Source organism: Astyanax mexicanus, chromosome 9 (assembly GCF_023375975.1).
Source record: "Astyanax mexicanus isolate ESR-SI-001 chromosome 9, AstMex3_surface, whole genome shotgun sequence".
Classification (NCBI taxonomy): Eukaryota; Metazoa; Chordata; class Actinopteri; order Characiformes; family Acestrorhamphidae; genus Astyanax; species Astyanax mexicanus.
The window spans coordinates 11,443,819-11,587,997 of record NC_064416.1 but is presented as its reverse complement, the minus strand read 5'-3'; the positions used below and the strand labels follow the sequence as shown (position 1 = coordinate 11,587,997).

The window sequence follows — 144,179 nt, the reverse complement described above, 5'->3', positions numbered from 1 at the left end:
TATTAACTGCAACTTAACCATATGTTGAATAAAATAGAACATTAACCCTTAATCAACCCTAAAATCTAACCCTACACTTAACCTTAACCCAAACTTTAAATCTAACTCTAAACCCAATTCTAAAATGTAAAGATTAAATTTTGTTTTAGAGTTGGGTGTAAGGTTTCATTCAATAGAGAATCATTCACTTTCACCTTTCAGTTCAATTGCATTTAATAGACATGCAGTTGAATCTTAGTTGAACGTCAGTTGAGCATCATCAAATGGACCATCCAAGTAAAGTGTAACTGAAGATTTAGACTCAAATGGGCAATTATGTATGCATTTATTGAGCTACAGATACAGTAAGTGTGCAATGCATGTGTTACTCAACATGCCAGATGTCTCGGCATGAAGCTGTAGAGGTTCCTAATGGTGTCCCACAATAATCCCACCCATGCAGCATGAAAGATCATCCAGTTACTGCAGATTTTACAGTAGGAGTGAATTGTTGGTAGTGTATCCAATAGGATCCCACATATTTTCAATCTTGAGTCTTCAAGTCAAGCTGGACAAACATTGTCCTGTTGAAACAGCAAACCGGAGTATGTTAATTTACAAATGGTAGAATTGTTGGTTGCAGGATCTTATTAAATGTAACATTCTGCTGTCAAAGTGACAGTAATTAAAACCAAAGAATGAAACTCTATTGACAATGATATACAGGTCTTACTTGTAATTGTACTGTATCAAAAATTGTGTTTAATTGACACTCGTCTGTATTGTATCCAGTCAAATAATGGACATCATTATTCACTCTATAGCTTCTATAGTACAGGGGTTCTTAACCTGGCATTGCATATTCTCAGCTAAATTTGCGACAGATCAGATTTGGGCAGCAAAACTTTCTTTTTTTCTTTATTGAATCAAACCTACTAATTCCCATGCTTAATTTAAGGTATTGCATGGTTAAAATAGGTTGCTTTTTATATGATTTTATTTCTTTTTTTCCATTTTCTTTCCAATTTACACAGCTAATGTCCTTATTAGGAGTCCCCCTATTACTATTAATGCCCCAACACCAGGCGTGTAAAGACAAACACATGCCTCCTCCGATGCATGTGAGGAACTGTTGCTGATGTAGCGTACTCAGAGGAAAAAACAGCGACTCAGTTCTGACACATTAGCTCACAGACGCCTGGTACTGCAGACATCACCCTTTGGAGTGATGAGGGGAAAGAGCGCCATTTACACACCCAGAGAGAGCAAGGCTAATTGTGCTCCCTTAGGGCTCCGGTAATCGATGGCAAGCTACATGAACAGGATTCGAACAAAAATGAAATAAAATAAAGGTGTCTTTTCACTGATTTAAATTGACTCATTCGTCGTTCTACAAGACCCTTCGATCTCAATCTCGATTCAATCTCAATTTTCTGGAGCCTACAAGGGGGTCGCTCAGTTAAAAATGTTAAGATTAAGAACCCCTGCTGTAGTACATTACTTTGCCCTTGTCATACAGCCATAATGCCATAAAAGTAAATGTCTCCACCAGAAAAAGAACCATTCTAAACCAGTGTTAAGTGCACTCTGCTGTGGATTGGGCTTCTTTGTTCTGTGCCAGCCCATATCAAATGAGCAAATACCACCATGCTGTAATTTGGCCCCCTGCTTCTTTTTCATTTTGCCTGATCCCTCAGCTTGGCCTGGGCTTCCAATGAGAGCACGTCTCATGTCTGAGATTAATGTGTGTTAATTAAGACTACAAAGTGACTAATTGTGAAGCATGTCGTCTGTGCACTAATTTGCACCATAGTAATGCCATTTTCACAGACTGATATTTTTCGTGTCACACTAATTGTGTGCAAGATGTATTGGTGTGTTAGACCAAAAAACAATACCAATTTACGCATTGTTTTTTTTTTTTTTTTTTTTTTTTTTCAAATTTACATATCCTCAGGAAATATTTATTAGTATATAAATCACTCATACACTACATGAATGGAAGTATTGGCACGCCTGTTCATTCATTGTTTTTTTCTGAAATTTAAGGTATTAAAAGGAGTGTATTCTGCTTTTGCTGAAGTAACTGTCTTTACTGTCCAAAGAAGACTTTCTACTATATTTGGAGAATTGCTGTGAGAACTTTGTACCCTTCTTATTGAAAAGTTACTTCAGTTCAAAATGTATATATAAATGTAATATATAGATGTATTACATACAGAATAATCTATTTTAAGCACTTAATCCTTTGATTGTTGATTATGGCTTACAGCCAATAAAAATCCAAAAGTCAGTATTTTGGAAAATTTAACGAAAACGAAATATTTCTGCTGACAACTTTTATGGAGATGCGGATTTCATTTTCTAGCAGGACTTGTATAATATATTCACATTTTCTGAGATACTGACGTTTTAGGTTTTCATTCATGAGCCATAAATCAACAATAAAATAAATAAACACTTAGAATAGATCACTCTGTTTGTAATACATCTATGTAATATAAGAGTTTCAAATTTTCAACTGAATTTCCAAAATAAAGTAATTTTTGTCAATAATATTCCATTTTTTTGAGATGCACTAGTATGCCAGCAATCGGTGTAACAGCATATGACGGTATCTGAATGCATTCAATAGGGTGTCCACAACCATTAAGGTATATAGAGTATTTTTCTCCAATCAAATTCAAGCATTTCTGTTCTCTAGACCTGCAAAACAAATGAACTGAACTGAAGTAACCGGTGGTCTTCTCAGTGGATGTGGTGAAGATTACTCACCGCTCACCACATCCACCTCAAACCTACAGCAGACGCGGACATCCGAGCAGCACACAGGTTTAAGAGGTTAATAATAAAACTGATCTGAATCAATGATTAAAAAGAACCTCAGTTTGTGTGAATGATGTTGTTGCCAGTTACATTCTCTGCTAGAATAAACTGTGCTTAAACTGTTAATAGACTACCTCATTAGTAAGCTCTAGATTATAATGTTAATGAGGATTTACTAATTAAACTAAACATATATATACAGCTTATGGATCTTAAGATGGTTAAATTGCCATGATGCATGGTGGTTACTGTAATAAACTGGCTAGTTGTTTATTTATATATTTATTTATTTATTTATTTACTTACCATTTTATTCCCAGTTGTGTTCGACCCTGATAACACTAATAGTTTGACTAATATTACAAAAAAAAAAGAGACTCAGAAAAATCACTTTAGATATTACCTTTCCTCTGCAGCAAAAAAAAAAAAAAAAGGAATTTTCTGTGCATGTCTAAATGGGGTTAAATAAACCTCTTTTGAAATGTGGTTCTCCTACGACATTGCTAAGCTTAGTATTTAATAAAAGCATGATAATTAAATCGTGCAGTTTTGCAAAATTGGAGAAAATCAGGTGTATTAAATGTAATTCTACAAAGAGATTTTATAAAACATGGAACACCTTTTTCCGATATTTAGAGAATCTATCCTTGCTAGACTTCCCTTAAGACCTTTATTGGATTGTATGGGAGGTTTCATGGCTAAATTGGAGCAGCCTGGTGGCCAGTCTTCATTAATTGCACATTACTCCAGTAAGAGCAGAGTGTGAAGGTTCAATAAGCAGGGCAAGAGCACAGTTTTACTCAAAATACTGCAATGCACACAACATTATGGGTGACATACCAGAGTTCAAAAGAGGACAACTTGTTGGTGCACGTCTTGCTGGCGCATCTGTGACCAAGACAGCAAGTCTTGTAAGTGATGTATCCAGAGCCACGGTATCCAGAGTAATGTCAGCATACCACCAAGAAGGACAAACCACATCCAACAGGATTAACTGTGGATCCAAGAGGAAGCTGACTGAAAGGGAGTGCTAACCAAAAAACATAAAACCAAAATTGTGAATTTTGTGTTCCATTTATCTGGTTGTTTGGGTGTTCACAAAATAAATAAAAGCATGATAATTTAATGGTGTTTTCATATTTATATAATCTAAATTTCATATATTTTAGTCTAAGATTGTGCTAGATTGTGCTAATTGTCTTGTTCTAAAATGTGTGCATGTGTGTGTAAGGGTATGTGTAGTAGGTGTGTGTGTGTGTACGTGAGCCTGCTCCTCCACTCTTGTATGGGCCATCGCCAGACTGTCTGTGGCCCACACAGAGAGAAGCAGCAGGAGTTTGACACCTCCCTCTTTATTAGGGCCGGCCTGCGCTGCCAAGCCTCTTTTATTCCTGCTCTTTCTGCTTAGAGTGGCAACACTAATATTAGATCAGCCGGGGATGCCGCTCGATAGAAAATACTTTATGCTCGTTAAAATAATTGCTCTCAGTTTTCCGAGCCGTAAAGTTGCCTTTGTAATTCGGCGAGGAATGCATCTTTTGGAACAATCACTCTCCGAGCCCCGAGGAGGGGCGACGGTTTTAATTAGTGGCATCGGATTTCCAGTGAAATGAATCTGGCACTATTGCACAGAGCAGTAATTGTTGGGTAATAGTGGTATTAATTCTGCCGCTCTGAAAAGCTGCACCTCTGCATTGCTGCTTGATTCGTTTCAATGGGAAACACGGAGTGCCAGGCTTTCTCACTAAATGAAATCAGGAACTAGTGTATACATAAGCTTATCGGTTTTATACACAATCTCTCTCTCTCTCTCTCTCTCTCTCTCTCTCTCTCTTTCTTTTCCTGCCCCCTGCAGATGCGTACGGAGTCCTCCATCCTTCCTTTAGCCAACCTTAATTTAGCAAGGTGCAGTCAGGCCACAGAGCCATGCTGGTCACCCCAGAAACCACGCCATGACGACCCAGACCCTCCCCAGGCTCTAATCCACTAATCCCACTGACTGGAGGGGGGCGGAGAGGTGGAGACACTGCATGCAGCCTGGCACAGGACTTTTAATTAAGACACGGAGGGGCAGCGGAGGCGAGGGGCCGCGAAGGGCCGAAAATACCGGAGCTCTTCTACAGAGGAGCTTGTTTTCACTGGGATTTTTGACACCCCCTGAGCTTTGGCGTCAAGTGAAATCTTATCAGCCAATGTCTGCGTGGTCATTTGGGGGATTTTGGTCTCTGGTAATTACCACTTTTCTACTGTATGTGGTTTCTGTGAAGAAATGATATACTGTATATCTAGTATTTCATTTCCAAGCTGTACATTTAGTTGAAAATATTTGGGATGCTATTGAGATGCTATTGGATGCACTCCACTTTATCCTTACTGTAAAATCTGCAGGAATGTTGTGAATATTTAAGCTGCGTTGGAAGGATTATTGCAGGACACTATCAGGAACCTCTACAACTGAGAGTTGCTCAAATCAGTCAAAAGCCCTACCGTACACACTTCGCAAGACACGTTGCAATGGTCTTTGCTATCTTACACCCAGTCACTGTTAGGATACGAACACACCAAAGTCAGAGCACACCTGCCTCTTAAAGGCAATGACAACTGACACACTGATTGGTTTATTTCACGATACACCCAAAATACACCCATGACCAACACAACACGCTAACAGCTTCTTCCCCAGAGCTGTAGCACTCCTTAACCACAGTGAACACCTCTGAGTCTCCAACACTCACCTCACTCACTGAACTGTACTGACTGCATTAACAATTCACTCACTTACACTTTGCTTCTTTGCAAAGCTGTAAAGATGTTCTTCTGTAATGTAAACATCATCTGCAGCTTTCTTTAAACAATATTTAACAAACCTGCCTAATGAATCTTTGGATACCATAATATTCATTATGGTACATTATGTACAGTTCTGATTTTTATTTTATTTTGTTTATTTTTTTTTATCTTTTAGCTTCTATTGCTCTTCAATGCTCTTTATTCTTTTAGTACTTTTAACTATATTTTTATTCTATTTATTGTTCATTGTTCCCCTTTTTTTGTAGTATAATGTTTGTCAATAGTATAATGTGTTGCTCTCATCAAACCAAATTCCTTGTATGTGTAAATAGTCACTTTTCAATTTTTTTGTAACCGTTTGTTTGATGATGAGTGTACAATAATCCCAATGTACTGTCCACTCAAAGTCTTAATAATGCAATAGATAAAGCCCCATTTTAATGGTGTATCTCTCATAATATGTCCATACTGCTCATCAAGATATACTATTTCCACTCTTAGAGAATCTGGCTGCTTTATTAGCATCTGATTGGAGGGTTCCTCACGCATCATAACCTTCTCCAAATTCATCTCATTACGAGCTTCCAGCACAGACTTCTTTTGGCAGATTCCTCCAGCACCTCCTGCCATGCTGATAGTAATGAGGAACAGGCATGGTGGCCTGACACAGGAAGCACCTGCTGTCTTTCAGTGGCACGGTGGTGGGCGAGTGTCCGAATCTAATCCAATCATGTACTGCTGGTGTCTTCAACACTGTCTGATGCTTTCCTCCTTTGTGCACAATCAGGGACTGGCTACTGGCCCAAGTAGCCACTCTCTCTTTCTTTCTCACTCGTTCACAACTCTTTCTGGTGGTGACTTTTCATGATGTAGTAAACCTTATTTAGAATGTCAGATGAATTGCATTCATGTTGTTTGTTTGATAAGGAGAAATAAAAAGACCCTCAGGATACAGTGCTTAACACTTGACATTGCATCAGTTTGTATTAAATCATTCCATGCAATCTATTGGTAATACACTGTGTTTAGTACGCTGGAATATATGCAGTATTTCATATATATTAAAATAAAAATGTGTTTATGATGCCTGGATTGTTGTAAATGTCATCAAGTAAAATGAGTGACAAGTGAAGTAATAATGAAGACAGACAATTAACTGGCTACCACAGTTAGTTAGTTAGGCTATAGTTAGTGAATCTGAGTATGAGAACAGGGTATATCCATGCCATCCAATGAAAAACAAGTATCTCCATTCTTGTTGATTTTTGAACTGTCCCTTTAACTGAGTCAAAATTACTTGATGAATGAATCAGTGGAAATTCTCCAAAATTACCTCTTAATAAAATCCTTTTACATTGACTTTTATTGAAACTCAAGAATGTTTGATCTCTCTCCTGTAAAGTTGCTGTTTTGGAGATACTTGGTTTTCATTGGGCAAAAATAATACACAGTATATTATTATCCCCAAGGTCTAAAGTTGAGTATATTTGGAATCGTCCCAAACAAACCATAGTCAGTCTAGATCAGAGTAGTGACAAGTATCGACTCAGACTGGTATAAATAAAGTTGACCATTTAACAAAAGCCATTCTTTTATGGCTAAAATTGTGTTTTTTAAATTATTTTTTAAGCCTATTCTGCTTTCAAATGGGGCACACTACACCACCAGAGACTGATTCACCCGCACTATATACCTACAGTATGTGTGTTTGCCTATATGTAAATAGCAATGTTGAAAAACTGAATATTATCATAGCTAATGTTTATAGCATGCACACTGTAAAAATCCAACTTAACAGAATTTGCATAAGTATTTTTAGTGGTTGATTGAATAAAAGGCCCTTGATATAAAACACAGTGGCTCAACACCAGCAGATGACATGTCTCTCCAAACCATCACTGATTGGTAAAACTTCACACTAGACCTCAAGCAGTTTGGACTGTGTGTGTCTCCACTCTTCCTCCAGACTCTGCTCCCTTAATTTACAAATGAAATTTACTGTTTTATTATCAAGTCTAAAGTCAGTACAGTGTTTTTCCACAAAATCTTACAGCACTTCATGCTTCCATCTGCTGATAACTTTTTTATGGATATGCAGATTTTATTTTCCAGCAAGACTTGGCACACTGCCCACACTGCAAAAAGTACCAACTGGTCTTCTAATTCTAAATGTCTTCTAAATTGTCTTCTAAATATTCTATTTTTTTTTTTCGGTTTTCATTGGCTGTAAGAGATACTTATCAACAGTAAAATTAATAAAGGCATAAAATAGATCACTGTGTGTAATACATATACTATTATATATGAGTTTTTAGCATTTTGAACTGAATTACTGAAATAAAATAACTTTTCAATGATATACTATTTTTTGGAGATACCTATAACTAGTTGCAAATGTTACAGCTTCTAACCTTTAAAGTCAAGTTTCACACAATTATGTAACAGTCTGATTGAAGTCAGAAGTTAAATTGAATTTGTCTTTCTCTGATTCTGATGTTTGTGAGCAAAATCAAATAGTTAATCTAATGAGCTGCAGAGCTTCTGATGCCTAAAATCCCCATTATTCATTATCTCCCATTGATCATTAAGTTCACAGTGCAAGGTTTAAGAGAGACAACAGGAAACTCTTCTTTCTACCCAAAAGTTGAGAAATTAACTGAGAAAGGGTTGAAGGTCAGATCGCAGACTGCAGCTAGTTTGACATTCGGCGAAAGATTAGTAGGAATGCGACTGTTTTCAGATGTGATACAATTGCGCAAAAAGGTCACTTTCACATTGTGCTATTGAGCTGAAGTGTCTGCTTTACAGACAAATATATCCATTTTTTTACTCTTCTTCCTGTGGTGAATCCTACTTTCCACTACCTTACACTTACCAGCACTACCACAAGGGCAATCTTTTTTTTTTTTTTACAATATCACACTCAGCTTCACCAGAGCAATGATGGATAGCAAAGAGAGGATTCAGTGTACTGTGTTTGTGAGAGAATACTAGGTTCTGACGGTTAAAAACCATACAAACTAAGGCATAATTTGAAGACAACACTGCTGAGTAGATTTATGATTAGAATAGCAGTGCTGAGGTAAAGGTGCTGAAGTAGCTAGCAAAATGGGTCAATTGAACAGCTCTGCTGAGGCAGATGCATGAATAAAATGTGCACCTCTTAAGTAAATGAAAAAAAAAATAGCACAAATACATGTAAATGCATGACTAAAATGTCTCTGTTAAAATAGCAAGCTAGCCAAATACAATTACGCAAAAGGTCACTTTCACATTGTGCTATTGAGCTGAACCTCATGCAGACGTCTTTCACAGCACTGCTATTGTGCTGGTTCAGTATTAGTCCCCTAATTTGTAATTAGTAATAATTGGTAGATTGCGTGGTTAGGCCGTCATTGTCTTAGTCTGCGTAAGCTTTTCGTGCAATTAACGTCTGGTGCAGACTGATATTGGCTAGACTATTCAAAATAAACCATGACAGTGGTTCCTAAAGGGGGGGTGGTGGCAGGGGTATGAGCCTGGAGCTATTATGAGGGGGGTGTAGAAAAATGTTTTGAGCACTGCTAGCATATTAATGACACGAAGCATGTGAAGAAGCTCCAAACTAAACTTACATTAGAACAGTCTCCAACAACTTAAACTCAAACTTTTGAAGGAAAAATATAAGAAAAAATAAATAAAAGCCCTCAGCTTCACTAACATTATGAAATAACTGATGGATAACAGAGAGACTTCAGTAAACTGTGTGTATGAGAGAATACTAACTTCTGACTGTTTAAAACCATAAAAATTAAATTGGCACTTGGAGACAACACTGCTGAATATATTTATGATTAGAATACCAGTGCTGAGGTAAATAAAAAGTAGCTAGCAAAATGTATCAATAGAATAGCACTGCTGAGGCAGCTTCATGAATAAAATTTGGACAGCACCGTTAAAGTACCAAGCTACGCAAATCTGTGACTATAATAGCACTGCTGAGGTAAATGTATCACTAAAGTTGCAATGCTAAGGTAAATTGGACTAAAATTGCACTGCTGTGGTCAAGCATCGGTGAGGTACCAACATGATTAGAATAACACTGCTGAGGTGAATTTATGACTAAAATGGCACTACTAAGATTGGAAAACTGCTGAGGTAAATACATTGTTTATTTTACAATGGTGAATTGTTCAATAAATATGTTAAAACTGTAGCTTTTGCCTTTTTTAGATCAGTAAGACACATGTAGTCTATTTGATTTATTCAATGTGAATCATTTAAATGAAAACTTTAATGAATTGTTTAATGAAAACCTATGCAAACAACTTGGAAGGCAGGGTACACCCACATTGCAACTTTAAAGAACCTTCTGGAACATCTGCTAGACTCCACTGGACACCTTTTAGAGAGAGTTATTTTAATGGAGCACAAATTACCTTAGTTACTATTAGGAATATAGTCTGCAATGATTTATTTCAGCATCAATATTAGGTCATGATCCAGCTGGCTTTTTTTTTAAATAAAAAGATTAGATCTACATGCTTTAAATAAGATAGCAATCAAATGCAGCCAAAAGCAGGTACTGTTACCAGACCAGTGCTGCTGATCTCCATTCACGATACAGGACTTAAATCCCACAGCTCTCATGACTGTCTCTGACCAGGGTTTACAGGCAAATAAAATCTAACTACTCTCAAAAGTTTAACATGTCCAAGCATTACCTCATCCCATTGAGAACTCTGAGCATATCAAATCAGGACCTCTCCTGAAAAATAGTCCAAAAATAGTATTAATGACTTTAAATAACAAATCCAAAAATAATATTTGATAGGGTATCTATTGCACTCTGCTGAGAAGGATATTTAAGTGATGCTGGGCTTCTGTGCTAGATTTTTACTTCATTGTTTTCACATTGTACTGCTGTACTGATTTCTACAAATTAAATTTTAAAAACTAGTTGGAACGATGTGTAAAATGTAAACTATGTAAAGAAACAGTCCAAAAAGTGCATTTAAAATCTAAAATTAAATGATGATTAATTTAACCATAGAACAGTTTTCCATTTCTGTGAAGTGTTAATTTCCTAAACTCATGCAGTGATTTCCAGTACTAAATCATACCTGTTTTAATGCAGTGCTACCTGAGGGCCCAAAGATCACCAGCATCCAGGCCTGACCCCTAGCCTTGTACCATGGACACAGTGATTTATCCAGAATCTCTAAATAAATTGATGATATTATGTACTATTGATGGTGAAATATCCAAAGTCTTTGCAAATGTAGGTTGAGGAACATATTCAGCATTTGCTTCACAAGTTTTAAAAGCTTTTTATTTGCTTCTGAGGGACTGTCTTTTAGAAATTATTTTGTTTAAATAAATGCCACTTACTTTTCCATAATTTTGGTGCCCTTTCACAACTTTTATTGATATATATGTTTCAGCCATAAGTTAGTTCTAGATAATCACCTTCAATATGTAATATTTGTCTATGTTCTATTAAGAATAAAATATGGGTATATGAAGCTTCATTATTCTTTTGTGTACAAAACAGTCATGTAAAACTGTCTGAGACATAAATGCTGGAGAGATACATACCAATAAACATACTTAATCAGTGCATATACATTTACTCAGCTATTTACTCAGTTAATACTAATCCCCCCTTAAAAGTTAAACATTTTGCTAGCTTGGAACATTTATCACATTTTACAGTTTAAGTTAGCTACTGAGCTATACATTTTCTTAAATAGCTACAGGCACAATAATTACATACTCACCTCTGCTCCATTTTCCCTTCCTGGTTTGGCAAAAGGCCCAACTGCAGTTTTAGCTGCCCTTAAATAGTGCCTGAGCAAATTGAGGCACTCTCAGTAGGCCCATTTCAGGCCAAACCATTTAGAGGGGAGTTCTTTGGGGTTCATTATATTTTAATTATTCTTTTCTTTTCTTATGTTTATGTTTAATTTATGGGGTTGTTGAAGTTTAAAACTTGATTTTATAAAAAAATAAATAAATAAATAAATAAATAAATCATGTTGATTGAATTAAATAAATAAATACATACATAAATAAATAAAAGATATTGCTGATTTAATTTAATAAATAAATACATACATTAATTAAACTAATCTAAAATAGATTCAAATAAATTAAAATAAAATAAAATATATATATTTTTTTTTTTCTGGTGATATTTTGACTACACTTTTTTTTTACACCTATCACTTGTGCTACTGCAGTTTGCCATCATTTTTTCAACAATGCACTACATTTTTGAGGCACAACTACCCTCACCTGTAAGCAGGTGTAAGCAGGTAAGAGTCGAAAAGAAAAGCAAAGGTTGTACATGAAATATCAAACAAAAGACGACACGACGTGCTTGGCAATGCTAGTGGGCTACTCAGAACAGAAATGTCTGTAAAGAAACTGAACAAAGGAGAGGGTATATAAGGCCAGGGACACAGGTGAAAACAATCAATAATCAGGTGACTGAGACCAAGTGAGTAGTGTCATGTGATCATGATCAGGGGTCATGTGGGTGTCAGCGGTATTATGGGAAATGGAATCTGAATCAGCTTGTAAGACAGATAGAAGTTTGACATCCTTAAATTTTTATTGTATTTAAATGTCCTTACATTGTTTTTGTTATTAGAGTTGTAGTATTTTTATTTTTATTTTTTGCCATGAAAAACATACAGTAACCGGCAAATCAGCCTAGTACTAAGAATTCAATTAGAATTGCACACTGGGAGGTTAAAACAGAGATATATGAGTAATTGGATGTAATAGCTTGACAAAGAAGACATTTAAGCAAAGGCAAACGAAAAGCGAATTCTCTTAAAATTCAGAGTTCTCTAACACGCACTAAGAAAGGTCTTAACAGTCTGACAGAGACAGAAGTCGGACAAGATTCCTCAAAATCCTTTTACGCTACTTTCATCTCATTTACACTGCTGTGGAAAATGAATTATCCTGCAAAATATCATAAACACTGTTAACTGCTTATACATTATTATCAGAAAATAGGAAAAATCACTCATATTAATCTCTATTTTAAATTTATTGTGGCTTTTATTCCTGTATGAACATAACCAGAGGTCTGCAGAACCATGATGAAATGAGAAACACGAAGTTGAGGGTATTAAGAGATTAATTAATTCACTGCGTAAATGTGTGAATGTACCACAGTTAAGAGAAAAGGGGGGTTGCATGTCGGGGGTATTCCCGCTCCACACAGACGGGATTAGGGAGTTAAGCTCGGCTGTCATGACTAATGACGACCCAAATCTCCACATAGCTCTGAGAAGGCGTTGGACCTGTCAGTTCACCCGGAGCTGCATCATGGGATGACTTGCCTAAGAGAACAGAAGGCCCTGAGAACGCTGCTCTTCTGGCCCTGTGTGTGAAGTCTGTTTAATATGGAGAGCAGGTTGATGGAATTTTACACAGTAAGACTTTTAAAACTTTGAACCATTTACACCAATTAGCCATTAAAACTACCAGCCTAATATACTGTAGTGTAGATCCACCAAAAGGATATCTGGCCTGATGAGGCATGGACTCCACAAGACCTCTGAAGGTGTGCTTTGTTAGCTATATGGCACCAGGACTAACATTAGCAGTAGCAGGTCCTGAAGTTGGACCTCCATGAGGATTCATAAGATTTGGGACCATATTTAAGTGGATCATGCAGCTGGATTGAGGGCATGTCGCGTGTCTTTGGTATAGAAAGAGCGCAAAAAATACTTCTTCCAAGGCTCAAAGTGTGCAAAAGGCATTTACTAATTATCTTAATTAATCATATCATGGGTGTGTTTTTGGTGTAACATAAAATAAACCAGTCAAATCAGTCAAACCAGTTGTCATTCCCTTTAAGAGCCAGGTGACCTCTGACTTTGGCGTGTTCGTATCTTAACAGCACTGTGCTTTTGTTCTTTATTCTGTATATTTTTGAGTTTAAAGTTGAGTTTGTCCTTTGCAGGGGAATATACTTGTAAAAAAAAAAGAAAAAAAAACAATAAATCAAATTTCTATGGAAAAACTAAATTCTCAAATATATGTACACATGTACACATCATAGGCAACAACCCCATACAATAAGCCTAAACATAAGAAAAAATATATAAGTCTATAAAAACTACTGAGTTTGTGCTCTGCAGAGCGTCCATGTGTTAGTGGCATGGCGCCCCTGCATGGCTAACATAAAATTGGGCGGCTGACTGTTGACTGTCTGTTGTCAGGGTTTTAAGCAGTCAGTGGCGCTTCTGTATTTCCCACCGCCAAAATAGAAACACGCCAGATATTTACATGAACACTCTTCACTCCCTGAACACCACGCCGTGGTGTCAGCATAAATATACTGTTGATAGGGTATAAGATAGCAATGAGCATCACGACAAGCCTTAAGCAGGGTGTATGATAGGGCCCTTGGAGCATATTTGGTAGTTATTGACCAGCCCAATGCATACTGGGAACACTCCACAAGATCTGCCTGAGGTTTTGGAGAAGGTTTTACTTGAGCTGTGTAGCCATTACACTTTGGACCTTGTTTAAGGTGGTTCAGACCTTTGTCTCATTCAATCATCAGTCTATATTAGTTTTTTTTTTTTTTTTCTGAGTTGGGAAATGTCCTTGGAACATCCAAAATTTTCATAAAAAAAAAAAAACTGTTAGTGTGGTATGGTAGATTTTTTTATATAAAATTCTTCTCTACATTCTGTTAGTATTTACTAACAAAATTAACTTACAAGGACCTGTATTAAAATAACTTTTACTCATGCACTGTTCAATTTCACCTTCTCACTAGAAAGGTCTCTAAATCCCCAAATCCACAAAATGTACATACTATCACTTTAAGTATTGGTTTAGAAATGGTTAAATCAGTCATTTTTACATAAAAAAAATATTAACTTAATTATGAAGTTAATATTTTTGTATTTTTTATATTAATATTTTTTTTCATTAGCTGCATATTGGCCAATTAAACAGTAAACATAATCGTGTGAGTGAAACCTTTGCACAGAACCTAGATTTTTTTTTTTTTTTTTTTTATCAGACATGAGTACATTATCAAGCGAAATTAATGCTTTAGTAATTTATATTATTTCAAGCATATTTCTCTAATAAATCTTTATTACTTTGTTTCCAAAAATAAGATACAGTATATTACATTCATTATCTATGTTTAAAATGTCTTCATTTCCCAGATTGAGCTCAGGACCTTGGATAACAATTGTTTCCTGATAAGTTGCTGATTGTCATGGTCATAAAATTACACAAATGTGTCTCTATTTTACAGTATAAGCAATGACATCATCATTACCTGCTTACACTACATTAACAAGCTTCTCATAGGAGGCAGAGCTACAATGCAAGATATAGTAAAACGTAAATTGCAAAAATATCAGATCACAGCACAGTCTGAGTTACACTGTCTAAATTTAACTTCAAATGCAGAACATAAAAGTCTAAACTTCTTACAAAGTTAGCAGCAACATATTATAAATCAAAACGATACAATTTATAAACTATCGACAAATCCCGGTAAACAAATGTCCCATGTGGCTTTAATGGTTGGGGTTGAGCTGCATTCTTTAGTCTTTAATATTATCATAAATCATGTTATTTATTTATTCAATACCACAGTGTCCCCAGGGGTCTCACTCTGTTCACAATGGTGGCATCGCTTCTGAGAAGCAGCACCTTAAAATCTATATTAAACGCATTTTAATTGGCAAATGAATGCAAAATACATGCCTTGAATGTATAATATTCAGGCTCAAACTTTATCAGGCTTTTATGGTGTAAAATGAAGTGTTGCTTAGAAGTGATTTTGATCTAGGAGACTTAGGAGGACAGTTTATGTGATTAAACTTGAAATCTCTGTACATATGGTCAGATTAAAAGTTTAGACTGATGATTTTGGAAAATTTATACCCAAGCATACCTAACAATTTATCACACAATTGTTACGTTTATACAGTGGCATCCACACAAACTATTGATGGCAAAATTGTTTAATATACTAGTGCATCTCAAAGAATTAGAATATCATTAAAAATAGACCACCAGAGAAAATGCCATGTCTCTCCAAACCATCACTGATTGTAGAAACTTCACACTAGATCTCAAGCAGCTTGGACTGTGTGTCTCTCCACTCTTCCTCCAGACTGTGCTCCCTTGATTTACAAATCAAATATAAAATGTACTGATGATCAGTGATGGTTTGGAGAGACATGTCATCTGCTGGTGTTGATCCACTGTGTTTTATTATCAAGTCTAAAGTCAGTGCAGTGTTTGTTTTCCCACAAAATCTTACAGCACTTCATGCTTTCATCTGCTGACAACTTGGCACACTGCCCACACTGCCAAAAGTACCAATTGGTTTTATATAATATTGTAATTGTTTGAGATACAGTTTTTTGTTTGTTTTCCACCATAAAAGAAATAAACACTTAAAATAGATCACTCTGTGCGTTTGAACTGAATTACTAAAATCAAATAACTTTTCAACGATATATATTTTTTTAATGCACTAGTAAACTAGTAAAAAAAAAAGTGCATCAAAAAATAAGTGCAAACAAGATTAATTTTGAGATTACAAAAAAAAAAATGACCAGGAACAAAAAAAATTACAGATATATATGATTATGGTCAATATCTATTGAGCTATACAGACAAAAGTAGTGTATAGCATGTATAATGCAACATGCCAGATGTCTTGGGATGAAGCTGTAGAGGTTCCCAATTGTGACGTGTTATAAACCATCACAGACAGATAGACAGACAGACAGACAGACAGACAGGTAGATAGACTAAAAAAACTTGTACTTTAACCAAAGAAAAAAATGTAAAAAAAAGTAAATATTTGGAACAGATTTTATATTATTTCACTTTTCTTTCTTTCTTTCTTTCTTTCTTTCTTTCTTTCTTTCTTTCTTTCTTTCTTTCTTTCTGTCTTTCTTTCTTTCTTTCTTTTTTCTTATCCTTATCTTATTGTAGACCCCCTAAAACCTGTTTCATTGCACATAGCAGACAATAAAGGGCAATAAAGACCAGCCAAATCTGTTCTTCCACACTCATATATGAGGTCAATTACACCTGAATTACCGTGAGGAAGGAAATACCATAACATGTGACTTTATAGTGCAATCAAATCTAATTTTACAGCGAAAGACCTCCTTGCCAAGTGGCAGGACATACCTCGGATTAATTTAATGTTTTATGTAACCCGGATTTTCCTGTGACTGCCCACTGGAGCCAATGGCAAGGATCATCAAGGTTCCCACCAACCAATAACCGAAGAGACACCACCTGTCCCAGACAAAGCTCAGTCTGAGACCTGCAGGGTGGCTGAGACTCTCCGGTTAATTTTTTAATGACTCGTTTTGCAGCCAACGGGTTCTTTACTCGCTCCAGTTCCTCCACGAAGCTCACGGCCAGCTCCGCTATCATGTCACTTTCCCCCTTATCAACCCCACTGAGGACACTTCATCCGTGCTCCCCGACCAGCATTGTTAATTATTCTTAAACGTGCCCGAGACCATGCTCGAAAATATGACGGTACGACCGGTGCTATTAAAGTAATGAGGGTGTCAAGGTTCAGAGCACAATCACATGTGATTTTCAGCCTCCTGCACGCTACACCACATGAGCTAAGACCAGGGAGGCCATGCCATCATCTAACGCTGAAATGACTCCCTCCTGCAGCAAGTGAAAGAAATAACATCCAAGAAATGCATCAAATCTGCTCTGCTGTAGAGAAATAAGCTGTGTATTGAGTGTGACAGCTTATTGTTTGAACATGGAACATTACTGAAAATCATAATTGTAATTGTAATAGAAAATATAATGACTAAAATCATAAAATTGGCTCTTATCTGAACTTCATTTTAAAATCAATATTTTCCAGATTACAAATCAAACAGTTCATGTACTCTAAACATTTTGTTTTGGTATATTTGTGTATTTTTTACATTTTTTTTCAAACCTGCAAAACTTGGATTGGTTCCTGGGACTGATCTGGAATTAGGAGATTTCAAAGTTTCAGAACGTTAATAAGTTATTTTTTGGAGAAAAAAATGTTTTTTTATCACCTACACCTTTTAAATCAAATAACACTGGATTTTAACAGTGAATTCTGTTGAATACATGTGTTTAATCTTTACAGATTATTATAAAATATTATAAATTATTAAGATCAATAATGCAGTAATTACATAGTAATAATGTCAACTGGAAGGCAAAACCAAGTATTAAGGTAAGAGGGTGCATAGAATTGCTTGTAGGCATTCAATATTCTAGTCTAGATGTGTCAAATGTGGAAGCAAATGTGGGAACTGCTAGAATGCTGTGTTGCTTTTCTGAAAATGTTCAGTACAAAGTCTCAGTCTTTAAGTCTATACTAAAAACGTACTTATTCATTTAGATACCGTAAAAGCTGCAGATCCAGGGGTTCATGGACATAGGAACTTGTGTTAAACAGAGATCACTCAGATTTGCGGACGGATGGTGGAGTGGGTGGATGCTGGTGTTTCAGGGAGCCTCCGTGTCTATGTTACCTTCTGGCTCTCTGCCTTTAGTTAGGCTGTTTTATTCAGATGTTCAACTTCAGGTTCTCCTGACTCCTGACTAGCCCTGTGTGGAAAAGTCTTTGCCCCCTAAACCTAATAACTTGGTTGTGCCACCCTTGGCAGCAAAAACTGCAATCAAACTTTACTGATAATTGGTAATGATTTTTTTTACATCTCTGTAGACGAATTATGTTTCACTCTTCTTTACAGAATTGTTTTAATTTAGCCACATTGGAACATTTTCAAGCATGAACAGCCTGCTTAGGATCATCCACAGCATCTCAATCAGACTTTGACTAGGACACTGAAAAATCTTCATCTTTCAGAGGTGGACTTTTTTCGTTTGTGTGCTTTGGGTCATTGTACTGCTGCTGAACCCAAGAACATCTAAGCTTGAGGTCACAAACAGATGGCCAGACATTCTCCTTCAGGATTGTCTGGTAAACAGCAGAATTCCTGATTTCATCTATTAAAGCATATAGTATGCATATATATATATATATGCATATATATATTCTTACTGTCCAATTTACACCCAAAAAGCAATTGTAAAACTTGGTAAACATAAGGATGCAATGAAATAAAATACTGTAGAATAAAATAGATATCAAGATACATACACAAAATATAAAGGGTAATTAATAAAAATTATAATAGAATAATTAACACATTTGCATTAGTTATTATATGCCTATTGCAAAATATATATATAAATACCAAGATCATAATAATAAAAAAGCAATAATGGCAATATGACTTTGTTCTGTTCTTCATCTGCTGAAAAAACTGTGACTAAATATGAATGCTGATACTGGATATAGTATCTGTGAGTACTCAGAAAGACCTGAGGAACAGGTTGACCCTGCAGGTCAGACTGTACTCACTGTCACGTTCTCTGATTTATTGGGTGTGACTCAGTTTATAATATGCATAATATAATAGCAATTACATGCAACTGGTAAAGGCTGGTTTGGATGATACAGTCTTGTGACACTCAGGGGAAAAAAATAACTAAAAATGCTAAGAAAATTAAAATAATATATATAAAAAATATTATTATATATATTTTTGTAACCTTTATGTTGGTTGAAATACAGAATCAACTGGACTGAAATTGCAGGTGAGTGATCTAGCTATTCCGAGCTGCACAATGTTGGTCAGGGACAAAAGGTATTAAAGAATTATATCTACACATTTGATTATTTCCTGCATCTTTTGCAAGGCTAATATGTTTTAATAGCTCTCAGTAGCCAAATTGACTTTGAAATGTCTCCAGCAAGATCCATCCAGGTCCAAAGTTGACAGGTATTGTTTTATCAGGGCAATCGGATAGACGGGGAGATATCCCGTTTACAGCGTTCCAGGGACTGGTAGTAGTTGCCCTTGCTTTTATGGCTTAACAGCGTGTTTTTTTCTTCAATTAGATGCAGCTATCTGAGATGCTATAAACCACACAGTGAAATAAAGTTTTAGAACATTGAGAAATGTTTAACTGAGGGGGTTATAGAGTATATAGGCCTCCGTGACTTATACATTAAGTCTCGTTACTATTCGAGAGGTCTGAAAAATGTATGTGCCTTTAATAAGAACACAAAGATAAGACTTTTTTTTTGAATGTCTATTTTTTTTTTTTTAGATTGAGCATCATTCGAAATCAGAGGTTTATCAAAAACTGATAAGAAGGGTGTTTCCAGGGTCTGAAATACTGCTTCAGATCATAAAGACAGAAAAGAAGATGTCTCAACTTTAAATATCTGTGATAGAATGATTTATAAGCATTGGGAAATCCTCTATTTTAAAATAGATGTCTTGTTTTATTGTTGGCTTTGGACAAACTTTTTTACTTCTCTGGTTCTGATACAAAATGTTCTCTAAGCTAAAAAATAATCAGATTCAATTAATCTTTATTAAATCAGAAGCAACCTTTGCCTGTCTGCAATTCAGAAAGTACATAAAACTTTTAATTAATGTATTATTTGATAAACAAATGCATTTTAATTATTAGAATTATTATTTATATATTTGTTGGTAATAATAAGATAAATAAAATGTTAGAACTACAACCTACTGTGTATCTATGCCTAATCTTGTTAAATACCATGTTAAATGTATATCTGATAATATGCTACCAATCTAAATGTATCCTACATATATGTGCTTTAATATTTCACCATATACAGCTCTGGAAAAAAAATAAGAGACCACTTAAAAATGACGAGTTTCTTTGATTTTACCAATTTAAAAACCTATAATCAAGAAGAAAAAAATATATAATCAAGAGGAAGATGGATGATCACAAGCCATCAAACCCAGCTGAACTGCTTGATTTTTTTGCACCAGTGGTATAAAATTATCCAAAAGCAAAAGACTGGTGGAGAGAACATGCCAAAATGCATGAAAACCTTTCCACCAAGTATTGATTTCTTAACTCTTTAAACTTTATGAATATGAATTTGTTTTCTTTGCATTATTTGAGGTCTGAAAGCTCTGTATCTTTTTTTTTACTCCAGCCATTTCTCATTTTCTGCTTATTGTAATTGTCTGTAGTTTATAGAATAAAACTCATTGTTCATTGTACTAAAACATATACTTATATATAGCAAAATCAGAGAAACTGATCCAGAAACTGAAATGTTATCTTTTTTATTATTTTTATTATTTATTTATTTATTTTTTCCAGAGCTGTATAGAAAAAAAAAACGCATGTATTGGTACATAGTCAGTAGTCTGAAATACATTAATGTGTGTAAATGTATTTAGGAATAAAATGCAATCTTTTTCAAATCTATAAAATGCATGAATGTATAAGGTTGAAGTACAGATGATCAATATCCCAATATTTAATGATAATATTATTCTTTTTATCTAGTAAATACCTGGTGTAGACATTTCCTATTCACATCAATTTTGTACATTTACTGATTATCTACTGGTAACCACTAATGCTGCTATCTCAGCTCTCAAAACTGAGAAGTTAAAAAGTGAAAGGATTTTTTTGATGCACTAGTACAGGCGCTACATATAAGGCAGTGAGTGAACAGTCAGTTCTTAAAGTGGATGTTGGAAGGAAGAAAAATAAGCAAGCATAAGAAATCTGAGACTCTTTGACAAAGAATTAAGGGTAATTTTTTATATGAATGCCATCTATAAGACTCTATAAGACTCTATAAACTTACCAATAACACATTATAATGCATTCATAATGCATTATATATGTGATTGTTCATACTTGTCTTCTTTTCCCTACATTGTAAATTAATACTAAAGTGATCCATTCTATGAAGAAACACATAATGAATCATGTAGTAACTTTAAAGTGTTAAACAAACCAAAATAGCCTGTGAAGCATTGAGGTGCTCTTATCTGGGGTTAAGATGTTAACTTGTGATTTCTGAAGCTGGTAACTCTGATAAACGTACCCTGTATAACAGAGATAACTCTTGGTCTTTCTTTCCTGGAGTGTTCCTCATGAGAGCCAGTTTCATCAAAACATTTTTAAAAGTCCTTTAAAAATAACTTTTTTTTTCTTTACCTAGTTGAGTAGTTCTTGCTATAATATAGATTAGAACATTACTCAAATAGGACTATTCACTGTATACCTGTAACTCTACCTCTTCACAGCTTTACAAGTGCTGCTCTCAAACACGTTAAGAGGCAAGAAATTCAAGTAATTAACTCTTGACTAGTTCAGCACAGCTGTTAACTGAAAGCCTAAATTCCTGGTGACTCTACCTCACATAAAGCTGACTCTGAAAATCCAACCAAGACATGCAAAACTGTCATCTAAAGCCAGAGGTGCTGCTTTAAAGAATCTAAAATACAAAACTCTAAATAAGAATCTAAAATATTCTGATTTGTTAACACTTTTAACTTTTTACTTTTAACTTTTTAAAAACGCTGAATTTAGGGTGCATCCACACTTTTGGACTTGCCATTTTCATTTTACATATTCCTATCAGGTAATAAACCTAGTTTAATTTGATTGAATTACTAAACGAACTGTCTTAATATTCCATTACTTAAAGCAGCATTATATAATACAGGTTAACGGTGAAGGAGGAAAAAACAACTTGTTTTTTTGACCCGGGCTTCCATGCTCTGTCTCTGGAGAAAGAGATTACATAATGTTTTTCACTTTTTATCTTCCTCATATCAAGAGTCTGATTGGAGGAGGAGTGGAAGAGCTACATAAAACAATAAAAGAAGAGATATTATCAGAATTAACCCTTACTTCACCTGTGCTGGCTGGCAGCTGAGGTCAGATCAAATTAGGATTGAATCACATTCAAGATCTAATAAAATACTGATTATATGAGATAATATATTAGATAAATTGATGTAATCTACATAGTGTCTCAGCCCAATAGGTGTCTGGCTGATACCGCAACAACAGAGACTGAAATCACTAAATAATAAAATATCAACTTAAAAGTATGTTTTCTTAAAGGTATCTGATGAGCAAAAAGAAAGAAAATCTATTTAGCCCATCCAACAGATAACCATAAATCAATAATTTGAAAAATGGTTGATACTGTATGGTTGTTAAATAGAAAAACTCAGTTGGTGCTAGTCATGTATAATGGTTCATCAGTATAGTTGGAACACCATGATATAGATTTTAACCTTAAGCAATATTAATAACATCTTAATATCCATAAAATAATCTAATTAAATATAATTGAGACAGACTGGGGTCTGTCTACACCAAGGGTAGAATTAAAAGGTGAGGCCACTTTATTTTGGAGAAAGAAAGACCACCAAACCACACACCAAAATCAGAGGTACGATAGAATTTTTTTTTTGTACTTAAATGTACACTTTTCATAATTGTACCATCAAAGGTATAATATTAGTCTTTGCAGGGTCAGATGTGTTTCCTCTGAAGTACAAAGTCTTTCCTAACAGCAGAAAGTACAGATTTGTACAATTTAACCAGACAAAAGGTACATCAGAGTTTTGTATCACTGTATTAATGATATAATTTTAATTATACATTTGGAAGCCAAACAATTTTGAATCATCAAGTTCTTGAAACATATTTAGTTGATAATAATGTTTATAATCTTTATAATCTTTACTGGTGTATTAAAAAAAATATATATATATGGGTACAAAAAAGGACTTTCACTTATCACTGGTACCCTGCCTTCAAACAACATAAAAAACAAAAAACAAACAAAAAAAAAAACAATAATCCAAAAAGAAGGCGAGGCCGTTGAGAATGCTGATAGCTCTTGTAGCCATTGCAACCATCACAAAATTTTCTTTGGGATAAATCACATACAAAAAAAATATAATAATTACACTTAATAAACTTATTAATATGTAATAAAACAAACAAGCTATTTCAGATTGTGAGGCCTGTACCATATAAAATGCTGTGATAATAATTCACAGTCATACTCTGATAAATTTATCAGCACTGACTCAGCGCTAACTGGGTCAGTCCTGCTATTTATGAAAGTACCTAACAAATCCTGATAATCACTAAAACTACTGTACATCCCCTATTGATTGTGTGTTCATCTGTACACTTCATTAGGTTCCTCCCTTGTTCTGGCAAAATTTTAATTTTTGATAATTGTGTTTCGTTTTCCACATAAAGAGTAAGGAAATTTGTACTGGCAGACCAAGAGTAAATATGGCACTTCAAACGGAGCTGTAGAACTTTAGAGTTTTGTATCTCAGTATGGCCAAGTTGACCTGAAAGTGGAAAGCCATACTCAAGGTGTAAAAACGCATCAATATACTTAATAATATTTGAATTGACTTTTTCATGTCTCATCAGAGGATACTGACCAGCGAATTTACACTGTGAAAGTGTATCATCAGGTAATTAGCATAGCTAAGACAGGTATGAATGAGTGACTATTGACTGTTGTCTGCGTTTAAATCGGTCACTGGCACAGTTGTGTTTTATAGATAGAAACATGCCAGAAATGTACCTGAACACACAACACTTCCAGACCAAAATGCCCATCAGTGTAAATTTATTCCTAAACTCTGATGCTATTTTAACGGCACGGGCACAAGGCATGAAGACTGTTGATGGGATGTAAGATAGGAATGAGCATAGGGACACGCCTTGGCAGGCTGTACGATAAGGCTTTTTACTGATGTAACAGTGCATGGTGGAATTGGATGCATTTTGTTGGATATTAAACTTTGGAAGATATTTTTGGTAGGTGCTAAACATACTAGGATCGTCCTACAAGCTGTGACTGATGTTTTGGAGATGTTCTGACGCAACCATCTAGCCATCAGGGTTAGATGGTTCTTGTCTACAGGCTTTACTGGCAATTGGCATTGAAACATAAATTGGACATAAACTTAGATTCTCAGATTCTGATGCTTGCCAATTTTTTTCCTGTTTTCAACACATCAACCTTGAAAATTGACTGCTTACTTGCTGCCTAATATGTTAATCCCACCCACTTATTGAAGGCAATGTATATGAAGATAATATAAGTTTGCCATGTCGCCTATCAGAGGTTTTAATGTTATGGCGGATCAATGGCTGAATTTTGTTATATCTGTTTTAAAAATATTTTAAATTGTTATCACAGTATCATGAATTGGAAGCTAATCTGATTGTGTTGTTATACTCCTTTAATCCTTGTTTGGACAAACTAATCTAGTTTTTAATTATTTCCCTAATTTAATAATTGACATTCCCCACTCACTATACAGACCTTCCCTATAACCTAATGGCCCCTGTTCTGGGAGGGTCAAGACCAAAAGGTCAAGATGTAAAACTAAAACCCTTTTTTTGGGCACCATTGAAGCTTAACACTCTTGGATGAGAATGCTAACCGCTAGTTCGTTTTTTTGTCAGCATTGACTATACATTAAAAAAAAATGAAGGGGGAGAGGGAGGGCCATTCTCTCCACAGTGCGAAACAGAAAGAGGACAATTGTGCTCTCTGGGCTTTTTTATCAACAGGGATTGTTTTTTTTTTTTTCAATATTTTTAAGGCATTTCTCAATCAATTCATTTATTATGTATAAAACAACCAACTGCTAATTTTGTTATATCAGTAAAATTGGAATTGGAATCTAATCTGATTGTATTGCTATACTCCTATGATTGCTATTTAGAAAAACTAATATAGTTTTTAATTATTTCCTTAATTGAAGGATTGACATTCCCCACTCATTATATACAGTAGATCTTCCATATAATATGATGCCAACAGTTCTGGGAGAGTGAAGACCAAAAGGTAAAGATGTAAAGTTAACACCATTGTTGAGCAATTTGAAGCTCAACACTCTTAGATAAGAATGCTAACTGCTTATTCTTATTCATGTCACCATTGACCATACATTAAAAAGTGACGGAGAAGAAGGAGGGCCATCCTATCCACCGTGAGGAACTTTCTGTGACACAGACAAAACTGATTTTTTTCACTATTTTTTAAAGTTCTTCTCAATCAATTTATTTATTATGTGTAAACAACCAACGGCTAAGTGAACCAAAGAAGTGGTTCTTCAAATATGCATATTTTCCTGCTGTTGTTTGTAGCATGATTTAAATTTTATGAAAGACTAGATTTTTTCCTGCATTTTCTTTCCTCTTCTATCATTCCTCCCAATGTCGTACATGTCAGCCTCAGACGAGAGTCAAGAACGCGGCATTCTCCAAACGTTCACCTCTGCTGTCACTCACGGTAAAGAGAGGAGAGGAAGGCTAAGCAGAAGTCAAGCATGCAGGGAAATTAGGGGAGTAATCAAGCATCCAAATGCATCAACACAAAGGCTGGAAAAAAATGTTTATCTGATCAGCCAGTGCCGCCTGCCAACCTTGACACCAGTGTTTTTTAAATATTCATTTGGATACGTCAAGCCTAATGGACAGCCAATCGAGGGAATGTGAAAGAGAGTTAATTATCTCTGACGTGTTTGTTGCCGGATAATTTCCCATTTATATGTAACGCAGCAAAGAGTCATCCTTTATACAAAGCTGCCAGTGAGTTTCAGCGAGCAAATCAATGAGCACAATGGTGGTTGAGTGAGCTTCCATCTGCACGCTGACATAATGAGCATTGTTTTCTGTCTGAGTCTCAGGAGTGAAGGCTAGTGTCCTTAGAAATCAATAAACTGTGGCCAGTGCCTGACCAGTAATCTCCATCATCCATAACCAATCACTGCTAATATCAACAACAATTAAAGGTTTTGGTTGCAAAATGCTTCTAAAAGCCTTTTTTATCAGTTGAAAGAATGCAAGAATGCATTCAGTTACAGTATTGTAAGTTGCACCCAATGTTGACACATATGTGCAATGCACTGAAACACAGTCTAGTCTAGTTCCTGTAAAGAAGTATTGCCAATGGAATACATAGGACTGAATTTGTTGGTACCATAACTAATACCAGTGGCAGGCTAGAGGTATATACTGTAAAGCCCCCAGCATTGAGTTTTGAAGTAGTGGAATTATGGGTAACACTTTACTTGGATGGTCCATTTGATGGCCTTTTTGATGCTTAACTGACATTCAACTGATATTCAACTACATGTCTATTAAATGCAAATTAACTAAAAGGTGAAAGTAAATGATTCTCTATTGAATATAAACCTACATTCAACTCTAACCCAAACGCTTATCTTAATATGTTAGGATTGGGTTTAGGGTTAGATTTAAAGTTCAGGTTAGGGTTAGGGTAAGGGTTAGGTGTAGGGTTGGATTTTAGGGTTGATTAAAGGTTAAGGTTAAGGTTAGGGTTAGGTGTAGGGTTAGGTTCTATTTTGAATCATTTACATTCAACATAGGGATAAGTTAAATTTAATGGACATTCAATTCAGTGTTAGTTGAATATCAGTTGAGCATCAGCAAGGTCATAAAATGGACCATCCAAGTAAAGTGTTACTGAATTATGTTCTTGGAAACAGTGGTTGGTGCTCCACACTATTCTTTTTGATGAGATTGGGGATTTGGGGATGACTTAGGATGGTGATCATCGTGACATCCTGACCTTACTAATAGTCTTTATTTTTTTTTTTTTTAAATACACTTGATGTTGGGAGAAACATAAATACTCAATGTGTTTCAATATATTTTTAGGGAGTGCACTTTCTAATTTCGAATCTAATTGATTTTTACCCATCATAGAGAAAGAAAACTGTAACTATAACTGTAACCTTACCTTTTAAAATCTGCCTTGTTTTAATAATATTACATGATTTCATTGCATTCATTTTTATTTGCTTCTCTGAAGAAATGGAATATAAGAAATATTCTACTCTTTCTAAATGTCCTTTATACTATCATTTTTACTTTATGTGACATAATCAAGGAACAAAAACAGTGTTTGGCTCAAACCTGCTTTCTAATATAGCAATCTATCCCAACTGTTAAGCATGAGGTTGGCAGCATTGGTAGAACAGGGCTGCTACACTGTATTGAGTCAAGGATTTTGCCCTCAAATTGTACATATCAGGGTATCTGTCTGTGAAGTATAATATGAATATAAGTAGACCATGCAGCAAGACAATGGCCCTTTGCACACAAGTGAGTCTACAAAACTGGATTTAAAAAATCCAAATCTTAACCCATAAAGAAATGTTTGAAGGAAATCATTTTCCCCAATAAATGAAAGTAAAAAAAAATCATATGTGATTAGATTATAGTTATAGTTTTAGATTGTAATAGACTCCCCTTTCCTATTTCGCTCATATTTCTGGTCACATTTAAGCATATATACAGAAAACAGCCAAATGACTGGGGCTTATGTAAAATAATAGTCTCATTGTATGGATTGTTAAAACTTGTGTCAGTGTATTTATTTATTTATTGTTTGTACACTTGACAACCTAATCAAACAAAGCATGCATCCTGGAAGTCCCCATCCCTCTGCATGACTGTGCATAAAACTGGAACGAGATGCTAATCTAGCTCTCAGTTTCAGTTGAATAGTTATCAGATGATTTTTTTTTTCTTGATTAAAATGTAATAATTAATTTGGAAATACATGTTAGCTATGGTAAACATGCTCTAATGACACGCTCCATTACACCATGTTGCCAGCTGTTGGGTGTACATACACAAAGAAAAATAATTCCATAACATCATTACATGCTGTTGTGTTTTTAGAAATCACTTAAATAGAACCTGTCTGGCAACATAATACAACTAATACAGTACTGAAACTATGCACTACAATGCACAAAGTACTGGTCCCTTCCAAACGGACTTGCACTACACACCCAATATCTGCACTACTGATATACTTGCACTGTCAATTCGCACTTTAATTCCCCATACTGTGAACTTTAAGAACTTTACGCACTCATTCACTTTACCAGCCTTAAGCTATATACCATATACCATATTTGCACTGCTGATATATACTATTTATACTGTCATTCCATCTCAATCACCATTAATATTGCACTATTGTCTTACGTATGTTTATTGTGTCTTGTTGTATTGTACATATAGTGTCTCCCACTCTTTAATATTATATATCTATTTCTTTTTTTACTTATATTTATATATCTATTTCTCCCCACACTACTGCACCTTGTTTTTGTCTCATGTATGTCTATTGTGTCCCTGCTGTATTGTACTCATAGTGTCTCCCATTGTCTTTAATTATATCTATTATCTGTACTTGCTGTAAAATTGGGAAGGAGAGTAACGTAATTTCAATTCTCTGTATGTCCTGTACATATGCAGTATTGACAATAAAACTACTTGACTTGACTTGAACATGAAGCAGTTAAAAGATCTCAAAAAGCAACACATTATACCTCAATCTAAAGAAATGCAAAAACAGATGAGAAGTCATTGATCATCTATCAGTCTGGAAAAGGTTCCAAAGTCATTTCTAAAGCTTTGGGATTACAGTGAAAGACAGTGATAGCTATTATTCTCAACTGGAGAAAACTAGAACAAATGGAACACTGGTGAACCTTCCCAGGAGTGGCCAGCCAACTAAATTCTTTTTTCAAAAGGGCATGGACAACTCATCCAGGAGGTCATAAAAGAACCCAGAACAACATATAAAGAACTGCAGGTCTTATTTGCATCCGTTAAGGTCAGTGTTAATGATTCAATAACAAGAAGGAGACAAAAATTGTCGAAAATCTTATTGATGGAAGAGTTCCAAGGCAAAAAACAATGCTGACCAAAAAGGACACAACAGCCATCTTACATTTACGCAAAAAAAAAATCTTGATGACCCCCAGGACTTTGTGTAAATATATTTTGGACTGATGTGACAAAAGTGGAACTTTTGGAAGGTGTGTGTCCTGTTATATCTGGCATAAAACTAACACAATTTCAGAAAAACAGAATATTACACTGAACGCAAACCATGGTGGTGGTAGTGTGATGGTTTGGGGCTGCTTTGCTGCTTTGGCAGATCATGAAACAGGTGGTTCATGTTCAAAAAACCTCCAATGTGTCTAAATTACAACAATTCTCTGAACCAAAAATCCTCCACAGAGATGTGAAAGACTCATTGCCAGTTATTGGTAAAGCTTGATTGCAGTCTTTGGAGCCAAGAGTGGCACAACCGAGTTATTAGATTTAAATTATGTGTATATAAAATGTATTTTTAAGCAATATGCTTTAAATGATACAGTGTATTAATAGAAAAATAAATAAATAAATATATATATATATATATATATATATATATATATATATATATATATATATATATATATATATATATATATATATACACACACACATAGTGGCATTAAATACTGCTTAAAGTGCATTTGTTTTTTCCCAGTAGCGTGAAGGTGTACACAATATGTGCATCAATATGTAAAGTAGTGCATTCACAATATACTTCAAGTGTATTAAAAAGATAAAAAAAACACATACTTAAATCTACTTACATTCGCAGAAGTTGTACAAAATAAAACACACTCAAAATCACAAATTAATGCTTTTATGGTGTGTCTAAATATAGTGTAATTACAATGGAAGTATACTTAAGTTGCTTATGCATAAGTTGTTCCAATATAGTACAATTAGTATATATTTAGGTACATATTTTAATATTTATGTTAAAAAGTATGCACTTTTCCATGTTAATCTTTCCTTTAAAAAATATACTTAAATACACTTTTTTCTTTTCTTTTACAAAACCAGGTAAAGAATTACTGTTTAAGACGTTTAAGTGAGCACAAATATATATTCTGTAAAATAAATAAACTAAAATATGTGTTTGCTTTGTAATAAAAATATCAGTAATTTATCTCCAATATCCAGTACATTAGTAGCTCATGAGTCAATACAACTGCACTTTATCCATCTGTATCGATTTTTAATGATACATTATTGCTCTTAATGGGTATAATTAACAGAATGCAAAATCACAGTTGATACCTTGAGTACCTTAATAGACGTTATGTCTCGACTCTGTTATCTTAATGCTAATACTTAAAGTTAATGTCAAGTGTTATTGGTTTTAATATCTCCTCCACTGAGCTATAGACAATAAATAAAGCTACTTTTTAAGGAGGGTTATAGCAAAATAGCCTTCATTTAATCTTTAAATAAAAAATAACTGATAATGAGGGTTTTCTTGTACCACTTGTTAGAGTAGTCTAATTGAGGGTTAATTGGAAATGCATATCACACTGCAACAAATGCATATTAATACTGTTGCAGAGGCCAATTGATCATTAGTTCATCAATATGCAGTTTGCATAAAATTGTTCCCCTTTAAATAGTCTATGTTTGAGGTGACAGGGTTGCCTCATCAATAATGCAAATGCCTTTTAGTCCTTTAGCAGCCAGTCCAAAGGAATGAAGGACCACACTGTCTGTGAGCCGTTACTCAATATGCTCTGTTAAATCAAGGCCTCCTGTAACGCATATTCACTGCTATAAATAAGCCCTTACCTGACGAAAAAAAATAATAATAAAAAGTTGAACAATACCCCAGAGTGGGGAGGTCGTATTTAGCCCATTATTCATTAGAGAGCTATTCTTCATCATCAGTTCCCAACACGTACAGCAGTACACGTTACTAAATATAAATGTAATAATATATGGCTTATTCCTGGATGTTTCCTACTGTAACTGTTAGCGAGATCTATAGTATGGGGTTATTAAACCCTCCTATAGATCAGGATGAAACAATCCAGTTTTACATACACTTTCATATTTAACTTTGACAAAAATAACAGTTTGCTGAAGTCCTGCCCGATTCTTTGACCTCAAAGCTCCGTCTCAATCCATACAGCTGTATCAGACTGCCTGTATCCTTCAGACACCCTGCTCCTCCCGAGCCTGCCAATAATCTGCAGGGCAAAAGGCGGCCTGTCTGCCCGGCCGGTCAATACGGCACACAGCAAAGAAAGAGACAGACACCAAAAAAAAAAAAAAAAAAGAATAAATGGCTTTGAAAAAAAAAATAAAAGACCACTTAAAATTATGAGTTTCTTTGATTTTACCAAATTGAAAACCTCTGGAATATAATCAAGAGGAACGTAGACTATCACAAGCCATCATGTTTTGACAATGCATTATAAAAAAGTAATACGTTTGAACTGTGTTTAAAACAGATTTAGACCTTTTAAAACTCATACAACTTTAACTTGACTAATCATTAGTTAGATAACTATTCAAAGTTTCATTTGTGAATAAACATCCATTCCTACAGTTCAGACCTGCAAATGCATTCCAAAAAAAGGTTGGGGGTTGGGAGGGGGCAGCAAAAGGCTGAAAAATTAGCAAAGATGAGCAGAAGTTCACAGATCTGTGAAAAAATAGGCTAAAAACTTGTCTAAAATTGTGGGATATTTTCAGAAAACATTCTTCAATGTAAAATCGTAAAACACTTTGTATACTGAACCAGCTACAGAGCATAATACAAACACAATATTCAGATAATACTGAAGGAATTTCTCTGTGTAAAGGACAAGGCCAATGGTCAACATTGGATGCTGGTGATCGTTGGGCCCTCAGATGGTACTCAGGTGACAATCAAGGCCTTTGAGGCTTAATAGTCACATGTTAATAGTAACATCTGAAATTGGCTGTTCTATCATTGCTCAAATAACTATTTAAAGCGGTGTTATTTTTTGTAAGAATTTAGAGTGAACTCTTGGGTGATTTACAACAGAGATGAATAAGTATATCACAATTCCCTCTGAATTGTTGTATTATTACAGTATTATAATCAGTGATGGGAATAAGCGTTAAAATATATATATTTTTAACTTTGCGCATACAGACAAAGGCACAAGTATGTGTGTGTGTGTGTGCGTTGTGTGTGTGAGTCACTGCCTAAGCAATGATTGTTGTCTTTGCTGTCGTGCACTCTGATCATCTGGCTTATGAAACACGCTCTGAAAAGCTGGGGGCTGGCGGGTTACGGGGCGATTAACACAAAAGTAACGCAATAGTTACTTTTACTGGTAACTAGTTACTTTTATAGTGAAGTAACTCAGTTAGTAACTTTTGGAGAAGTAACTAATAACTATAATTAATTACTTTTTTTCAAAGTAATGTGCCAAACACTGATTATAATTATAGTAAATTGTTTCTATGCAGTTATCTACTAATAATTTGGAATATATGTCATTTTAGAAGTGAATAATGTTAAAATACAGTGCAAAAAGCCTTCAACAAGAGTTTCCTTAGAAGTTCCATCCATACAAGCTTATTTTTTTATTATTATTTTTTTTCTCTTCCTTTCCTTTCTGTTTTCTCTATCTATCTCTTTTACATGTATGGAGATGCTGTTCCTGATGTTCCCAGCCTGGCTCTCCACTGCCCGCTGTGTTGTTCTCCGGCTCTGCAGCCCTGCACTGATTACCATTAACACACTCAGTATCTGTTTCTGTATTAGCCATAGCTCTATAGTTTGTGCCCATCACATTCTTATATTCATAAATTAGTACCTGTTATATTAGCCATAGTTCACATTAATTCTCTGTACTGTTTTGTTCTGTTATTTGTTTGTTGTTTGTTGTTTGTTTGTACTGAGCGGGTCAACCCGAGTAGGATGGGTTCCTCGGACTGAGTCTTGGTTCCTTCCAAGGTTTCTTCCTCTTAAAGGGAGTTTTTCCTTGCCACTGTGTCACCATAAAATTGGCATCTCTGTGGTGCTGCTCATAAGAGGCGTGAACCTGTTTTTCCTGTAAAGCGGCTTTGTGACAACCTTTGTTGTAAAAAGCGCTATATAAATAAAATTGAATTGAATTAAATTGAATTGAATTGAACTCTTATACAAACCAGAGCACAAAAACACTCTACAAAAGGAAATGTATTTTATAGACTCCCAGTAAAACATAATAATTTACTAGATGAGATGACAATGAGCTGTTGTTGAAGAAATAAAGCACATTAAAAACACACGCCACAAATAACATCTCCAACTGACAGACGCCAGCAAACTCTTACAAACTACTCGCAGATTTGGGAGGAGAATTCAGGCCACACTATAAAACAAAGCCAAAGCAAGGCCACAGAAAAGCAGAATAAACTGACTGCACCTCGACCAGCCTGAGAAACATGAACTGGAACAGGCCGAGGATACAATAACACAGTAATTGTGGGGGTAATGGGAACTGCTAACAACAGAGCGTCACCAGTCCCGTCACACTTCACATTTACAGTGTTTTAACTGACCAAAAACACTGGAATTGTGTTTCATCTGACATGAATACAATATTTAAACACTCAAGCCAAATTAAGTGCTGTGTTTTTCTCCTGCACTGGTGTAAAAATGTGTCCAGAATCAACATCCTGAAACGTACTGGTCGTGTTGGGCTGAGCAGTACAATAGAAGATCAGATTGCATTAGAATTTTACAGTGATTTGAAGACCTATACTTGGAGAGTGAAAGTGGAGTTGGGTGCGATGCATCGCTCTATCAAAACCATGGACACATACTGGCGCAGAAGATGGAATTGTGAGGCAGAGATGCCACTTGCTGGAATAGAGGAGGTACTGCAAGCTCCTCCCCTGTCTTGCCCTTACTTTATCATTCTTTTTGAGCATTTTTTTCTATATTTTTTCTTTAGTCAAAATGCAAAACTATCCCAGAAGATTTGAAGTGACTTTGCAAATTTATGCAGTTAATCAAAAATTCCAAGATTAAAATGCCATGTTCATTAGGATTTCCTAAGTTTTCTTTTTTTTTTTTTTAAATAATGTTTCAAAGCAGCTTTATATATGGAAAATAGCATGTCACCTATATAGCAAGCAGCTTTTGTATGATAATTACTAAAGAAGAATTTAAATATTTTTAAGTGGTAAAAATATAAAATTGATTAAAACAGATCCAGGTTCAATAGACATGGTATTAGCGTCACACCACATTTAAACAATATGTGATTTTTTCTTCTTTAATGCCTTTGTGACAGATATATTTATATTATATAATCACCAAAAGTAATGACTCACCCATACAAATAATTAAATTCAGGTTTCAATCACTTCCATAACTACAGTTGTATAAAAGACAGCATCTAGGCTTTTTTGTCAAACATGTTTTTTTTTTCTGATCATCAAACAAACATTAATATCAGACAAAGATAAACTAAGTAAATATAAAAAAAAAACACTTTTAAAATGATTATTTTATTAAATAAAGGGAAACAAATATCCAAACCAATCTAGCCCTGTGTGAAAAAGTGTTTGCCCCTACACCTAATATCTTGATTGTGCCACCCTTGGTGGCAACAACTGCAATCAAGCTTTACTGATAACTGGCAAAGATTCTTTCACATCTCTGAGGAGGAATTTAGGACCACTCTATCTTTACAGAATTGTTTTAATTCAAATGCCACATTGGAGGATTTCCCAGCCTATACGTCCTGTTTAAGATCATCCACAGCATCTCGATCAGACTTTAACTAGGCCACTCCAAAACCTTTATTTATTTTATTTTTTTAAGCCATTCAAAGGTGGATTTGTCTTGTGTGTGTGCTTGGGATCATTGTCCTGCTGCAGAACCCAAGTAAGCCTGAGCTTGAGCGGCAGATGGTTGCATATTCTCCTTAATGATTTTCTGGTAAAGAGCAGAATTCCTGGTTTCATCTATTAAAGCAAGTTGTCCAGACCCTGAAGCAGCAAAGTAGCCTCCTTCTTATTGTTAAATCATTAACACTGACCTTAACTGAGGCAAGTGAGGCCTGCAGTTCTTTATATACTGTTCTGGGTTCTTTTGTGGCCTCCTGAATGAGTTGTCCATGCCCTTTTGGAGTAATGTCAGTTGGCCAGCCACTTCTGGGAATGTTCACCAGTGTTCCATGTTTTCTCCATTTGTGAAGAATAGCTCTCAATTTGTGAACAATAGCTGGATGATATTAAAGTTGTGTTTGATCATCTGAAAAATGTAAGTATTACAAAGGTGCAAAAACAAGAAATCGGAAAATTATTTTATGCACACTTGTGCTACAAAACACACACACACATATAAAATACATGCCATGGCTGATCCAGGTGACACAATGTGATGTTATTTAGAACATAAAACCAAGCAAACAATTCAAATCTGAGGTCTAATATACGCATTTTATTTTAAAACACAAAACATGCACAGTTATGCTACAGTTATGAATGCATCTAGTCTCTCAGTGGTGCAATTCATTAGAGATGCTATTAGCATGCGTAATTATGCTAATCAAGCAGTAATTAAATGGCAATTCTTCTGAGGCCGTTTTTCTTTTCTTTTTTTTTGCCTTTTAATTTCCCTGAACATAGCAATTAGTTTTATTTTATATTTTCTTTATTTTCACATTACTCTGCTTCTTAGAGTGATTCACCAGCTCCTCAAAATGAAACAAAACCACCATTACAGTCCCTCATACAGACTACTAGCCTCAGGCTGATAATTGACATTAAATTTCATGATAATTTAGGTAAATGCCTATATTATGCACATTATGGTTCCTTCATTCTCTTTGACATGCCACATCCAACCCTAAGGGCTGGAAAGTGGCCAGTAGAGTGAACAGATTCTCTTGGAACCACAGCTTAAATTGACTCATTTAGGTCTTTATTTACTATTGCCCTTCTACAATTATTCTAATCTATGGTTAGTGCAAAAATGTACAGACAAGACTGCACATTATTATAGGCTCCACATACAGAGCATTTCCAAATAAGGGCGTACTTAAATGGTCAAGTTTTTACAGGATGAATAAATGTGTTTGCTATAAGGTATCATTTTAAATGGTTTACTACCATCTAATTGTGAAAAACATGTACAAAATATGTACACTGATCAAGCTTAATAGTATGACTACTCCTTGTTCCTGCACGCATCATTTTGTAGTTCTATAAGTGTAGTTCTGTATTTGTTTCTCTGCATACTTTATTATTATTATCCTCATTTCACCCTATTCTTTAGTGCTCAGGACCCCACAGTATAGATCAACACAGAGCAGATACTGTAATTATTATTTGGGTTGTGGGTCATTCTCAGCACTCCAGTTACCTTGATTGACATAGTTGAGTGGTAGTTGATGGTACAAGCAAATCAGACACTGCAGCAGTGCTGCTGGAGTTTTTAAACACTGTACCCACTCCCGGTCTAACCTATTAAACACTCATATCTACAGTAGCTGCTTCACCTTGTAGATAAAGTAAAGTCAGAGACAGAGGCTCTAAATCTGTTGCTGCCCAGTTTGTGTTGATCATCCTCAAGTCCTTCATCAGTGGTAACAGGACACTGGTCAGGGGCGTCGCCTGGCCTGGGCTTCCGGGGCTTTAGCCCCGAATAATTTTCCGGCAGCCCCGAATCGTTTCGCTCAGCTCAGCTGTATTAATAATGAGGAGACGCTAATCACGAAGCCAGTTCAAGGATAAAATTCCGCCTTTCAGGAGAAACAGCCAATCAGCTTGCTGGTTTTGCGGAGGAAATGGATGCAATGGTTTTTTGTGCTAAATAAACAGAAATAAGTGGAGTTAACAAAGTGAGATTATGTGCTGGATGTCAATGAGCACTTTCTTCCTGAGTGGATGATATGCTGACATACTAGTCTTCCCATGATAAAATCTCTATTACATTTGTAACTACACCCACCCTGGTACACATGTGAAATACTTATCCTTAATACACATGTGTAATAACATAACATGTACCTCTGTAGTTAATCTGTAACAATGTGTACTTCACCAGTAGTTATATAATAATGAGTAAGAACTTTTGACAAATAGCCCACCTCCTTTTACCCCCAGCATTCTAAAATACAGTGCTTTTAATCCTTAAAACTCTAGCCAGTTTTGGTGTGTTTTTATTTTGTTTTTGTCAGTCCATCTTTCAGGTCTTATAACACAGTAATGATATCAGACAGAAACATGCCCTGAGCTCTTTTACTCCAGAAGCCATACGGCTGCTTAAAAATGTAATAATTTAAAATGTAAAAGGAAGCAGAATTGTTATATTTTATTGGAACTAATCACTGGTTTTGTTCATAATTTTTGCCTGTTTTTTATTACTTATTTTTGAATGTATAGACCGTTTCAATGAGGAAAACAATGACAAAGCTACTGCGCATGTCTGTTCCTTCACCGCTTTCGGTGGCGCTATTTTCGAGTATACAGCTGTCAAAATGAGAGCGCATATTTCGCTCCCGAACACAGAACAAACACGCTATAGTGTTAGTAAAAAATGATCAAACCTCTTCTCCTGATCCTTTTGATAAAGATTTAAGAGGGAAGTTTTTTCCTTTGATTTAAAACACTTGCCAGAGGTGACCTACCCAGATGTGATCACTATCTTGTTGAAACGGAGGCAGTAAAAGGGCACCGCAGTTTGGGCGCATATAATTACTTTCTCAGTGGAAAAGTTGGGAATATTTGTTCCTGTAGTAGAGAAGGCATCACTATAGTGTATGGTGAGGTTGGAGCAAGTCAAGGGCTATCCAACACGTACTCTGCATGATTTATAGATAAGAAGGAGGGATGAGTTGTGAGCGGACACTGTAACTGCAGGCAGGTTAGCAGTGTAAAAAACAAAAGCAGGCGTGTTTACTATGGAGGACCAAAAATGACATAAGTATAAATAAATAAATGTTTAAATAAATAAATGAATAAATAAATAAATGTTGACATAAAAATGCACATATAAATGAATAAATAAATATAAAAATAAGAAATGTATTTATTAATTAATTTATTTACCTATACAATTATTTGTGCACATATTTATTTATTTATATATATATTTATGTATTTATACATTTATATGTGCATTTATATATATATATATATATATTTATTAATTTCAACATTAATTTATTTATTCATTTATTTGTTTAAATATGTATACATTTATATGTGTATTTATTTATACTTATGTAATTTTTGGTCCTCCATAGTTTACTTGTTTAAAGAACAATTTGACCTAATTTTCAATGTTTTTGACTCTCAGATTAGGTAAAGTTTGCATTCATGTTAAATTAAAAAGTTACGTCCACTGTTTTGAACGCTGTTTACTGCTGAACGGAAGTGTCCTAGGAACAGCGACGTCACTTCCTACGCTCATGAATATTCCTCTTTAAAACAGTCTATAGACTTTAAATATATTCACACCTAAGGTATCTTTTGATAAATGGTTAGACCAGAGTGTTTATGAATTAAAATAATCATAAGAATATTGTTGATAGTTGATTACATGGCTTATTAATTATTACTTTGATAAAATACATGAACTAAAATACATGAATAATAAATCCATTCTAGTTATTCCATGAAATGATGAAACAAGAAAACGTTTATTTAGGACACACAATAAAAAAAAAAACTATATACAAAAATGTAAACTTTTAGTCTAAATAAATAAAAATGTTTAGTTATAAAAACTATATAAAGTAGTGCCGTACCTAACTTTAGTTTAAGCGCAGGTAGTTTCACACTTATTCTGTGCACACTGTTGAATCATGTACTAATATTACCTGGTATGAAATATAATATAAATCTGTTTAAAGCACTAGAAGTTAAGAATATTAGTTGGGGAAAAGCAAATTACATGTATTATTTTTGTTGTGGCGAAAGTCCTTTTTTTCAACACTTTGAGGAATCAGTGGCAATGATGATGTCATGCGATTTACTCAAAGACTCGAGAGTGAATATAAATACAGCTGATTATGTGTTTTGAACAAATAAATAGAGTTATAATGAAAGAATAAAACAAGAAACATTGAAGAAGACCTTATTGTTTAGGTGTTTTTCCTAATGGATTGTTTTGCAGATGCTTTACTGCACTGGGATGACCCCACTATTTTTAGAAAGAGTAAGTTCTGTCCTTTCTAACAAGGTGCGACAGTGGACATAAATGTGTCCATAGGGTTCTATGGCTTAACCAATGCTCCCAACAGGCTTACAATGCTAGTGATGGGGCATAGTGTTGACCATGCAAAGAAATCTGTGTAGTGATTTTTAGTATACAAAACACTCAGTCAGTCCTAATTACTTACTAGACAATAGCTGTTGGAGAAGTTTATACTCAACTTATCACACACACTATCACACATTTGTAGGTACACACACACTATTACACATTTGTAGGTACACACACTATTACACATGTGTAAATACACTTACCCTGGTACACATGTGTTATCATGTTTTACTACACCCCAAGTCCATTTCAAACCAGAATTCTCCTTTAAATAAATACCTAACACTCTGATAGCCATTGCTGTACAGTATGTCTGAAGTCGTAACAGCAGTTAAAAGCTTTAGAAGCTTGTATGTTATCTCTGTAGATGACTTCGATCAGACACAAATCCTCCACTCATTTCCCATCAAGGTAAAAGAGGCTCTTTCTCTTCAGCCCATTGCTTCAGTCTCTGCTACTCCAATCAGACTCACACTGCAGAGAGAGATACTACGAGGCAGAGCCCACTATAACCCTGATCCATGCTTTAGTACCCATGGGGGGGCAAGAGAGAAAGAGAGAGAGAAATAGAGAGAGAGCAGCACAGAGAGAGTAAGCACTGAACAGAATCCAGCTCTCTGAAAACACAGCACCATTAAATCTCAATGACCCTTGATGCCACCCATTATATACAAAGAAAAGGCTCATTTTCTATCAGCGTGGCTTACTTTCAAAAGAAGTGTCCCAGTTCACTTCCAGTCTTCTGATTATACCTCTGTAATGTCCACACATGATATTTACAGTATATTAAATATTATTCCATATAAGCAGGAGATGGTCAAGCAAGGTGTATAACAGGAGTATAACAGTTTCTCATATAGACGTACCCAACAAATACCTGAAACTTATTTTATGCACACTTACGCCTTTCCTATCGGTTTCTGGAAACATTTGGCAAGGCAAGGCAAGTTTATTTATATAGCACCTTTCATACACAACGGTCATTCAAAGTGCTTTACAAATTAGAAAATACACAGAGAAGTCAAATAAAAAAAAAACATGCAGTGTTTTAAACTGAGCTAACCAGGTGTTTAGTCTGGATTTAAACGTGTTGGTAACATTTGGCAACATCCTTGCACTTATTTGCATATTGGTTATGTCCTCCCAACATCAAACCAAACTGAACTACCGACATCCCTCCCAAATTCCAAATAAAAGTATTTCCATTTAGAGCATTTATTTGCAGAAAATGAGAAATGGCTGAAATAAAAAAAAGGTGCAGAGCTTTCAGACCTCAAATAATGCAAAGAAAACACCTTCACATTCATAAAGATTTATGAGTTCCAATGAGAAATCAATATTTGGTGGAATAACCCTGATTTCAATCACAGTTTTATGCATCTTGGCATGCTCTCCTCCACCAGTCTTACACACTGCTTTTGGATAACTTTATACCACTCCTGGTGTAAAGGTTCAAGCAGTTCAGCTTGGTTTGATGACTTGTGATCATCCATCTTCCTCTTAATTATATTCCAGAGGTTTTCAATTTAGTAAACTCAAAGAAACTCATCATTTTTCTCATCATTGGTCTCTTATTTTTTTGCTATCTGAAAATAGACTGTTGGCGAGGTGCAAAATAGCAATGAGCATTGTGACATGCCCTGAGCACAGTGTAAGATAGGGCCCTACATATGTTGTGGGACCAAATAGATAAACGTAATTATTGTCAAATATTTATTTGACACTATTTATTTCCGACACTATGTATGTATCTATTTATTTTTGTTGGTCCTAAATTCTAGGTTTGCCAACAGAACATACATCACATATTTCACAGAACTTAAATTAGGCCATCAGAAAACATAAAGTGTCTCAGACTTTACAGTGTAGCTCTCACTGCACTAATCACCACTAAACATATCCAGGGTATCTCCATGATAGCAGGTCCAGTGCTGTTGTCTGACCTTATGGACAGCAGTCACTCCTGACAGAGGTGCATCTCCATATGAAAACTAATCCAGCAAGGCATTGCTCTCCTTCCATTCCCCCAGAGGAGAAGACAGGTGTTCTCATTAGACGTGAAGGGCCAGTTTCATTATAAGAGATGGGTGTCAGGATGGATCAACAGTGGGCATGGCTGCAGGTCACAGAACTGTCTCTTTCTCTCCTTACGCTCAGGTTTATCTCCTCAGCAAATTTACTGTTTGTTTCAGAGAGTTGCTGTGATGTGCTGTGCTTGAACAAAGTCTTCATTGTAGTTGTGAAAAGAAAGTTCAAAAGTTAGGAGCTCTGCTAGCACTTCTGAGATACTGCTGATGAGCAGGGTTTAGAAAAAAAAAAATCAGAATGAAATCCTTGAGAAGTTGAAACACTAATCCCATCTAACTTAAAGAGATTTACAAACCTCAACTAAAAGGATTTTAACACTTACACTAAGTCAACAAAAAATATTGCTCAAAAATGATTCAGTACAAAGGTACTTCATTGCAAGTCTCATACAGCATGAAATCAGACACAGTAGCATAGAAAAGAGCAACTTGCTCTTATAGCCTACAACACTGTGGCCAGACACTCAACTATTACATAAAATATAACTAAATACCCAAGAGAGGGGAATTAAATGCAAATAATTGAAGTCAATGAAGTCAAACGCCAATAGGAAAGTCTTTAATATAAGTTTGTGTTAATTTGAACTTATTTTTAAGATTATTTTTAATGGGCTTAAAAATAAAAAATTTCAATTTAGGTAATTTTTACTCAAAATACGGGATGAAGTCTACACAAACAAAGTTAGTGCAAAGTGTTGCTTCAAATTTTAACAAAGCAGTATAGATAGGTTAACATAGATAGGTTATTTACGTTCCGTGAATAATCCACCTTGCGAATAAACTCTAAAATATTACACTGTAAAATTAATAGAATATGGAAAAACAATTGCATTGGAAAGTTAAAGGAGTGTTGAATTTTTTAAGTGTATAGTGCAATTTATTGGCTTCTTGGCTTCTTTGCTTTTTGCTGGCTGAGAATGGCTGGCTAAAGGTGTAGGTAAATAGCCAATAGAAAAAAAATGCATAATGCAATTTAGATTTAAACTCATGAAAAGAATTCCAAGACCAATTCCTAGAACAATTAAAGTTACTTTAATTGCACCCTAGAGTCAATTCAGTGATCACACATACTGTATGTTTTCAAAATTAGTTGATTGAACCCACAGGTCCATTAATAGTGTTATTATTAATGGAAGTTGCTCGTTACTAATCAATGTATGATGGATGTAAAATGATTAGTAACCTAATGGAACTATTGGAATCATAATAGTGCCACTTTATAAATGCTGATTAAATATACAGAAATTGACTAAAAAAAAAAAAAAATAATAATAATAATAATAATAATAATAATAATAATAATAATAATAATAATAATAACAATGATGTTTTCTATCTGCAATGCACACAAAGTAAGAATATGATATTATAATATAAAATCTATATTAGTATTAAATCCAATCAAATAAAATAACTTTTTTATGTCGGATTGGAAGCCTGTGCTTAACATTTCTTTTTTTGATTTGATTTCATTGTTTCATTGGCTTATAAACGTTTTAATTTGGTTCGTTTATAGCATATTCTGATTGAAAACAGGTCTTAATTAGTGTTTTGACATTTGAAAAAATATGAAAATACATTATGTCCATTTTAATGGACGCAGGGTCTTAAAGGGTTAATTTTATTACATTTGGAATTCTTGGAAATATAGTAAATGTTTATATATTAGTATTGGCATCAGCAGATGTGCATTTTTAAATATTTGATACTTTGATATTTGGTACAATATACAAAACTCAAATTTTATGTATGCTTGTTAAAAGTATTTTAAAAAGCCTTATTTCCATTCCCAATTCAGTCCTGCATATTTTTCAGTACCCATCAGCCAAAGCTAAGGTCAGAATGTTCTGCTTGTTTCATATTTTACCATGTTTTACAGTGGCAGCGCACTTCAGATCTACTTGCACAAATATGGCTCAAGCCAAAGGTGCCTGTTTTTATGTTCTTCACCGATCCCTCATTTACAGAACAAACAGCCCCTGAACTTCTTACCTCAGCTGGAGTAGAGCTCCACGAGGGCCTAATATAGAGGGACGTAAGCGATGCCACAGCTGCACAAACACGGGTGAGAGGTCATCATAACAGAGCGCGTTCACTGATGTCTGATTCACACACCTGGCTGGACCAGGCCCAGCGTTCCAGCGTTCCAACGCACCGGCCGCCCCGACCTCCCCGCCCGCCCGTTCGGCCCGGCAGCCGAGAGCCCTGGATAAAGAGCCCATTCTCCAGCCTGCTGCCACAGCTGCAGCTCCTGCTGGGCCGTGTTTATGGGCACGGAGGTGGGAAGTGGGTTCACTGAGAAGTCTGAAGCCTTCCAGAGTGCGCTTTTCAAAAGGCCAGCGTGAGGTCAAGAGCCCAGCGGCTTCCTCCATGATTGTTTATTCTATGAGTCAAAGGCTTTAATGAGGAACGGCTCTGCTAATTGAGCTGAAAGGTGAGTGCCGGTTACAGACTCATTCCATCCCTAAGTCTGTAAATCATTCTCTGTGATGTTGAGAGCTGACCCATTACCCACGTAAAAAAAAACGTCTTCAAAGCTGAAAGACCAATCAGCATCTCTATACACACTCCTAAATAGTAAAAGGTGTGAGAAGAGAAGGAGCTGTTTGGATTGAAACCATGGATGAATAATTTCTCCCTCCCCAATATAACATTTTAAAGTTTGGACTAAACATTTAAAAAAAGTACTTTGAGGGTTTGTTTCCATATTTAACTTTCCAGATAAATGATCAGTGTCAAACTTTTTTTGGCCTCTTCATGGATGATAAGTGTAACTGCAGACCCAACCACCAACCTACCAGGTGTGAAAAACAAAAATAGCAGATTTTGCTGAATTTTTCTGTGATTGAATTTACTCAGGCACCACTTTTTAAAGATATGACTAAATAAGGTAATGGGTATACATTGCAATTTTTGTATGACTGGCATCATATACCCTCATTATATGCACATAAACTGGTGTTCATTGTCTATCGTTTTCAACTGCACTATCTATCTCCATTACAGACTACTGACTGTACTTTTGTACTTTTGTACTTTTATACTTTATATATTTTATTGTATTTGTATTTTTTGTATTTGTTTACAAATACAAATTGTTATACACATTTTTGGTATTTGTATTTGTTATACGTTTTGTTTTATCTATCTATCTATCTATCTATCTATCTATCTATCTATCTATCTATCTATCTATCTATCTATCTATCTATCTATCTATCTATCTATCTATCTATCTATCTATCTATCTATCTACATGGGTATAACTAAGACATATACAGTGGCTTGCAAAAGTATTGCAAGGAACTTTTCCACATTCTGTCACCTAACAACCACAAACTTAAATGCATTTTATTGAGCTTTTAAGTGATAGACAAACACAAAATATTGCATTAGTGTGAAGTAGAATGAAAATGAGACATGATTTGTACAATTCTTATCAAATAAAATTCTAAAAAGTGTGACGTGCAAAATTATTCAATAGCCACCATTTGCTGCACTTACAACTGTAAGTGTTTTGAGTTTTCTCTCTACCAGCTTTGCGCATCTAGAGACTGAGATTTTTGCCCCATTCCTCTTTATAAAACAGCTGAAGCTCAGCCAATTTGGATGGAGAGCGTTTGTGAACAGCAATTTTTATGTCTTGCCACATAAACTCAATGCGATTTAAGACTGGGCCATCCTAACACATGAATGTTCTTTGATCTAAATTCATTCCATCCCTCCATTGAAGCTCTGGCTGTATGTTTAGGGTCATCGTCTTGCTGGAAGATGAATCTCCTTCCCAGTCTCTTGAAGTCTTTTGTTGCCTTAAACAGGTTTTCTTTCAGGATTCGATCTCCCTATTACTCTTACCAACTTCTCTGTCCCTGCTGATGAACACAATCTCTACAGCATGCTGCCAGCGTGATGCTGCCACCACCATGTTTCACAGTAGGGAAAACATTGTTTATTTTACGCAAACATATACCTATAAATACCAAAATCAGAGAAACTGATTTTGAAATTTAAGTGGTATATAACTAAAATTGCTGATCCGAACAACCAATGATTTATAAAGGAAAATAAGAAAAACAAATATTAGAGCTGGAATGTATTTTCCATATCAATTCTCTAAATTATCTTTATGAAACCTTTATTTTAAGGGTTTAAAAACCTTTATTTCTGTCTTCTTCTCCTTAACTCACTCCTGTTTTGAATCCTCCAGTTGCAGAACGCTCTCCAAGGCTGAGAAAAGGACAGCGCTTTCTCGGTTCTTAACCGCAGCGGACAGGCAGTTGTCTCAGACATCAGGATAAGGCCTCCAGGCAGTGGAAAGAGAGACAGCGGCAGAGCGCGAGAGCTGCAGACCACCAGGACCTCCGCAGCCATTTAAATCATTTCCCATCAGGACTGTTTGGAGCCGGAGCACTCTGTGCGACAGATAGAGGTTTGACGGGTTAGAAAGATGCAGACGGAGACATTTGACTGCTCTTTTTGACGGAGCAGTAGGGTTGCCTTTCACTAGTCTCAGCGCTGTTGGCAGCGGGGTGTCATCGTTGTGGCACGGCTGTCAGCCTGCGCCGGCACTCTGGGGGACAGATCTAGCCCTCGCCGCCGTGCGATGGCAGTGCCTGACGTGCTCGCCCACCCGCCCAGGAAATATGTTCCCCAAACCGTCAAGCTGGTGGCCAACGAGTGACGAGAACAGCGAGCGACAGGCTACAAAAACATGATTATGCTCGCGTTTTCTGACACGCTCCTTTATCAGATCAAGAAGACAAGGCCGCGGCAAGGTCCTGTTTGTTTACCCTTAAATGTTAAAAACATACACTAAAAGAACTAAAGGGTCGGGACACATTATACTTACAAGAGAGTGTGAGCATGACATGCCAGTCTAAATCTATAGACATTAGTGTGGAGTCGGTCCCCTCTTTGTAACAGCTCTAACAGCAGGGCTGGAACTCTGCAGTTATTGCAGTTATTAGGGAGCAAAGTGTTGGAGAATTTTCTGTATTATGCTCTTCAGCACCAGTGATGGGAATAACGGCGTTAAAGTAACTAACATTACTAACGACGTTACTTTTTTCAGTAACGAGTAATCTAACTAATTACTCTGACTGTAACTATAACCCGTTACCATTTCTCACACCCCATTACTGCACGTTACTTTAGCCGCTCAATTCACTTTTTTAAAAAACTTTGCATATACGGATAAAGGCGCAAGTAAGTGTGTGTGTGTGCGTTGTGTGTGTGAGTCACAAGAGAGGGAAGGATGAGATAAATGCTGTCGTGCACTCTATTCATCTGGCTTATGAAACACGCTCTGATAAGGTGGGGGCCGGGGGGGTTACGGGGGCGAGTAACACAAAAGTAACGCAATAATTACTTTTACTGGTAACTAGTTACTTTCACAGTGGAGTAACTCAGTTAGCAACTTAGTTACTTTTTTGGAGAAGTGACTAGTAAATTAAAACATTAAAAAATTAAAGTAAACTAATTACTTTTTCAAAGTAACGGGCCCAACACTGTTCAGCACTCCAACACACCACTTTGTAACTTTACGTATAGCTGAGATGCTTTAATCTGTTTTTAATAGGTTTTAACTGAATTTATTTGGGAACAATTTTTGGTAACAATTTATAATAACTTTATTAATATACCATTAACTAATGATTAATTAAAAACTGTTATTTTTCACATTTTTAGAAATTAAAAAAAAAGAAATTAAGTTGCTATCACATTTGTAAATACTAATAAACGCATTGGCGACATGAACTGCAATTGATAAACATTTGCCCGGTTTAAAATTCGCATTTACTAGCAATTTATTAATGTTTAAATCCTGATGAGATAATGATTTGCTAACATTTTAATATGAATATCCATGCTGATAAATAAGTGTCATGTGTGAGCATTTGTTAATATTTAAATTCTAATGAACTACTGCTTTGTTCTCATCTACTGATCATTAGTTAAAAATATATGAATGCTCATCTATTGAAAAGATGAGCAGTGGGACAGGTCAGTACAATGGATAATGTGAAACACAAATATAGACCATATAAACATAAAAAAAATAAACAAAATTATGCTGAACGGAGATTCAATAAAGAGAAAGGAGAAAACATAAAAACAAATATATAATTGTTGTTAATAAGCCTGTTACAAAAAAACAAATCTAAATTGGTTGATAATATCTGACCATATGTTATTGGTTAACTGGCAATTTTAATAAAATAAAATACATATACATACGTATATTATAAAGAGGTTATATATAAACTTTTCTAGATAAAGTGTTTGACACAGCCCAAGTCTTCATACGTCCTGCACTCTGCAGGTCCTGTCATACATGGAAGGAGACAGAGGGGAAGGAGGTGGAGAAGAACGAGCCGTCAGCATCTGAAAAGCAGTAAATGTACTGAATGAGTTTTCATTATTTAAAGGCTGAAGGAAGCAGCTGATTGTAAACGTAACTAGGTGACATAGCATTAGAATCTACAGTAGAACTTATGCTGTGCTTTCATTTCTTTGTATTTTTTTATTCAAAAATGAGTATTGCATTTGTACAAATGTTTCTTACAATTTTTGTATGGGAATGAACAGTGAAATAATAAAAATGAACTGTTGTACATATCATGACTGTCCAATGAAAAATATGCATCTCCAAAACAGCAACTTTACAGAACATAGATAAAACTTTCAATAGAAGTCAATGTAAAAACTGTTTATTTTTAGTTTATTTAGGAAAATTTATATTGGTTCATTCATCAAAAAAAAAAAAAAGAAGAAACAATGTAAGGGACACTTTGTGTGTTAAAATTTGTAGTAAACTATAAATCTACAAAAATGAAGATCCTTGTTTTTCATTGGACAGTGATAATATAAAGAAAGTTGTTTCTATTTTAGCAAGCTATTGTTGTATGGGTAACAATGCTGACTGGATATTTAGTCCTCGCACCAGGCTTCAGCTTCACACTTTTCCTAGTGAAGCTGAACCAAACTCCTGCCCAAAACCTTTGAATTTACCTCCCCATTCTATCTTCAAAGGTGTAGGAAATACTAATAATAATATAAAATACACCTGTGGAAACAGGATAGAATTCAGTAATTAAGTTTTTTTTTTTTTTTTTTTTTTTTTTTTAACACCAGTACCTTTTTTGTGCAGTTAAACCTGACTCTGGTTCATTTGAACCCCTAGTGAAGTTTAGTTAAGCAGGAGTGAAAACAGTAATTGCACTCGGTGTGAATCAAAACAACCAGTCCCAAACTAATTTTGGAGCGGTTTGCCTGTGTTCAGAACGTGATCAGGTCTCGATCTGACCCAGCTATCAAATATACTCCTTTTATTTGAGCTAAACTGCTGATAAGGCCCAGTTTAATCTTATATATTAGCTGAAAAACATTATTTACCACAGATATGAACAAATGCTGTCTCTGCTGCTCCATGCTGTTTACACACTAATAGCTCAATATGTGCAGCGTTCACTGCTCTCAGCCGTGCGGCTCCATTTACTACACAGACATCTGCACTGCTCATCCCATTGAAAACGCTGTGTTTGTAAGCGCAGCGGCTAATTTTCAGCGCCCTCTGCTTTCGCACAGGAACACAGACACGCTCCTGCTCCAGACAGCTCTGACCAATCAGAGGAGACAATGTGCTCGCATGGTTTATTGATGTGTAATTTGCAGAGGTGGAAAGTAATGAATTACATTTAATCACATTACTGTAATTAAGTAGATTTTATGAGTAATTTGTAATTTTTAAAGTGGTTTGTAAAATAAATAATTTTACTTTTACTCAAATATATTTTGACACAATTAATTTACTTCACTACATTGGAAAACTCTCCATTACTGAGTACAAAATAAAATGCTGGGGGAAAAAAATTGTCTAAATAAAAAAAATAAATAAATAGGTGCGGATGCGCCGGCACACGGATGCTCGTGTGTGAAATAACGAGGCAATAACGTCCTAATGCAATGCAAAATGTGCCCCGCCGGACAGAGCTGTCAGCTTTCAAAACTTCCACATCAAACCTGTGAAAGCATGTGGTGGTAAGTAATTTTATCATTAAACAATCTGCTTGAATGTTAAAAAAACATGTAAATAGCATTTAAAGCATAGCAATGGCAAGTTAAAATATAACAATGAACTATAAAACTATAAAAATACGGTTTATAGTCACATATATGACCTTAACTTTTTAATAGTAAAGAAAAAAAAAAAGATCATCATTTGTTCTTGAAAATGTTTTTTGGGGTGTTCTGAACAAAGACTACCTGAAAAGTCCAAATTAGTATGTGGAATAATAGTTTATTAAAAATGATTTATGATTTGTTGTACTTTTTTATACATCAAATAATAAAAAGTAACTATGTAACTTTTACCCAAAGTACATTTTAAATTGAGTACTTTTTTATATTTACTCGAGTAGATTTTTAGATGGGTACTTTTACTTTAACTTGAGTAACATTTTAGCAAAGTAAAGCTACTTTTACTTAATTACAATTTTTCAGTACTTTTTCCACCTCTGGTAATTTGGTGCATTAAGGTTTGTGTCTGTGAAACCAAACCAAACAGAGGGAGAAACGCTCAAAATAAACAAACTCATTAACTGATCCGGACCATAGAAACAAATTACAGGAGGAAGTGTGTCCCAATACTTTTGTCCATATAGTGTGCAGTGTGCTTTTTGTTGCAGAATACAGCAGTGCAAACAAGGCAAGAGGTGAAACAAGCAGAATTATTCATGCAAAATACTAGCGAGCACAATGCCTCGGCCGCTGGAGTGCAATTTTGGCACTGAATAGGCCATCCAGTATTATTTTGTTTGTTATTAATCGACCACAGTGGACAGCCTCTGTGAGAGAAATAATAGGTAATCATTAGCAAAGCGGCTACAAATTATTTATGTAAACACAGCGATATTTTACCTGCGTTTTCCTCGTGCTTCCCCCAGCCATTAACAAGTAACTTGGAAACCAATAAATGTCACAATTGCTTTCACTTAATTAAAACAATAGATATCATACAGCAAAATGCGGTGCCATTCATCGCCCCGTTTCCCGAGCCATGCAACTGCTTGCGGTCTCTTTATGTGGAAGGCTGGCATAAATAACAGCCGTTAAAGTGCCAAGCAATGGGCATCAAAACACATTATTGAAATTGGCCTGCGTGCAGCATTGTGAACAGAGCAGCCTACTTTTTTTCTTGCAAAATATATAAAAGAATACAGAAAATGAGAACACAAAGGGAATTCTATTTTGAACACATATGAAACACAACCAAGACTGAATTTTAGTAGTAAAATGAACCATTTTGTGTTAATAAGGGTCAAAAACTACCCACCACCATGTTTAACAGAAGAGAAAAAAAATATATATATATATTTTTTTTCAGTTTAGAAAAAGTGAAACAACACCTTTGTTCACACTGTGAAAAATCTATGCTATTTTACAAAAAAAAAAAAAAAAAAAAACTAAAAGTAAAGTACAGTTTCAATCGAATACATCAAATTAATTTTAAATCAATCATTGCTGTGGACCGATAAACATTTTAAGTGGCTAAAAATACACTGCCTCGATTTGAGTGTTCCCTAATTCCTAAATAGTAAGTAACTAACTAAGAATTAGAGAACATATACTGCCTGGCCAAAAAAAAGGTCACACACCCTAATATTTTCTTGGACCACCTCTAGCTTTGATTCACTGTGGCTTTGTTTCAATAAGCCTCTGCAAAATTTATTTTTTTTCAAGATTTATTTCAATCCAGTTTTGCTGGATTAATTTTTCACCAACATCTTGCAGCAGCATTGATGATGGTAGAGTCTGACCACAAAGTATTCTCCAGCACATCCCAAAGATTCTCAATGAGGTTAAGATCTGGACTCTGTGGTGAACTCTCAATCCATGGCATGGGCATGCTCCAACTTGCCTTGGGCCTATAAAAGACCAGGTAAAACCATTTTGGAACCCCTTTTTCTACCAGAAGCCACCACTGTTACCCCCATGTAAGTATGCATGAGAGATTGTCCAAAAATATGTCTCTGCTTAGCAAACACTGCAAAGTAATAATTATCTAAAAAAAAATGTAAACAACCAAGCTAGCATGCAACTGAAATAGTGAGTACTAAACAGGGGAAGAAAGGCATTACATGTTTGGGTTTTTTTTTTTTTTCGTCTTCTGGTGTTTATTTCTCACCGGCCAGATGAGGGCAGCATTGCACCACAAACATCAGCTCTCACAAATCCATCAGTTCCGGATGATTTCCTTACATTAGTGCTTCAGAAGTGCTGCAGAAGTAAAGTGAGTTCGATAAAGCAGGGAATCTACTAAAATGGTAAATGTGGGTTGTGTCTGACCTGTGTGTATAAACCTGATGTACAAATATAAAAGCTGCTTCTTTATGAAGTAATAAAGATTTGTGCTAAAGAAACCCTCAGCCATACATGAATTAACATGGAACGTGAATGCAGTAATGTTTGACTCATGTTTCCATTAGAGGGGTAGTGATACAAAAATGACTTTTATTCAAAAAGTAAAACAACAAAAAGTACAAATTTAATAAGGATGTATGATGATCAAAAACAAGCGAATTCAGAAATATCTTACATTCTGAATGATTTAATTATTTGCTGCTAAGATATATAAAGTTATGGAAAAAACAATAAGAGATCACTTAAAAATTATGAGTTTCTTTGATTTTACCAAATTGAAAACCTCTGGAATATAACCAGGAGGAAGATTGATGATCACAAGCCATCAAACCAAACTGAACTGCTTGAATTTTTGCACCAGGATATGGCATGAAGTTATTCAAAAGCAGTGTGTAAGACTGGTGGAGGAGAACATGCCAAGATCCATAAAAAAAACTTTCTTTGCATAATTTGAGGTCTGAAAGCTCTACATTTTTGCCAGTTATTTTCTTTAAATAAATGCTCTAAATTGAAATATTTAGGAACTGTCTGTATATTATGGAATAAAACAACAATATTCATTTTACTCTAACATATACCTATAAATAGCAAAATCAGAGAAACTGATTCAGAAACTAAAGTGATCTCTTATTATTATTTTTTTTTCAGAGCTGTATAATTTAAATTCTCAGCCATACATAAAGTTACATAAAAAATTATTCTGGGTCATTTTTGACCCATGTGTGCATTAGAGTTAATAGGGTTTTAGGTTAAGAAACAACTCAATAATGAACTGATAAATTAATGAGATACACAGAGAAAGAAGGAGAGGGAGATTTGAAATGATTGAACGTTTAATGCTTATAATCATACAAGGGAGCATTAGCATTATCATTTAGCATTGCTGATTCACAATTTTACTTCATTTTAACTTTATTAAACCATTCAGGTCTCAAGTCAGCATGCCAATTACAGTACAGTTACAGTAATTACAATTACAAGTTTCTTCACTTGTAAGAAGTTCACATGATCCTCAAAAGCATCTAAATCATGTCCAGATGGATCAGTTTAGAATCCTCTTCATTATTTATCAAGCGCTACTGGCCGGGGTTTCTGTGGAGCTGTCCATTGCAGTGGGGGTGAAGGGTAGAGCAAGCGTAGAGGAACTTAGCGTAGAGGAAGGTTCAGTTCTGCTCACTGGTTCTGCTTATTAAGAGTTCAAAAGGAAAAAGATCAGCTCTTTGAGACAACCTGATCCAGTCTATCTGTGTCTCTGTCCACGATGGGGCTCAAGCCCCTGAAGCTTCCTTGGGGCCGGTGAGAGATACCGTTCAAAATTGGTGAAATACCTCCATCTACTGGGCAGATGTAGTCTGCTGAATCGTCGGGTCTTCTCTTCCTTAAGTGGCTGAAGTTGGTGAAGCCGAGCTTCTTTGGCTGAAATGAGGAGAAACAGAAGCAGAAAATTGCGACGTTATTCAGTATTAAATTAATATACTAGATAATCCAAAAGTACAGGTATTATGTAATAGGATGGTCCATTATAGATGCCTCATAAATGCTCTCCTCTATCCTGAAGCCTACTCTTTAATATTTAAGGTCTGGATTAGGGTTAAGTTTTAGGGTTTTCTTTAGGGATTCTTGGTAAAAGTTAGGCTTAGGGTTAGATTTAACTTAGTTAACTAAGTTAACTAAGTTACATTGCATTTTATATATATATATATATATATATATATATATATATATATATATATATATATATATATATATATATATAGTGCATTTACAAAAAAAATTGAATATCATTGAAAAGTTACTTTATTTCAGTAATTTATATAATATATTGATGTATTACACACAGAGTGATCTATTTTAAGTGTTTATTTATTTTATTGTTGATGATTATTATGGCTTACAGCCAATGAAAACCCAAAAATTAGTGTCTCAGAAAATTAGAATGTTGTATAAGACCAATTGGTTCTTTTGGAAGTGTGGGCAGTGTGCCAAGTCCTGCTGGAAAATGAAATCCGCATCTGCATAAAAGTTGTCAGCAGAGGGAAGCATGAAGTGCTGTAAAACTGCACTGACATTAGACTTGATAATAAAACACAGTGGATCAACACCAGCAGATGACATGTCTCTCCAAACCATCAGTGATTGGTGGAAACTTCACATTAGACCTCAAGTAGCTTGAACTGTGTGTCTCTCTTCCTTCAGACTTTGCTTCATTGTTTTTTTTCAATGGAATGCAAAATTTACTGATGATCAGTGATGTTGCTTCTTCAATGGACCATCCAAGTAAAGTTTTATCAATCAGGATACAATGCTATGTGTTTGTTATGTGTTTTCATACCCGGACTTTGGCAGTGGTAGTGAGGGGCGTGTGTCCGCTAGCATTAGCATACTCTCGTTTCTCTTGCTGGGCCTGTAGTCCCACCAGACTGTTGAAGTTGGTGGCTAAATGCCGCCTCAGTAGAGTCTTCTGAGGAGGGATGTTAAGCAACATGGCCAAGGTCTCAGAGTTGAAGCGAGGCTCCAAAATCTGAAAGTGAAACAAGCAGATAGAATCAAATAGTCAGTGACCTTCAAGAAATGGTGAAAAAAAGCTTATTAATGAAAGTTATCAATGGACAGGTATTAGATTAGGAGGTTAGCATCACCTTTATTAAAACCATCTTCACAACTAACATGTCTCTCAGGTGATAGGATCATAAGTGAGCCTATAAGTGGGAATAGAGAGTAGAGTGCATAGGCTAGACTGCCAGCCAAATCTGATTTATTATATATCTAGATTGTATACAGATTGGATTTTTTTAATGGCCTGAACAGTCAGAAACAACATTTTTTATTCTTATTATATATATATATATATATATATATATATATATATATATATATATATATATATATATATATATATATATATATATATATATATATATTTATTTATTTATTTATTTATTTATTTTTTTTTGGCAAATCATATCCAAACCACATTTGAAGGTGGTTTGAAATGCGATTACAATTGGAATTGTACAGATTCTTCTCAGTAAGCGTCACTTAAAAGAGTGACAAAAATGCAAAATACAAAGAGTGCTAAATGTACAATGTAGCAATAACACTAGTAAATACATTTGTGATGAGTAAAGGGCATATTTTGCCCCGATAAATCGCTTTTTACACCGTAAATCCAGGCTCAAAGTAGCTCCACACCTCTTTGCTAGAATCTGGAGAGCAGAGCAAACAGTTTGCTCTCATCTTGCACCAGCAAGACATGACGCCTCATTTTAGAACTTAAAAGATTCCTAATTTAACCAGGCCACCTACAACTCAGTTCACAAAGTTCATAAAGGATATAAACGACTTTTCCAGCTGCATGGACTGATATAAATGTGGCTGTTGCTGGTTTAACAGTCACATTTAAAAATTTGCGAGCCACTGTTAATCAGGGAACACCCAGAGCACAGTCTGTTTAACCAATCAGCAGTCATATAGCAGTGTATATCAGAACAGAGAAGTTTATATATATATGTATATGTTTTTGCAAGTAAAATTCTCTTATATGTTTTCTAAACTTTCTTTACTATATATGCATTATTTCTATTCTTGGGATTGTTAAAATAATATTATAAGAACTAATAACATTTGCCTAATTCAGGAAATTTACTTTTTGTCAAAAAGTACTGCTTAAAATAATAATAATAAAAAATATCTACCAATGTAGAAAGACACTTTAAGTCCTTAAAATAAGCATAAATAGTTTAGAAATAAATCAAATAAATAAAACAGTTGGAGGACAACTAGATTTAAGAGTGCTTAACTTTCTAAGGTTTAAATGTTTGCAGTATAAATGAAATGGAGTATTCATTTATATAGAGAACTCACTATAAGGCCTCCGTGGACTCCACTGCCTCTGAGGTTTGGAGCATACTCAGCCAGGTCCACAGAGCGCAACCACTCCATTACCCGATGGTTAGACCACTGCACCACCTCTGATGGAGATGTTTTATTCTGAATAATAAAAAAATAACATTTTATCTTCTGTTGAATATCTGTGAATATGTTTTTTTGTTTGTTTGAGACTTGTGACTTTCCGCATTCACCTGAGCACACACGGCAGAAGCTCTCACCTCGTCCCCCGGTCTCCGTCTCAGGCAGGACGGGTTGAACTTGTTGGCGTGGAGCACGTGGATGGCACATTTGATGCTGAGATGATGGAGCTGACTGGTGACTTTTAGGAACAGAAGGTCATTCTGTGAGAAGAAGGTAAAAATAATGCTGGAGATACAAAAGGTCACCTGCAGAAGCATTTTCATGTTTCATCAGCATCACTTATGGTCAGGGGTTGAGGGATACAGCTGCAGTTTGGCCTTACCACCGTCAGATATTGGAGCATTCTGCCGTCAACTCTGCTCTCATGGAACTGGTCTTTGTACTGGGGTAAGCCAATGTCATCCAACCACCCTTTGAGAAGTTGAGAAACCAGGAGACAAGTTATTTACAGATATTTTACAAATGCTTTAACAGATACATACAGATAGCTCTTGAAAAAATAGGAGACCACTTCAGTTTCTGAATCAGTTTCTCTGATTTTATAGCTATTTATAGGTATATATTTGAGTAAAATAAACATTATTGTTTCCTTTGATGAACTACAGACAACATTTCTCCCAAATTCTAAATAAAAATATATTGTCATTTAGAGCATTTATTTGAAATGGCTGAAATAAAAGAAAAGCTTTCAGACCTCAAATAATGCAAAGAAGAACAAGTTCATATTCATAAAGTTTAAGAGTTCAGAAATCGATATTTTTTGGAATAAATCTGTTTTTTAATCACAGTTTTCATGCATATTGGCATGTTCTCCTCCACCAGTCTTACACACTGCTTTTGGATAACTTTATGCCTTTACTCCTGGTGCAAAAAATCATGCAGTTCAGTTTGGTTTAATGGCTTGTGATCATCCATCTTCCTCTTGATTATATTCCAGAGGTTTACAATTTGGTAAAATCAAAACTCATCATTTTTAAGTGGTCTCTTTTTTTATTTAAACAAAAACTAAAAAAGTTATTTTTTAAAAGGAAACACTGAATGGTTTCACAGCTGAATGGGATTTACAGCCGATAAATAATATAGACAGATGAATTCAGGTCAAAGCTAGTTGCAGATTGTAACTTGTGGGTCTGACTAGAGAGAGTATATGCAGAGTATATGCAATCAGTGATGGTTTGGAGAGTCATGTCATCTGCTGGTGTTGATCCACTGTGTTTTATCAAGTCTAAAGTCAGTGCAGTGTTTTCTTGAAGAATCTTGCAGTGCTTCATGCTTCCCTCTGCTGACAACTTTTATGAAGATGTGGATTTCTTTTTTCCAGCAGGACTTGTCACACTGCCCAAACTGCCAAAAGTACCAATTGCTCTTATACAACATTCCAATTTTCTGAGACACTGATTTTTGGATTTCATTGGCTGTAAGCCACAATTATCAAAAATAAAATAAATAAACGCCTAAAATAGATCACTGTGTGTAACACATCTATATAATATATCAGTTTCACATTTTGTCCTAAATTACTGAAATAAAGTAACTTGTCAATGATATTTTATTTTTTTGAGATGCACCCAAAGATATGAAAAATATAAAGTGAAGAAAAACAGAAATCAGATAATTCTTTATCATATATAACAAACAAACAAACTTAATTCAATCATTTTTTAATAATGTCATATTTAATTCCATAACCCAAACACATAAAAATGGAAAGGTTCAAAGCTCTTTAAATCTTGTCCAACTTGAGCATTGCCACAGCAGAAACAATGCGTTTGTGGCCAGAACATTTAATACCAAGTCCAAATATTCTGGATCCGATCATAATTCTCAATTCCTTTTACTAGAATACGTACGTGTAACCCAGATGTGATCCAGCTCTGAGGATTTCTCCATTGCCTTGTTGCTAAACGACCTGAGCGCCAGCTGTAGCTTCTTTCTGTGCAGGGGGTGTTTAATGGCCATCTCCTACGACACCATACAAATAAAACATTACAGTGAAATATCAGTTAGTCTTAACCCAATCATAATGACAGCATGACTACTGTAGAGCTATTAAATGTGGTTAAAGAAAGGTTTACCTTCTCAAACTCTTGTGGTGTGGCGGAAAGTAGGGTCTGACCGCTGATCACCCACTGACGGGTGAGGTTAACATACTGGCCTAGTCCATAGTCCTCCAGCCAACCACACACCTGCTCTGTGGTCCACTTAGAGAAGGGCAGTGACATGTCTCTGAAACGGAAGAGAGGGAAGCAAACCAAGAACACTGTCAAAATTGTACAGTACTTTTTATATGTAGTTCACACTTATCTGTACCAATAAGGAAACATTTAGAATGCTGCATCCAATCTGTATATATGACTTCCAGACAGAAATCACCACAGAGCAAGTATTGCTTGGTACAAGTGGATCAGACACAGCACTTCTGCTGGCATTTTTAAACACTTCAGCATCCCTACAAGACTAGGAACAGACCACCAACCAGACATATCTAGTCAACAGCATCCTGTGTCCACTGAAAAAGGAATATAGGATGACTTAATATTGAGGCAAAAATCCATTGTTTATTCTGATAAGACTGAAAATCTGTGATTACTTTGCTTATTTTAGGAATAATGATCTTAAATCAGTCTTACTTCAGATTTACACTTTATTTTTAGCAACTTAAACTCAAGAAGTGCACAAAATAAAAAACTTAAAGTCAAGTTATTCTGATTATTGTGTTCACATTTAAACAAAACATCTGTGATATTATATTGATTTAAGTGTTAATTCACTCATTTTAAGATTTTGTGATATCTTATTTTGAGAAATCTTACTAAGAAAAAATTGCTTACCACATTGGCAGATTTTTTTTTTGTTGCTTAATATAATCATGTAAGTCTCAATTAACAAATATTTTGTCTCTGTTTTGCCAACAGATTTTTGGCAGTGCACCAAACATTGACCACCACCATGTCAATTACTGTCATGGCAGCACTAAGAATAACGACCCACCACCCAAATAATAGCTGCTCTGTGGTGGTCTATCCTGTGGGGTGCTGACAATTGAAGAACATGGTGAAAAAAGAATAATAAATAATTTAGAAACACAGAAAAAGGACCACAGTCTGTAATTATGGAACTACAAGTCAGATTATCTCATAGAATCAATTTTAGCAGCTAAACTGTATGACTGTATTGTATTAATACAACCAAAAAGAACAAATTAAATCCATATTCGTTTGCTACTCAGGATTAACATACTTACATCAGATCAAGGGGCAAAAATGACTGAATGGTAATAAGTAACAAATTCCATATTTGTTTGGAGTTTGCCTGCAGGGCCTTACCGAACTGAACGACCTGAGTCCGGCGTCCGGGCCAGCCTGGGTCCAGCTGTAGCTCTGAAGCCCCCTCTTCTGAATTCAGTGGGCTCTAGGTCATCTCCCTGCAGACCCCCTGATTGGGTTCTTCTGATTCTAAACACACACAGAGAGTTCTGCATGATCTAGAACAGCTTTTATTAAAACACAATGATGCTTTTACAGATGTGCACACTCACTTTCCCCACAGTTTGCGAATGCTCTTCTTGTTCTTCATGTTTTCCTGGGAGACGGGAGACTGCTGTCCAGAATCCACTCCAGAAGACACTGGCGAAAGATCAGACATGCTCGTGTCCTCCATCCTCTCTGTCTTTCCTGCATTAAAGGTAAATAAAACACAGATGTTGAAGAAAAACATTCACGTTCAAATGGAACTATGAAGCAAATTGGTGAAATCTCTGCAATACACTAATTTCATCACTGTTTTTTTTTAATGGCATGTAATAATACACAGTAAACACTTTGTTATTACCATGTTATGCACATATAGCACAGGAATTGTTCATTATCTAAAATGCAGACTAATCAGATGTTGTTTTAACCATTTATTTACCAGCAAAATACTGATAAACTAAACTCCTATATGCATTAACTGCATACTGACATTGTAGATATTTTGATTTAACAACCAAAGTGTACTGAATAGAAACTGTGCTGAATAGAATATGTGGTGGAAATTGACTCAAAACTATAATTTAGTGCTTTAAAGTCTTTAATGAGTAATATTATAGAGCACACATTGATATATTAGTGATTATAAAAGGCTTATTAACTATTTTAACCATCCAGATTCCTCTAATTCTGTTTATTTACAGCTCTGTACTATAAAGTTCTGTACTTCAAGTATATGGAATTCCATGGAACAGTATTTACAAAACTCATTCCATGATTTACTGTATACAACTGTATAAAACCTGTAGACAATCAACTTTGACAGCCTAATGCTATGTTAACAAGGTCCTGCAACCAGTGGCCCTAACTTTTCTACCTTTATCTTGCTTCCAAATAGCACTTCAATTTAACACTTGGATGTACACATACAGTGTGCCAAATCCTGCTGAAAAAATTAAATTACTTGATATATGACTTGATAGAACACAGTGGACCAACACCAGCAGATGACATGTCTCTCCAAACCATCACTGATCGGTGGAAACTTCACACTAGACCTCTTGAACTGCAGCTTGAACTGTGTGTCTCTCCACTCTTCCTCCAGACTCTGATCCCTTTGATTTACAAATAAAATGCTAAATGTACTGATGATCAGTGATGGTTTGGAGAGACATGTCATCTGCTGGTGTTGATCCACTTTGTTTTATCAAGTCTAAAGTCAGTGCAGTGTTTTCCCGAGAAAACCTTACAGCACTTCATGCTTCCCTCTGCTTATACCTTTTATAGATATGCAGATTCAAATTTCATTCTCCAGCAGGACTTGGCACACTGCCCACCCTGCCAAACGTACCAATTGGTCTTATATAATATTCTAATTTTCCGAGACACTGCCTTTTGGGTTTTTATTGGCTGTAAGCCATAATAATCATCAACAATAAAATAAATAAACACTAAAAATAGATCAATGCAAAACATCCATATCATATATGAGTTTCACATTTTCAACTGAATTATTACTAAAATAAATAAATAATAAAAATAAAAATCTTTTCAACGATATTCAAATTTTTTATAGATTATATGTGAGTATACTTTTGTATTACATTGCAAAGAATGAAAGCCAAATCAATAGAAAATACCCAGCCAATCAGAAGAGAGAAGACCAAAGTTTAAGGGGGTGGGGGTGGGAAGAGGCTTATACAAGTAAACAAAACACAGCACAGCCAAGAGCCGAGAACGTGTAGCTGTGGGTATCTGCCCTAAACCCTAACAGACGTCCAAACATCTGGCCCTGGTTAAGACTGTAAAGCAGCTGCAGCCACAGATATAGAGCAACAGACAGAGAGAGAGAGAGAGAAAAAGAGATAGAGAGGGATACACTGTAAACCCATACGTTGTTTGAACTCAAATGATTTAAGTCTGTTTTACATAAAATTGGATATTTCTAAACAATACTCAACTATTTTGAGTTAGTTGAACATTTGTGGGCACGCATACATTCAAACTGAGATCTTTGAGTTGAACCAACTTATAATAACTGAGTTTAGTCTGTTTTGTCATTGGCAGCTTCTTTTCTATTGGCTTCTGTCACAATCTATTTGCATACTGGGTGTGTCCAACAGTTTTTGACAGACACTCACCATCAGTTTGTAGTGATTCCCCCTGGGCTACCTTAGAAATAAATCAATTTCCCCTTTAGTTGTAATAAATTAATGTTTTAATTTGTGCTAAATAAAGTTTTCATTACCCATTACTTTAAAAATTGAGCAAACCAGGTGCCTTTAAAAAAGTTAAGTAAACTCAACTTCTGTCTTACAGTTTAACAAAAATAAAAAAGTTAAATCAACTTCCCCTTTAGTTGTAATAATTGATGTTCTAATTTATGCTAACTTAAGATTTCATTACCTATAACTATAATTTTTTTGAGTAAATTCAACTTATCCGGGCTTACAGTGTAGAAAGAGAAAGAGAGAGAAAGAGAAAGAGAGAGAGAGAGAGGGCCCCCTCTACACTACCTGATCAAAGGCGGGGATAAAGCTTGCTGTGGTTTAAAGAGGCGAGTGGTTTTGATTAGCTGAAAGGGTGGAGGAGAGGAGAGGCCAGAAATATACATTGAAAATGGTTCAGCAGAAAGCAGTTAGCGTCAGTAGCTACCTAAAACCGGAGCGCTCGCACTCCTGCAGCGACCTTCAAGCCAAAGCCCGGAGTTTAGAAAGCATGGAGGAAAAGAGAGAGAGAGCAGAGGATACACAGACTAATATCAAACAGAGTTAGACACAGTAGAAAAAGAGAGAGAGAAAGAGAGAGTAAGAACAGTGTTGAGCACAAGCAAGATTAACAACACACAGTATAGAAAGTGTTAATGCTGTCAGGATTTAATTTGTATGGCTGCATTCACAAGTAAGTATCTTTAGAAGAATAGCTTTGTACTGTATGTTGTAAAAGTTGATTTTTCATTAAAGAAAGAAAAAAAACAAAAAACAAATTGACCAAACTTCCAGCTACGCCCTCTCATTACCTGACCCAGGTGTTTCCTGTTTGCTGTTCTGAGTTTGTTTCTGTGTTCCAGTGTCTGGTCCTGTGCATTTTACACATCTGTATGTGTTCTAGTGTTTCTTTGTTTTTGGTCTCAGTGTATTCCGTGTATCTACAGTACTGTGCAAAAGTTTTAGGCACCTAAGCAAATTACATTTAATATATTTAATTAATTTATCTCAGCAATATGAGTGTTGTGGCCCTTAAAAACAACACATAGGATTTAAACAGATGCAAATAAACATAAATACAGTAAAAAGTAACAAGAATTTCTCAGTTTTAGGTACATAGGTTGTATCCTAAGCCAAGCTGTACAACAAAGTTTGTGATGTTAAAGCAATGTTTTTTGTAAGTTTGCTATTTGTATTTATTGTAATGCTTTAGTGTTTTACTAAGCTAATAAACACGTACTGCCCAGATAATTAGCTTTTTTTTTTTTTTTTTTTTTTTTTTTTTTTTTTTTCTGTTAAATAAATTACTTGCTCTTATGTCTGAAGTGGGTTCTTTTTTTTTGTTAATTGGATAGGTTTGAAATGGTTTTGACTCTCTGGTTTGTTATTCTCGATTCTGATTTTTGCCTTCTCCCTATTGTTGGAACTCTGTGTATTACCTGGACTGTTACCGTTTCTGATTGTTTGGATTATCCTCTCTTGTTTGCCTCCCCGTGCATGAACTTTGGACTGTCCCTCACTCTGGTTAGTGCTTTTCCTCTCTGGTTGTTGTTTGCTCCCGCTGACCTTATATTTCAGTCTGACTACCCTGTTGTTATTATTGATATCTGCTCTATTTAATAAAATATTCTTTATACTGCATCTGCGCTTGTCTGAGTATATCTGATCATTACAGTATGAGGCTCATTGTTCATTATATCAAAAATATGCTTATTTTCTGAAATGCATCACTGGCAGAAATGAGGAGAGATGTGATGGGTAAATGATAGTGCTGTCTGTGAGCTGAGTGTGAGGGGATTCGTACGTAGGCTGAGTTCTCCGTCCTCGCTGCCTTCTCGAGACCTCGCTTCTGAGGTATCACTCTTTCCACCATCTGTTAAAGGAGATTTCCCTGTTTGCTCTTCTGAGGTTTGACTCTGGAAATGATTAGAAGATCAAATCAGAATCGACGACATGTTGTAGACATCTGCTGGAAACACTGAATTACATGAATTCCTTAATTCATCAAAACATCCACAAAAAAAACTAAAGAAACATTTGCCTGGAACATCTGATTTTATTTAGAGTAAAGAGAAAAGCATCTGAGGCTCATAGTGATTTGTGTTTTGTGAGCTTTATTTTTATTGTACATGGCATATTAAATTGAATATTAAATTATCATTGTGCAGTCCAGTACTGTTATCATTACACAAATCCTGTTAGCTCTGGTACTGTTAGCTTCACCGCTATCATGCTCCAGCCTTGCTGATTCTGACTGTCATGGCTGTTAGTTTAATGGCGATTCTGTTTAAAACCTATTGTGTCCAACAGCTGTGACATTTAGCTTCACAGCTATCCTGCTACATACAACACTGTTGAGGCTGGCTATTGCTACTGTTAGCTTCATGGCTATCCTGCTACAACCCTTCTACACCTGGCTGTAGTTAGCTTTGTGGCTATCCTGCTCCTGGCCTGTTGTGACTACTCTTTGTTATTTCTAGTTCTCATCATATTAATCAACACCTGGTTTGGTAAATTTGGTAAATGTGGTAAATCAGGTGAGCTGCTGACGGAACTGAACATAATATACACATGCTGGCTGAGGGGCATCCAGGAGAAATCTAGAATCTCTACACTTTGTTCTTCAGCTTGGCTCACAGAATATAACATCTACTTAGTTAAAAATGAGAATTCCTTGTTACGTTTCACTGTATGTATGTTTATTTTCATCTGTTTAATTCATATGTGTTTTTTAGGTAAAAAAACACTCGTATTGCTGAGATAAATGAATTTGTGTAATTTGCTTTGGTGCCTAAAACATTTGCACAGTACAGTAAATACTTTACTCAGCTTACCCAGCTCAATTTAGATTTCATCTGTCATCTTGGCTGTGTTGTATATAAGAGTCAATCAATTTACACTAAGTTGAAATAAAGGTAGATTGATTGAGTGATTGATTGACTCATGGATTAATTGATTGTTTGGCTGATTGGATTTACCTCATTGGAAGAAACAGATTCTTCAGGAATCTACAGATTGGAAAAGAGAAATCAGAAATGAGAGTAGAGAACGAGTAAACTAGTACACAACACACACTGTCTAATCTGTACAGCCTCTTAATTCTTAAAGACAACTGACCTTTTGTGTTGCTCCACCTTTCAAGTCCTCCATACTGCAGGACAGATGTTTCTTATGTAACCTGATGAAAAAGATAAATAAAGATAAAATTTTAGCATAATATTAACTAGCTTAGTGGATTTGCCTTTATACACAGTACATTTGGGACAAAACAAAGACAACTCATTGATTAAGTTGATAATTAAGTAGATTATCTAGATTGTCTTGTGGTAGATATAGAGAAATGGTAAGACATGAAAAGCTTAGCACCTTGTTGGTAGATTACTATCATCAGTGGGCTGAAGATGGACATATGCTGACATACGTGAGCTAGTGATAATGTTATCAACATTTTAGGGTACTGTGGAACATGTTTAATGATGTGGCCAATGTTTAATGATGGTTATTTGGAGAATATTTTTCTACACACAGTACTTCGCCTTTTCTATATGGCTGTAGACCAATCAGAGTGCCCATGCTCAAGCCTGTCCACCATTAAAAAAATAAATAAATTAGAGCTTCACATTGAAGCAATGGAAGTAGTTTTATTATACGTCACTTTGATATTCGATTAAATCTAGGCAATTTACATCATGTGCACTGTGGAAAACAGTGGAGTTAAACAATTTGCTGGAATACAGCTCTGGAAAAAAATTAAGAGACCACTTCAGTTTCTGAATATTTTTTTTCTAAATTTTGCTATTTAAAGGTATATATTTGAGTAAAATGAACATTGATGTTTTATTCTATAAACTGCAGACAACATTTCTCCCAAATTCCAAATAAAAATATTTTCATTAAGAGCATTTATTTGCAGAAAATGAGAAATGGCTGAAATAACAAGACAATATAATAAGTTCAACAAACAAGTTCATATTCATAATGTTTTAAGAGTTCAGAAATCATTATTTGGTGCAATAATTCTGGTTTTTAATCACAGTTTTCATGCATCTTGGCATGTTCTCCTTCACCAGTCTTACACACTGCTTTTGGATAACTTTATGCCACTTCTGGTGCACAAATTCAAGCAGTTCAGCTTGGTTTGATGGCTTGTGATCTTCCATCTTTCTCGTGATTATATTCCAGCGGTTTACAATTTGGCAAAATCAAAGAAACTCAACATTTTTAAGTGATCTCTTATTTTTTTTTTCTTCCAAGGCTTTACATTAGTTTCAGATATCTTAGAACATCCTTAAATGTCATGAACTGTGTTAGTGGCACAGAATCAGCATGTCTTAATGTTTTGGCACTTTATCTACAGAGCTCCTGAGTGATACTGTATAATGAGCATGGTGTACCTGGATTCAGCTTCCCTCTGGTTGGACACTGAAGACGCAAGAAGTGGAGATGAAGCACTGGAGGTCAACTTAAAAAAAGACAAACTAAGTTTAGAGTCCAAAGCAGAGGTTTCACATATGATATAGACACAAATAAACATTTACATTAGTGACATATACCTCAGAGTGAGGCTTAAGAGTGAGAGCCTTCATCTTCACTCCTCCATTCTGCTCCTTTTCCTCACAGCTGCCTTGTAGCGCTGCAGTGGAAAACAAATTATTATGTAATAATCTTCAAGCTTGAGCAGAAACAAGACTCATGTATCAGTTTGTGTTTAATATCTAAATACAGAACGTATTTTATTTCATTGTACAGTAACTCTGTGGAGGACAAAGTAGTAAAGACAGTCAGACTTACAAGGAACTAGGCTTATGCCGTCTCTGAACTGTCTGCACTGGCTCAGGAGGAGGGACAGTTCTTCTATACGCCGATCCTGAAAACAGATAAAATAATACATGACTAGTCGTGTAACTTTTAGAGCTTGATTTTTAACAAAGGCTAAGTTTACACAGCAGGTAAAAAAGTGGTCCAAATTTGATATTTTACATCATATAAAACAGGTGTGTCGTTTATGTGGCTGTGTAAATGGAAAAAAAAAAAAAAAAAAACCTTACAGAATCTGACATTTTCAACTTTAATATGTTGTACTTAAATCTGATACTTAAATCCATAGAGTGCTCTTAATAAACTGACCAAACACAGCTACAGATTATGGCTGCCATGCCAATGGAAAATAAAAAAAATCCTTGTTCGGACCAGTTGTGCCTGCTGTGAGAACATAGCTATTGTGTCTCAGATTCGTAAGGTTGCACATTTTTCCTGCATCAACACATCAATTTCAAGAAATGACAGTTCACTTGCTGCCTAATATGTAGATCCTACTTCTTGCCATGTGCCACTGGAAATGGTTCATTAATGATTTTCCCTTTTTTGGTGGTTTCAATGGTTTGAATAGCTGATGTTAACATTGCTACTGAAATTACAGCTCGGAAAAAGAATAATAATAATAATAATAATAATAATAATAATAATAATAATAATAATAATAATAATAATAATAATAATAATAATAATAATAATAATAATAATAATAATAAGAGACCACTTAAAAATGATAAGTTTCTTTGATTTTACCGAATTAAAAACCTCTGGAATACAATCAAGAGGAAGATGGATGATCACAAGCCATCAAACCAAACTGAACTGCTTGATCTTTTGCACCAGGAGTGGCATAAAGTTATCCAAAAGCAGTGTGTAAGACAGGTGGAGGAGAACATGCCAATATGCATGAAAACTGTGATTGAAAATCAGGGTTATTCCACCAAATATTGATTTTTGAACTCTTAAAACTTAAAACTCTTAAATGAATATGAACTTGTTTTCTTTGCATTATTTAAGGTCTGCAAGCTCTGTATCTTTTTTTTTTTTTTGTTATTTCAGCCATTTCTCATTTTCTGCAAATAAATGCTCTAAATGCCAATATTTTTATTTGGAATTTGTGAGAAATGTTGTCTGTAGTTTATAGAATGAGACAACAAAGTTGTTACTCAAACATATACCTATAAATAGCTAAATCAGAAAAAACTGACTCAGAAACAGAAAGGGTCTCTTCTGTATATTGAAAAAATATTTAGCATTTAAATTGCCTTATCAGTAAGCAGTAGAGGCAGACATGTTTAAAGTAAGACTTCTCTCCCAGATGTACTGTATATTAATACACATGGCCTTAAGACTAGGTGGTGCTTCAGCTAAACTGGGAATCAGAGATTTGGCAGTGAGTTCAGAGGAGTGGGTGCGTTCTGAAGTGGTGGCTTGGGGGTTAACCCTGCCATGCCTCTTTTACCCTCAGCCCATGATGGGGTTTGGCAGGAGCCTGCACCCTAAAAGACCAGGCTGAAGGAACCGCTTTGGCTGAAGCTCTGCAAACTATCCTGTCTGCTTAAGGGCAAACCCAACATCTGTGTGCTTAAAATGATGAATGACAGATACAGTGGTGTGAAAAAGTATTTGCCCCCTTTACAGGTTTCTTTCAGCAAATTTGTTTTTGCATTTTTGCTTGCTCCCCCATAAATTAACTGTGATTATTGACACCTTTTAGAAATCTAAGTTCAATTTCATTACTAACTACAACAAGACCTGATTACTACCAGACCTGTAGAATCAAGAAATCACTTAAATACAACTTGTCTGACAACTGAAGCAGATACAAGATCTCAAAAAGCAATACATTATGCTTCGATCTGAAGAAATTAATTATCTATCAGTCTGAAAAAGATTACAAAATTATTTCTAAGGCTTTGGGACTCCAGCGGACCACAGTGAGAGCTATTATTCACAAACAGAGAAAACATGGAACACTGGTGAACCTTCCCGGGAGTGGCTGGCAAACAAAAATTATTCTAAAAGGGCATGGACAACTCATCCAGGAGGTCACAAAAGAACCCAGAACAACATTTAAAGAACTGCAGGTTACTCACTTGCCTCAGTTAAGGTCAGTGTTAATGATTCAGTGTTAAAGCTTGTTTCACATTTGCCAAACAAACATCTTGCTGATCCCCAGGACTTTGGGTAAATATTATTTGTACTGACATGACAAAAAAAAAATCGTTTTTAGAAGCTGTGTGTCCATCATTTTAGAAAAACAACATCATGCTGAATGTAAAACATGGTGGTGGTAGTGTGATGCTTCAGGATATGGACAACTTTCTGTAATAGATGGAACCAGGCATTCTGCTAACAATCCTGAAGGAGAATGTCCGGCCTCATGACCTCAAGCTCAGGCAGTACTTTGGTTCTGCAGCAGGACAATGATCCAAAGCAGACAAACATGCCCATCTCTAAATGGCAAGGTTGGTTAATATATATATATATATATATATATATATATATATATATATATATATATATATATATATATATATATATATATATATATATATATATATATATATATATATATATATATATATTTTTTTTTTTTTTTTTTATATATATATATTTATATTTTTTATATTTTTTCCTTTTCATAAATGAAGTCAATCAATTAAAATGTTCTTTTTATATTTACACAGGTTATATGAACAAAAACAAAACAGAAAATATGTAAGAGGCAAATACTTTTTTATCAATGACAAATATATCAGTCTTAAAAAATATTAATATTAATATAAGGTACATATATACAGAATAAATGTAAGTTTATTGTTGTATAACCTGGATTTGTCTCAAAAGACCATACAATTTCAGTTTAATGCAATCTGCAATCTCTCACCAAGAGGTACACCTCCCAAAATTTGCCTGCCAGAACCTTTGTATAGATCTTTGTTTTGCAGCCATAATGCATGATATTAGCCTTTGTCAATGAGTGTACATATTTAGTTTTTTTTTTTATCTACCTGAAACTGTACCAATATTATATTGATAACAAGACTAGTCATACTGATCTGTCCATACACATTGCACAGTTTTAATTTACAAATGAATGCATAATACATTGAACTGCCCAGTATATTTACCTTTTCACTGTTGTCTGCTATCAGTAATTCCATCCCTGTCTTTAACTTCTGTAACTCCTGATCTGTTGAGAAAAACATCAAATCCACTTGAATCCGTATTTTAGTACAGACACACAGGCCTCCAGACAGATTATATTCACTCCTCATGCATATGAAGAAGATCATACAAAAAAAAACATCATGCTGTACTGTCAGATATGATATTGATTCAGTTCAGTCACTGTATCAGAAGCAGCTCAACTGAGAGAGGATAAGCAGCATAATCCTCTGATTTCTCCCAAGGACAAACTTAAGCTCTAGTATTATAGTATACCCTACATAATAATACCACACTGGGGGCTGATATAAAGCTGGAGGGTGACAAAGCTATTGTCTTGATCTGAGAATTGACGGTGACAAGTGTTCCTTGTTGAGCTGTTAGCTGAGCTTATAGAAAGGGAGAAGCTTAAGCACTGCCTTTGGGTTCTACAGCAATAGAAAGTCACTAGTTAACAGCCATCAAAACAGAATTTAAAAAAGGAAAAGTGGAAAAAAATGAGCGGCAAGTGTGGAAGCCAATGTCCTGTACATTTATCATCAAAGAAAACTAGGGCATCGCTTTAAAATAAGGCTTCCTTATAAAGAGTTTGTTAAGGGTTTATAAATGAGTTTATTAATGGCTATTAACTAGGTTTGAAAAAACATTAATAAGCAGTTACAACACATCATTAAGAAAGGGCAACAAGCAACAGTGGCCTGGATGCATATTTGACTTTGTCTTTTCCTTCAGTCGGCATTCAAATATTTAATTCAATAATAAAGAAGGTCAGTTTAATATACTGTAATTAAACTAATGTAATATGTTAGTATATAGCACATTATGTTAACATTATAAAGTTGTTTTTTTTTTTTTGGCCCGCCACCTCTCTTCGGAGGACTGTTAATACTTTATTGTTTATTCATTTATTTGTTTATATATATATATATATATAGTTGGGGGAGAGAAACAAAAATAAACAAACAAAAACAAACAAAGAAACAACAAGAGAGAAAAAATAAAAATTGTATGCATATTATATACTTTATAATATTATAAAGTATATATAAAAATTATAAAGTTAAGACATATGTTAATGCTGACTGATGGAAAAGACAATTAATAATCAACAATATAATTACGTTTACGATGTGTAGCTGACACTTTTATTCAAAGTGAATTTTAAGGTTGTTCCTAATACAGGAAGTGGAACAAAGTAGTGTTAGGAGTCTTGCCCAAGGACTCTTATTGGTGTAGTGCAGCAAATAGTCACCCAGAGCAGGAATCGAACCCCAGTCTCCTACATGATGTGGTGGTCCATTAGCAGCTAGTGGTGTTACCACTGCGCCACTCCAACCACCAAGATAATTACATAACCAAAGGTATTGTAACCAAAGGTAATCATCCCACATTATAAAAAGAGCTCAAATAATTTTTTTATCTAAATATGTCATAAGTCAATCCATGACAGCCTGGTGTGACTACCCACCATGTTTCATGTACAGCAATTTATTTGACCATAAGTGTATGTACTTGTAACACACAGCAACTAGACTGGGGTATTGAATATCAACTGCCCCAAATAAAGCACGGTAGAGGACAAGAGAACAAGAAAAGTCATTAAATATAAACAAATATACTAAAAGTCTTACGTTTAGAGTTAAGCCTCCTCCGGTATATCTCCTCTATCAGTTAGAGCAGCATGGAGAAGACACACAGATGCTGTTAGACACCCCAAACAAACATGCACTAACAATACAACATCACACCACACTGTGTTGACACATAAATGTCAAATACTCAGTTAACTAAATACAAAATTATCTATTGAGGTCTTAATTACACTGCATAATCAGACATCAAAGTGCAAATACAGTCAGATTTCTATATTCAAACACACAGATTATTCAGAATGCACCACACCACAAATAGCAAATTGAGACCTTTTGCACAGACAACACAATCACATACATGCAAATACATGAAGTCAATACATGAAACATTTTCCTTGTGTAATATTGAACTCAAAGTTAATATAATACACTCACTGAGCACATTAAGAGTTTAGAAGATGTTATAATTGTGTGGATAATGTATTCTAAGCATATTTCAGCTGGTTAACACCAACCAATCATTGTTTAAATACAACCATATACAGCTCTGGAAAAAAATAAAATAAAATACCACTTAAAAATTATACGTTTTTTTATTTTTTTATTTTACCAAATTGAAAACTTGTGGAATATATTCAAGAGGAAGATGGATGTTCACAAGGCATCAAACCAAGCTGAACTGCTTGAATTTTTGCACCAGGAGTGGCATAAAGTTATCCAAAAGCAGTGTGTAAGAGTGGTGGAGGAGAACATGCCAAGATGCATGAAGACTGTGATTAATATCTAGGGTTATTCCACCAAATATTGATTTCTGAACTTCTGAACTTTGACATTTGGGAGAAATATTGATTTTATATACCCTTAAAGAGCAAAATCACAGAAACTGATTCAGAAACTGAAGTGGTCTCTTATTTTTTTCCAGAGCTGTATGTTGGCTGACCATGTGCATCCTTTCATGACCACAGGTTGCCATAGTCAAAGTGTTTCTCAATCAGTGTTTCTCAATTCTGGTCCTGGAGCTTCCCATCACTAAATGATTCAACATGCCTGAAGGTTCAATGTTCTTCAATGACTTTTGGGATGTGTTCAATAAATGAAATTAAATATATTGTGATATTGTCAGAAATTCTTAATACTCTTTAAATATATGAGCAATTCTCAATTGTAATTACCTCTCTCTGCACTGTCCACAGACACAGGGGCTCTGGAGAGCAGCTGGGCCTGAAGACTCTCGATCTCTGCGTTCTTACACTGCAGAAGCTGCTGAAGGGTTGAGATCTCTGCCTGGAGATGAAACAATTACAGCAGATATAATTTCATTAGCTGGCATGTCCAAATAATGGTCATATCTCTTTGTAAAGTGAGACAGGTGCCGATGATGATGAAATACTGTGGTAGATATTTAAGACAGTGTGCTTATTTAAAACATACATAGAACCTCAATGTGGTAGAACATAGCAACCAAAATATGCAGTGGTAGAAGAAACAGGCTCAGGAGCTGGTGGAGGTGAAGGACATAAGGAGGTATAGAAGCTGCTGGAAAATGATAAACTGAAAGATGAACTGAAAAAGACAGGACAACGCGAAATAATTAAGACTGAAGGAAATTCTATATAGGAGCTTGTGGAGAAAGTGGAAGAGGATGTGGAAGGTGAGGTGGATGAGGTTAAAGTTGAGGTGGAGAAGATCAGGGAAGAAGGCAGAAAGTAAGAAAGCAGGTGGAGGAGCTGGAGTACAAGGTGGGGTAAACAGTTTAGATGAAGGAGATGGTGGAAGAGGTGGTGAAGAAAATGAAGCAGTTGTAGAGGAGATGGAGGAGGTAAAAGTTTAAGGTGGAGAAGAAGTGGAAGAAGTGAGAGGGCAGGTGGATACAATGGGAGAGAGGGTGAAAGAGGTTGGAGAAGAGGTTGGAGAGGAGGTGGAGGAGGCAAAAATGTAAGATGTAAAAGGAGATGATGGATTCTGTAATTGAACATGGTTAAAGGTGTACCTCCGCAAGTACCCACCGCAAGTGGAAATGGGTTTAAAATGGTTGAGAATGTGGAGAAGAAGTGGAAGAGGTGAGAGAGCAAGTGGAGACAATGGGAGTGAGGGAGAAGAGGTTGGAGAAGAGGTTGGAGAGGAGGTGGAGGAGGGGGCACCTGCAGGTTCCTGCTGCGCTCCTCCCACTGCTGCCTCTCCACCTGTAGCTGCTCCACCGTCAACCTCAGACTAGACAACTGAGTGACCAGAGACTGGTAACACACATGCAGAGAGTAAGAGATAGACAGCTAGAGAAAAAAGAGAGAGGAAGAAAAAGAAGAGCAAGGAGTGTGTTAGAATAAGTGTGAGAACAGAGAGAAAGAGAGAGATGAGAGGTAGATAATTGTACCAGGAGATATTAGTATTAGTATTATAAAAATAAGACTAAAGTATTAGAACTACGGCTGGTTTATCAGTGCTCTGACCCCTCATGGTATCTTGCTATAAGATGTTAGCAGCAGATGTGGGTTGTGAGGTGGGGCCTCCATAAGAATTAGTGAGTCTTAGGCACACATGACCTTCTCACTGGTTTACCAGGAACACCCCACCTGACCTGCCTGATGTTTTGGAGATGCTTTGTCCCATTCTTTTAGACATCATAGTTCATTGGTTTCTTTCCAAATTCAAAGCTTCAGATTTTTTCAGTTGGACAATTTTTTTCATCTTTCAATACATCAAATTCGAGAATTGCTGCCTAATTCTAGAGCATCTCAAAAAGAAAATAGAATATCATTGAAATGTTACTTTATTTTAGTAATTCAGTTGAAAATGTGAAACTCATATATTATATAGATGTATTACACACAGAGTGATCAATTTTAAGTGTTTATTTATTTTATTGTTGATGATTATGGTTTACATCTAATGAAATCCCAAAAAATCAGTGTCTCAGAAAATTAGAACATTGTATAAAACCAATTGGTACTGTTGGCAGTGTGGGCAATGTGCCAAATCCTGCTGGAAAATGAAAACCAGCAGACGACATGGTTCTCATCTATATCATATATGAAGTACATTATATATAAAAATAACTTTTCAACGATATTACATTTTTTTTGAGATGCGCTAGTATATAAAGGCATTTGACAGGTGCCATTCCCATTTTTTACAACTCAACCTAGCTGTGGCTGAAGATCTGTTCTGTGAAAGTACCTTTGTGGCTTTAAGCTTCCGCTCATACTGCGACTTCTCATCTTCGAGCTCGTCAACTTTGTTTTTCAGCAGTCTCAACTCCTGGAACAAACCCTGTTTGGAAAATAAATAGGTATAAACAAATTTAAAATATATAAAGACATATATAAGACAAATCCATTCTCAAATAATGATGTTTACAGAGATCAAACTAATGATGCCAGCCTTTTAAATACGGTTTTGATTAGTTATATTAATAGAAAAGGAACAGTACAATGCTGTGCTTCTCCAGGACCATGCTGAGTCTGATACAACTGATACAAGCTTTGAGTGATTTAGTCAAGCATCCTACTCATGCAAATCCTCAGTTGAGTTAATCCCAACAACATAGACCAAACCTCATGGACCAGCCTTCAAAAACTATCGCAAACACTAGTAAACCAAGAATACTGTGAAACACACAGTACTGCAAAAGTCAGAGACCATCCTTCATTTATGACTAATGTTACGCTCCAATTTTAAGTGTTTTCATTTAGTGGGACAGGATTGGTGGACTACAACAAGGGTTTTTTTTAAACTGTGGTAGGTGTACTTGACTTCTAATGGAAAGATCACCATGTGGTACATCAGATGACTTTAGAAACAGATATTTAAGGAGTAATATCTAAAACATTTTCACATGTAAAATTCATAGAATTGCATGCTTTTGATTAATGCTTAACCTATTAGACTCTGTATGTAAGTTCTCATTTCTTCACTTTTGTAACTAAAGTATTATTATAAACAGTTTAAAAGTCCCTAGAGTAGAGCCCTGTGGAACTCCAGAAGATATACTAAACCAAGAAATTGCTTAACCATTTACAAACGCATGTATTACATATGGAAAACCAATGGTCTACAAAGCCTTCACATATTGATTTCTTTATTATTGTTTTGACATTTCTTAAATTTATATAGTAAATAATAAAAAATGTGTCTCTCCTGGCCCCACTTCAAAACAAGTGTCTCTAAAAACTGTGTAATTACACATTAACAATGTATTTTATAATGCATAAAACTACTAATGAAGTACAGATTGTTACAGATTGATTACAAACGGTTATGCTACATATGTGTATGAGTGTCAGTTAGACATAGTACAATATTATGTCCATGTTCCCATTATAAAATCTGTGAATTATGGGAAATATTAGTTTTAATATTCAAAAATAAGCACAGGCCTAACTTCATTCCAATCAAAAGCTGCTTATTCCACACACACTATCACATGATTAAGTACACTCACTCTATTACTATACTCAAGTCTAAATGAATGCTTTGGTTTTAATTTATTTCAAAATGTTTCCCCATTTTCTCAACATTTAGCTTGGCCAATTGCTCCACCCATTCAGCTGCATCTCAGCTGTATATGCCCCATCACAGGTGATGCTACAACACAAGGAGGGTGAAGACTAGCACATGCCTCCTCTGATACATGTGAAGTCAGCCGCCGCCTCTTTTCAAACTGAGAAGTTTCATTGCAGTGCACTCGGAGGAAAGCGCAGCGACTCGGTTCTGATACAATAGTTCACAGATGCCCTAGGAGTGATTAGAGGAAAGAGTGCCATGTACCCACCCAGAGAGAGCAAGGCCAATTGTGTTCTTTCAGGGCTCCCGCAGCTGATGGCAAGCTACATGACTGGGATTCGAACCAGCAATCTCCTGATCATAGTGGCAGGGCTTTAGACTGCCATATTAATGTTGACACACATAGAATTATATAGTCTGTACAACTATAATTAATCTGTACTGATCTGTACTTCACCAGTAGTTACACTTATTACATGATTGTTCATGTGTAAATACACAGATATTAGATACATGCATTTTAAAGTGGGATCAATCTACTAAATTTGCATTGTGTCTGAAAGTGTTTAGCATTGTTATCATTGGCTACTAGCATTTTGGCACAAGAAAACCAAAGTCTAGATTACTAACTAACATAAGTGGTGCCTTCCTGCCTCAGAATTCTGCCTGAGTAGGCAGCATGTTTTGCATTTCAGACTCAGCCCTGACATCCTGAAAAATTAAGTCAATGAAGGGTTATCTCTGACTTTTGCACAGTACGGTATTACAGTTTGAAGTAGGCAATTCCAGATAAATAGCAGGTATTAATATTTGGCAGAACATGACAAAACATATCAGACATATCAGAGGTTTATTCCAGCTTTCCAATCCTTCAAAAGCAAATCTCTAAAATCAAGCTTAAAGCAATGCCTACGCTTTCTCTTCCACAGCGACACAGCTCCTCAGCTAAACCTCCATGCCCCTGTGCCACCACAGGCCTGTCCCCAGCCTGCTCTGACTCTTTCTCAGGAACTTCAGGTGGGCTACTGTCTCCTCCCTGTTCAGGGTCCACCTCCCGGCTCTCTGCAGCCTTTTTCTCCTGGATCTTACAAGAGAGCTCTTGCTGAATCCTACACATCTGCTCCTGCAGCTCGCTAATCAGATTCACTACGCTCTGTCAGAGAGAGAGAGAGAGAGAATCGGACAGGACAGTAGGCATGAAAGAAAAAATCATATATAAAAGATAAAAGCAGGCAAAGAGGAAGAGAAGTGGAACTCAGGAGACATGCATGACATTATATATGTGCGAGGGCGTCCATGCTTATTCGAGAAAGGTCAAATAAAATCAGGAAGGTTCCTTCATGTGACACGGTCTGCTTTTCGACTTACGCTACTGGCTAACGTTTTACTGGCTGGAATAGTTCAGTGCCGCAGTCAGCGTGTCACTCAACAGGACATTTATAAGTCTAGAACGGAACCGCAGTGTGAAAACACCAGGCTGTACAGTCTGAGGAATGTCTCAAAGGTACAGCCACTGGCAGGGCCTTGGGAAATCATCCTCAACAGCCTGGGTAAACACTTGCCTGACCTATTTTTTGAAAGCCAAGGCCTCCAGTAAGGGCTTCTTTGTTTAAGAGCCAAATTGTAATGTCCCGTTTCCAGGATATAGTCACTCAGGGTATAAATTCGAACCAGCTTCAGAATTATGTGTTTTTATCTTAAAGGTTTCGGGCTGGCCATAATTAAATATGTTCATTAAATGTAATACTACTCAATAAAAAGAAAAATAAACTGTCCCCTAATGCCAAGAATCTTTAACCAAGCAAACAGCCTTGAATACACTTGCAATTCTTCATCTACCATTTATTAACACTTATGAACTATTCAAAGAGTCATTTAAGCATCCATGTGGTTCTTTAAAAAGTCATGAATAAATACAGAATTCCTGTTTTTACCAAGAACTCAAGAACCATTGAAAACATATTTTTAAGACTGCACACATCTGATCTGGCTGCAGGTTTTAATTCCAGCCAAGCAGAAGCACCAAAAGAATAAACAAGTGAAATCAGGTGTGCTGCATGTTTATTAGAATGAAATTCCAAGTGTTTGGAATGAGTTAGAGTAGCAGAGCTACAGAACCTTGCAAAAAGATCCAGCTCAAAAACAGCTGGTCATACAGAAAAAAAAAAAAAAACATATCTTAATGCTGGTAGGCTAGCTCATTTTCTAGCTCTTGAACAACATAACAGGGTATGTTTTATCTGAATGACCAGCTGGTCTTGAGCTGGATCTTTTTAGCAGATTAATCATTTAAGTGTGTCCACTAAACTCACATATAACAATACTCAAAAAAATAAAAAAAGACATGACTGAAAACAATAAAAAATAATTAAATAATTAAAAGTTTAAAAATAAAAAAAATATAAAAAGAACCATCTACAGAAACTGCCACTTAATGCCAAGAACTTTTAACCAAGAAAACAGCCTTGAATACATTTGTAATTCTGCATCTACCATCTATAACACTTTTAACCCCTTTAAGTCAAGAGCATTTTAACTATTCAAATAGTCATTTAAGCATCCGTTTGGCTCTTTAAATGGTCAACAACCAACAACAATTTAAGATCTGCAGGTTTTAATTTAACCCAAGCAGAAGCGCCAACTGATTAAACAAGTGGAATCAGGTGTGTTGTTGTTTTTTTCTTTCAATACAATGAAAGTCTGCAGTCAGCCCTGTCCTAAGGTCACAATGCCCAATGTTGAGTGTGGCCTAGAGGACTGTGGAGCACCGGAGCTGTACTTTCTGCAGTAATGGAGCTCCATCCCAAGTGTTTGGGATGAGTTGGAGTAGCAGAGCTACAGTACCTTGCTAAAAGACCAACTGGTCATACAGAAAAAAAATATATATATATATATCCTAATGCTGGTAGGCTAGCTCATTTATAAGCTCTTGAACAACATAGCAGGGTATGTTTTATTTGAATGACCAGCTGGTCTTGAGCTGGATCTTTTTTCAGGAGGGTAATTATTTAACATCAGAGCGTGACCTCACTGATGCTTATCTGGGACTGAACACAATCAAAACCTTTTATTACAAACAAAATTTTTATTACAGTTGATTTTAAAACAAACTTGTACATGCAAATGTTTTGCCATTTAGTACTGCATGTGCTGTAGTGGATTTTATTTTATTTTTTTGTAAGAAGCATTAATAAAAATAATGGAGAAGTATGTTTTAATCATTTTTGTATAGATCATTTTTAGATGGTAAAGCCTATTTTGCTGGGTTTAATTATTTTACTTAAAGCATAGAGACAATGATATAAAAGCCTGCAAGGACAAATAAAGCCTAAAAAAAAACAAAAATAAGTAAAACAAATCTCTAGTATTGTCTATAAATGAAAAAAAGTAAGAAAACAGTTTTTAGAGGAAAACCAGTGAATTATCATTTTATGATGATCTGGAAGCATTGTTGTTTCTTAGAGGTACAGAACATAACATGAGATTTAACAGTGATAAGTTGGCAATTCGATCAATTCATCAAAAGTAATTGTTTATACTTATGTTTTAATTGAAACCATTAACCAGAATTTTATGTATATTCCATTTTTATTCACGTCTAGTCATTACAAGAAATTTTAATTAATTACTTGAAAATATCCATCCTCAAAATAAACTACAGCTTCCTTATTAACTAAAAATAAAAATGAATGGTGACAGTCAATAAAACTATTAGAAATTTGGCGATAGTTTTGTAAGTTTGTTTTGTTGTAAAGTCAAATCCAGCAGCTAAATCAGCTGCAATCTTAGCAGTGTAAACATCAGATGACTGAGGAGAAGAAGCTTCACGTGATACTGAGAGAGTCGGAAAGCACAGTAGACGTCACGGCTGACCGCAGATTGCTATGTATAGAGTCCAGCGGAGTGGGCTGGGGCCAGGGCCAGGGGCTGCCCACCCCCTGACTGGAGGACAGCACGCCAGAGGAATGCTCAGAGCTAGATTGCTGCCATTCTTTCAGACTGAATGAAGCCCAACAGTTGTCAGAAGCTTGGGGGAGCTTGTGTGTAGCATCCAGATTAAAATATAGATCAACTTCAGCAACCACTCTATCAAACACTGAGAGAGACAGAGTCTATCTGCAATACAAGAAGTCTATCAAACCGTTAGTGCTGTCATTGTAGGGTAATACTAACAAAGAAAGTGTAAAATAAACCAGAATAAGTTTTATATTTTACATTCTTTAAAGTAGCGCATCTTGCTTAGATGACAGCTTTTCACAACTTGGATTTTCTCAATCAGCTTTATGAGGTAGAGTCACCTGGAATGGCTTTCAGTTAACAGTTGAGCTGAACTTATCAAGAGTTTCAATGTTTTAGGGCATCAGTTGTTTTAATCCATATTATGGCAAGAACTACTCAACTAAGTAAAGAAAAAAAAAATACTCTGATGCCGCAAAGACCATCACACATTATGATGAAACTGTAGCACCCTAGAAGAGGAAGACCAAGAGTTATCTTTGTTGCACAGGATAAGTTAATCAGAGTTACCAGCCTCAGAAACTGCAAGTAAACAGAACTCCTAATAAAAGCAACTTAAATGCTTCAGAGTATTTTAGTTTGTTTAACACTTTTAAGGTACTACATGATTCCTTATGTGTTCCATCATAGTCTGGATGACTTCAGTATTCATTTACAATGTAGGAAAAATAGAAAACAATAAAATCCATCCTGTTACAATTACAGTAACACTATTGATAACTATACCAGTTCATGGGAGTTATTCTAACAACCCTTTGTGTTAAATATTCACAGCGTTGGTGTTATTTCTCATAGTTGATGTTAAACTATTACATGTTATGACTCACAGGCTCCATCTCCTGATTGCAGCAACTTTTAATCATTGTTTGAGTTTATTATGGGATTTTATGTTGTTTATGGAGCTTTTGTGTTATATTTTTTTAGTTTGTTTGTTTAGATAAGTGGGACTTAGTGTTGTTGGGTTCACTGGTTGACCCTTATTCACCCCTCTTGGTGTTGGGTTGAAGTGTGGATGTTATAACATGGATTTAACACTAATTTGTTCTGTACTGTAAGTCAACATGTGGAGGCAAGCAATCATACCAATGTTTATCTATGTACATACACACATACACACTTTGAAGACACACCACAGGGTATATTTTACATCAGCGAAAAGCGTCCATCATTGCCACAATCTTAGCAATTATGTCAGATACAGTTTTTTCTTTCTTTCTCACAACTGTAATCAGTGCAAGGAAACCCACAGACACACTGTATACATATATATATATATATATATATATATATATATATATATAAGACCATCAAACAGCTTCAGCTGACTCAGAATTCAGCAGCCAGAGTTCTGACTAGGAGTAGAAGAAGGGAGCACATCACCCCTATCCTTAAATCCCTACACTGGATACCAGTATGTTACAGAATAGACTTTAATGTACTGTTACTGGTCTATAAAGGTCTTAATAGTGCAGGACCAGCATATGTATCTGATGTGCTCCAGCAGTATGAGCCGAGCAGAACTCTCAGATCATCAGGAACTGGTCAGTTAGAGCCGCCGAACGTAAAAAAAAAAAAAAAAACTAAACATGGAGAGGCAGCGTTTAGCTACTACGCTGCTCTTAAATGGAACCAGGTGACTGAAAGCATTAGAAGAGCACCAGCACTAAACATGTTAAAATCCGGACAGAAAACCTACATGTTTGATCAGGCCTTTAGCTCAGTTTAAAACACTGCAGCTCCGCCCGCTTTTATTCTGTAATGGCACTTTTATATCATGCTTTATTCATGCTTTATTATTTTTTTTTTATTTCCAATTCCTTGTTCTTTTACATGTTTTTAAAGTTGACTTCTCTGAGTATTTTCTAATTTGTAAAGCACTTTGAATGACCATTGTGTATGAAAGGTGCTATATAAATAAACTTTCCTTGTCTATATGTTTCTATGTGTGCTGGATTGCTGTGACATTAGGAATAAACATAGCATTTACTGCAAACAAAAAATGATGACAATTTAGACATACAGTGGTGAGAAAAAGTATTTCTTTGTTTTTTCTTTTTTCTTTTTTTTCTTTCATATTGATTTTTGTTGATTATCAAACAAACTTGAACACAAATGTTCTTTAAAACTAAATAAATCTGTAGAAGGGCAAATATTTTTTTTTCACATCACTGAATATGGGCTCTTGGCTACATTGTGTGTTAAGCTCCGTGTAACTTGCAGCAGTATATGGGCGAGCATTGTCTTACTGGACTCATGTCTGGAGTTTGCGTCACATAAAAAGAATGCTTTAAGAACAAGCATAATGTTATTTTCAAAATTTACCTGCATAGAGAAATACATTTAATATTAAATTGATGTTTTTGGGAGGTTGGACCAGTATATGTTTTGTATCTGCATTTTGATTTTCATCTAATGGAAAACTTTTTAATTAAAATACAAATTATCAGGTATCAGCCACTGTAACTAATTTGGTTTCCTAGATGTAATTGTGACAAATTATATAACCATTTTAGTATTATTATGCCACTGATAAGATAATATTCTAAGTGCTTAATGATACAATTATACCATTTTAAAGCAATAAATAACCGTGAATGTAAAGAATATTCGTACATTGGATATGGAATTAAGCAATGTTTAAATATCTTAAATAAATAAAACATAAATGCTAAGTTGATATACCAAATCATTCATATTAATGAGCTTAAAAATACCGAGCAATATCATTTTCAGCAACGAATCTTGGGGACAAATCTGTACATTGTAAGGTAAATTAATTATGTAATTATTTTGACAGACCTAACCACAAAAGCAGTACTGCACCATTTAACTTAAAAAAAAAAAAAAGAATGTAATTTTAGCCCATTTTCTACCCTATTTGCATGGCCAATTCCCAAACCATGGTCATATGAGCTCACCCTATCCCTACCAATGCCCCCAGTGCTATGAATATAACATATTTAGAAAGTTCTGTACAGAAATAAAATAAGTACGTGCCTAATTTGAGGATCCAATGACAGCGGAAGGGAACCAAAATATCCCACAGTCTATAATCTCAGTTTTCAATGTCTCATGAGTTTGTTTTGAATCTGAACCCATGGATATGGGCCATTTCACCCACTGCCTTAAAGAACCCGCCAGGAAAAAATAGAGTTTTAGGATTAAGTGACTGCCTCCAAAAATGACTTACAGTAAAGTCAGAACCTGATCTTATCCCACAGAACTCAAACAGACATGCTAAACTACACACCAGTTTAGCCTGAGTGAAAATTAGCCATAGCTCTTTATTTTAAAACCCAGAGGGCCGTCCAAGTTTCCGTGGTTTAACACTTTATATTCCTTTAAAGGACCAATGCTTTAATTGCTTATCCTGAAATGACGGATTTAAAACTGCACAATCTTTATAAAGCAGTTATTAAATACTTTATGGCTGGATCATAATTAGAATAATGTGCATTTTGGATGGATGAATGTATTTTTCTTTCTTTTGAATATTAATCATATTTATATGATTATACAGAATATACAGAAATTATATATATTTTTCCAAATAATTCACTTTTTCATTTTTTATTTTTGTTATGAATCTGTAAACTTGAAATGGCAAGCTGTGCAACAAGGTGGACAATTTTAGTGAACATTGGTGTTTAATGAAAATATGGTTGATCTACAGTTGCAGACACATTTTCTTTTTTTTTTTTCTCAAAAAAATAAATAAATAATCACCATGATATTTTACCATGATTTTACCATGATATTTTACCATGGTGGACTGTTTAAGCTTTACCTCAGCTTAGCATGGAGTCAATATTTGGGTAACACTTTACAATAAGGGTACCTTAATTAACATTATTTACTACAGAATGACTATTAATTGACAATAGTTGATTTATTAGTAACCATTACAAAGTTATTCAGTAACACTTTACAATAAGGATCACAAATAACAGTGCTTATGACAGAAATAAACACTGTTAACTGGTTAAGTAATGTCTGAATTAATTATAAATTGATACTAGTTAAGACATTATCAAACATTAATACATTTAAATGCTTCATAATATTATATATGTCTTAGGTAAACGATTTTGTAATAGCTAATAATGTCTAATGTGAGCCCTAATTGACGTCAATTAATAATTAGTTTAGATGCTCTATAGCAAGTACTGCTAATTAATGTAGCCTTATTGTAAATTAACTAATGCCTCAATTTATATCATGTTTCTAATATTTGTTGAGAAAAAATATTCCCTGTCCCTGGTGATGTATCCAACCAAAAATAAGAACCGCTGCTTGCCATGCAAAATAATTTAACTGCAACTTAACTGCAACATGTTGCCCTGAGAGAACAAATTAAAAAACACTGATCTGGTTAGAAAATGAAAACAAAATAGACCCACAATTAATAAACACATCCAAAGGATGATATAATCATCAAAAAAGTGCTTTGTTGCCTGAAGGCAACACCATGCCATAGAGGTTTCATAATTACTGTAGTTGAGACATTACTTATCCATTTAACAATGTTTATTAAGTCTTAAGTACTGATATATGTGTCACCCTTATTGTAAATAATATGAACAATATTTTAAATAAAAAATAAATAAATGTAATAATTGCTTAACATGCATAGTATAAATTTGACAGGGTTCTGGGTTTTGAAAGGTTTTTTTTCTAATTTTTAACCAATTTTCTCCCCAATTACAAGATCAATTACCCAAACCACTCGTTAGGACTTCCACTATCACTACTGATGCCAAAACACCAGGAAAGTGAAGTCTAGCACACACCTCCTCTGATACATGTGACTCTTTTTGAACCGCTGCTGATGCAACATTGCCGAGTAGCATCACAGCATGTTTGGAGGAAAGTGCAGTGATTCGGTTCTGATACATCAGCTCACAGACGAAGCCTTGTGCTGATCCACATCCCCCTTTGGAGAGAGCAAAGCCAATTGGGCTCTCTCAGGGCTCCGGCAGCTGATGGCAAGCTGCATAACTGGGATTTGAACCATCAATCATGGACCACTCGGAGCCTAAAGCTTGATATTTACATATCAATAGCTAAATGAATAGTATAGAAATGCCTAAATTTCTCATTGTGTTATTTAACTACATACAAAAGTAAAGAAAACTACTTCATATGAAATGTACAGAACATGTTTTTTTTTATTTTATTTTTTTATTTTTTTTTATTGAAGGATGGCATTCCTCTATGTTTGTAAAGCTTGAATAAGGTATTGTTACACCATGTTTATATGCAATTTAAACAACTTTTCTGATTCTACATTGATACTGACCCAACATCTAAGATAAAAGATAATATTTATTAAATAATAAGACTTAAAACGACTAGAAAATACACAAAAACCCACAGGGTTGAAGTTTAAGAGCTGCACAGTACCTCAGCTTTGTGTTGTCTCTCCACGTTGTGGTTCTGTCTCTCCTCCATGCCCACCAGCTTCAGTTTCAGATAGGAAACTTCATCTATCAGATCCAGTTTCTGAGACTCCAGGGCTGTCCTGCTCAGAAGCTCCTGCACAGGTACACGAGACACACAAGTCCATACAGACACTCAGAGACTCATATATGACCTCATACGTGAAGCTCTTTCCTCAAAACCTGTAGCTCAGTGGCTTCAACAAATCCCTGAACTCTGGAGAGACTCGGCTTCACTTTGGCTAAATATACACAGACTATGAGCGCTATATTTACTTCCCCTCTCCATGAGCAAATGACACATGAGAGAGAGAGAGAGAGAGAGAGCTGGAGGGAAAGTTCCTCTAAACCTAGAGCGGTCCACCAGCATACGGTCAGAAATAGAGCTGGACAATATGGTAGCAATATTGTGTCACGATATTTATATCGATTTTCATGATACGTGATGTTTAGTGCAAGGTTTTAATATGCAGACAAAAGACATCAGCAGTGGCACATTCTTAAACAATGCCATTTCAGTACTCTTCCATGCATAGTACAGTGATTTTTATATTTTTGTCTAACATAATCTAATTTCTACTGCCAATTTGGAAAGTCAATTACTACTAACTATTACAGTTACTAATCTGTATTTGTATACATGATAAATAGCACAGCTTTTCTTCTGCCCGCCTTTTTTTATTAAATGGGAAAAGTAACGTCCTTAAGAAGTTAAGAAGCTCCTTAGGAAGTGACTTCCTTGCAGTTCTCAGCCAGATTTCTTAGTTAAATATTGTAGAAAAAAACAGTAACTTGCTCTCTTTGCCTACAACACTGCACCGAACAGTCAACAATAATAATGCATAAAATACAGCTCTGAAAAAATAAATACATAAGAGACCACTTCAGTTTCTGAATCAGTTTCTCTAATTTCCTATTTATGGACACCACTTCTCCCAAATTGCAAATAGAAAATATTGTCATTTGCAGCATTTATTTGCAGAAAATGAGAAATGGCTGAACAAACATAGATCCAAACCTTTCAGACCTCATATAATGCAAAGAACACAAGAGTTAAGAAATCAATATTTGGTTAAATAACCCTGGTTTTTAATTATAGTTTTCATGCATCTTGGCATATTCTCCTCCACCAGTCTTACACACTGCTTTTGGATAGCTTTATGCCTTTACTCCTGGTGCAAAAATTCAAGCAGTTCAGCTTGGTTTGATGGCTTGTGATCACCCATCTTTCTCTTGAATATATTACAGAGGTTTTCAATTTGGTAAAATCAAAGAAATTCATCATTTTTATGTGGTCTCTTATTTATTTTTCCAGAGATGTATAACTGAACCCCTAAGAAAAGGTAGCTCTGGTGGTAAAGACTACACACTGATGGTGAATAATGATTGGGGACACATGTTCATTAAGCAAATAATTGCAAATAGGAAAGATGCACATTTTGTGTAACGTACGAAGAAATGATAAATAGATACTCCCTTATTTATTAAAATACTTTTACTTACATAATGAGGTAAACTCTGCCTGATTAAAGTGAGTGCAAACTGTTGTTCCAAAAAAAAAAAAAAAAAACAGTAATGGTGAATCCACACCAGTAGAATCTGAATGCTACAAAGCCAAACAGTTATGTCTGAACCTAAACTGTGGTCTAACTTAGAGAATACAGTTAGAAATACAATACTTTCACACATTTTCCTCAGAAAGTTGCCGTGCAGGTGGTTTCCTTCCATCCGTTTGAGAACTTGAGGGCCTTCATTTGAAGAAGTTCATATAAACACACTTAAACAGTCACACAGAATATCAGTAACTAAAACAACACTCCAGACTTTAACCCCTCTGTTTAAAACGACACTGACTTCATTGACTCCACTGAAGGTGATTCTAAGCAGCAATGCTATTCTGTCATGTGGATCAGCCCAAGAAAGTATTTCAAACGCTCGGCCGTGCAGCAGCGCAGCTTTAAGCTCGCTTTGTGCCTTTCAGAAGCTCCACATGGAAAATATTAGAGCTGCTGCACTGGAATGAGATTTGCTTTTGAAGGCCAAAACCTCATAATGACCACATCTCAGGCAAACGCACTAAAAATACTTCCCATCAGAGAACCAGAGCTGCAGATTCAATCAGGAGCACGTTTAAAAGGAAAGAAAATAAAATAGAAATGTGCAATTAACTCCGCAGGAAAACGAGGTTTGCACATTGCAATTCAGCTCCTTAATTTCTAGATCAGATGGAAACTTGTGGAGACAAATTGATGTATTAATCCTATGAGGTGAAAGTTCTGACAGTTGGAGTATTAGAAAAGTTTGTCTAATTTTCTGAATGAGTGATCTGGCTGCAGATCTTCTTAACATATACCAGCAAAGTGTGTGACTCAAGTACAGGTTAAAATATCTGCACAAAAATATATATGAAAAATACACTAAAATTAACCTGGGAACATAATGAGTCACTGTACATCTCAATTACATACAGACTAAACAACCAGAAAATTATTTTTTTCTTTTTAAAGTTTGGAAGATGTTTCATGTGATTGAATGATTTCATTATTTGTATCACAATAAATGTAGGCAGTAATATGTTTTCCCATCAGTTAAGCAAGAATTCTTTTGTGATAATGAGGTATTTTACAAAGATGAACTAGAGCCAAATGGTGACATCTTCCAATGTCTTCCAAAAGTTTTTAGACATTTTTATGCTACCACAGCATGTAAAAGTGGCCCAAATCATTGACATACATCTCTGAAAAAAAAAAACAACAACAAAATATAAAACCACTTAAAATTGATGAGTTTCTTGGATTTTACCAAATTGAAAACCTCTTGAATATAATCAAGAGGAAGATAGATGATCACAATCCATCAAACCAAACTGAACTGCTTGAATTTCTGCACCAGGAGTGGCATAAAGTTATCCAAAAGCAGTGTGTAAGACTGGTGGAGGAGAACATGCCAAGATGCATGAAAACTGTGATTAAAAACCAGGGTTAAACCAGTTAAAACTTTTAAAATATGAACTTGTTTTCTTTGCATTATTTGATGTCTGAAAGCCATTTCTCATTTTCTGCAAATAAGTGCTCTAAATCACAATCTTTTATTTGGAATTTGGAAGAAATGTCACCTGTAGTTTATAGAATAAAACAACAATGTTTATTTTACTCAAACATATACCTATAAATAGCAAAATTAGAGAAACTGATTCAGAAACTGAAGTGGTCTCTTTTTTTTATCAGAGCTTTATGTAACACAGACAAACTAAATGTGTGGCAGTATTAACAGCAAAATCACACTGGATCTATTTTTTTTTCTTCTAGGGGCCAAACAATATTGAAATCTGTCTATATGTCAAGTTTTTTTAAAGAGGAGAAAAGAAGGGAAAATGAAAGATAGCAGTGAGTAAGGCTTGCAGTGGTGAGAATACAGAACTCATTAATATATAATATGATGTCTCTGTTTAAATTAAATTTAATTAAATGGATACGCATGTATTACTTCTTTTTGTTAAAAAAAGAGCCTAAAAGCAAAGTTTAAAGTAACCAAGGATGCAAACCAGAGAAGTGTTTGTGGCTAATTAACATTTTTGTTTTGCATTTTAGTGATAAGCCCAGTTGTCAGACATTAATACTAGCTCCTGTTGGCGAAGATAAAACATAATTAATGTACAAGAGAATAATAAAATGATGAAAACAAACATTTGGATTGTAATCTTCTCAAGAGAAAAAAGTGCTTTAAAGGACCTGCTAAGTGAGAAACCCTGGTTCTTAAAACACCCCCTGATCTGGGCTCAAGTCCAGTAGTTTCTTAACCCTGGAACACCACATCCCCCTTCAAATATTTGGGTTGTCAGGGTGCTGTGAGCTCTGACACTTTGGAATCTCCCAAGAATTTCCTCCCATGAGGCTCCAAAACTCAGATCTCTGCAGATCTTCCTCAAATATATCAGCAAAACATCAAATCGTCTGACTTAACTACAGACTGAAATGACATTAATGATCAAACGCATAAATAAAAGTCTTCATAAAAGGTTTTACGAGAAGAAAGCTGGAAAATGAACCTGGGAACCACAACGTCCACCAGTGAGTGACTCTAGACTTCAATTACAGACAGACTAAACAAGCAGGAACCAAAACAGTAGAGGTTTGAAAGAGTTTATTTAGAGTTTGTGAGATTTCTCAACCTGATTTCCTCACATCATTTGGAAAGAGTGAGAACTGCCAGAGAAAGAACGACAAAGGATCTCTGTTTGTAACTGTGGGCTGATATAACAGCACACTGAAAAAAATGATGCGTAACATTTACTAAAAAAAAAAAAATGCAACTTTCTGCATTTGCTTTTTTTAAGTTAATTTTATTTAATGTACATTTAAATAACTTCAACTCGGTTTCAAGACTTAAATGTTACATAGAGTAAATAAGTGAACTGAACTTCAGTCAATCCTTTCTTTTAGTAACCTTTACTTATTTTAGTTTTGCTGAATCAATCCTTTCCTTTAGTAAACTTTACTTCTGCATACAATATTACTTAATTACAATGACTTAATTTATATTACTCAAATAGTTTATGATATATAATATATAATAGTTCCTGAAATGTAAATATTTTTAGTTGAAACACACATATTACAATCTCTCAACACATGGATGGCATGTAATAGAACGGATTGACTGAAGTTCAGTTCACTTATTTACTCTATGTAACATTTAACTCTAGAAACCGAGTTGAAGTTACTTAAATTTACATTAAATAAAATTTACTTGGTAATACTAAGTTGCAAAACTTTTTTAAAATTAATTTTACACATCATTTTTTTCAGTGTAGAGAGACTGAGCCAGAGTGAGAAATTCATTAGAAGAGTGAACAGTAAATTAAAAAATGTCAATGTTACCTGCTGCAGCATCTCTTCTGTGGAGTTGAGCTTGTGCTGATGCTCCTCCAAAGAACTCTCCAAGTCTCTGATCTTCTCTCCCTGAGCTTCTACCTGGTCTGTCAACACACTCACCTGTGTGTGTGTGTGTTTGCATTCGAGAGAGTGAGACAAAGACAAACAGACAGAGAGAGAGAGAAAGAGAGAGAGAGAGAGAGAGAGAAAGAGAGAGAGAGAGAGGGAGAGAGAGAGGGAGAGATTAACCACAGCACTTTTCCCACCACAACACAATACCAGTCAGCACTTCTGTTGTTCATCCCCCCATAGCTTCATTTACCTTCTGATTTTAGATACAATGCCTTGCAAAAGTATCCAATCGCCTTGAACTTTTAAAACTTTTGCCACATTTCAGACTTTAAACATAAAGATATGTAATTGTAATTTTTTGTGAATAATCAACAACAAGTGGGACACAGTCGTGAAGTGGAACAAAATTTATTGGATATTTTAAACTTTTTTTTAGAAATAAAAACCTGGGGAAAAAGTGAGGAGTGCAATATTATTCAGCCCTCTTGTGTTAATACTTTGTAGCAACACTTTTTTGCTGCGATTACAGCTGCATTACAAGTGGCTTGGAGTTTGTTGGCTCTATCAGTTTCGCACATCCAGAGACTGACATTTTTGCGCATTTTTCCTTGCAAAACAGCTGGAGCTCAGTGAGGTTGGATGGAGAGCATCAGTTTGTGAACAGCAGTTTTTTTTTTTTTTTTTTTTCCACAGATTCTCGATTAGATTCAGGTCTGGACTTTGACTTGGCCATTCAAACACCTGGATACGTTTATTCGTGAACCGTTCTATTGTAGATTTTGCTTTATGTTTTGGATCATTGTCTTGTTGGAAGATAAATCTCGGTCCCAGTTTCAGGTCTTTTACAGACTTCAACAGGTTTTCTTCCAGAATGGTTCTGAATTTGGCTCCATTCATCTTCCCATCAATTTAAACCATCTTCCCAAATCTGTCCCTGCTGAAGAAAAGCAGACCCAAACCATGATGCTGCCACCACCATGATTCACAGTGGGTGTTCAGGATGATGAGCTGTGTTACTTTTCTGACACACAGAGCACTTAATATTTAGGCCAAAAAGTGCCGCACCTTCTTCCACAAGCTTGCTGTACCAACAGCACTTCTTATGTCTTTCTTTCAACAGTGGATTTCTTCTTGCCACTCTTCCATTAAGGCCAGATTTGTGCAGTGTAGGACTGATTGTTGTTCTATGGACAGAGTCTCCCACCTTTGTAATAAGTAATAGGTTAATTACAATAAGTAAATGAGACATATGATCTGATATATAACTTCTATTACATCATGTATGAAGGAACAGCTCCAGAAAAATACATTTGTTCATTCAAAACAGAGGATTATGAGTTTTTTTTAACTCTAAATATATATATATATATATATATATATTTTTTTTTTTATTTGACCACCAGTTTTATTAAAAACTACAGCAAATATGAAACATAAAATCTCACTGGTATATTTGTATTACGTTGCAAATCCTAAATCTCAAAGCATCTCAGATGAAATTTAATAAACCTCTAACAAACATTGGATGTAAGCTTCACTGAACTCACTCTCCAGACCTGTTTCTGTGTTTGTGACACCCAAAGTGTGTCAACAGCCAGTAAAGCCCCAGCAGGCCCAGTCTTGTGCGTTTTTTGAAACAGCACAATGTAGTCTGAGCTGTTAATCCTAAAAAAAGACAAGCAAGCCTTTCCACAAATCTCAGAACCGCTCTGTCTGTAACTCACTGTAACGAACACCAGCAGCACTTCCCAATCCAGTTCAGCAAACCGGTCACTGGCTTGTATATTCCCGGCACTTGGCTCAGGTACAGGTGCTCTACATTCACAATTACAGCCAATCACACAAACACACGACAGGGCAGAGTAACTTCAACCTGCTGGTCCAGACCCAGATCCAGTGATCCAACAGAACAGAACCCATTTATTATTCACACCCTCAGAAAAGAGTCCAGCTTGTTTAAACAGATACAGTTAGGGTCTGTATAATGAAATTGAAGCCCCCTCACACTCACCCTGACTGAACACACACTGTCTGAATAATTTAATAGATAATTAGCAGCAGTTTAATGAGTCAGTAACTCAGAACGATTGTAATTTAAAACCAAGACTGAAAAGAAGGATCTTCTAAAAGCAAAGGGATGCACAAAAGGGAAGAACAAAAAGGAAAAAAAGAGACTACTTAAAAATTATTCTTTTTTTTTTTTTTCGAAATTGAAAACCATTGCAATACAGTCAAGAGGAAGATGGATGATCACAAGCAATCAAACCAAGCTGAGCTGCTTGAATTTGTGCACCAGGAGTGCATTAAATTATCCAAAAGCAGTGTGTAAGACGGGTGGAGGGGAACATACCAAGATGCATGACAACTGTGATTAAAAACCAGGGTTATTCCACCAAATATTGATTTCTGAACTATTAAAACTTTATGAATATGAACTTGTTGAGATACACATTGTTACAAATTAAGGTTCTACAGGTTACATGTTATTGCATGTGTCAGCATCAATTTTGACTTGTATTAAATAGGGCATGGTACTGTATACATGTATGTTTCTCCAACAGCTTTATTAGGGTAGGTATCTAGACTTGTGTTTGTTTTTTTGAATATTAAAAATCATAATTCAGATTTCATCATGAGAATATGAATACAATATTCTGCGATGTCTAACTGACCTTTATACATACCTTTATGTGTGTAGTTACACCATCTTTACAACTGTGACAAAGCATACTTCACCTGTAGTTACACTGTTATTACATGTGTTGTAAATTTTAATTACAGAGTATTTTGATACACCATTAAATGTACCCAAGTTAAAATTAATTCCACACAAGATTGTTTAGCTTAGTTAGTTACTGTATTATGTATCTCCCCATTATTAAGGAAAAAAAGTGTTATCCTATTCCAATTCATGTGTAATAACATGCTTGAAAATGTATATTTCTGATTAGAATAATGCAGTTAGAAATACACACAGCTACCATATTTAGAATGGTCCAGTACATTATTAATCTGTGAGAACTAAACATATTATTACTTATTTTTAGCATATCATAAATTCAGAGGTCTTATTTTACCACAAATTGTTATTTTAAATGGTTTCCTAAAGGTGTATATTTAAATAAAACTGGGGTCTTTAAAAATATGTGTAGGTATATATTTTAATATTTCCCCAAAAACACATAAAACTAATACAAAACCCTCCTCAAAACAGTACAGTTTTTTTATTTATGATAGATAAAAAGATTTAAAGAGTTAAAGAGTTAAGCCAAGTCTTTAGGGAGAACCTTTAAACTGATATTTGAAACTAAATAGTTCTTTAGAAAGCTAAGCTACTAAGGCATCACTCAAAGAACTCCCATAAGGTTCTAATTATCCAAAACATGTCCAAAGAAAAAAAAAAATACATAAACACATGTCTTACCTGCAGCACTAGAGATTCCTTATCTCCCTCTAGACGAGACAGACGTTCCTGATAGCTCTCATTGTTTCCGAGTGCCCGCAGGTTGACCTGTGGACCAATGAAAAGGCAAAGATAGTGTTACATTTACATATGGCTACAGTTTGAATGGTTTGGAGAAATCAGTCAGTTTTAAAGCATGTAAACCGAGAGGCCCACAGCAGCACTGACCCACGCTTCCTGACGACCCTACAGAGAGGCTTAATCCATCAGCTGTTCCTGTTCCAGCCTCAAACCAACAGCAATAGCAGAGTGTATTTGTGTGGTGGATGAAGAAACTCTTCTGATAAAGCCTTACTTCTGACCTGCCCACATTGCTAAACCTGACCCAGCCACACAGGTTCTTAAGCAGTATTAGTTTTCAGATTCCGGGTTTAACGGCCAGCGCAGGCAGCAGGAATGTGGGAGTTAAAGGAATACAGTGTGCCAGTGATGTGAGAAATACTGCATAACCTGTGAATGGCCTCACACTTTTCAAATGAGAAACTGTTCACTGACAAATACACAATAGGAAATAGGAAACAATGTGATGGATTTAGCCTACCAGCCATAACTTTAAAACCAATGAAACGAAAACCATAAAGAAATCGAATAATCTGCTTTTAATGGCACCTGTCAAGAGGTGGGGTCTACACATAGTAATGAGATAACTGGGTCATTCCTGATTTGCAAGCTCAATACCTACCAAAAGTGTTCCAAAGAAAGTGAACTCTAGTGCAATTTAGTGGAATGTTCTTAACCCAGAAGAGCCCACGGTGAGGTACTGTGTCACAGACCCTTTAAAAGATGTGAAAATTGCCTTAGAACACTCTGTCCTTTACTTTAACGTATGAAGTTCCTAAGTGACCACTTAAACATGATGAGTTTCTTTGATTTTACCAAATTGAAAACTTCTGGAATGTAATCAAGAGGAAGATGGATGATCACAAGCCATCAAACCAAGCTGAACTGCTTGGATTTTGCACCAACGTTATCCAAAAGCAGTGTGTAAGACTGGTGGAGGAGAACATGCCAAGATGCTTGGAAAGTGTGATTAAAAGGGTTATTCCACCAAATATTGATTTATGAACTCTTAAAACTTTATGAATATGAACTTCTTTTTTTGTTATTTCAGCCATTTCTCATTTTCTGCAAATAAATACTCTAAATGACAATATTTTTATTTGGAATTTGGGAGAAATGTTATCCGTAGTTTACAGAATAAAAAAAAAAAAAAAACAATTTTCATTTTAATCAAACATATACCTATAAATAGCTATTTATTTTGTTCCTAACCCTAACCTTATTTACAGAATGTAGGTGTGCTGGATTAGTGCTTAATATAAAACTAGCTCATTTGAAAGTGGATTTTCTGTTTTTACAGCTCTGTTTGAACCAGTTTAACAATTTTAATGCTTAAATTAATGTTTTAATTTTTATATAGCTACTTTATAAAACTAATTTATAAAACAACATGCTAAAATACAAGTTATGAGGGGGATTCAGGTAGTCCATTGCTGCCACTATGATCAGGAGATCGCTGTCTCGAATCCTGGGCATGCAGCTTGCCATTAGCTTTATATTGGCCTTGCCCTCTCTGGCTGGGTAGATGGAGCTCTTTCCCCTCATCACTCCTAGGGTGATGTTGATCAGCACAAGGCGTCTGTGAGCTGATGTCTCAGAACCGAGTTGTTGCGCTTTCCTCCCAAAACACTGTGATGCTACTCTGCAATGCTACATCAGCAGCAGTTTAAAAAGAGGCAGTGATTGGCTTTACAAGTGTCAAAGGAAGCGTGTGATAGTCTTCACAATCCTTGGTTTGAGTTATAAAATTTTTGTTGCGTTATCAGAATTTTAACATTGAAATATTTACAGTCATGTGCCCACAATAAGAAAAATGAATGTATGTAATTCAATTCTGAATTTGACATCGATATTCAGAAAGGGATTAAAAACTGTTATAAAAACTTAAGAAGAAATTGATCAAACTGTACAATGGAAACTCTTCTTTAATATAATTATCTACATATGTCTTCAATTCCAAACTGGACCACTTTTGTTTGTGCTATTAAAATCAAACTGTAGGAGAAGAAACAATGGCGGTAAAAATGGACAAAAGCAGTGAGAGCTATACTCAAGGTAGCAAGGTATCGGATGTCATAAAAATATAATGTGATGTCTCTAACTCAAGCTTACTTAGAACACTTTGTCACAACTGCATAATGTTTCTAAGAGGAAAAGAATATGCTTAAAAATGATGCTTAAAGAAAGAAACCAAGAATGCAAACTAAGAATGCTCACTAAAAAAATGACATTGAGGTCAAACACATTCACGATGATGAGGCCAGCTGTCAAACACCACAACTCTTGAACTTGATATTTCCTGTGATGCTGGTGAAGATGAAACCGAAACTTGTAAACATGTGAAGCATTGCTCTTTTGTGCATGCACATCTGTTTAGAAGCATGAACTATTCAGATAAATATAGGAAATGCACTGCATATAAATTAAATTAAAACGATGAAAAGTGTAGACAACCCAAAATAAACATAAGATTAAAGTATTTAAATATTAGAAATGTATGACATATAGATACATAATGTACATCTGCATAAATATACATACCTTTAGGTAGCAGCATAAATACCTATAAATCAAGTGACTTGTGAAGTCATGTACATATTGTAAGGGTAGACATCAGTGCTTAGTTGGCAAATGGCTCAAAGTTACTTAAAATTGACCAAAGTTTATCATGTTAGGAGTTCATCAGTCTAATGGCTTGGGGGAAAAAACTGTTACAGAACCTGGTGGTCCTGCCCCGAATACTCCTTTTTTTTACCAGAATATCTTTTACCAGAAGCTTTCTTTTACCTGCTCTGTGAATGTAGCCGTATGTAGCCGTATTCATCAATCAGAGCAGCACTAAACAAACAATGTAGAGCAGTCTTAAGCAAAATTAAGAGAAATAGGAGATGTAAAAATATTTCAGTGCATGCATTCTTACCTTTTTAAGCCACACAAAATACTTGTAAAAATCAATGTCGCTCTCCATGACTTAAGGCCATGTTCCTTGTGTGCTTCTCTCCTGAGATACCAGAACAATGACTGTCTTCGGGAACTGGAATTAAATGCAGAACTACACTAAACAATAGAGAGAACCTAGTCTACTTCCCCTCAATTCTCTCTCTCTCTCTCTCTTTCTTTCTCTCTCTCTTTTAAACAGCAGTGAGTCTGTGTCGATCTCTCTCCATATGGAGGCTGCTTTAGGGTTCTCAAATGAGCATCTGGTTTGGAGCAGCGACTCTGTAGTCAGGCTTCAGACTGAGCTTGGAGCTCCTATACCAGCAGCTGTACTCTTTCCACTCTTTCTTCCTACATCCCTCCCTCCCTCCTCCCTTTCTTCTTCTACTTCTCCCTTATTCCCCTCCCACTAATCACTTCAGCTCCTTTTTTCATCTCCTACATTAATTCCACTCCTTTTCTTACACCCCTCGAGCCACTCACGTCCTATTATTACTCATGTACACTCGTCCTCTACCTCGACACTCGTCCGTCTGTTCTGATTAGCTCTCATTAGTGAGTACGAGTCTGAGCTGAGCGCCGTATCTGCTTTGAATGGCTTTGTTTGGTCAGCACGTGTTGCTCGACAGGAGAAGGCGGTAGAAAGAAAGAAAAAAAGAAGAGAAAGAATGAGAAAATCAATGCAATTAAATGAAAAGTGAGTGGATGAGAAAGAAAGGAGATTTGTAAAGGAGGGATAATGGGAAGACATAAGCAAGAAAGCAGAGGAAAGGAGGGAAGAAAGAAAGTAAAGATGAAAGATGGATGGATGGATGTATAGAAAGATGGATGTAGGACTGAATGTAGTGAAGTAATGAGGTAAAGCGATCAAGCAAAGGCGGGGTTTGGCGGATTGTGCGTTTGGGCTTGGGGTTGGGGTTGGGGTTGGAGGCCCCCTTTTTTCCTTTTTTCACCCGCTGTCTCTCATTACTGCTGGGTGGGCTGCTAACCCAGTGGAAGCTCCCAGTGGAACCCCTTCCCACCTCCCCCATCCCTGCTCAGAGGCCCCCGCATGGTACAGTCTACTGCACTTGAGGTACAGGGCTCATGTATGAGCTCCAAAGCACGGTAGAAACACTGTAGATGGAGCATGACCGGCTTTAACTCACACCGCAGACCTATTATGTGGTTATTAATCTTGAAAACATACACAGTATGTCTTTAATCTCGATTTGCCAAATTTGTAACTAGCCTAGTCAGGGAAAAAGATACAATAAATATGTAAAAATAAAGTATGTAGGCCTTTATGGTACCAATCAAACAATTGGACACACCTCTTCTCATTCAGTGTGTTGTCTTTCATTTTCGGATTTTTTACGTCGTAAATTTAGTATTAAAGGCTATATTGAAAGTCACCTTCCACTAAAATCCCCTTTTCTTGTTCTTTCTTGCTTCTTTTTCTTGTGGGCTGAGCCACTCTCCCCGCGGCATTGATAACATTTATTTCGCTATGTCTTTACAATTAAGGCTGTATCTCTGAAAACATTTTGTCCTTTAAGTTTTAGAGCTGTAAAATTGACTGTGGGCGAAGGCAGGTCACGTTCTCTGCTGCTGTGCTGTTAGCCAATCAGAGACGATATGTTCGCATGTATGAATATTCATGAGCAAGAGCCAAAATACTGTCTTTCTTCAGAGACCACTAATCTAGTGAACTAAAGCAGGGCTATACAGAAACACTGGAACAATTGTTTTCACAAAAAAATACCATCTCAGTTTCTTTTTTATTTTATTTTTAAATTAATTAAACTAAAATGTAGCACAAAACGTAGCCAGTCAAATTATTCTCAAATTACATATATTTTTTTTTAGTTTTGCCAATGGATTTTTTGCAGTGTATTAATAGTCTCTTAACAGCACAATGCTGCTTTTATTGAATTGGCAGTAATAAGGATGGCGTGTCCTGGCCGATGTCTCTGAGTTTTATTTGTAGCTCCGCCCCCTAGTTACTTTTGCCCAGGTGTTCCCAGTTTCCTTTCCCACCTTGTGTCTGTATTTATAGTTCTGTGTTTCCTGTTTTCTTTTGTCGGTTCTTGTACATTGTTTGCATCTGTTCCGGTTGTGTTTCTTTTTCTATCTGTACCAGTACTTCTGGTTTATTGTTTGTATGTTTTCTGTTTAAATAAATATTACATGCGTTTGCGTCCACTCTACACGCCCTTCCCTGCTGCATCCTGGAACGCTCTTCCTCCTCACATACGCGGGTTGGACTTCATTACCCAGTTTAAAACTGCTCTTAAAACGCATCTCTTCAAGACGGCTTACTCATTGTGATTGTTGTATTTAAGTTATTTTAATTTTTATTTTTATTCAATTGCTACTTGTTTTGCTTTTCTGCTTTAAATATGTACTGTTTGATCTATGTACTGTATGTACACCGGATCTCTTAGATGTAAGGTGACCTTGAGTGTCTTGAAAGGCTTATTGTTCTTATTATTACCTACTTCTATATTTTAACATTGAACATGGCTCACCCAAACAGATTTTGTAATATATTATAGTATACATCAATTAGTTTAACAGAGATTAGTGCAGAACAACAGTACCCACCAGGCTTTTGTCCAGCCACAGCAGTAGAGTGTGTGCTGTGGTGGAGGGAACTTGTCTCCTCAGAGCCTCCTTATCCTCCTGACCCTCCAAAGCTCCTTTCAGCTCCTCAGCCAACTGAAGAACCTTCACCGAGGGGCAGAACTGCACAGGGGCCACCGGGACCAGAGCACGACTCGCTTCATCCACTGGTACCACAGCCTTAGAGCCTGGAACACAGTGTGTATCCAATAAAAATAATGAGATGAACTTCAGATGTGTACATCATTTCCACATTAGCTCTGTGTTGATGTTATATGTGTAGTTTTAATCTGTGAGGAAATTACATCCACATTTAAATCTAATGCATCACTTTTGTTATTTCCAGAGCAGATGGAGATTTGGCAGCAGACTGGGATTTTCCACTCGCTTTCATTCGAGTTCATTGATGTGCACATGAAAAGTACTTGTCCATGTTCAGAGTTAGTACATGCTTGCTTATATACAGTATGTTAACATCTTACATCTTAGAGCTTAAACATCCGTGAGATCCCATTAAAGACCAACTGCTCCATTCATCACTAAGGGTGAGAACATGTTTCTTTTATCAGTGGATTTTCCACTCTGGTTAATTACGTCAGAGACGGCCACACATATTGAAGCCCATGTTGGGTTAACTGGTGTTAATGTTCTGCTTTCATCTGTAAGGAAACCCTACTCTTAAGCAATATACTCATCTACACTCATCGTCAAAAGGAATTAACCTACAGGAATTAAAGAACATTTTTTTGATGCCAGATCACATTATTACACTTTATTACAAACACTTTGCCAGCCAAGCCCGTTGCAACAAGGCAAGCAAACCAATGAATTGCCTAGGCCCTATTGAACATAACGACAATCTGTGTGAGCATCCCTTTAAATTCTGTGCAATGAAGGAAAGTACAGCAACACTGTGAATTAATGATGAATTAACCTGAATTAATGGTGAAAGCAGTTTAAAAAATGGGCAGATTCTTAATTAAAAGGCTACAGCAACTGGATTGAGTGTTATGTGCACGACATGGAAGGTAGCTAGGTTATTTCCTTTGTTTGCTGTATTGAAAACTCATGTATTAGCTAACTTGCTAGTTACTAACTAACTTAGTGACCGTAGAAAAACATCCTGTAGTTTGACTAGCTACAGTCCTGCTTACATGCTTCACTGAACTATCTGTCCAGACACATAACGTGGGCACAGCATCCTTCTTCAAGTTTCACATTTCAACCAGTGTATTAAAGACACACTCTTTTATAAAGTGTTCTGAACTTACTTTTATGTCCACGTTAATCTGTAATATCAAATCAGACGTAAAATCAATGTTAACATGAACGTTAAATGCCAAATACACTCCAGTTAAGTGTACACTCTTGTAGGACCAGATTCTTTGCCATGGTAGGATATTAACTATCTAGCCAGCTAAGCAGGCTACTCTAAAGAGCTTGACTAACGTTACCTCCCCCCAATTCGTTTTGGCATTAAACCGAGTTAACCAAGTCATAGCCGGAGACCTGAGTTCAGTTTGCTTGCTGTCTCTCTGCTAACATTCATCTGACTAGACTGGCTGGCTGGGTAATAATAATATGAATACCCTTAGCTAGCTAGCTATCAGAGTAACATACATCTTAAACTGAAATGGCAATCTCTACTGATTTTGTGAATCTATTCACAGTGAAGTATGGGATCTTTGGGGAAACTATGAAGGATTTGATTTCTATTGGTGAGGCAGCATTGCAAGTTTATAGCAGGGCTACATACAGAAACACTGGGACAATTTGTTTCACAAAAAAACAGCACACTTCAGACTACAACTGGGCATTTTAAAATGAATGAAAAACAATGGAATGAGACCCTTAAAACCTATACAGGAACACAGTGCAGAATTATACAGTAAACAAGTAGCCACATTTATCTTTGAGGACAGATCTGCACACTCTTGGTATTTTAATCTCGGTGTCTTCATGAGGTAGAGCCACCTGGAATAGACTTCTCAGCGCCTTAAAGGAGTTCCTGGAAGTGCTGAACAAAAGTTGCTGCTTTTCCTGATCAGGGGATTTTGGAGGATAAACACTTTTTTAACTGTTTACTATGTCATTCTAGATGTGTTTCTTTATTGTTTTCATGTCTCTAATATTAATCTACAACATACAGTACAGGCCAAAAGTTTGGACACACCTTCTCATTTAATGTGTTTTCTTTATTTCTTTACCTGGCCTCCACAGTCACCGGACCTGAACCCAATCCAGATGGTTTGGGGTGAGCTGGACCACAGAGTGAAGGCAAAGGGGCCACCGTTTCAAGTGACCACCTCTTGAAGCTCACTGAGAGAATGCCACGAGCGTGCAAAGCATTTTGAAGGAACTAGAATATAAAACATGTTTTCAATTTTTTTTATTAAGTACATAAAACTCCACATGTGTTCATAGATTTGATGCCTTCAGTCAGAATCTACAATGTAAATAGTCATGAAAATAAAGAAAACACATTGAATGAAAAGGTGTGCCCAAAACTTTGACTAGTAATATATCTTTGATATACTGTATATGGTCAGTTTTATGGACAGGGATTAGGTCTAGTCGTAGACTATATTTTCCTCTCAGTGGAAAATTTCCATTCAAAATTCTTTGCAGTCCAAGACTAGGCTTAATCCCTGTCTGAAAACTGACCCATAGGGTATTTTTAAACCTCAACATAGAACAACCACAGTATATCCACCAGATGGCACTCTCCCTCCATTCCTTTAAACAGCTGAACTGGACTGGAGCCCGCCCAGTTTACACACAAGCCACTTTAAAGAGCTGCTCTGGGGGACCACCCTCAAAACAAACAGCCCTCCATATTTAAAATAGTGGCTCCACATCTGACTGCGCTCGCAAAGACACTTCAAAGATGAACCATCACAGAAAAAAAAAACTATATTTTACTATTTTTGCTATTCTGTAATTATTATGCTGTAGTATTATGATTTGCCCACATCTATTAACAGAGTGACGTAAAGCATTAAAATATATTAAATGCGATGGGTGGAAAATCATTTTAAAGAAGAATAAGTCAAATTTCCAACTTTACTAGAACTTTATGAATTAAATCCATATTGTAGGTTCATTATTTTTCTTGAACTGTTATTGCACTGAACATTTAAAAACATTTAAACTGAAGTTTTAGTTTCAGTCCTAGATTTACCTGTATCAGCCAGTTTGATTAAGTCTCTTATTAAGGCAAGTGATCAGAAGGTAAACCTATAAAAGGACAATAATAAACTGATAAACTACAGAATTTATTTACATATTTAAGACTATTAAAAGTGAAAATTGAAGAACTGTATATTCCTACATAAAGGACAAAATAACAAACAATATAACTTCACTTTTCTAACATTTCTCACAGGAGGATTTAGGCAGATTACTGTTTTTTTTTTTTTTTTTTTTTGATTGGTCTGCCATGGCTTTTTAAATATTTATAGAATTTTTTTTTGACAAATTCTGTTTTGCTAAATTTTGCATATATTTAAAAGAAAAAAAATGATTGGTAATGTACAAGCGAATAATATATATATATATATATATATTAAAAAGTTTTTATATTTCAGTAATTCAGTTAAAAATGTGAAACTCATATATGATAAAGATGTATTACACACAGAGTGATCTATTTAAGCGTTTATTTATTTTATTGTTGACGATTATGGCTTACAGCCAATGAAAACCCAAAATTAAGTATCTCAGAAAATTAGAATAATATATAAGACATATTAGTACTTTTCACTTCGGACTTGATAATAAAACACAGTGGATCAACACCAACAGATGACAGACATGTCTCTCCAAACCATCACTGATCATCAGTAAATTTTACATTTTATTAGTAAATCAAGGGAGCAGAGTCTGGAGGAAGAGTGGACAGACACACAGTCCAAGCTGCTTGAGGTCTAGTGTGAAGGTTCACCAATCAGTGATGTTTTGGAGAGACAAGTCATCTGCTGGTGTTGATCCACTGTGTTTTATTATCAAGTCTAAAGTCAGTGCAGTTTTGTTTTCCCAGAAAATCTTACAGCACTTCATGATTCCCTCTGCTGACAACTTTTGTGAAGAGGTAGATTTCATTTTCCAGCAGCACTTTGCACACTGCCCACACTGCCAAATGTACCAATTGGTCTTATATAATATTCTTAATTTCTGCGACACTCATTTTTATGGTTTTCATTAAATAAATGCCTAAAATAGATCACTGTATATAATCTATATAATATACGAGTTTCACATTTTGAACAGAATTTCTGAATTAAAGTAACTTTTCAATTATATTAATTTTTTTGCACAGTGTTGATTTAACCCAGTAAACATAATGGGATAAAAAAAGCAACATTAAAAAATACTACAACCATGAATGTCTTTTTAAAAATATTCACGAAATAAGACAAAATCTTTCTTAGAAAATTGTTTTTGAATCCACATCCAGGACCAGGATTGCAACCCTGACCCCTGCAAGCACAATTTACAGTATCACCACCTTAATCACATTCACCATCAGTCACACTCTGACCACATGACTGCTGTTCAGCAGATGTTTTCTGGGTGGTGGTCGTTCTCAACACAGCCGGGAGATGCAGTGAGATGGTACCAGTGCATCAAAGCACAGCATCCTGAGTTTTTTACGTCACTGTCAGGCTGAGAGGAGGTTCATGCTCCAGAAATATCCAGCCGAGAGCAGCTCTGTGGTGAGACTGTTGACCACTGATGAAGGGTTACAGAATGACAAGGACAAATTGTGTGTTTCAAATATAGTGTCAGGTTTCAGAGTGTGTTATTTGAGTTCATGTAAAGAAAAAGTAACAATAAATAACTAGTTAAGGACCTGCTTTTAGTGTGAACTGCATTTTCTGTGTGCTTTAGTAACCAAACAAAGTGTGCACTGAAAAAAATAGCAGTCGGCATCCATTTGTTGATTCAGTGATATATTTTGTAGAAAGGAGACAAAGGAGACAGAGCTACTGGAACAGGCAGCCTGTTCCTCCAAAAACGTAAAAGGACACTTGAATATTTCTCTCTAAGGATGAATTTTAGTTTGTGAAGGTGTAAGAGACCAATATAAATATAAGGCTGGAGACCTGTAATCTTCAAAAGAAACATAATTTAACAATAGCTGATAGAACAATAGAACCACTTGAGCAAGATATTAATTTAACATATTTTTGTCCAGCATTACAACACAGAGTTAAATTCATAAATGCCAATTAAAACATTACTGTGCAAAACTGAAGCATCATGTTAACCATGTTAATCATCTTCCCTGGGCTTTAAGACATCTGGGTTGAACCATTACACAGTGGAGATAAATATTGTGATCAAACAAATCAATATTCCAATCTTTTTTCAAAGTAATGGATGGTGACTGTTTGCTTCATACCAAAAATCAAAAGGACCATCCAGGCTGTTATCAGCTATCACCACCAGCCTTGTGAGAAAAAGAGGTAGCTCGGACACAAGTACCCCAGCCACCAGCACCCCAAACCAATCAGAAAAATGGTGTAAATAGTTCGTTTTTTATGCTGTATGTGTTTGATGATTGCTTTTATATGTGAAAGCAAGTATTTTCTAAAGAATTTAAAACAGACTTGTATACAGTGTAGTTAACATTTACTAATGAACTGTGATTTGTTTTATGTGTATGGCTGTTGACTGTTGTATCAAGTAAAGTGGCAACTTCTATGTAATAATAAAAAAAAATACAGAATTAAATTTTAGACATTTATTACACATTTGTATGCTATTCTATTCATAGCCTACTACTGATGTGAAGCTAAGACTCTGGTAAATCAATTTGAAGTGCCAAAAGAGTTCATCCACACACGTAAAATATATATCTTTACAAGATATATGAAGAAATTTAAAATTGGATTCCATTTTTTAAGGTTTAGGACCAGATTAACTCTTTAAACTTCCTGCAGATCACACACTTCCTCAATATTGAGACAGCTGAGACTGTTCTGAGTATTTTGATATAAAATCAAATACGTGGGTATTATGTTTCATGCAAGTGCATTTAAAGGCAAAATTAAGAAAATCCAAAATATCCAAAAATCGAGATAATGCCCGTAGACTTCAGAAATTAAGGCTTAGGTGTTTGCAGGAAGAACCAAACCAAATAACACATGAAACATTTCATCACTTGGTTTTCTTGACTTTAAAGTGTCTTTTTAGTTCTGTTTACTTTGTAAACTTATTTTGAAAACATATAGCATGCCAGGATTTATGCAGAAATGTGTGAAAATTAACAATAATTGCAAATATTTCACTAGAAACACTTTAAAATAAGACTACCTTTATAAAGGGGTTACAAATGGTTTACAATTAGTTTATTAATGGTTACTAATTAAGTTGTAAATGCCTTAAAAATTATTAATAATCAGTTATAACACTAACACTATATAGACGGCTGTGGGTTCACTATTTGGCAAACAACAGGTCATTGTTGCTTTTTCTTCATATGTGTTATTACTGATTATTAATGATTTTAAGGCATTTACAACCTAATTAGTAACCATTAATAAACTAATTGTAAACCAATTATAAACCCTTTATAAAGGTAGTCTTATTTTAAAGTGGTACCATTTCATTTTTACAGATGTTTCAATACAACAGAATTCAACTCAGTCAAACTCAAACTTTACATTTTTAAAGCTTTGCAAGGACTAAAAAAAGCACATCAAAGCATCCCACCATTTTCTTACTAAGGATGCTTTGATTTCCATTGGTTTAAATAAAAAAAAAGAAAAGAAAAGAAAAGAAAAAGTCTGCTGGTACATAAAGAGAAGATGGCTGGATGCCTCCGAGGCTCAGACCCCGTTAGAGAGAGAGAGAGAGAGATGTCAGAGGTAATGTCTGAAAAATGCTGTAGACACTGCTCTCTCACCAGACCCTGCCCTCACTCAGCGACTGCTCTGCTCTATTATATAACAGAGGAAGAAAAGATCCGCAACACCACGTCGCACAAAATCCAACCACACCGCTCACAACTGCACGACTGTCACGAAGATGAGTCAGCCAAATACTTCTGTACTGTCCTGACCTCAGAGTGAAGTGCATTCACATCTCAGCGGGACTGCATAACACACATCCCTTCAGCAGAGTGAGGAATTTCACCCGCGAACCTTTAGGCAATTACTTAGAGGTGGAAACTTTTTACAGTGTAAAAGCATCATTTTTAGTATGACATTAAGACAGTGGTGTGCAGTAAAGCCCTTCTTACCCTTCAGAGATCATTACATAATATTTAACAGGGAAATATATATTATAGTTATTGTAAACTATAAGCATATATTTTATAAATTAACCCTTAGAACCCTACGGACAGATGTCCTGTCCAAAATCGCACCTTGTGTTCTCAGCTTAATTACTTAGAAATCCCTTCACACATAAACATAATCCATATATGGTTAGAAAGGAACTTACTCTTCCCCAATCAATATTATTTACCTTTAGTGCTTCAAACATATTTATATGATGTTTCAAACCAAATAATATCAGTAAATAAAGACTCAAAAGTGTCCACAGAAAAAGTGTGAAACTACCTGCTTTACTCAAACTAAAGTTAGGTATGGTGTGCGCACTACTTTATATAGTATTTATTTTACTTGCACATTTTTACTAAGTAGTTATTTTGCACTAAACATTTTTATTTATTTAGACTAAAAAGTTTACATTTTTGTTTATAGTTTTCTTTGTGTGTCCTGATCAAAATACTGAAAGGCATAGGCTGCTCTGAGTGTCAGGTTTTTAGTATCTACATGTATCCTAGAGGTGTGATTATTGATTATCAAGAAAAATAACTCCGTCTGATGCTGTTTCTCCATGTATTTTGTCAAAGTATTAATAAGCCATGTAATGAACTATCATCCATATTCGTATGCTTTCAACTCATAAACACTCTAGTCTAACCATTTTTGAAACAATATCTTATGTGTGAATATATTTAAAGTCTATACATTCAAAAATAAGTGAAAAAAAAAACAGGCGCTTGGTAAAATTGTGTCCAAAACATGACCAGTTCCAAGAAAATATAACAATTCTTTTCTTTTACATTTTAAATAATTATATTTTTGAGCAGCTGTATGTCTTCTGGAGTAAATGAGATCAGGCTATGTGACTGTCTGATATAATTACTGTGTTATAAGACAAAAACAGCCTAGGGTTCTAAGGGTTAACTAAAATAAAAAAACAGCAACTTATTCAAAACATTACTCTGTGTTTTTTCAGTTGCTACAGGATTCTTATCTGACTGACAGCAGTACAAACCAATCAAAACTGCTTTTTGAAATGGCCTTTGCCCCCATGTGTCTGTTTGACCCTTCTACTGATTTTGTGAAGGGTGTAGTAAGGGTAAGTCTATGAGCAAAGTTGTCAGACAATCTATCCAATCAGATTCATGATTTTCACTACGGGGGCGGGGCCATGGCTGTCTAACCCCTTCTCAGCAGCGTTTGGTTAGTCATAAAATAACGCGCATGCTGGCTTAGTTCAATAGTTAGCTCACTATAATGGAATTGTGACTGTAAATAAGACAGATATTGTGTCATATCTAATTAAAAGCCTTATAAGACCACCACTGCATTAAGACCACCTGCCTAATATTTATTAGATACTCCTTGTGCAACCAAAACAGCTCTGATCCTTAGAGTCATTGACTTATCAAGGCATGTGAAGGTGCCATGTGGTATCTTATCTGGCACCAAGACTAATTTTAGAATCAGATCCTTTAAGTCCTGTAAGAACTTGTGAGATGGGACCCCCATGAACATCAGTGAGCCTCCTGCACTCAAGATTAGAGGTGTAAAAATGTAGTCTGTGTAGCATGCTTTTATTTTGTTCCTTGTCCTTTCTCCAAACCATCACTGATCATCAGTTAATGTTACATTTTGTTTGTAAATCGAGGGAGCAGAGTCTGGAGGAAGAGTGGAGAGACACACAGTCCAAACTGCTTGAGGTCTAGTGTGAAGTTTCCACCAATCAGTGATGGTTTGGAGAGACATGTCATCTGCTGGTGTTGATCCACTGTGTTTTATTATCAAGTCTAAAGTCAGTGCAGTTTTTTCTCAGAAAATCTTACAGCTCTTCATGCTTCCCTCTGCTGACAACATAGAGATGTGGTTTTCATTTTCCAGCAGGACTTGTCACACTGCCCACACTTTCAAAAGCACCAATTGGTCTTATGTAATATTCTAATTTTCTGAGACCCTTATTTTTGGGTTTTCATTGACTGTAAGCCGTAATCATCAACAATAAAATAAATAAACGCTTAAAATAGATCACTCTGTGTGTAATAGATCTATATAATATGTGATTTTCACATTTTAAACTGAATTATTGAAATTAAGTAACTTTTAAATTATATTCAAACTTTTTGAGATGCATTAGTGTATAGCCCCTTTGTTTCAGTTTATTCCGTGTTCTGTTTGCTAAAGTACGTTTTAAGTTTTAAAGTTTAAGGTTTGTTGTTTATTTTTATCAAATAAATGAATTCCATTTACATCCCCCCTCTCATACTTGCTGTAACCCTGACACTCTTGTCATGATTTAGTTCAATTCAAAAATGATCCTGGATTTACAATATTTAAAACTAAATTTGAATGACAAAAAATAAAAAATTGGATTTGTATTTCTAAAGTGCAAAAAGAGCGCAAATACGGACTTTGAACAAATCCTCTTTGTATAAATACTTGTATATGAACTATTTAATATTTTATTTTATGTACTGTTTTAAGGTGTGCTGTTTAGTTTCATACCTAATCACCAACCATTCTGTGGTAACACACAAACTTTAGTTCTTTTTCCACCTGTGACACCACAGACTGGAGTGAAACGCTTGCAGTAAAAAAAATTGGAGTGGCTTTAATAATCAGGACTGAACCAATAAATGTATTCAAAGTACAGGAAAAGGTAAAAACCGGAGCAAAAACATCAAGGTAAACTATCAAAGGGGACTGGACAATAAACAAAAGCCTAAAACAGCTCAAACACAGAAATAGACAATCAGAGAAATAACGCTCGGCTATGCAGCTAAAACAACAGAGGCAATACTTTGTGAAGGACAGACAAAACAGACCAGTATATATACATGTGAAAACAGCTGAAAGGAATCAAAACTCAGGTGAGGCTGATCTGTCAATCTGGTGCTGTTTGGCTGGCTGAGACACACTGAGAAGTCCATTCTGGGAAGTGGAGTTTGTGAATGTGGAAAAGGCTAAAGGAATTGGAAGGCAAGACAGCAAAATAAACTAAAACTGGCCATCACAAAAAATAAATAAAATAAAGCAGCAAGAGAAAGACTTACTCTCTCCCCAGTGACCACCACCAGATAATTGTGTTATCGCACACAACATACGAACATGACCTCAATCATTTTTGCTGACCTCAATATAGGCCATTGTGTTTACTTTAGAGTAGAGAGCTCATTAGCATCAATGACTTTTAATGTCACCTATGCTTAAAAACAGTGTTTTATTTATGTAGGATATTTATATTTATAAATTCCTGAATATGAAGAATGTCTGAATATTTCTAATATTAAAAAATGTTATCTTAATAATTCTTTGTTATGTTATAATGCATGTTAGTGTGCAACTTTGACCTGGCAGCGTCACAACCCATTAGAGATGGTACTTTGGTTGTGATAAGCTGAGCTGACATCAAGTGGCTCTTGAGTAGAATGCTTCGTGCACCTCCAGAGCTGAAGGGCAAACTCTACCTGAAAGAAACAGCGGCTGAAAATGAACTATTTTAATGATGTTTGACTTTCTAAACCATTCAAATATCCAAAAACTGTTTTACACCTGATCCATAGATGATTCAGACCAACAGCACCTATTCTGATTAAACCAAATTCAAGCCAATTATCTGGACAGTTGATTCCGCTTAAAACATTTTCAGACCTAAATTATGTTCAAGTGGTGGAAAAATATAAGAATGATGTTTTCTGTCTGTAAGGCACACAAAATAATCCTACTATCCTAATATAAAATGTAAATTAAAACTAAAATATTTATTTCTAATCATGATAAAAAAGTATAATAAATCAGAGAATTAATAAAAACAAGCTTGTATTACTTTGCCTCATTTATTCTGTAGTGCTGACATTGTTGACTTTTTTCTTCAGTGCAGTGTTTTTCAAGCTTAGCTGTTTTTTATTGGCTGGTTTGCCTGATTCTCTGTCCTATGATCACATTTCTGTAAATTTGCATGTGACAATACCAGTTATAAAAAGCGCTATACAAATAAATTTTATTTGATTTGATTATTTTCTGATAAACATCCAAAATACCCTCCCACATCCTAACCTTTTCAAATTTGAGATGAGGGTAAAGTCAGCAAAGATCAGGGAGTTTAGTTCTCCTTTAAACATACTGTAAATCTATTGATATCATGCCCAATGGTTCTAGGTGAAAGTTACTGGGGTATAAAGCTCTCCCAGCATTGAGCTGTAAAGCAATAGAAAAACTTGTGTTTTCTGGATTGATGGTATACTGTTCAATACTTTTGGTGGGATTGTTGGTATCATTCAACACCCTGACCTGATTTTTTGTTGTTGCTGAATGCAGTCAAATCCAACCAGAGCAATTATCCAAAATGTTGATGAAACCTTCCCTAGTGGAGAATAGACGATACAACTCTAGTAAAAGTAGGGTAAAACACTTTTTGAAAAGTTTCAGACAAAACAACAAATTCCTTTCAGACAAAACAATAAACTGCAGATGTCCCTGTCTTTACAACATTATAGTGCATATAGTTGTTGAATTGATAAACTGAAACTCAGTTAATTAGATTAAAATAACTATTTTTCTTTTAGCTTTTTCTAAAAACATGAACCCTGGTTCAGACCCTCCCACCATGTCCCTTACCATGCTGGATACATCAATAAAAACGATCCCTCACAGATATAAAAAGCAATATTTATAAGTGAAGTGCAAATCTTACCAGCTATAATATCATCCATTTGCTCCAAGGCTGCCTCCAGCATGGAACTGGCATCTGAAGCCATGGTGATGAGCTACCTCGCTCGCTTCGCTGCTCCGCTTCACACTGAAACACAATCAGAAAAATCCATGCAGCAATCAGAGAGCACCTCACTTCAAAGTCAAGTTCAGAACCAGAAGAAAATAGTTTCTGGATCCACCCAGAGAAAAACAACAGCGGGGCCTGCTCTGATTGTGTGTATTCACAGTGACTGTGTTGCAGTGCATTCACATTGGTAGTGGTTTTGGTTTAAGGCTTTCCTTTCATTTTGCGGCAGCCACTCCCGCTGTTGTTCGTATTTTGGGCCGGCAGCAGTGGAAAAAAGGGGCGGGCTGAGTATAAAAAGTTATTTGCATAATCAATTGTATTTCAACTTGACTGCAGAAAAAATTGTGGTTGTTCTAAATAGAAAGACAGGAATGGATGTTGAGGCTGCACCCTTAGACTTACTACTGTATGTCTAATATGTGATTGGTGTAATGGGTGTACTGTAGTGGATAACAACACCAAACCCCTTAGTATGCAGTTACGTAAAAAAAGGAGATATGTGGTCTGATTAACCATTAGAACCCTAGTCTTTTTTGGTTTATTTTTTCTCAGTTTTTTTGTCAGTTCCTCCTTCAGGTCTTATAACACAGTATATCAGACAGTCACATGTCATGAACTCTTTTACTCCAGAAGTCATATGGCTGCTCAAAAATATAATCATTCAAAATACAAAAAGTAGCAGAACTTGGCATCATGTGATGTGCTTAGAGACCCAAGAGTGTAAATGTAATGTAATTGTAATTGTAAATACAACTGATTATGTGTTTTGAGCAAATAAATAGAGACATATTGGAAGAATAAAACAAGGAACTTTGACAGAGATTTTAATTTTTTAGGTATGTTTCCCAATGGGTTTCTTTTAGATGCTTTACTGCACTGGGATGTCATTGCTATTTTTAGAAAGAGTAAGTTCCGCCCTTTACAATATATGGATTATGTTTATGTGTGAAGGGATTCCTGAGTAATTAAGCTGAGAACATAAGGTGTGATTTTGCACGTAAAATCCGTCCGTAAGGTTCTAAAGGTTAATCACTGGGTTTTGCCACAAGAAGTCATGGAAGTGCTTCCCTCACTGCCCTATCAAAAGGTTCTCAGAGACTACTTTAGCGTAGTGCACCTAATGGTGAGAGATTGTAGAATGGTAGACATGCCTCTACAACTCTACACTCTAAGGGCCGTATCTTACACCCTGTGTTGTTAAAATAGTATTGGAGTTTAGGAATAAATCTACGCTGATGGGCCTGGTGGTCTGGAAGTGAGGTGTGTTCAGGTAAATTTCTACCATGTTTCTTTTTTAGTGGTTGAAAACACAGGTGCGCCACTGATTGAAGTGAACCTAGATAACAGTCAATCGTCAGAGTCCATTCTTATAGGTACACCCTCACTTATTAAACAAACACACACAGATGCTCTGCAGAGCACAAACCTAACTTTTTCCCCAACAATAAAACAGTTTCTCCAAACACTCTTCAGACTGGGTGACACGGGGCATAATTTGCCCCAATAAATCGCCTTTTCCAACGTTATCCAGCTCAAAGTAGCTCCACACCTATTCATCAAAGATAAGTACTTTTTATCATGTTTTACGACACAGTGATACAAGGGAGACTACCATCTCAGCAATGTGTGTTGCCTTTCATGGCAAGGCTTCCAACTGGCACTTCTCAGGAGGATAATTCTCACCCACATACAGAAAGAGGTTCCCAGGAAAGTCTTTACCAGATTGCAACACTTCCTTATTTTTACTACCTGCTTGGTTACCAGATTTATCACCAATCAAGCATGTATGGGACCAGCTGGGATGCCAGCTTTGGGAACCTATGATTGTACAGGATCTACAGGCCCAGCTGGAACAACTTTGGGCACATGTGCTGCAGGATACCATATAGAACATGTATACTTCCATGCTCAACTACATCTAATCTTGTATCCAGGATAGAGGAGCCCTACATGGTACTAGAGTCCCCTTTCACATGTTTTATGTTATTCTAATATTGTAATCATTTACATATATTACCATTACATTCACACATATACAATTGTTATATCTAAATTATTATGAATATATTAATACATTTAATGACCATACCAACAAGGAGAAGAGCATGGGGCTGGTCAAGTGAAGGGAATTAGACCTAAATGAGGAGGTGTACACATAAACATACACACACACACACTTACGCAAAACACACACCACGTGGACATGCACGGATACACACACACACACACACACACACTGTGAGTCTGAAATGTCAGCTTCAGCTACAGCAGCAGTAATCAGTCTGGCAACACAGATTACACAGCCCTGCTGGTGACAGCGTCTGACAGCTATTACTGCAAATAGTGTGTGAAACACCTGACATCATAGCTGTCTCAATCATTAGCATCACTGCACACACTGAGGACACACACACACACACACACACACGGAAACATCAAACACAAAATATCAGACCTACAACACAGGAGGGCAGAGGAATGCAGCAATAGTGCCTCACACACAAAAGCTTATAATGCAATATAATTTGGTGCAGTATATTGATGAGTGTTTTGCTGAAACGTAGTGTATATTTCTATTATGTGGGACTATTTATATAAATATGACTGTAACAAGACATAAAATCACACTAAAAATATTTCTCATAATTTGTTTACAACATGTATTTTTTCTTCTTCATATTTTGGAACATACAGCTCCGGAAAAAAACACTTCAGTTTCTGAATCAGTTCCTCTAATTTTGCTATTTATAGGTATATGTTTGAGCAAAATGAACATTGTTGTTTTATTCTAAGATGCAGTCCTTTTAGACCTCAAATAATTCCAAACAAAAAACAAGTTCATATTCATAAAGTTTTAAGAGTTCAGTAATCAATATTTAGAGGAATAACTCTGTTTTTTAATTACAGTTTTCATGCATCTTGTCATGTTCTCCTCCACCAGTTTTACACAATGCTTTTGGATAACTTTATGCCTTTACTCCTGGTGCAAAAAAATACAAGCAGCAGAAGTTCATCTTTGTTTGATGGCTTGTGATCATTTATCTTCCTCTTGATTATATTTCAGAGGTTTTCAATTTGGTAAAATCCAAGAAACTTATCATTTTTAAGTGGTTTCATATGTATATGAGCTGCCAAATAGAAATTAGTTAAGATACTTTAGTAGAAAGTATGTGATATCTATTAAATGATCATGTCATATATTATAGTAATATAACTATATCCATAAAGTATAGTACAATATCTAATATTCTGTGCATCAGTACAGGGGTGTATAAAAATATAAATGTATAAATTTGCAAGAAGCATCTTTACTGTTTCATCATTTACTAAATTTGTTTATAAGCAATGTCATATCAGATAAAATTGGCTATGTTTCATTATATTCTCCAATGTGTTAAAATTATTAGAAAATAAATGGAAATGCTGCTATAAAACATTCTTTAGCAAAATACTAAAAATATACAAAATGCAATCCATAATATTCAATATGCTCAATAATAATATAGGCTGCTGTGAAAATGTACATATATTAATATTTAGAAATATATTGGTACATAATACATAGTATTTTCAGGTATATTATAGTATATTTTGGCTGCATAAAACAAAGTTGTTGGTTGTGTGTAAACATGTACAGCAGCATGTGAGCTCACTACAGCTTTGCAAAAAAAAAAGTGAGAAAGTGTCTCACACAGCACTTTTACACTGCTGAAATAATGTTGTTAGACTGCTCCTTTAATTATGATGCTCTACAATATAATTTACTCAAGACTCTGTTGCTCTGTTTAGTGTTATCCCTTCAGACACCCAACAAATTTCACACAAACAGAATCAATATTTTTTTTTTTATTAAATTGCATACCAATCACAAATCACATATCATATCAGCTGTGATTTGATGATATTATAATTTTGTTTTATTCTGCATGAGACAAAGTGTTTAAAATATATTGTCTATACCATAAAAGGTGAGTAGAGCAGATGCTCTTTAGTTTCCAAAAATGCAAAACAAACCCATAAAACAATGTTCTAAGGAAATAATTATAATATAACCGATGCAAATCACCCCTTACTTACTGTAGTTGTAGAAACTCCTCGAGTCTCTGAAGGCCGTTGCTACATCAGCTCACTGTGGATAAGGCCAGAGCAATTAGCCTGACCCTCCTCCTGTAGGACCACCAGCACACGGACACTGCTGATCTAAAGCCTTTCACTTCAATCAGCCGAATAGATTACAATAAATTACACCGTTTTAATGACTCCTCCCATTCCCACAACCAGAACAGAGAAATATACAAACAGAAGCACAGCAGATCCACCAGTGGTACCCTGTTCCTCACGTTCTCCAGACCCTGCTTCCCTCCACACTCATCCCACAGACTGAAGCATGCTCCCCTGCTCTACTGCAGTTCTGATCAGACCTTCTGAGAAGATCAGCGAGCAGCTAATGAATCAGGCTATTAATACGGTTATGCAGTTACAGAAATCCTGAGGAGCATCAGTAGATGATCGTGACTCATCAGGCTCTCCCGGTGAGTATTAGCATATTAGCATATCACTGCCGGGCACAGATAGATGCGCTCCAGTCTCTTGATGTTTTAATGATAGTTCAGCAATTAAACTCCAGCTCCTCAGGCAGAGACAGACCACCACCCTCACTCACACTCACTAACACCATCTGCAGCACCAGCCCTCAGAGAGAGAGAGAGAGAGAGAGAGAGAGAGAGAGAGAGAGAGAGAGAGAGAGAGAGAGAGAGAGAGAGAGAGAAAAGGAAAAAAAAGTATGAAATATAAATGTTAAAAATAATTAGAGAAAGTGAGACATGAAAAGAGACATGGTTGAGAAATTGAGAAATAGAGAGTGAAAATGAGTAAAAAAAAAGAGGAACAGACAAATAAAAAAGAGAGAGGACAAAGAGTAAGTGGAAGAGATGGAGGGAAAGAGTGAGGGAGGAGGACATCAAGAAAACAGAAAGAGAGAGGAAACTAGTCAGGAGGTGCATGAGGTAGAGAAGAAGGAGGTGTAATGTTAAGAAAAAAAGTGAAAAAGAGTGAAAACAAGAAAGATGAAGAGAGTCATAGTGAGAGAGAGAGAGAGAGAGAGAGAGAGAAAGAGAGAGAGACTGAAAGACATAGAGGATAAGAAAGGAAAAAGAAAATGAGAATAATGAAAAAAGAGAAAGGAATAGTGTGGAGCGCATAAAGAAAGAAATAAACAACAGAGATAGAGATAAAAGAAAAGAGAATGAAATAGAGTGAAATAGAGAAGTAAAAGAGATTTTTACCTAAACAGAAAAAGAAAGAGAGATGAAAAGAGGGATGTGCGAGAGAGAGAGAGAGAAAGAGAAATTTAAGGGTTCAAAAGACAGAAAAAAACATGAATAAGTACAGGAAAGAAAATGAGAGAGAGAGAGAGAGAGAGAGAGAAGAAAGAGAAACAGAAGAGAGGTTGCACTGTATAGTAAGTGTCTCTTTAATAACAGTGTAGTTACACAATAATAATCATGTAACAACAGAGTGTTATTACAGTGTTAAAGATTAATTACAGATTAAGTACAGGTTATGTATTTGTTAACATGTCTTTTTTAAATACTAAAAAAACATTTTTCAGATTTTATTATGTGAAGATATTGAACAACCTATTTAGCTATAAAGAAGAAGAAGAAGAAGAAGAAGAAGAAGAAGAAGAAGAAAATAATGAAATATACAAATAAATACCCTAGTTAGTTCAGTTCTGAACTAGTGTTAATATTCTCAGCTTGAGTTCCATAAAACAACCCGGCCACAACACTCCATCACACACTCCTGACCTTTAACCTCTCTCTCTCTCTCTCTCTCTCTCTCTCTCTCTCTCTCTCTCTCTCACACACACACACACACACACACACACACACACACAACACCCTAATTACGCTCATCAATCACTGACTACACCTTCACCCTCTCTAACACACTCTGTCACTCACCAGCCATCCTCCAGACTCCAGCTCACACTCACAGACTGAGTACACACACTCTCAGAGTGTATACAGCAGACCACACACACACACACACACACACACACACACACACCTGTAACAGTTTTACAGCACTGTAAGAAGTATTAATGACTTCATCATTAAACTCACTTGTTGTGTTCCTCTACATCAGTGACCCCCCCCCAAACCCAGTTTAACCTCAGCAGTATGAGTCCAGTCCCAGTACTGATTTAACTGTTACACCAAATCTGAACTGGGAAAAGAGAACAAAAAAGTAACTCACCAGTAAGATCCAGCTTCCACTTCTGTGATCCACTTCTGATTCCCAGAGAAGCTGCTGTAAAAGAGCAGCACTGAGGAGATCAATGACAGACAGCAGTGAAGCCTCTTTAGCGCCTCCCACAGGTCAGCCGGAGAAGCCTGACAACATAAAGTCCTTTAACTCAATCTTAAAACAAACATTAAAAATAGTGTAAAATATTTAGAAGATTTCTTTTCCTTCATGCTGTACTCAAGCACCAGGGATTGGGGAGGACAAACACTTGTATTACTGTTTACTATGAAATTCCATGTTTTCCTTAAAAGTTTTCATGTCTTTAATATGAATCTTTAATGTAGAAAAATTATAAAGAAAGAAATAAAGAAAAGCATTGAATTAGAAGGTGTGTCCAAACTTTTGACTGGTACTGTAATCATAGTCACACATCTCTTTAATATCACTAAAGCACTGATTTAACACTGATTTGTCTTAAATACAATACTCAACTTCTTAAAAGTAATTTATCACAACATTCAATGATAATATGAATATTATTCTATATTTTCAATCCACTCGCATGGACTGGTTAATTTTTGCAAAATTACTTGGAAGATCAAATTTCACAGTTTAACCCATTAGCTGTATCCATTCACAGCCACAGCACATAGACTCTGCCCCCTTGTGGTTTAAATGGATTATTGCAGATGTGGACACATCTTTTTGTCAAGTTATTAAAGTTATAAAGGTCCCACTTTATAATAACTGTGTAGTTATACATTAACAATCATGTAATAACTAGAGTTTAGTGTAACTACTGGTGAAGATTAATTACAGATTAATTACAGTTGTACAGGTTGTGGAATTATAAAAAAAAAACTTATTTTATGCATACCATTACATGTGAAAATTCACACACACACACACACACACACACACACACACACACACACTATGTCCTAATGAACACGTCAATATTGATGTTGACATATGCAATTACATAACCTGTACAACTGTAATAAATCTGTAACAATGTGTAATTCACCAGTAGTCACACTGTTATTACATATATTGTTAATTTGTAATTACACAGTTATTACAGACATTTATTAAAAAGTGGGACCAATTAACTGCTAAACACAGTTTTAATGGCACCGCAAGCAGATAAAAGAACATACATTTTAATTTTTGTCTCAAAATTGTGAGCAATCAGCTTCAGTGATGTGATTATTTGACCAGCAGGTGGAGACAGATTTCTACATTTGCACCCACAGAAAGTTAAATCCCTGAGCCATTGTGCATTTAATGTTTTAAACCAAGAGCACACACACTTGCTATTGAGTTAAATTGTGAGATTATAGCATTGTGCACTCACTGGTTCTCATTCATCAAAAAAAAAAATCAAAAAGCTTAAAACTCTAAAATTAACAAAAAAAGGAAAAAAAAACATATTAAATCTGTGCTCTTTAGTTGCTCTGCGAGGAGATCGCCCAACTGGATCGCAGATCCAGCGCCTGTTTGAGAAGCAGACAGAGCTCCACTTAGTTAAGTCTACTTAAATAATTTGAGGTAGTTTTTTGATTGAAATGAATTAACCCAACTGGCACCCAACCGACCTTCAACGTTGAAATGTGGATGAAATAGGACGAAAGTAATGTCTGTTGCTTCAACGTTGAAACAACATTTAATCAACATTTAATGTTAAATGGTTGTGCTAAGGTTGAAATTTTAACGTTAAGTCAACATAATGTTCTCAACCTTCTGCCTTTTGAATCAGCATTTTACATTTAATCACCATATCATTTCTAAAAATGGTTGGATGGAGGAATAAAGTGGTATTTTACTTCTATTTGCAGTAACTGCTTTTTAATTTAACACCATGTTCTAGTTCTATTTGTTTTACTGTTTTAGTGTTTTTGAGATCAGATGTTGAATCAGATTGGTAGCGGTGGACAGCTTTCTTTATACTCAGATTTATACTAAGATTTACTATAATCCATAGGATTTTTCTCATTTTAGTGAGTTATGGTTTATTAAAGATTGCACATATGATGTTGAAACAACGTTGCTATATCAACGGTGATAACATTGAAATGCCAGCTGGGGAGATTTTAAAACTCAGTTTATTTTAAATACTTTATGGAATTGAACAAATGTTCATATTTAGGTTCAACAGACAAATCACACGTACATGACACTCAAAATGTGGTGTACCTGAAACATATCTTTTTAAGTAAACCCTCGCTGCTGTCCAGGTTTCAGAACAATGGCTGCCTATCAATCCAGCTCACAAAATCACTGTGTGTGTGTGTGTGTGTGCTCACTAGTGTGTGTATTCACTGTGCAGAATGGTTAAAGGCTTAGGCCACAGTCCATTTGTGTGTGCAACACATGCATGGTGAATACGGTTCCCTTGTCTTATTTTAATTTAGACATCTTTTCGACAACCTGAGTAAGACATCTTTTCACCGACCACTTACAAGCAAATCTCAACCACACTGAGACGTCTTTCCATCATCTTTTTTCAGTTTTTCCTGTCTGGTTTATGTCGTAATGACACTGATTCCGGGAGGATTTTGGCTGATTGCATCAGGTCTCGCTGTATTTGAGCTGGGATTGTTTGAGATTAAGAGGGCATGGTCCAAAAGCTCTGCATAAAGGCCTGGGGATGACTTGTTACACCACTGGTTGCAACAGTGATAAAATATGGATTTCCCTTTATTATTTCCACCGCCTCAAATTAGACATGAATGTAATGAAAAGCTGAGCAAGATATATAGAGAATTAATGGAGTAGATCCTGGCATCACCATGGGGCATAGTGTGATAGCTCACTCATTCCAAACAGCGCAGCCATTACAGTCAGATCTGTGTTAGATGTTAAATAGGACAGCTGCATAATAACAGAGTTCAACTATTAGGGATGATTAACCCTTTAAAAATGCACATTTAAAACTGGCTTTGTTGCTCTTTATCACACTTTTTTATTCATTTTAGTTTTTTTTTTTTTTTCTGAAAGGCATTGTGGATAAATGAACAACATGAATATGCTACGATAACAATAATGAGAAAACTAGGAGTATAATTGAACAGACAACAGAGTCATTTAGGAGTAGTTAAGTCACTTACAGTGGCGTGAAAAAGTGTTTTCTGTTGTTTTAGTTTTTTTGTTGTTTTTACTGATATTTTTCCAATTATCACACACATTTTAATGTTAGTCAAAGTTGGTGCAACAACTGCAATCAAGGAATTGGGCTCCGCTCTTCTTTACAGATTTTTTTTTTTTTTAATTCAGACACACTGGAGGGTTTTCCAGCATAAACGCCCTGTTTAAGATCATCCACAGCATCTCAATCAGACTTTAACTAGGCCACTCCAAAACCTTTATTTTATTTTTTTATTTTTATTTTTTAATTCAGAGGTGGACTTCTTTGTGTGCTTCAGATCATTGTCCTGCTGGAGATAACAGGACATCTCACAATAAAATACTATCACAACGGTGTGAAAAAGTATGTGCTCTCTTTGCATTTTTGTCATATTTACATTTTTTCAGATTATCAAACAAACTTTAATATCAGACAAATATGACATGAATTAATATGGAACCATGATTTCTGCTGCTTACCAGACAATCCTGTATAAATGATTCCAGGGATGATCTGATTAGTCTCGAATTGACATCAGTAGAAGTCTAAAACTGCTTCCCATGCTGCCCTATTAAATGTCTTCAGAGGCTACTTTATGGTAGTGTACATCTTGGTGAGAGATCGATGACTGCTAGACATGCCTTTATGATGTACTAGAGGACATGTGTCACGTCCTTGCCCTGATCCCTATCTGTCTCTGTGTCTCATGTGCTTTCTGTGTTTGTTTTACTCCGTGTCTCCGTCACAGTCCAGTTTTCCTCCACGTGCCCCTGTCTGTGTTGATTTTTAGCTCCGCCCCCTCGTTACCTATCCGCTGTTTTCTGTTTGCTGCTAGTTTGTGTGTTTAAATAATCCCCTGTTCCTGTCTTCTTCGTCCGGTGTTGTATGCTTTACGTCCGTCAGGTTGCACGTTTCTTAGTTTTCTCCATGTTTCTTGTTGTTTTTGATTTAGTTTCAGCTTATTGTTTGTTTGTTTTCTTGTTTATAAATAAAATCACTCACATTTGTGTGCACTTTCTGTGTCCTCTCCTTGGTGTTGCAAAGCTGACAACATTCCACTCTGCTTAACTTTCAGGTCATTGCTAACAAGAGCCTATTCGGATTGCATGCAAACGATGTCATCAACAGAGAGCGTTGCCCAGTGGCGATGAACACGGTTTGTGCTGAAGGACCCAGTATTCTTCGGTTCCTGCTGTGAATGAACGTTATTGGTTCCTTGGTTTTTTTTTCTTGGTGGAAATGCATTGAATAGCTCAAAATTAGATTCCAGATACCAGAATGGTGCTGATTCCACGTCAGTGAAAAAATGCCAGTGAAAAGTGACAAAAAATTGTCACGCCCATGGCCGGTTTTCCCTGTGTTTCTCATCTCCCCGTGTGTTTCCCAGTAGTTTTCCATTCACTAATTTGTCTAATTTGTTGCTCCGCCCCCTCTTTACCTGTTTCACCAGGTGTCTGTAGTTTTGTGTGTGTGTTTCCTGTGTATATATAGTCCTCGTGTTTCAGTCTGTCTTTGTCTTCCCTGATTTGTCTTCCCGCGTTTGATCTAGTTTATAGCCCTTATTTATATTCCTTGTTTATTTCTTGTTTATTCTTGTTTATTTCCTTGTCCTTATTAGTTTTTATATTCTGTATTGTTTTAGTTCTTCGTTTGTTTCATTTGTTACCCTCCCTGTATGTTTATCTTCTTTATCTCTCATTTGTTCCTCGTTTGTTTCTTTGTTTACTTGTTATTTATTAAATAAAGTACATCTTACCTGCTTTTACGTCTGCCTTCACATCTCCCTGCCTGCATATCCCTGACAGCTATTGGTTCTAAATTAACCACATTAATGTTTTGCCAATACCCATAGTCAACAGTAGCCCTTTTATGACTTTTAGAGGTAAAGCGTTGTATCTTTCTATAGTTAATGTTAATGATGATGATGATTTTAATGATGAATGTATTCCTTTTTCATATAAAGAGCATATATCTATTCGCCATAGTCATTGTGAGGAGTGTATGCATGTTAGTAAGTGAGCAATGTGCATTTCTGTATGGTTGTGTAGGTGTATAGCTTCTGGCTTTTTAGCCCAAGGCTGAGCATTGTCTCTGGAGCACAAAGCTGCTCTTTTTTTCCCTCCCTGGCACTCTGTCAGTCTGATGCACCTGACCTTCTCTCTGATTATGTGCCGTCGCTAATGTAGTCTTCACAGAGGGGAGGAAATCAATGAGCTGCTCTATTCAACAGCTCGCTGACCACACAAAGTGGCTCGGCTACAGAGGCCCCATGCAGCTGTGTTGTATATCACCATATCACTGCTGGAGAGTGACATATAGGTTTTAGGCAGCATATTTGTAGCTCTAAGAACCACTATCACTGGCTACAACACTGACACAAGTCAATTTATGGGTCCATTGACCCCACATTACTCATTCTGACCACTCAAGCCATCAATCATGTTGAGTTTAGGAGCTTTACTGCTGTCCATTAGTGTCCATATGTACGCATATGTAAGCAATAAATAATGCTCACTGAATATGAATAGATAAAGGATGAAGGAGTCTTAAGAGATGCTACATTGACAGTGCATGTAAAAGTGGCTCAAATCTGACCTTTTTCATCATACAGTCATATGAAAAAGTTTGGGCACCCCTATTAATCTTAATCATTTTAAATATTTTGGTGTTTGCAACAGTCATTTCAGTTTGATATATCTAATAACTGATGGACACAGTAATATTTCAGGATTGAAATGAGGTTTATCGTACTAACAGAAAATGTGCAATATGCATTAAACCAAAATTTAAACAGTGCAAAAGTATGGGCACTCTTATCATTTTATTGATTTGAATACTCCTAACTACTTTTTACTCACTTACTGAAGCACAAAATCGGTTTGGTAACCTCATTGAGCTTTGAAATTCATAGCCAGGTGTATCCAATCATGAGAAAAGGTATTTAAGGTGGCCAATTGCTAGTTGTTCTCCTATTTGAATCTCCTCTGAAGAGTGGCATCATGGGCTCATCAAAACAACTCTCAAATGATCTAAAAACAAAGATTGTTCAACATAGTTGTTCAGGGAAGGATACAAAAAGTTGTTTCAGAGATTTAACCTGTCAGTTTCCACTGTGCTTTTGCATACCTCAGGCGACTCTGTTTGTGGCGTGCTTGCAGAAATGGCATATTGCACATTTTCTGTTAGTACACTAAACCTCATTTCAATCCTGAAATATTACTGTGTCCATCAGTTATTAGATATATCAAACTGAAATGGCTGTTGCAAACACCCAAATATTTAGAACCAAAAATGATTACGATTATCAGGGGTGCCCAAACTTTTTCATAGGACTGTATGTGACACAGATATCATCTATTCATACTACTACACAATACATACATTTACATTTAGGGTACTTAGCAGACGGCATTATCCAGAGCAACCTAAAGAAGTGCATTATTGTCTACTTTGAAAATACCTATAGATAGTTTGTCGAGATCAAATTCAAGAGATACATCAAGCTTTGATGATGTTTAAACACCTAGGAGAAAAGTGTTGGTTTAGGAACTAATGTAAAAGACGTTTGAAGGCAGCAAGTGATTCTACTGTTCTGATACTCAGTTGAAGTTTGTTCCACCATCTTGGTGCAGTACAAATAAGAGTTGGGATTCCTGTTTTCTGTGGGACTTGAGGGATGGTAGGTTGAGCCAAGCTCTAAGAGCTCTTGGTGCCAATTTGGCTTTGACCATTGCAATCAAGTATGAAGGAGTTGGTCCGATTTTGGGTTGTAGACCAGTGTTAAATGATTAAATTTAGAAGATTAAAGGCAAGTTGTGCTGCTGCCTCATTCTGAATCATTTGCAGGGGCCTGATAGCTCATGAAGGAAGACCTTCCAGAAGGGAGTTGCAAGCCTTGAAATAACAAGAGACAGTAAAATAACTTGAGAGGCTTCCTCAGAGTGAAACAGTCAAATAATGCTGTCCATTTGTGTATATATACATCTACGTAAGCAATAAATAATGCTCACTAAAAATGAATAGATAATAGAGAGTCTTACAAGATGCTACATTCACACTGCAGGTAAAAGTGGCTCAAATCTGATTGTGTAGTAGCGTGAATTTTGTGAACACCAGATATTATCAAGTGAGCACCAGCCAGCAAACAAAGAACGTTATGAGAATGTTTAGCCAGTTTTTAAGCCCAGGTCCAGGAAGCTTAGCTTAAAAGGATTCTCATGATAACATTCCAAAACCCCCAAAATTCTAAATGAAAACAAGTGACATTGCAGTGATGTTACATTTGGATTTGCTACATAAAAAAAAAAAAAAATCTAAAAAAACATTTTTAACATTTTAAGATCATTCATTTTAATGTTCAGGAAACTTTTTCAACAAATATTGTAAGCTGGGCAGATACTATGTATTAAGCAACAGATGCTATGTGGTGAGCAACTCAAACTATTAGGTGTGCACCAGATACTATGTAATGAACATAAACATTATCAAGTGAGCACAATATACTATTAATCAAGCACCAGATAGTATCAAGTGAGTATCAAATACTATGTAATGAACATCAGAAACTATTAAGCACTTTCATGTGAGTACCAGATGCCATGGGTTAAACACCAGATGCTATTAAGTGAGTTCTACATTCCCTCAGGTGAACACCAGATTCTATCAAGTGGTAATTATCACATACTGTCAAGTGAGCATCAGATATGATGTAGTGAGCACCAAATAGTAAATCAAGGAAGCTGCATATTTAACGTACAATTATTGCCATCTATTAAATTGTTTTTCATGCTTGTGTTCCTGGTAGATTTAAATCAACACGTCAGGGTTGCCAAGTCTCACGCATTTAGAGTTTGACTCCTGCAGTTAAATCTATTCTTGGGCTCTCACACCACACTTGCTATCTCTCACACCCTCCCCCTCTAAACAACTTCTTAATCAATGTGGATACACAGTATATTTTCTACCACTGCAGATAAAACATATACAATAAAAAAAAAAGACGGGAAAAAATAATATAAAGTTCATTGCCTGTTTTCTACCATATCGTTCCTCTTCTTTAGTTGAAAAACATTAGAAAGAAGCTTCAGACACCAGCACTGCCTTAATTGATTAATTGCATTTGAGCTTTAAAAAAAATCAGACTATTTTATTAGGGTTTATTGGGATCTTTATAAAGAGTTTATAAGAGGTTTATAAATGAGTTCATCAGGTTGTACGTGCCCTAAATAGGCAGCACACTATTAATAAACAGCAAAAAAAAAATACATACATAGAAAGGACAACAGTGGGATATCATTTGTCAAATTCTGATTGCATATTCAGTTATATTTATTGTCAAACCCCTTTTTTTTTTTATTAAATCTCATCTTTCTTTGTCTTTTCGATCACTCAGCATTATACCTACCTACCATATTACCATATTTGTAAATATGTTGACCCATTTAACTGCTGAGTTTATATATTTAACCTATAAAGATCATGTGTCATACACAAACATATAAAAGTACTGAATAGACAGTCATTATTAGTCATTGTCTATATTAGCTCACTGTTGCCCTTTCTATTGATGTGTTATAACTGCTTATCAATACTTTTTAAGGCATTTACCTTTTTAAAACATCAACCTAATTAATAACCATTAATAGACTCCTTTAAAAAAATTATAAACACTTTTCAAGTGGTCTTTTTAAGTGGTACCAGATACTGTATAGGAAAAAAATTACTATAGAATTACAACATTACATAACATTTAACAATAAATTCAGTCAATAAACAGTTTTACTGATGCATTTTATCATTTAGAACATTAGAATCTTTCTCAATTGAAGTTAATGTATACATGCAGAATTAAATAAATATCTGTATGGCTGTAATAATTGTAATCTTTGTGTGGTAATTGGACAGTATCAGTGAGACCATCTGGATTATTATCATATTTAAACACAACGCTGACATTGTCTGGATGCCACAAGCACAACTTTCTCATTTTGATTTGGACATCACTCGTCACAGAGCCACTGAACTGGGTCTAATCAGTGCCAATCAGTGGACAGACTGGCCCATAATGAATCATGCAGTATAGGATTAGCTGGCATTTACAGAGGCTATGCAATGCAAAAACATTGTCTACAGTTTTCAAAGCCACATTTACCCTGAGTTTTAAAATAAATATAAATTATGTTTATGAGTATTAATAATTAGTGATCATTAGAATCAATACAAGGACTGATATCATAACAGTGACACTCCTTCTTACTAAATATCATTATTTCCACTTGAAACTGCCTCAATTCTCCTTGGCCTTTATTCCATATGTTGCTGAAAAAAACATATCCATGTTGATTTGATTGCTTCATAGAATTTGTTAAGTTTTTGGTACCACTTTAAAATATGGCTCATTTATTAAGAGTTTATAAAGGGCTTATAAAGCAGTTTATTAATGCTATTAACTTGGTTGTGACATCATTATTAAGCAGTTACAACACATGAATAGAAAGGGCAACAGGCAACAGTGGCCTGGATGCTTATCTTACTTTGTCTTTTCCATCAGTCAGCATTAACATATCTAATAAAAACACAAAGAAAGTCAGTTTTATTTGTTTATGGTATGTTACACATATACGTATCATAGAAAAAAAAAAAAAAAAAAAAGATTTGTTATTTGAATTAAACTAATGCAATATGTTAGTATACACCACAGTATGCTTAATGGATAAATCTTTAATCTGGGTAGTTAAATCAATAAAATGTTTAATATTTATGTTAATGCTTGGTATGGTGCAGTGGATAACACCACCACCTGCCAGTGAGATACCATGTGGGAGACTGGGGTTCAATTCCAAGTCTGGGTAATTATACTGTGCTACACCAATAAGAGTCTGTCATGATGAGCACAGAATAGCAGACAAGTGCAGATACTGATAAAAACAATGTACGTTTATTATAAGAATAAACAGATGTAGACAGAGTCGATACAGAGAAGTGGGTGATAACCAGTAAACGGAGCAATGTAGGCAAGACTATACCAGAAACGATAACCAGTCCAGAGTTCATACACGAGTAATCCAGTATCAGAGGTAATCCAAGAGGCAGTAGTGAAAACACAGTCCAAGTCATACACAAACAATCCAGTATCAGAGGCAAAGGCAATAATCGGCGTCGAGAAAACAAAAGCAAGGTAATACACAAAGTAAACTGAGATAAGGGATAAGTAACGCTTTGTAAAGAGGTGAACCTACAATACGCGGCGTGGTAGTCTGTTTGGCGTGCACCTTTATAGTGCCAGTAATCAGTATTCGGGACTTCCAGGAGGAAGCAGGTGAGGTGTCACGTGATCAGGTGAGTGCGTGATGTCAGCGGGTGGTGCATTCTGGGTAGTGTAGTTGTTGACCTGAGAACCTCCGTTAGAGCTTGGTGTGGAAGGGACAGAGGAGCTAACAGTACCAGACGTGACAGAGTCCTTGGGCAAGACTCCTAACACTACATTGGTTCAACTCTGAAACAGTAATAACTCTGTAAAATGATCTGGAAAAAAAACATCAGCTAAATACCGTAAAAGACAATATTAACAGTTTAAATGATAGTGGAGTCACTATTTGGCAAATGTTCACTATCTGCTGTTGCCCTTTCTACAGCTTATAAGTGTTTCTTTTAAGTATTTACAACATAAACTAATAATAATTTATAGACTCGTTTATAAACCTTTTATGAAGGAGCCTTATTTTAAAGTGGCACCATTTTTTAAGAGTACCAAATTTACTCCTAAAGCACATTTAAAAGCCACAAGGGCACACCAAACTGCTGTACAATACAGAAGTACCAACAATAAAATGCATAAGATTAAACAACAATAAGATATAAGATAAGTAAATAAAAGTATCTAGTATCAGCAAGATTCAAATTAAACCCAGACATACAAAAAACACTGAAAGGCCTTATAGTACCAGTAGGTTTTTAGATTAGACTTAAAAACTTGTAATGGTCGGAGATGCCCTAATACAAAACAGGCAGATTATTTCACAGTTTGGGTGCTCCAATGGAAAAAGCTCTGTCACCTTTTGACTTCAATTTAGAATGTGGCATCTCCAAGAGCAGCTGATTTGAAGATATAAGGACTCTTCAGGATGACAATGCATGCAGAAGGTCAGAAATGTATGATGGAGACATGCCATTTAGGGACATGCCATTACAACAATTAATAAGACCTACTAATAAGTCTACTCTGAATTTGATGGGCAGCCAATGCAAAGAGGTCAGTACAGGAGAGATGGGCTCCCTCTCCTTTGTTTAGTTAAGAGTTGAGCAGCTGCATTTTGGACGAGCTGCAAATGTGACAGAGCTGATTGTTTGATACCTAGATAAAGAGAGTTGCAATAGCCCAACTGTGATTTAATAAAAGCATGAGTTATAATGTCCAGGTCTTTAACAGTTAAGATGGGTTTAAGCTTGGCAATTTTTCTGAGCTGATAAAAACTTGCATTGACCACAGAGTGAGTGCAGTGAGTGTATATTCTAAACCCCCCAAAAATACAGTATATACTTTATTATTAACCTTGACAACCCCATCCCCAAAAGCACATTCAGAAGTTATAATGATAAGTGACAGATGATAAGTGATACAGTAAGTCAGTGAGTGCAGTGATTAGAATGTACCGTGTACAATTGCTCTGAACAAAAGTTCACCTGAACTCCGGACCCAGAAATTTCCTTCCTTTCATTTCTATGACTCCTTTTATTGGGTCAGATGAATATTTTACTGCATCCATGCAGACATGGCAGAAGAACTCAGCGGTTTATTTATATCTCTCATTATCCTCTCATTGCTCTCATTTTAGCATACTCTGAACAGTTTAGCATCCTGGTCACTCACTCGGGCTTTGGTCACATGCAAATAATGCTTCTCCAAGGACACTAAAGCTGAGTGAAGAAATGAAATACTGAAGATCTTGAGATTGTCACTGCAGACATAAGGACGTTATATGAAATGCGTAATAATAAATGGCATAAATTGATGACAATGAGGTCAGGGCTGCTCTGACGTTTATTGCTCACACAAAGCATGTTTTTACACCTGAATAATACAACCTACTATTATAAATTAAAGAAAAATAACTCATTTATGAGCAGATATTAAAGAATGTAATTATTTTAGCTCCTGGTCAGACCCAGCCAACAAACTTCACCGTTCTATTGATAAAACAGCCAGTGTGAAAATGCCCTTGGAATTAAATTTCTTCTATCATATTAATTGGATGGAATTAAGAAACATTGCCTCAGTGCAGTAAGGTGACCCAGTCTTATTAAATATCATTTGTGTCTGTGCTCATCCCTGCTCATTCTGTGAAATGAGGAATATAGGCAATGTGAATGGCTCAGTAGGCACACACTTAAGACACAGATAGGAAAAACATATGGGTGAATATAACAGAAAATTATGTGTGAATACATATACAGGGGTTGGACAATGGAACTGAAACACCAGTCATTTTATTGTGGGAGGTTTCATGGCTAAATTGGAGCAGCCTGTGGCCAATCTTCATTAATTGCACATTGCACCAGTAAGAGCAGAGTGTGAAGGTTCAATTAGCAGGGTAAGAGCACAGTTCTGCTCAAAATATTGCAATGCACAAAATATTATGGGTGACATTTCAAAACAGAATTGTTGGTGCACGTCTTGCTGGCGCATCTGTGACCAAGACAGCAAGTCTTTGTGATGTATCAAGAGCCACGGTATCCAGGGTAATGTCAGCATACCACCAAGCAGGACCAACCACATCCAACAGGATTAACTGTGGACGCAAGAGGAAGCTATCTGAAAGGGATGTATGTACAGAAGGCACAACTGTCTCAGTAGTGAAAATTAAACCCCACATACATGGGCCATTATTAAAATACTGTGCATTTTTCCCCTCCATAAATAAATTAACCCCTTATTAATGACTTATGATAAGTGGTGTTGATAAAAAAATGGGTTGATCACAACAGAATTCTGTGATTAATTGACATTAATCAATTTTTTTTTTGCTTCTTTAAATGTAAATATAATTTTCAATATTAGACTGGCAAAAATATATAAAATTATATTCATATTCATAAATTATATTCAATTTTAAAAAATCAGATTAATCACAGCAATATTCTGTGATTAACTGTGATTAATCGGACTTGTTCTTCTTAAGACATTTTTTTTATATAGTGGCTTTTTAATGTAAATAACAGAATGAATGTAAAAATATACAAAATGTATATTTATATAATTATATATAGAATATTTGAGGGGAGATAAAGCCAAACCTTATGAACTCAGCAATAGTAATCCATGCCATGAGTACATTACTACAAAAAAACAAAACAAAAAAAAAATGCTAAGAAACACTAAAAAAGCATCAAGAGGGTCTGAAAAATTAAAGAAATTACGAGAGAAGTCTGCAATGGGATAAATCTGTGTTAAAAATAAATAAATAAATAAATAAATAAATAAATAAATAATGCATTAACATCTTAACGTTTCTAGATTCATTACGCTCTCTAATATTGACAGCACTACTTACTATTTGTAATTCTTTAGATTATTTATTACATTATATTAATTCTACTTCAGACTACAGAAATTACATAGATCATATTTTTAACTACATACATGGCAAAACAATTTTGTACCTAAAACATTGAAGGTTGTCATTCCTCCATGTTTGTAATAATGTGTTTATTCAGAGTAAATCTTGAAAAGTGTATTGTTGCACATGGTTTAATTTGACCTCTATATATCCTTATGTCTCAATATTTTTTAAATAGTTTCTGGGCTGCAGGGTCTGCTTAGTACAGTAAAGAGCTAAGTGGGCATATCTATGCACTCTAAGATAAAGCCTGACAGCAGGCTAATGTATGGCAGCAGAACCAGCTGGGTTTATTTTAGTGAGTGTATGTCAATCAAACAGTACTCTGTGCTATTACGCCCAACTGGGTGCAGCTATTTCCATCCTGGACTGCAGTTTATTTGTTGCCTTATTTAAAGCAATGATGCAGGATGGCTGTAACACTAAGAGCTTATTAAATATAAAATAGTGCATAAATATCAATGTGATAAACATTTACAATGCATCTTGTTGATTTACTCTTGTTATTCTTTTCATTTTTATTTATTGCCTATAGACATCTTGACATCTTTATCTCTTATAACTGTGTATTTACAAAAATTAACAATCCATGTAATAACAATGTAACAACTGGTAAAGTACACATTATTACATATTAATTACAGTTTTACATGTTATACAATTACAATTGTTTATTAGTGTCAGTTAGACAGCAGAATATTTGTAATGATTTTACTAATAAGTTCAAGAGCTATTGAAGAAATTACACAAAAGTCAAAATTGACAATCTGTAATTATGTGTACTTCACTAGTAGTTACACTGTTATTACATACATAATTAATGTGCAAGTACACAGTTATTAGAGACACTTATTATAAAGTTGGACTGACATCTTTCTAAACAGTTTTATTTAAGTTTATACTAGATGTGTCATTAAAAAAATAATCAGATTATTCACAACAATATTCTGTGATTAACTGTGATTAATTGCATTTGTTTTTCTTAAGACGCAAGTTTTTATAGTGGATAATGTATAATGTATAATGGATAATGTAAATAATAAAAGAATGAATATAAGAAATGTAAAATGCAATTATATTTATATTAGTGGTAGCAATTTAAATACTAGTAAATAATTGTATGCTTGAGGGAAGCTAAATCCAACATAGAACACTGGAATAAAACATGCACAATGAATTGGATCGAGGTGTCACACACTGTACCTTTAAGATCAGCCTCTCCAGAGTACTGATAGCTGACACCACCCTCCCACACACCGTGAGATATTGCCACAACAGTCCCTTATCAAGCAGTCTGCTATAGTGTTTGTTATTTCTTTTTTTCTTTTTTTTTTATCCATGCCTGTCCTTCACTATGATTTTGCTTTGTGATTTATCCCTGGTTTTGAACTCTGCCTGATTTTTGGACTACACTTTTGCCTTGTGTTTTGGATGAATAAAACCTACCTGCATTTGCATCCAAACTACCTTGGTTGGTTCTTACAAGAGGAAACTTATTTTTTTACTTTGTTGTAAACATCTCAGCTTGTTTGTAAGGATTTCTGAATTTCAAGCACGAGCACCACACGTGTATCAGGACCTACCAACCAAATTAGTCAAAGATGTGGAGTTCGACCAGCAGCAGTAAGTTCATGAGCTCCACGTTGACCAGCTGAGGGGTAGAATTTGGGGTCAAACTTGGTGGCGTAGTTTATTTGCATTAATATAATAATGATGCATTTTTGATTCCAAATTAATTGCTATGCCCAATGTCACCAGAACACTTTTTTAGTTTAATCAGGTAAGGACAAGCTATGATTTTGATCATTCTCGTCTCAGAAAATCCATCCTCTTAGAGTACAACCTTCACATTTACAAGTTTATTTGTGACATACAGTGCAATAAAAGTTTGGCTAAAATCTAAAACATGAATATATTTCAATTAGCTCTCATCTAGTGCTCGTCTTAGCCTCAAGCGTTAGCATCTGCCCAGTATAATTACAGCTCTGCTGAGGTTGCCGAATCCTGCAAAGTAAACACTCTCCAAGGTCTTAACATGTCTTTCAGGGTAATCAGAATCATCACATCCTGGAAATGTGCTATACTGTATACCAGTGGAGTGCAGTTAATATAGTGGGTACCCCTTCTGCAAAATCCCCCCGCCAACCTATACATAGATTTATTTTAGAACTACATATTCTTTATCTCGACGTTTTCTTATATGAGCTTTATGTACATTAACAGCACAAACATACAAAAATCAATGCTTAATTTTCTACAAGTACAGCCTACCAACAAATATCACTCATTTGTATGCCTACAAGACGCCAGGGCAGCCAAAACATTAAGTACACACAAAAACTCACCAGTCAGGTGGCCTATTATTGTGAATTAGATTCACACTGAAGCCCAGCCTTTAGAAAGGCTTTTTAATATGATATGACACAATATCTGTCTGATTTACCATTGCAATTTTATGATAGTTCACTAACTATTGAACTAATCCAGCATGAGCTCCGTTTTACACTAAGCAACGCGTAGCCCCTTCAGCACAGCGCTGAGAAGGGGTTAGACAGCCATGGCTCCGCCCTGGAGTGAAAATCATGAATCTGATTGGTTAGATTGTCCTGCAACTTTGCTACACTGTAAAAAGTGAAGCATGGAGCTGTTCATTCAAGCTAATAAATATGATTGAACACATAGTACAATTATTGACTTTATTGTGAAACTCAACCTTTTTGAATTTTGATGTGTCAATTTTGATTCAGACTAAATTAATTACAATTCTGAAGGAAATAAACCAAATGTTTTGGTTCCACTGAAATCATACTCGAAGAAAAGAGATAAGGATGTAATATTTTTAATTTGAATCAAACATGAAGTGCGCATGCACACTGTGGAGCACGGGAGAAGTTGTAGAGAAGTGCTTCAGAGCACTGAGGGAGAGAGGGAGAAAGTGCCTGAACGCGCTCGCGAGAGAGAGAATGAGAGAGGGAGAAAGTGCCTGAACGTGCTCGCGAGATAGCAACGCATGCTTATGGTATTGTGGCGTCGGGACTGGAGGGGGGGCGCAAGGAATTATGGGAGCTCACCCTGTTGGGGGAAGTGGGTGTATTTCTGCATGTTTATGTTACTGTTTATCCCAGAGTTTCATGTCATGTTTTATTATCACTGTTCTAGTATTATTCATGTAGTTATCAGTTATGTGGTTGTTTTGTGCCTCACCCTTTGTGTGTTTTCTGTGTGTGGGAGTGGGGTTAGCTGCATTGGAGCTGTAGTTAGTTTTACTTTCAAAAGTGGAATCCCATGTAAATCCAGCTCTTAGTGTCCTCCTCAGAGCAAAATAAAAAGAGTAAGAGAGCACTGAAACGAATCTCGCTGGTAATCCGTCCTCTTCCATGCCACAATAACTTCTGGAACTTCTGAATATGCTGCCATGTTTTTTTTTTTAAGTTCGGTTCAATTTAAATGTATTAGTTTGGTTCCGAAACTGAAATGTAAAGAATTTAACTTGGATCAAGGTGAATAATTAATATTGGGTCGAGTGAAGTAATATGGTTTATGTCAAAATAAAATAATAAGGTTGTAACAATTGACTTTATTTAGATTGAGTGAAGTCAAATAGTTTCGATGCAACAAATGGACATCAATTTTTTTTAATTTGAGCAGGGCTACACTTTTTACAGTGTAATAGATTCATTACTACACCCTTCACGAAATCAGCAGAAGGGTCACGCAGACATGGGCAAAAGCAATTTTATAAAGCAGTTTTGATTGGTTAGAACCGCTGTCAGTCAGATATAAGTCCTGTAGCAACTGAAAAACGCAGACTAATGCTTTGAATTAGTTGCTGTTTTTTATTTTAGTCAATTTATAAAATATATGCTTATAGTTTACAATAACTATAATATATATATATATATATATATATATATATATTTCCTGATTAAATATAGTGTAATTATTTACATGCACCTATTGTAACCCCTTCTCTGAAGGGTTAGAAGGGCCTCACTTCACACCACTGCTGTATACTATCAACGATATGAATTATTAGCGATTGCAGGCGGCTTGTTTATAGATCAGTGGAGATAGCCACTTCATTTTTTTATTATACTTGGCATTTGTTCTGTATAATTTAGTTGTTGGTGTGTAAACAAAGACATTCAGTGTGATTTGATGTGAAATGGGTAGCTGTACAGAACTTAATTTGTTTTGGTGGAGACCAGCCAACAAATCAGTGTGAACAATAACAATGAACTGTTTGTTGTCATGGATCACAGCATTGTAAAAAATGATTTATGGAGCAAGTAAATATAGCAAAATCAATTCTTTTCTTAAATTATTCTTTCTCATTTTCTCCCATTTTTTTCCCAACTTAGCCACAAGACCAGGAGGGTGAAGACTAGCACATGCCTCCTCTGATACATGTGAAGTCAGCTACCATCTCTCCAAGTCACCCTAGGAGTCATGAGGGGAAAGAGCAGCATCTACCCACCCAGAGAGAGCAAGGTCAATTGTGCTCTCTCGGAGCTCCAGCAGCAGATGGCCAGCCGCATGACTGGGATTTAAACCAGCGATCTCCGACTCATAGACTGATGGACAACTCGGCACCCCCAGTCAAACATTTTTTTTAACATTTGCACAAAATAATTCAGCAAGCAACTGAATAGAGAATTTTGAGTTAAATCCACACTGTTGCCTAATTTTCAGCTGTAAAACATGCTATACCTCAGAAAAGCCAATAAATATCACTAAGCATTGCGGACCATATATTTTGGGGAAATATTATCTAGTAAATAATATCTAGCTTAAACAGCTTAGACACACAAAAAGGTAAAAATAAAGCTTACACACTATTTCTTAGTACATTAAAAAATATACATTTTCCCTATTGGCTCCTGAGATCATTTATTTTTTTACAACGGGTGTGTCCCCTCAACCTTCAACGTATATAATGATTGATGAATTAATGATTAACTGCCTGGCCATGTTGTAGGCTATAAGAACAAGTTATTATTTTCTTTACTGTGAAGTGTGACTTTATGCTGAATTAATTTGCCCATGTAATGAGTAATTTAACTGGAAGCAGGTTCATTTTATTCTGTATTAAGAAAAAAAAAAAGCTAAAATCCCCTGAAAACTTGCACTCCAGACTTCATGTTGCTGCTACTTGCCTACTCTCCCTATTTTTTTTGTATTTATCGGCATATCTATTTTATTGTATTCTATTTTATTTTGTCTTATATTTATCTATTTTACCAATTGCTCTTAGGGTGTAAACTGGACCGTAAGAATATGATTTCTTTCCACCTCATGTACCATATATGATGTGAATGACAAAAAATTTCCTTGAATCCTTGAACAGTTAGTCATACTGAGTGACACATAAGAAATATCAAGTTCCTACTGGCAAACATGAACCTCTCTCCTCCTTTAAGTATGAACTGAATACCTAAAGTGAAGGTAACCCTGAGCAACAAGGATGCACACTTTTACCATGTTTTTTAGCTTTAAGAAGATATTTGATTCCCTTAAATTAAGATGAAAGGCCAGTGATTCATTTATAACATGGTTATAAAACATCATTTATATAGGATGTAGAGTTGACAAGAGAGACACATATTCATAAGCAATACTTGTCAGTTAGATGATTGATTTTGAGGCCCAAGTGAGGCCTAGTTTTTTATAACACATTTATTAAGCATAATTCACTAGAAGAACCGTATGACAAAATAATAGCTGTAAATGTTAAATGATCAGAGTGAATAAAGAAAAAAATGAGTACAAATGAAATGCTACAATTTTAATTACAGAAATCACACAAATGTTAGTGATATTTAATACATATGTTTCATATAATGTGATATGTGACACTGTGGTTATTGGCATAAAATATTTTTAAATATGTTCTAAGTATTGCTTTAGAAATGCTTTATTAAATGCTTATAAGTATGTTATTAAGCCCTGATTAAGGTAGCCCTAAAACAAGGTGCTACACCACAGATAATTGAGTTTTAATACCAAATCAATTACTTTATGTATTCACAAACACTGGCCTCCACAGTTTAAATGTCTTAGAAGCAGGGTTTTTTTAATACTCCAGACTACATCTCATTTATCTACACAGCATTTCTGCAGATGGTCTGATCTGCTTTCTAATATCATTCAGTAGTCCCTGTGCTTCTGCTGAACACAGCCCCACAGCCCCACTCACATTTACTCTCTGCAGTGCATGTTGTAAAGTTATGTGATTAAACCATTTATCAAGGCGATGGCTCCGGCTCCTGTAGGGTTATCATTTTTATAGAGGTATTACAGGGGCATTGCATAGAAAATCCCAAGCACGTATGAAACAATCACAGGTTGGAGGACTGTCAGGAATATTTCTAAAGCCTGAACAGAAATAAGGCTTTTGTTTAGTCTTGAAGGTTCACACTACAGACACATTTAGTGGACAAATGGGTACCACTTAAAAAAAGACTACCTTTATAAAGGGTTTATAAATGGTTTACAATTAGTTTATTAATGGTTACTAATTAGGTTATAAATGCCTTAAAATCATTAATAATCTGTTATAACACATATGTAGAAAGGGCAACAATGACCTGTTGTTTGGCAAATAGTGAACCCACAGCCATCTATATTGTTACCATTTCTACGTATGTGTTATAACTGATTATTAATGATTTTTAAGGCATTTACAACCTAATGAGTAACCATTATTAACCTAATTGTAAGCCATTTATAAACCCTTTTAAACCCATTTAAAGTGGTACCGACAAATGTATTGAGACACCTACATATTACATCTATACAAGCTTTTATGATGATCTCCCATTCTAAATCCATAAGCATTCATGTGGAGTCGGTCCCCCCTTTTGCAGCTTTGGAGGTTTTGGAAATATGTAGGTATTCAGTCAGCAGAGCTTCTATCTAGGAGATTGGAAGGAATGTCACCAACTGACTTATTGTAACAGTTTTATCCTGTTACAGTAACACTTTACAACCACTCATTCTTTCACTTAGCAGACTGGATGGCTAGATACTTGATTTTATAAACCTGTGGCAATAGGAATGAATGGAATTTTTAAATTGAATTATTAAATGGGCAATAACTATGGTGTCACATCAATGTCAAAAGTCAGGGCGCAAAATTTACAGGTGAAAAAAATTAACAAGCGTGTTTTAACATTTTGAGTGTGTCAATTAACTTTGGCTTGAGCACAAAAGTGAAACTAGCGAGCAAAAAAAGGAAATTGTGCGCGCTCAACAGAATATTGCTCTCGAGCTTCAATTTCTTCCTCTCGGGTGTTTTTTTTTTTCTCTCGAATTCACAGTATTACATATATTGCACGTCCCACTTTTCAGTTTTTTTATTTTTGAAAAAAGTTTAAAACATTCAATAAATTTCGTCCCACTTTGCAATTGTGTCCCACTTGTTGTTGATTCTTCACAAAAAAAAAAAAAATACAATTTCATATCTTTATGTTTGAAGCCTGAAATGTGGCAAAAGTTTGAAAAGGTCAAAGGGGCTGAATACTTTTGCAAGGCACTGTAAGTCAGTGGAGCACCTGTGTTTTCTGCCGCCAAGATAGAAACACACCAGATATTTACCTGAACACACCTCACTTCCAGACCACGACATCAGCATAAATATATTCCTAATCTCTAATGCTAATTTAATGGCACTTAAAAAGACTGTTGATGGGGTGTAAAATAGCAACGGACATTGCGACAGGCCTTGCACAATTTGTACAATAGGGCTCTTAGACTATAAGCCAGCATAAACCACTCATAAAGAATGATCAATCACATATCTCATTTTTTTTTCTCTGTGTGGTTTTATTCCAGTGACTTCCTGTAGAACACAGTAATGGTTTAGAATTGAACTGGAGAGTCTCCTGGCTTCCCTCCTCCTCCCCCTCCTCTATGTGTTCCTGACTGAAGTTCCTCAGCAAGCTAAAGGCCGAGCACTTTCAGAAACACATCAAAGATGATCAGGATGAGAAGAGCCTCGGGGAAGATAATGGATGTACTGTAGGTTCAGCAAGAGCTTGGGTCGACAACCTGCAGCTCTGCGTACTCTGTAAGCTCTGCTAGCTCTGCATGTTCATCACATTCTACTTGATCTAGTTTCTGAGAATGTTGGATGGGTTGGAGGTGTTGTAGGTTTTGCAGTATCGAGGCGTAAGGTTGCTTAAGCTCAATAATGGCCCTTCTATAAGGAGTCATTTTTTTTTAGACGATAAAAATCCATTTTAAGGTTTAAAAATGAACACATATTAACCCTTTTAGACCTGAATTATGCTCAAGTGATGACAAAAATATAAGAACACTGTACGTTGTTTTCAATTTATACACATATACAGCTCTGAAAACCTCTGAATTATAATCAAGAGGAAGATGGATGATCACAAGCCATCAAACCAAGCTGAACTGCTTGAATTTCTGCACCAGGAGTAAAGGCATAAAGTTATCCAAAAGCAGTGTGTAAGACTGGTGGAGGAGAACATGCCAAGATGCATGAAAACTGTTAATAAAAAACAGGGTTATTCCACCAAATATTGATTTCTGAACTCTTAAAACGTTATGAATATGAACTTGTTTTCGTTGCATTATTTAAAGTCTGGAAGCTCTAATTTTTTTTTGTTATTTCAGCCATTTCTGCATTTCTGCAATGTCATTACTATTATTTTTGTTACTGATCTGTTACCACTACAATTACTGATTTATTATGTAATAACAATAAATGCAAAGTGACCAATTAAATAATGTGTAAATACAACTTGTTACCTTAAAATTATTATATTATTACCAAATTGTTACAGAGCTATTACCTTCAAAATTACTGATTTTTTTTATAAGTTACAAGTAGGGAATTGATATTTAATTTATAAATAAATATAACCTGTCATAATATTACCATATTATTACTCACTTAATATCGATTTGTAATGTAAAATGCTACCACAATTTTTAAGGTGCAACTACGTAGAATTATCCTAATTATCCTAATTGTTCCTCAAATAATCCCATACTATAGCTTTCCTTTCTTATGAGCAAGGGAAATTAAAGAGAGAAGAAAATGTACAGAGTGCAGAGAAACAAAAAGAATGGACATTTGTTTACAGAAAACTTTTTAGACTAAGCGTGACGGTTCTGCTACATTAAAAATCATATAAATGTTTATGTCTGTATTATTTAAATGTTTGCTGCTTAAACAACAACTCTATGTTGCAAATAGCTTTAGAGTGAACAACTCAATGTTCTCAATAATAAAAAAAAATACCTCTTGCTTCTTTATTATCTTCTTTTTTAATGTTCCCTGACATGCCACGCATGGCTGTCACCAGCCTATTCTCCACACTTTTAAATCTGATATTATTGCCCAAAACATAAAGCTTGGGAATGCCATTACAACCTGCTTAATAAGAACTCTCTGTTTCTGTATCTAAAAAGGTAATCTCATCCAACAAACTCAACCCGCCACGCAAGACATCATTTATTACAGGGATGCCAGATAAAAAATGAGTTTTATTCAATTTGACTGCCAAAGATGTAAATGATTATGCCATTTTCCCATACATTCTCCATGTTTTATGACATCATTACATTGTTTCAGTCTTGTGTAATCCCGAGGCGACGTTATTTAATTATTATTTTATTATTCCTTTCATTTCTAATGCCCTGCAACCACTCTTCAGTGGATTTTCCCCTTAATCTCTCACTTATCGAAAGGGCACACATGGTGCTCAGCTGCCTTCTCTGCAGATAAGCCGTCTCATATTGGGGGGATTAGAAATGCTCGATATTGATTTACAAAGTTTAATTATGAGCTGTGTGTTCAATCCTGTGTGGTCAGCCTTGTGTATTCAACACGGTGCAGAGTCACGGCGCGTGCTAAGTAAAGCTTCTCTTCAAACCCTTGCCAATGGAAAGAAAAACAACACTTTTTATCTCTGTTGTCCAATTACAAGCATGTATCTCCTAAATAGTGATTTTACAGGAGAAGGCAAATAATGGAAATTAGTGAATAAGTTTAACGTCAATTTAAAATATAAAATTGACTTGAAGCCAGTCAAAAAATAAATTCAGTTTAGTGTGCGTAAAAATTATCCTTCAAGCTACAGTATTATTGTATTTAAAAGGGCTAATCTAGGGTATGAGAGGAACTTTTCAGATAAAAATACTTATACAGTGGGGAACAGCAGCAGGAGCTCCTCAGACCAAGTGCTGTTCAAATTTCTCTCAAGGCAGAATGAAGCGTTTGACTACACAGAGCTCCCACCGAGCTACCATTACTCCAGTGCATTAGCTTGTTATGCTAACTGGCTAGCATTAGTTAGTAAGCTGTATCTGGTCCTTTGGCGGCGCTGTTCTACATGGCTCTCTGCAGCGCCTCTAGCTGTTTGGCAGTATGTGAAAAATGCATACTGGTTTTTATTTCCTATCCAGTAAACCGCCCAGCACTGATGGAAAATAAATTGCTTTATACTTTAGTCCATAATTTATTACCACATACACAAATAGTCTCAGTTTTACTGCATTACTATACACTTTTTACTATTAATATTGTTTTCCTAATTTAAACATATTCAACTGTATTAATATTTTTAAACTGAATAAAGTAAAACCATAAACTGAAAGCCCATAACTTGTTTGAACTTAATACATACTTCCGGACAATTTTTATATAAAACTGACTAATTCCAAACGTTGCTCAAATATTTTTAGTCAAGAGAACATTTACGACCACATATTGAAACATTCAGAGATTTTAGATTGTTGAGTTAAATCAGCTGACAATACCTTTGAGTTTAGTCTGTTACCATTATATATGTGCATACTGTTTGTGTCCCCAGTTCCTGACACTTACCCTCAGTGTGTAATCACTTCCCAAATGCTACTTTAGGTTGTAATTCCAATTCAATGGTCTTGATGTTGTAGGCTGTAATAGCAAGCATCATTTTCTGAGCTGCAAACTCAACTGTGTTTACTCTACAGCAAGGGTGTCCAAACTTTTTTTGTTGTGGGCCAGAAGGAGAAATATATTTGAAGTCACGGGCCACAGATTCTGTAATAAAACAAATAATGAAATATACCACTTTAAATAATACATTTTCTTGATTACTTTCATCCATTTTACTTGACTTACTATTTTTATCTTTGACAGTGTTGTGTAAACTAAGATTTTTCAAATTGATGTTTCATTTTATGATGTCTCTTAATATTAAACTCCTTAATTACGGCAACTTTTAGAATCTTTTGCTTGTTTTCTGCGCTACAACTGGGCACTCTCTACACTTTTAGACTCTTTGGCCCGTTTTTCTGCGCTACAACTGCGCACTCTCTCTGCTTTTAGACTCTTTGGCCCGGTTTTCTGCACTACAACTGCGCACCCTCTCCACATTTAGACTCTTTGGCCCGGTTTCCTGTGCTACATCTGCGCACCCTCTCCGCTTTTAGACTCTTTGGCCCGTTTTTCTGCGCTACAACTGCGCACCCTCTCCACATTTAGACTCTTTGGCCCAGTTTTCTGTGCTACATCTGCGCACCCTCTCCGCTTTTAGATTCTTTGGCCCGTTTTTCTGCGCTACAACTGCGCACTCTCTCCGCTTTTAGACTCTTTGACCCGTTTTTCTGCGCTACAACTGAGCACTCTCGCCGCTTTTAGACTGTTTGGCCCGTTTTTTTTGGGCTACAACTTCACTCTCGCCGCTTTTAGACTCTTTGGCCCGTTTTTCTGCCCTACAACTGCGCACCCTCTCCACATTTAGACTCTTTGGCCTGTTTTTCTGCACTACAACTGGGCACTCTCTCCGCTTTTAGACTCTTTGGCCCGTTTCTGACACCTAGCGTTCGAACTTTGAATCTCACTCTATAAAAACCTGCTTAACAGCGGGCCAACTTTCATTCTATTTCTAAAATACTTCACTCCAAAAAAGGAAACGGGCCGCAAATGGCCCGCGGGTCGTAGTTTGGACACCCCTGCTCTACAGCATTTGCTTTTAGCATCTATGTTTTATTAAATAAAGTAAAAAAAAGCTTAAAGTTTTAAGTTTAATTAACTTTTTTTCTAGTAAATGTTGCTTTAAAAATGAAGGCACCAGTCTCCTCCAATTTTTTTCTGTCTACTGGACGCAATAGACGTTCCCCCAGAGTCTGTAAAACCAGCACAGTCACACACATTTAATGTATGCAGCATTAAAACACAATACCCTTTGTCTTTTGGCTTTTTTTTTTTACATACTGGTCCTCGCTAAATGATCTCAATGATTCTGGAAGCTGTTAAACCTTATTCTCGCTCTGTCAAGGGCCAGTGAGCTGCTGGGTCATTTACAGCAACAGCAGCACATAGCTGGGGAAACAAGTGTGGCCCACGTCTTCAGCGTTACAGCATCCCTGTCACATTATAGCTGTGAGGAGCTGAGGGCCGGAGCACGAGGGGCTCGTTAGGGGCTCGTTAGGGAAAAGAGAGAGGCGAGTGATGTGCCGGAGCCCGGAGTGAAGAGCCGTGGAGCCCGGCAACACTCGGCAGCACTCGGCGGAAAGTGTTTGTGTGTGTTTCCGTCTCTATGATTAAAAGGTGAGCTGAAATTGATGCTGTGTCAAGCCACGCTTGATTGCTGGCAGAGCCACTTAGTGAGCTCCAGTGAGTCACATATCAACACTGCTGTCCGATGAAATTCATGCATCTCCATTTTTGTCTGTATTTATATAGAGCCCTGTAGATGCTCTGTACACTGGATGGATAGATCAACAGTAATGCTGTAACATTTATTTGGTCATTATAATTGTAAAAATAAATCAAGGTGCAAGTTCCGACGCTGTCAGTTTGCCTGCTTTGGACTCAAAAAAGACTTCAATTCCCAGTATGCACTCACACCGGACTCTGCTGATCACATGAAGCTACGGCGCTCC

General features: G+C 35.6%; 1 protein-coding gene across 10 annotated transcripts; it reads right to left on the bottom strand.

The window, feature by feature from the left end:
* Positions 1–52,782: 52,782 nt before the first annotated feature.
* Positions 52,783–111,274, bottom strand: ppfibp2a (PPFIA binding protein 2a). 10 transcript variants are annotated; one of them, XM_049483530.1, is made up of 26 exons: positions 111,195–111,274; positions 99,210–99,415; positions 93,588–93,674; positions 90,098–90,211; positions 85,183–85,314; positions 76,676–76,915; positions 74,437–74,529; positions 73,404–73,532; positions 72,435–72,546; positions 71,302–71,334; positions 69,634–69,695; positions 66,476–66,551; positions 66,238–66,317; positions 66,079–66,146; positions 64,802–64,862; positions 64,663–64,692; positions 63,489–63,600; positions 59,546–59,681; positions 59,334–59,462; positions 58,083–58,233; positions 57,858–57,969; positions 56,330–56,418; positions 56,058–56,207; positions 55,840–55,965; positions 54,308–54,496; positions 52,783–53,391 (listed from the first exon to the last, which is right to left on the bottom strand). In XM_049483530.1, exons 1-26 carry the CDS (start codon positions 111,256–111,258, stop codon positions 53,188–53,190), a joined length of 2,985 nt encoding a protein of 994 aa, XP_049339487.1. In that variant the 5' UTR covers positions 111,259–111,274; the 3' UTR covers positions 52,783–53,187. The 10 variants fall into 10 exon arrangements, with proteins under 10 accessions (XP_049339487.1, XP_049339488.1, XP_049339490.1 ...); XM_049483531.1 differs by lacking the exon at positions 73,404–73,532 and having other exon boundaries at positions 52,784–53,391; positions 111,195–111,273; XM_049483533.1 differs by lacking the exons at positions 99,210–99,415; positions 111,195–111,274 and adding an exon at positions 96,607–96,942 and having other exon boundaries at positions 52,784–53,391.
* Between the last annotated feature and the right edge of the window lie 32,905 nt (positions 111,275–144,179).

Bases quoted from the DNA above. Each gene is read 5' to 3' on its own strand.
- ppfibp2a (XM_049483530.1), bottom strand. From the start codon at position 111,258: ATGGCTTCAGATGCCAGTTCCATGCTGGAGGCAGCCTTGGAGCAAATG. The intron at 85,315-90,097 runs GTAACATTGACA...GTACCTGTGCAG, and splicing joins CAGAAGAGATGCTGCAGCAG to GAGCTTCTGAGCAGGACAGC. The intron at 66,147-66,237 runs GTATATGTCACT...TCTTTTTTTAAG, and splicing joins CTCTTAAGCCTCACTCTGAG to TTGACCTCCAGTGCTTCATC.